Source organism: Apostichopus japonicus, chromosome 10, assembly GCF_037975245.1.
Source record: "Apostichopus japonicus isolate 1M-3 chromosome 10, ASM3797524v1, whole genome shotgun sequence".
NCBI classification, from domain to species: domain Eukaryota; kingdom Metazoa; phylum Echinodermata; class Holothuroidea; order Aspidochirotida; family Stichopodidae; genus Apostichopus; species Apostichopus japonicus.
In genome coordinates, this window is record NC_092570.1 from 9,223,789 (window position 1) to 9,367,967 (window position 144,179).

Sequence of the window (144,179 nt, forward strand, 5' to 3'; positions counted from 1 at the left end):
AGTTTAAACATGGAAGACTGACCGAAATTTGACGGTCTCAGTGTCTAGCACAAGAAGTTGGGCAATACTAATATAAGACTTTCAACGTCTTTTTTCTTTCAATAACATGGCACTGCCGCACCAACTAAACATACCTCCGCGGTAGACGGCCCTATGATCATCCGTAAAGCAGTGCACCTACCTCAGAAAGGCTATGCCTACCATATATCATCTGCAAACATGAAATTCTTTTTTATGAAACGTCCCGACCGCCGGGTCATGAAAGCTTAGATCAGGCCGTTGTCTAATTCTCATAGCTACAAGAAAACTGATATTGCGTGTTTATACCCAAGAAAAAAAAATTAACTTGGTCATAGTCGTAAATGGAATATTCATAGGCTCTGAACAACACGTAGGGTCAAGTGGTCACGAAAATCTGGCACGGACGTTAAAAGCAGAAGACGCTCAATATGCTGATTTCTTGCATACGCACTATGGGTGATAGTCAGATATCGCAGAAATGAGTGTTTAGGCCTAGCCTACAATCATTTGAATTCTTCATTCATGTAAAGCCCCACGTACGTGCACTCCCTGCCATGGATCGGCGCCATGATATGAGTAAAACTCGACTGAGGAGGCAGCTGAGATGGGGTTAATGTGGAAAAACAACGGGGGGGGGGGGGTGTCAAATTTGAATAATCGTGGAAATAGTGAGACACAGACCGAACTCACAATTTCCAAACCGGACTCTGATCTGACGGTCGGCATTACTCGGTTTCGTAGTAGTCATCCATGGTCCCTTTGTTTTTGCGGACAACTTTCCATTATTGAAAGCGAAGAACAAATGAAATAGATCGAGAAACTGAACTTCGTGTCAATATATTTCTCAAACTCGTTTTTTTAATTTCAGATTTCAGAACATCCTTCAGTGATAGAACACAATCATTTTCTAACCACCAATTATGAATACGATTTTGCTATTTCAATAACTTATAAATATTCATAAAATAGTGATTTGATTACGATCATTTTTTTTGGGTGGAAAGTGGCTACATCGACACTTACACGGTTTACATTTTCAACAGAGAATTTGAGACTGCTAATTCCCCTCCTCAAATCGAATGGTGTGGGGGAAAGTACTCCTAAACCCGCTTTCTCGCCTCGAATTCGTTAAGGCCCCACACTCAAGAAATGCGACATACGTGAACATGCACTTCACAAACAATCGCCTCATTGGCCGCTCATCCTATCTGCCAGAGCAAAGTTTTGCTAGTCCTAGTTTACTAGTTTTACTCCCATTCCCTCTGAAAAGTCTAAGTTTCTAAGATACCTCTTACTGCCCCTGCATCCTGGACAACTCTCTTTGTCCAGCTCCTTCGAAAGAAAATGGGTAAAATGAACAAGCAATCAAGGTGCAGTTTGCAAAGATTTTTCCCCCCTTTTTTTCTGCTGGCAGCATATAAGACTTGTTACCACTATTTTACAGCTGTCATTTGTCATAGTACGAAGCTGACAGAACAATAAACCCACTGAAAGGTCATTAACCAATACACTTTAATTTATAGCCCCCATTTTTAGCCTGTAAAAAAGTACTTAACCTTTTTCAAAAGTCCTTTCTACTAAAATGTCATCCTCTACTATGTCCCAGACACTGAGGAAGAATATAAAAGGAGACACAAACTTAACCATCATTATAAGGAAAACATGATTCCATGTTCCTTCACACTCAAGGTTAAAGACTTAATGAAGCCTTAATGTGACATCAACAACACGATATCAAACTTGCATATAGAAACCAGAACAAGATATTTTCATAGCTGTTAGGGGGAGGGGGGAACCTTTTCTTCACAAAGATTTCTTTCATATAAGCCAAATATAATGGTTGGATTTGTGTCCCCTTTAACTTAGACAATGGACTATCTGAAAAATTGTTTTGAGAATGGTAGAAAAATTGTCATTAAAGTTTGAACATGATTAACCATTATTTGTTTTTTATCATTACTGACTTTCTAGCAAATTATGGGACAGTACTTATGACCTTAAACACACACAATGCAAGAAATAAAAGTTAGTCAGTTAAAATGAACTATTACATAAGGTAAATTTACTCCTTCAAATTTGTATTTCATCATTTTATTCTTACAATTGGTGGATCAAATGTTGCACATTTTGTGCGATTCAAAAACCCATTTCACATAATTGACATTATTCAAAAAATGTGCAATTTTCGAATTGAACATGAAATTCTTAGAATTTAAAAACAATCAATGACAAAGGCCTACACCCAAAGGTAGTAACCTTGCTACATGTTTTCAAGGATTGTTCATTTTATTAGTATTTATTTGTATCTATAGATTCAACTGACCCATGAAGTTACATTAAATTGAATTATTATTTAGAGATTTATGATGAAACCAAACAATCAATTCTATAACAAATCTTTTGCAAGATTCTTTTTTTGTGCATCAAACAAGCTAAACAACTAGAAGAGATTATTATGCATAACCAACCATCTTACCAATTCAAATATATATTGAATGTAACCTAGGCTTTGATTTTTGGCAAAGTAGTGTCAGTAGGTTGAAAGGAATTGATGCTGGAAAGATGGAAAAATTCCTTGGAGTGAGCAACATTTGAGAGATCTACATCTGCCATGGATGCGGCTGAAATGCTCAAGGATGACTCCGTGCTCAAACTTAAATTTTGTGATATTGTAACAGGTTTAAGCACTTCTGCTGTCATCGAAGGTAACATTTCTATCAAACTTTTTTGTTTTTTGAGCAATCACCCCTTAAACATTCAGAAGCTGGACTACTTATTAGGTCAGCCACCCCCCTCCCCCCACACCAGGAACAACACAACCCTCTTTTTGAAAAGACAAAATCATTCTTATGGCTTCAGGTAATATTTTATATAATATATTGCAAAATTGGTATTAAATGACAAATGGGGTGTTGGATGTCATCTTTGGGATGTCATCTTTGGATGCTATGTTGCTTGTATGAAGTTTATATTTACTATGCAACTCTCCTTCTGCTTTCTATATCTGAATCTGGGAGTTTAGGAGAGCAGTTCTTATTGCCTTGATCTATGTTATACACACAACCCTAAATCTCCTTATTTTGCTGCAGACGAGATGACAATCGGTCGCAAACACACACACCCACCCACACACAGCAAAACAGAGAATTTCCATGAATTCAAGCTGTGTTAAAATAGCATTTGCATTTCTCCCCCATCTGAAAAAAACTTCAACACAAACTGTTCTTATACGTGTATTGTAATTATGAAACAACAGACATCTAAAATTCAAGAGGAATTCTACCATTCTTTCCAACAAACCTTAGCAGATTGACCCTACCACAATTCCATTGCATAGATAACTAGTCCAATGTACTTTTCACAAAACCATAGGGTCAAAAACCCTTTTTGCTTCAAGTTTGAAGGGCTAACTACAGTTGAAGGGGCTTACTACCGGTTTTCTTTGGCCTTTTTCGATTAACAGGATATATATGTTCTGTCAGCGACGCCCAAGAAACGGATGAATATTTGGAATAAGGGTACGAGGGCAACCAGCTGCTTTAAGTAAACCAAACTTTCAACTTCTTTGTTGAAAAGAATCACACCCGATATCTTATTTTGTTACAAAAGGTTCACAAGGATGACTTCTGGTCAACTTGACAACCTTAGTAATGATATGCAGTACTTTAAAGGGTGTGGCTATAATTAGTACCTCTGATCCGACAGTCTCTAAATTCAAGAAAATATTTGGAATACTCCTTCAAAACAATGTTGAGGATGACATTAGTGGGTTGTGATATATCACTGAGTTAGTACATTCTTCTATAAGCTTTTCACATTCAGGTATAACTCTGCTCCAAAATTGCCCTTTTGCTTTTATATTAAGTAAAAGTACACATCCCACAAAGCATGCAAATCAATGGAAACATCTTTTCCTCTCCTTTGAGATCAACAATGGTTGCTTTCCCATTTGCAGTGCTTTTGCATAGCTGGCTATTTTAATTGCCTACGTGCTAAACTTTCCCAGTCAAGTTGAAAAATTCCCCAGGATATGAAATCATTAACAAAAAACCCTCCACAAAACTTGTACTCATAACATGTGTTTGGATGTTTCTAAGATTTCCAAATATTCAAGCCTTATCCAACTCCTCCTCCCACACCCCCCCCCCACCCCCTCACTCAAAGCCATCTGCTCATTAGATTTTTTATGTTTGAAACTTCAGAACACTGCACGTTGCATGTGATTCTGTGTACCAAACAACTGTCGTTTATTGAAGTATGGACACTATAAAAAAAAAATCAATTAAAAAAACTGTTTGTGTCGTAAAGACTAATTGTTTCTTAATAAAGTATTTTATTCAACATCAAACAACAAGAAAAGAGTTTTATCAGTCTGTAGAGGCTGCCATATTTAAAATATTATCATACAACAATTTCAGAGAAATTTGTAAGAATACTAGAATTTGGGTGGGGGAACATTGTTCAGTAGCATAAAACTTAATAGACCTTAACCATAGATTAATAAGACCTGGGGTGTGGGGGGGGCCCTTGGCATATATCCCCCTGCTATCCTCCTTCCCACAAATACCGCTCTCTGTCATGCATCGGCCACACCACACTATACATCTTAACCTTTCCCCTTTTGCTGAGTGTCAACATAGAAAATTTTATGAAGTTTCTGCATTTCTCTGAGAATTGCAAATAAACAACAACCTCCTTACTAATGAATGTTTGATAATTAAGAATTGCACATTTCCTACATAAAGCATGCAAAATAGAACTGAAGATTGTCAGTTTTGTTTCAATTATGAAAATGTTAAATGTGGATAGGTGATCAGAACAGAATCATTAACTACCATATTAAGTTTACTACAGAACCATAAACTTCTTACGTAAAATTGGCTTCCCTCGATTGATGCTGGAGGCCCCAACTTTCATTCCCTTACCCTACCAAGGTATGCTGATGTGCAGCAGTGCAAAGTTAACACCAATCTGGATTGCTTAAATAAACTGATACTAATATTAATGGTCGAAAGAACGTGATGATTTGAGGTGGAAGGAGGGATGGACAGAGGTGATGTTAATGACCCCTGGATAAGCAGAGGACTGCTCAGGTTTTCATCTCCCCCCCCCCCACCCCAGACAGAGAATCACTTTGTAGCTGAGAAAGGCCTTACACAATCACATCACATGTTAGAGCCATACTGATGCAGATTTAATTAGCAATTATATCGATGTCTCTCTCAACGAGGAGATTTAAATCGTGAACTTTACATACCTTACCATGTGAATGGTTATATCTGTCCTGTATGTTCTCGTCACCACCACCTAACACTCCCCCCCCCCCCCCATAGTAAAAGTTCTAATGGTATAATCATTTCTTCCAGCAACACATTTTGCCTTCTTTGATTTCTTTCTGTTATGCTGAGCATGAAGGTAAGCTCTCCACTATAAACTACGTCACTCATTTTCATTTTCTTATTCTCATTTTATAATGATATGAGTCCAGAAGAAACTCAACTAGCCACTTATAAACCACCCAAACCAACATCACGCTTTCTGAGTACAGTCATTAGTCTGTGAATAATTAGGTTGTCATTTCTAGTAAAGAAACTGTAGCCCACAAACAGCAGACAGCCGATAGCAGAATCATCACCAACTTTGGTATGGGTTGCAAATAACCATCGGCAGTCAATCACAGTTGTTGCACCCTTCGATTTTGACTCAATTCAATACCCCACAAAGACGATTGCAGAATTGCTGTGAGAGCGTCTACAAGAACTTCATAAGGTAACCATTTCAGCCCAGCTTGTTACTCTTGGAAATGGCCTTTTTTGGCACAGGCTTATTTTTTTTTGGGGGGGGGTTACCAATTTTTAATTCTGTTTCAAAGTTTGACTAGTTGATTCATATACTTGATGCCAAAATTTCAATCACAACATGTTTTTGTCTACACATCTCTTGCATTTCTCAACATTTCTATAGGGACATAAGTTGAATCGACAAAACTGCTGCCTTTCAGACTCAATTAATGAAACAACAACATTTCCCATTTGCCTCGCTGGTTGCAAGCATCTCCTAAAGCTTGCTCTTTTCTATTTTGTCATTGCATGGGGTTAAGAAGGTTTCGGGCCAAGAATTGCTCTTGTTTCAACAGTAACAAAGAACCCACCACATCACTCCAGATGACCTTCTTAAACAGATTCCTCCGTTCTTATCTTATCTATCTTATCTATGACATAAATTTCCTCACGTAATTGCTAAGCTCATGAAAAGAAGCCTGCCAATTTCTTCGACTACACATGAGCTCACTTTCCATTTTCCAAGCAAAACCTATCGTAAAAAGTCTGCCCAATGACCAGTCTCGCATGAACTCTCTCAACACAGCATCTTAACCATCTCATATCGCTGTCAAACTGTCCGATTCTTCCTCCTGATTCCTCTTCCTCTCGACCAGCGAGATGAAATTCCAACGACCCTGCAAAGTTTCCTCAGGGACCAGCACTTCCTCGCGACTCTCCCTCGTGTCGCCTTCCCCTCGTAAAGGACTACAATTTTCCGCCTGGTGTCGTGGACCACGGCTTTTCATCGTTCTTCCAGCGTTTCAGGCTTCCCCTCCTTGGAGGCGCGCCTACCTGGGTTTCGCTTTCTTGGCTTTGTGGCTGTTTTGATTGTTCTGGTCAACGGAATGATTCCTTGCTCTCTTCAGGTTCGTCTGCTTGCTACTGCTGCCTCCGCTGCTGCTACTGCTGTTGTTCTCCTCCTGGGCGATCATGTGCCTTTGGAAGAGCTCCAGCTTCTTGATCAGAACCCTCCTCTTGAAGCGAGATGCTTCGTAAATGATAGCGTTCACAAAGAGGTATTTGGTATCCAGATCACCTTTAATGTTCTCTAATCCTGCAAAGAGCCTTGTGAAATCTGTGAGAGAAAGTACAAAAGCATAGAGAAATTTTATTCTAGTATCATTTATTTATAAAGAGTATCTGTCCCTCCAAGATATAAAAGATCTTCCCATGATGAGGAGCAACTTAATTAAGTTTTATTAGTCAACAAAAATTTGCCAAACTTAGCAAAATTAAGTCAAAAATGCTGCTTTGAGCGATTCATTTGAGTTGGTTGGTAGACCGGCTATTCATTTATGCAGCTAGCGAGGGATCAAATTAACATTTTTCAGTTTTTCATATCTTCACACATACAGTTGTGGAAAAGCTTAACAGCTCCATTTAGCCTTTTGATGAAAATTGAGCCCAAGAGGTTTACCAACAAGTTTATTGTTTTATCTTCTTCACAGTTCAGGCCTAAAGCAACAAGAATTTAATCCAAGCTGGATGCTGAGTTTTCCTTGATTTGCATATAAAGAAGTTACAATGTGAATAATTTAAAAAAAAAAGAACATAAAATAAGATAAAAAAGTGGGAAAGTGTACAGATATTCATACAAATATACCCCAGTGTGTACGGTATGATCCTCACAGTGAGTTATGTTGGGTTCTTGAAATGAAGCAACCTCACATAGAATGGGGGCATTAGAACCCGGCAGGGGGCACAATAATGCCTGACATGTGTGAAGGGGAAGGAGTGATGGTTTGGGGTAGGGAGGGAGGGAGAATCCTTGATCTCGGATTGTTCTGTTGGCAAAATTACTCTTACCATTGCCAGGTCTTCTAACTTCCTTTACGATTGCCCTCTTAAGTTCACTGTTGTGCCCGTTGATGCCTCTTTCGTATGCTAATGGCTCGTGTCTTTGACCTTTGATACCACTGCCAGAATCCAAGATGGACTGTTTCTTATTGCCTTTCTTCTCCTTTGAACTCTCGGAGTCTACATGATTGGACGACGTCAAGGAGTCTGCCTTATCCACCGTCATGGCATCCTCCCCTCCTGACTCGTCCACGACTAGGACAGCGTCATCTAACGAGTCATCGACTTCCTCGGGTGGTTTTGGTTCCGGAGGAGCAGTTTGTTGCCCTGGAGGTAGCAAAGGAACATGCGGAGGAAACAAATTTAAAAATCGTGCAGCTGAAGTGGCAATCGATGATGGCAATATGTTGCGGCCAACATTGCCCTGTAACAGTCACGTTTTGACGGTTTTTCATTCTGCAATAACACTTCCATAGTCTTTTCCTTCCTTGGCGAACTAATATCTCCACGAGTAGGAGATGATTCGACAATTTGCTCAATATCTGAATAGCTGGAAAATATGGTGAATTTTGTTTTTCTTACAAATTGTCCAAGAGAATTCGAGCAGGATTGTCTTTTCCAATTTATGAACCTCACCTTTCTGTTTGATTAGAGAGCTTTTCCTCAGTTCTGCTACAGGCTTTCTGAGGATACTGTCCTGTGCTCCTGGCGACGTTGGCTGTCTGCTGGGAGGACTGGAGCTTGAATTTCTTCGTTTTGGACTCTCGGATCTTCTCTTGGCGGGCCCTGTCATCGCTTCATTCACATCTGCTTCATCCACCACCATCATTCTCTGCATACGACGAGATACAAACATCATTTAAAATGGAGATCAAACTTGGAAGGAAATGAGTATTTATAATATTAACCTTTTTAATGGCACGACAGAAATTTAATGAGTATTCGGGTTTACAGATCAAGTAACTATTCTGTCGACAACTTTTGTGTAATTGGAGTATATTCACAGCTAAGCATGCATACCACCACCTGTGTCAACTTTCAAACAAGGATGTATTTCCTTTACGATTGCTTGCCATGATGATCCACAGAGAGAGAGAGAGAGCAATGTGATCAAATTGCTGGAATATGACAAACAGAAGTTACCTCTAGTTCCTTGTTCACAGATAACTAACACCCTATCAAGTGCTCACAACCTGAAAAGAAAATATTGCCAAAGAACCCCTCCCCTCTCCCCCTCTCACAACATTCAATTATTAAACCCTAGTAATGAAAGGGTGCAAAAGTCAATGTTTAAAGCCCCCTTTACCTGAAACCAAATTCCTCCTGCTTTGTTTACCTCCCCCCATATCATTCAAAAGTAAACACTACTGCCTGAAATGGTCTCACCTTATCTTTCTCAGAGGCTAATTTGAAAGGATTCCCAAATGTGTGCAGCCTGGAGGGGCCTTCCTCTACTTCCCGTAATGGACTCGGAATCGTTTTCAAAAATTCCTGGTAGTTACCCATCTCTGCTATCCTGATACTGTGAATATTATCTGATGATGAAAGAAAAATCAAATTCAAAAAGATGAGAAATTTCTCGTGGAGATGCAAGATGGAATGTTTCTTTATTCAGAGATGAGCCTGGGGTTAAAAAAAAAATCATGGAACTTTGCCAAAATTGCAGTATAGGCTCCAGTATGCGTATGCTACAGTGTGTTAGGATAATAGTTTTTGTCCCGAGGTAGAAAAGAAATCACGGATATTCCACATATTCGCGGAAAAAGCTCATGCCCGTTTATTACTGCCTTTCCGAATCTACTTATCCCAAAAAAAGAGAGATAGAAAAAAACTTATGACCGAGTCCTATATTATACTTGACATTTCAAAACCAAGATATGTCTGTCTACAAATAAGCATATTTTAATAAATTTATTAGAGCTTGCATGTTTTGCAGGTTTAAAAATAGAAATACTGCCAGTGTATTATTTGTAATTTATAAGAACACCATTAGAATCTTTTGGGCAGTTTTGTGTAGAAATTGATGACTATCCAAGAATGCATCTGAATATGTTATTCTCAGGTTAACAGACAAACAGCATCTAAGACTATTCTCTGAAAAAATTCCGATAAAATTTGGAATTTTAACCAAAGATTAAATTTCAACATTCTTTTTGAGATATTGTGTTTACAAGCTGGGCGTCACAAATGCACTCACTCACACACACACCCACGCACACACATACACACCTACGCCATCATGAATGCAAAGGTTACGATTATCATCGAAACCAAAATGGCGATAAAAAACGAACCTTCATTCATTAGCCTTCCAGACTTTGAAGATGGTAACTGCAGGAAATTGGTTCGCATCCTCTGCACTTGATCGAGGAGTTCTGCACGTGGGATGTCAAACGCATTCCTGAACATCTGCGGCTTGATGTCCTTCTCGCTCAACCTCAGCATGAAACCCGGGAATTCTGTCACGCTGTTATCGGCTCGTACCGTCACCGTCTCTCCCGTGATTGCTTGTAGTAAATGTTGAAAGTCCTTTCTGGCAGCTAACGAAGGCATCTGCGACCTACACAGAAAAAATAACAAGAGGTAATACCTCAAAAATTGAAATCTTTACAGAAAGCCTTTTAAAGGTGACAGAGGGTTCATGCAAAGTTCTGTCTGAAATGGGTGAAAACATGTGTAGTTCAGCAGGCAGTATTGTATGGAGGCTAGGGGTGGAGAGGGAGGGGGGGGGTTGGGGCCAAAATAAAGCATACAAGCAATTAATGCTTCACTGCCCTGTAAGAGTATCTGTCTATACTTTCTAAAAGAGGGGAGGAAACGAAAAGAAAACCAATCTTCTCCTTACCTGGGTTGAACTCTAATTCCCAGCTCCACAGCTTTTGGCCTCTTAGAGATGGTGGCAGCCATTCTTTCTGCTTCTACTTTGGACTGTTGTTTCAACTTCTTCAGATACGTCACCACGCTGTAACTAAGGCAATTCTCCATCCCGTCTGGGATTAAGTTTGGTGCACCCATCCTCCTCAATGCTACTCTGAGAGGCTGTATGGTTGGGAGGGGGAGTAATGGAACACAACATAGTTAGAACGTATGCACACGGGAAATTATATTATGACGATAGAAGATGGATGTATCCAGCCCAAGACCCTACCAGACATGGGGCATGGGAGGAAGATGATGATAAAGTTGTTTATGGTTTGTAATCCTCGTATAGGTTCCCAACTTTTGATTTTGGATTACATAATAAGGCACTGACATGATATCCACTTGTAAATAACAATATTTATCAATCATGTAGATACATGGGCAAAAGTCCATCTTTGCAGATCCAGTATTCCTAAGGGGGAGTGGGGGGGAGGAGGGGGGTAGCAGTAGATATCCTTGAGCATAAGAAAATATTTTAAAAATGCAGGGAATCTGTGTGACAAGCCTGCTAACAAATTGTCTTTTGTGTACCTTGTTATGAGAAAAAATCATATCTTTGCGGCTAATTTTCTACTGCAAAATAATTCTCAGGAAGCCACTTGTACCACCTTTCCCGGAACTGCCCCAAGACATGTGTCCACAATTTGTGTCCATGCTCGGTGAGCTTAACATATGAAGTTTATTTCCCCTGGTGCATTGCTGTACACTCTCATTGTTAATCCTTCTCCTTTGAACATTCAGGTTAATTAAAATGAATGTCTCTTCCCTCCATTCAAAATCCCATGCCTGAACTTCAAAAGTGAAGACAGATAAGAAATTAAAATCAGGATAGATAAGGCAGAGTAATATACAAACAATGCAATTGTTTGGCATGGAAAGTTATAACAATACACCCACCCCAAAAATGAGAGATATCCCCGCACACCCCCCCTCCCACCCCCTCTGAAATCTTCTAATTTATAGCCTCACACCCTCATTCTATCCTTACTGTGTTTAACAAGGAATGCTCCTTCCTTCCACACCATACAAGTCATGTAAGAGTACAAGAGGAACACATAAAAGAATCATGGAATAAAGTGTAGACTCACCCCTGCATAATAATTTGGTACGTCCCTGAGATAATTATCGAATGCCTGCCTCCACTTAATACTGGGTTTTAACTTATGCACCTTAAAGAGGTCGTCTAGAAGCGGTAAGAGTACTGGATAATTGTAAGGCATAATGACCAAGTTGACACAACTAAGATTGGAGCTGGCCTTTAAGTAACCAAACGCATGGCCTAGGTCGTTGCCTGTTTTGCCACTGCTACCGACGTAGACCTGCGGAGAAACCAAACCAGAAAATCAGTAGGGAGTGAAGAGAAAGCCAACATTTTCAAACTCCATAAAAAATGATTTCCAAGGAGAAGTACCTCTATTTGTATATAAGATTGTATTCGGAAAAATTAACTCATCATTGTCACAGCTGATGAAACTATTTTTTTTTTTTCAGGATTTTCATATTTCTTGCTTATATAGATAGATATATAGATAATTCTTTTATAAGTGCTTCATATCATTGCTCCTAAGGAGCTAGAAATAGTGCGTGATAAATACATGCATGAATAATTCAGTAGCTTTAGCGTTATTTTTAATTTTACATTTTTGTTGCGCAAGACCAAACTACTTCACATGGTTTGCTGCATTACAGGAACGATCACAGCTTTATAAAGGCATATGTGAAAATCACATCCTGTCTGCATATTTAATCCTGAATATGATGAATTTTTAAAATTTGATGAACAGGATACGGAATAAATTATCTGGTTTCACAGAGATAGGTCATGCACAATGGGATTCACAAATATGTACAGTAGCTTTCTGACACACTGAATCATTAGATACAAAATTCATGAACTTGAGAAATATTACAATAAAAGACTAAAAAAAACCCAGAATTATGTGAAAATTATCCAGCAGGAGGATAGAGGATGACATCACTGTAAATGGTAAATGAGTTGAAAATGTCTTTGTTATTCTGTATCATGTATAAATCCATAAGGATTTGCATGTCAATGAAGTCTGAATTCAGACAACATATGACAGTTCAGTCAACAGCCACGTTTCTTTCCCATTTCCAAGAGGAATCCAAAAAAGAAGATTATGAAAAGATCAGTTGCCATGATGACAACAAAAACCACCTACTGTATTCTGGAGTAATGAACGATTTATCTAATCTAAATATATCGACTAAAAAACAACAACCGTAGCTACGAACGTTAGAGTAACGAACAGGTCACAGAGATTGAGTTTTCACTCAGCGATGTGAACTATATCTGTTTTCCTTGCAAGTGGGCACATCTCTTGTGTCTGTGAGTGGACCTGTTGTTGGAGTTTTAATCCACAACTGCCACTTCTTTTCACACTAACTAAACAAAGTCAGATATACATGCAAACCAAATGGTAACACCCTCTCAGACTACTGAACAACACCACAAAGTGCTCTGTGTGTCTGCTAGATTGGGGGAGCTAAATTTTCAAGCTTTTGTCTATTGCCAAGGAGGAGCCGACTGGTGCAAATTAATTTGTTTAGGTATCATCTTCTCTCTGCTTCATGAGAACATTTCCAATGTAGCAGGGAGGAGCTTGTGTTGTCACAAAATATGACAAAACATCTCGTTCGATCGTGAATTTCCTGATAGTTTTAACAAGCAGACGAATCTAAGCTCACCTGCCAACCGACATTTGGGTTTCTTCTCTCCAAGATGTATTGTGTCAAAGGTGAAGGCTCCAGCTCGTACTTATCAAACGGTAAGTTGTCAAGTACCAGGGGTTCGTTGTCCGAACACGTAAATCTTAGAATCGGCTGCGAATCTCTTGGTGGCTGCAAAAAAATGTAGTGTTTAAACACACTTTGATAGATACACAACTAGCGAGGAGTCTTGGCTTTAATGTAGCCTTTTAGATGACACTGCCAATTCTGCAGCTAAGGTTTGCCAAACTTATAGACTGTTATTCAGAATAAAGTTAGAATTGATCAAAAGAAGATATCATAAACAATTCCTCCATCGACAAACATTATTTCAGCTTGGCTTTAATGTTTCCAATCGAGTATGCACAATTTGGTCCCCTACAGACTATTTCAGATTACAAATCTCTATGGATGCAAAGAAGCAGAATGAAAAGTTCCAAACATTCCTCCTCCCCCCACCCCCCCCCCCCACAGTTTTGTTGGTTTTTATTTGAACCAAATGAGACTACTGATCAAACCAATGAAATGAATGTTTTGAGGTTTCAGTATCAAAATTTGCCAAAATCAAGATCTCATTGGAGAACTGTGCCATTTCAAATAATCATTAATGAGAACAAAATTGATGAAAGTTTTTGGACACTCTATATGTGTTTTGAAGAGACTTTTTGTTGCAAAACTTACAAACTTAAGCTCTACCATTGTATCATTTTTCCCAAGTGTGAAATTTTGTGGAAAAGGTATAACATTTACAATAACACACAAAGCAAATTGCTCCCAGCAACTTAGGCATTTGTTGGTGCATAAATGGGGACACTTTGCAAGAGGGACTGTCAGGTTTCTCACTGTACTAACATCTAACACATTTAATTAACTGCATATTCATATTCTCAGTGGTTAAGGCCGTGGTTAAATCTGTGGTTAAATTACAGTGGTTAAATCCATATAGCTCAGTGATTAACACCAGGGCCTTTCAATCATAACGTCCCTAGTTCAAGTCACTCTAAGATTAATATCTGTCGTCCACTTACAGAGTTGCTGACAATTGACAATCCATAATCATGGACTAAAATATGAATCTAAGAGACTGAATTCTGTCAGCTTGCGGCTTTGATAAGCCAATGATGGCTTCTTCGCAAGTTTCTGCTTGCAGGAGGATCTAAAATACGTACATACATACATGCATACATACATACATACATACATACATACATACATACATACATACATACATACATACATACATACATACATACATACATACATACATACATACATACATACATACATACATATTGTACTGAGTATCCCTTGTAGATATAGATGTTCATTTTTGCTATTATATTGCTCTTTGCATTGCATCAAGTTTTGCTATTTACTCCTATTGTTGTACCGTTTTGCCATTGTTAACTTATACATTCAAATATTGATTTTTTTTTCTTTCTTTCTTTTTGATTGATCGCAGAATCTTTGGCATTAAACATTTCATTAAAACTGAATTAATAAGGTATAAATAAATGAATGATTAAGTAGAAGAAGAACAAGAAAAACTCTGAACTATTTTGCTAGTCAACAACCCACACAACTCTTTTCCTCTAACTATTCATTATGTACACGTCACTTACCAATGTTGGAGCATTAATATCAGGCCAGAAAGACTCTGGTACCGGCCAATGGCCGACCGGTAAGCCTGTTTTGGAATTTGGTCGGACGTAGATTAACCGTCTACAGCTGTGCCAACTTGTGTCCTGTGCTGGAGGAACCGGAGAGGCAGTGTTCATCCTAAGGTTGTTGGGTATCGACAGCTTGTCATTGTCTGGAGAGTCAAAACGAAGACTTTGATTTGTAAATTTACATTTAAACGCTTGCAACATTTTTTATAAGCCTTCACTGTTGAGAACACAGAAACATACATATTTACAGCTGCTTGCTAGACTACCATCTAGCATTTCTATTATCTTAAAGATAATAGAAATGCTACCTCCTCTCCTCTTCCCCTACCTCTCCTCTTCCCTGTTGGTTTCTTTCTTTCTTCTCTCCATCCCTTGTCTACTAATCCCCTTATATATATCTCTTTATGTTCACCATGCTCATTAACCTGTCTGTATTCTGTGCATTTTTTTGTCCCTTCTGTTACTGTTACTTGTCATTTAGCCTTTGAAGAAGATCCTGCTAGGATCGAAACGTCAGACCAACTTACTTTTACACGTCTTAAAGGATGAACAGATTGTTAGCAAACTGCTTAATATACTGCTTAAAGCTGAAGTACAAATGCTGCAAACAGTTTGTCATACACCTGTTGTAATTATTAAGCCAAGTCGCACTTAAAAGAAGAACAAGCCATGTCGCACCGTTGTTGTGGAACAAGTTACCATCAGAAACACAAAGTCCTTTACTCTATCAGCACTTACAAATCAGCGTTAAAGTTTTATTTCAAACAAACCTATGGTTAAGTGTATTCAATTGTATTTTTTTATTTTGTATATGTTTTGTTAAGCGCATTGAACCCTGGGATTTTGCGCTATATAAGCACCGGTGTAATAATAATAATAATGACATGCTCCAGAGTCAAAATGGTTTCTCAGACACCAGGGCGATCTTTGACCAAGTTTGTGTTTTCAAGGGTTCACAAGGACTATGCTGGGTCTCTTTTCTATCTTTACATTACACATAACACAAAATGGTTTTGACGATGTTGGTTTTGCTTCCTTTAAGTGTGCTGCCATCTGCAGACAGTTGTACATAATTCGATGAAAATGCATAATTTAGATGTCAAGTAGAATGAGTTGGAATAGTTCTTTGAACCTGTTTAAAAGCCTCTTCTATTTCATGCATGAATCAGGCTGTGTTATTACATTCCACTAACTTGTAATCATCACATATTCAGATCTTCCAACAAAAGACCATACAGAGGGCTATTTTCAAGCCTGTCACACCTGTGTAAGTTGAGCATTGTGTATGTCTATGCATTAATAATTAGTAATCACTGATGATTAAAGTTTCTCCTTTGCTGGAAATATTTGCTCGCGATTATTTTGAGACAATGCACGATCACAATTCAAAACTCAGCATCCAGGCTACTTTGCTAATCCAAATAAGAAGCAATAAGTCATAATGATATATATATAAACTACTGTATCACTATTGCAATAACACTTAATGGAACACACTGCTAGTTTCATGTCTTTTACTTCCCCAGTGCTTGGGCCATTGTCAATTTTTTGGAAAACATATTAGCACTATTCTTTAGCAACAAAAATAAAAAGAGATCAAAGCAATTGTTGCAATTTGCTGTCCCCTTTTTGGACTAGCACCATTCTGTTGGCCCTCTTCCAAATGGAATATTACATATTGAAGCTACTTGAAAACATACCAGAGTCCGTCTTCTTTGTGCCATTTAAGACATTGCTCCCGTGGAGAAAACCATTGGTTGTTGTTTCTGTTTCCATAGCAATTGGAGATTTTCTACCACTAATTTTACCTATAAGAAGAGAGAAAAGGGGGAAATATTGTCCAAATAAACCACAACTACTACCACAATATATATATATATATATATACCAAGTGTAATACTATTTGACAAATTGTTTAGTAATGATATCAAACAGGTGAGCAACCACAGAGAATAGTCAAGGAGAAATTTCTAATCTTAGCCACATCCTTCCCCCTTACACACACACAAAACCATCCAATACCTTGTACAAACTAGAATGAAAACATTTCATGGTTCCTTGCTGCTGCTCATTGATTTGTTTAACAGGAAACACTCCAAGTATGTAATAATGAAGCAAGATCAATAATTGCCTTCTGAAGTTATTAATCATACAAACTTGTTACCACCTAAATAATGCAATAATAAAGCCACAAAAATAAAATAAAGCCACACCTCCTCATAAATACCAATAAAATAAATACCAATAAAATAAATACCAATAAAATAAATACCAATAAAATAGAGCCACACCTCCTCATAAATACACACGTTATCAATTGAAACACACATTCCCTTGTGTAGTTATTATGCATACAAACTTCTGTTACAAAAATAACAAAAGCCCCACCTCCTCATCAATATGATATCAAGTGCAAGACAAATCAGCATGTATAGGTGGTCTACCAATATCACCATACCAAGTTTGAAGAAACTCCAACTTGTGGTTGCCAAGTTATTGCAATTTGAGGATTTTAACGTTTGACCCTGACCTCATATATATTCATGATATGAGCACCAAAACCTATAGGGTTCATCAACTCATTATGGACCACCCACGCATCCACCAAGTATGGCATTGATCAATCATTCCCATGTTGAGGTATCGTGCATACAAACTAAAGTGTCATACACATACACACACGCCGACCTGACTTCAAAGATTCCTTTGCTTTCAGCAAGGAACCAAAAAGCCTTCTTTGTCCATTGCCTTGTGGTACTGTAAAGTTTGCATGTTAACTGATTGAAATGAAGTTAGTCAACGAACTATATACTACTAAAGTTGTGGGGACGAAGCCTTTGTTTTTTTTATGTTAACAATCTTGTCATAGCTACAGTAACTCTATCATTATTACAAGCAAACATCATCTCAGATTACTCAAACGGGGTGTCCAAAACAGGATCCCATTACGCCCAGTCATCGAACCAACGTCTATCCGTTAGACATGTGTGATAATTCTTTGTTATATACTCCCTCTCTAGCCTATTTAAACCACTTGAGTCAGCACGCATGGACTTTGCTTTTCCCAACCTCAATATTTCCCTGCCAAAACTGAATTTTTCATTAGTATCAACTGACATTATATGACATTTATGCCAATTATGACTTAATATAGAAACATAAAACATTAGCTCATAATTCATGGACTCACTGTTCTCGGTAGGAGTTGGATCAGATCCGTACTTCTCAAAGTTGACCACGACTCCACTTTGGACTTTCTGTGCTAACGACTCCAAGCACTGGTTAAGTGTCTTTAGAGAATTGACAGTGTATGAACGACCTTAACAAGGGAAAGAGAGAGAGAGAGAGAGAGAAAAAAAGAAAAAGAATTGTGTTTACGATTTATTATGAACTACTGAACCCTTTTTGACAACCATACTGTAAAGGTTAATGGATTTTTACTATTAAAGAATTCAATTTTTAATGTAGTGCTGTAGTTTATATTTCTCAACAAATTTTGCAATATTAATGTTTTTCATTTTCAGTTGTTTGTTTCATCACAACATATATATATGGAACAAGTATGTAACTGATGACATACATTGTAAAAGGAAGTGCCCTAAAAACCATTGTAGGCTTATCTAGTAGGCACTCCTCGTATAACACAGTTGAACTAATACGAATGGACAAGAATATATATCAAAGGAAAGAACAAAACATAAGCAAACAATAAATATCAAAAGGATTGCAAAAGAAGGAAATGTGGTAGTAGTCAGTAATATCTCACATAGCTATTTCTCAATTTTCTTCTGAAAGATGAAACAGTTCTATAAACTATAATGTTTAATAACCTGTGTCAATGAGTTACAGAGAGAATTTGCGTGAATCCTTAAACAATGTTTGGCAGTACTAGTCCTTAACCGTGAAGTGTAAAGGTCATCAGCTGACCTAGTGTTACAATTGTGGATTTTGTCAATTGTAGGTTAAGAAATTTGTGAAATTTGCTGGGAGTAGATTATCAACAATGCAGTAAGCAAAAGCTCAGCTATATTGCCATGTATGAGAACAATAAGCTTGAGCAACTTCAGAGAAGAAACAACTTATTCAGCATGTTTAGCATGACGTGATACATGATAAATTGTTCCTTTGCAAAAGTATTAATTTGTTGAGGTAGACATTGTATGCCCCAGACCAGACCAGAAAGTTAAGCAGTACGTCAAATGTAGTAAAATTAATGTACAGTACGTAACAAAGAGGGAAGGATATTTTTCAGAAAGAAATGTCTCAACTTTCAGAGAATACCAGTTCCATTTGGGACCTCAGTGGAAGTAGAGTCAATATGATATTTACAAGTTAATCTTGTATCAATAATGACACCAAGGAATTTTATATCATCTACCTTGTGTATGCGCTACTATATTGTAACTAAAATCATGTAATTGGTTTTTGCCCACATTTAGTGACATTTTGTCAGCAGAAAACATATAATATGATAAACTTGCAATTCACTGCATATTGTGTCCTTCATCCTTTTCAAAGTCATACGTTTGTAGCAAAGATAATATTAGAACTTACATTTGAGACGTTACATATATCATTTACATATGAAGTCATAAAAAGTAAATGGACCTAGAATAGAACCTTGGGGCACATCACAAATGATATTGTGAGAGCCAGAATAAGAACCATTACAAGATGTAAATTTTTTCCTGTTACAGAGGTAGCTACTGAGCCACTTTGAGCCCTTACCTCTAACACCATAATGCTGAAGCTTCTTAATATTTAAGAAACTGTTGTGATCAATCGTGTCAAATGCTTTTGATAAGTCCAGGCAGATACCAACTCAAGACTGTTTCAAATCCAGAGCAGTAGTTATTTTATCGACTAGCTAATTCCGTAGAGCACCCTGGCCGAAAGCCATATTGACCTGGATATAATATATCTTGTTATATATCAAGTTTACATCAAGTTTACATCAAGTTTATATATCTTGTTTCCAGAGAAAATTGTAGATTTGGTTGTAGACAATCATTTAATTTTTTTGTTTTTGGAAAAGCATGACAAGATAGAAACAGGTCTGTAATTGTTGAGAGTGGAAGGATGACCCTTTTTGGAGAAGAGGGATTACTTTTGCTATTTTAAGTTGGGTACTGGTTTACATTAGTCCTATATACTGTATTTCAGAGGCCAGCAAAGGACCTATATTTACAAAATAGTTGCTAAAAGCATACACCCAAGATATGTGGGGGGTAACCAATTGAATATATATAGACATTCCTTGTTTGATGCACGTCTTCTGGTGACAAATAAATATCATATATTATGTAGCAAGCTGTTTTAGAGTTTTGTATTGTTACTTCTATTAATCCATTATAACACAAAGTACAATGGTCTTACTGTACAATGGATTGATGTACATTTAACTGTACACACTTTGATTTATATTAAAGACCTGTATTAATTTCTGACTTGATGCTGGTAGGTAACAGTAGGACTATGAAAGCGCTGGTTGATGCCAACTGCCGACAAACAACTTAGTAAGGGCACAATTTCTGAATGAATGATAGTGAGGGTAAATCATATAATGATTTAAAACAAAACAGAATCAAAATGTTTGTCTACTATTAACTTTTACTCTACTGGAAACAAGAATTAGCTTTCACTTTCAAATTAAAATTCTTTTCAGACAAAGAAAAAATCTCTTTCAAGGTACATGGGATGCATCAGAAACAAAAGCACTCCAACCCCTAATGCAAGCAACAGGAGTGAATTAATAAAAACATCTATTCAGTGTTGTCTATAAACTAACACAAAAAAGCCAGGTCTAAATTAAATCCTACCACAAAATTTGTAGTGAGACTTGCAAATTCTACGATATCATATCGATACAACTCTTATCAGATTTAGACTTGCAAGTTGCTTATCGCTCATGCAAAATAACCTCATCTAGGGAATTTGTCAGCGTTTGAACTTTTAACCATCTCCAGAAACAATTGCTAAGTAGATACAGAAGCTCTTCACAGTCATTAGTTACGGAACCATCATCAGTATTTTCTGTCTACTGGGAAGTAACCTTAAAGTTTAAGCTTTACTGAAATGTAAACAAAAATTCAAATAACTTTGTATAAAATTGGAAAATTCAACTCCCTCTCTCCACCCACTCCTTTTTACACAAACAATACATCTAGTATTTGAGTACAGACTCCTGCAGTCTGTAGGAGATTAGTCTAAACAATGCAGGGGTGAGAATCACAGAAGAAATTGTTCATGCATGAGATAATCAGTTACGATGACAGTTCATCTAGGATGGCAAGTACAGTAGGCCACAATGTACAGTAGGCCAGAATAGGCACGGTTGAAGGCGGTGCTATGATTGTGGGGAGACAGGTAAGCGAGGAACGAAGTAAATTAAACTAAACACACATACTTCTGCTGACTTTCCTTGGAAATAGGTTACTCATGTTTGACTTTTAAAATGCCTGCAGACCCTGCAGCACACTTTCAATTATGTCACTGATTCATCATCAGTTGTAATGGATGCATGCAGAAAATAAGGGAAGTTTTCCCTTGCTCTGACTCCTTTGACTCCAGACCTTTAAAAGTATTAAATGTATCTTATTCCGGAGAATTCCGACCACAGTAACGGTTATATGGAGTAGTTAAAGCATAAAACTACGCCACGGAGCAAAACCAAAAATATCATCATCACTTTTGACCTTTAAAAGTACTTTTGTTTGCTTAGCATTGCAAAGTTGCTGTATAAAATTCTACACACCAGCCTGTTTTCTGATGCAAATTTTGTAAGAGTTGCAAACAGATTTAACTTGACAACAAACTTTAAGGATGAGATCAATTTATGCGGGCATCTATGGCAAATTGATCAGAGGGGCATGATGGCAGCGTGTGATTCTAATGGGCAATACAGCAAGCGACTGGCAGGGGCAGCAATTTGTTGTTGGTATATTTGAATAATCATAATAATTAACAGTTCTTATATAGCGCACTTACAATAAAGTCTCGCCACGCTGTACTTAAACCTGGTCATTGGTAACTTGTCACACCTACACACCAAAGTGTGCACTATTCAAACAATCTCTCCTGGGGCAACACAGTGCACCACAGCCATGTGTCCCTGCACGCAACTATATTTACAAGTCACCTCGCAAGTCCCCATTTATACACCTGGGTGAAGAGAGGCAATGGAGATAAAGTGAACCTGTAATCCTTAGATCACAAGTCCACTGCCTTAACCACTTGACCACAACCCCCTCCCAGTCTGGTCCAAACTATAAACTCTAATATGCTATCATGCCATATGACATACCTCCTGTGACTTCGCACATTGCGTTGATTGGTGACTCATCCACATTAACCAAGGACCTGGCATTGGGTTTGTCCTTATCTATCTCTAGACTCGGTACTCCACCCATTCTTAGAACCAACGCAAAGAGTCTCTGGTCCCATCTGAAAGGTTCCTTCGTCAGTTCACTGCCAGGAAACATATGAGCCATCGGCAAAGAGAGCTGTTTGAGGTGAAGATATCAAATCAGCAGCCTGTCATGATTGTCATCTGAAGTACAGCAATTCTTACATGCTTTTAAATACTTGATTTGGAGAAGATAACTCAAACAGTCTATGATGAAAATTTGTTTCTACTGGGTTAGATCAAAATCCAGAAATCCTGACCTTTTTGGCAAATTCATCTTTATCTGTATAACATGTTTCTTTTCTCCATTCAAACATACTTACTCTATACTGATTCACCTCAATGTTAGATTTTAGGGAAAAACTTAAATACATATCATAATACATCATTTCTATTCTGGCTTTAACCTCTCATTTAATGTTTTAAAAAGTAGAAAAAGCTTGTCTCAAGTCAAATGGAAACTCACCTCCTCTTGCACTCCTGTTGCATTGACTAATTTGTCACCATCAGTAAGAGCTATGACCAGTGCAGGTTCCAAGAAAAATGGATTCCGGCCCTGCATAAGTAAAATCAAGAGCATAAATTACATTTTTATCACTGAAATATTCCAATGGCCACACAGTACTTGTAGGTGTCAAAACGTTACTAAGGTGACAATATAATATTATAGCACTCTATCTTATTGAGTGACTATTACAATGATGAAAGATGAAATGGAAATAAACCTTTCAATCAATAACACTTACGTTCAAAGTCAAAATAATAATCATCGGATCTGATGTTATAGAAACAACTTATGTCTCAAACACTGGTAGCTACTGTATGTAATCACAGCTTATACATGTACCTAGTCAAGTCTTTAGAATACAAAGGAAGATTCAAGAAACATCTACCTACCAGAACAACAAGCATATATATTTTAGGCAGAACTATGGTGATTGATGTGTCAAAGACACAGGGAAGAAAATGAAGATTTGAGTTTTCTGCTTCCCCTCTCAGTATTATTCTTCAGCAAGGTGTTTAATTATCTAATTAAAGGCAATGAAGACTTGCGCACAAAGAAACGTCTGATGCCGGTAATCTGACCTAGTTTCGGTGTAACAGAAGTGATAGACACCACCATTGATCCCAAAAAAATACACAAACAGCTTGCTACCATCGGTTATTAGACACTAGTGTACAGTCCAATGCATGCAGCTACGGTCAACACCCACAACACAGTGACAAGAAAAAAACTTCCCTTGCAAGCAACAGAAAGTTATCTTTTTCAGAGGGGGGCGCGCGGTTTGGGGCGAGTCTTCAATGCTTTTAAACACACCTCACTGTCTGAGAATAACTTGAAAGGTCAAAATTACCACCAGGAAGATACTCTTGGATACCTTCAACAATTTCACCATGCATAAATTTTGAGCCACATAATGTTCTACAAACCTGTCCATAATTGTCAATCCCTGAATGTAGTCTGTTTACATTCAGAAGGTCAAAGGTCTGCTTTAAAGCTGACCCTAAGCTTGTCAATCCAGTTGGTTGTAAATTCTTCAATTCATTCATAAATGTTGCATGGTTCTCCTTCCAGCCAGCCTGTTAATTTTGGATAAGAAAACAAATGTAATAAATTAGACATCGTTAAAGAAGTGAAAAAACCTTCTTCTGTTTTTCCTTTTCAAGATGAAAATAATATTATGTCTTTTATCACTATTAGTTCAATCTAAGAGTTTCTGTTTTAGTGGCTTTTAAATTGAAGTTGTTGTGTAAACTGTCAACTTTCACCAACTTCTAAGTTCTGTTCTTAAAGTTTGTTACTTAACAAAAAGGTAGTGTCTTCTTATATTTGACAGTTGGCACAGTATTTTAATGTACATACTTCATTTGTGTCAGATGCCACTTCTTAGATTTAATGTATGTGGATGAATGTTTAATATTTAAAACATCCTTACTCTAGTAAATACAGCCAATATGAATGAGCACCGCAAGCACATGTTTCTATTATATACTTGAATTGCGTGTAAGATCTGCACAAGCTTGGAATTAGATGCAATATAAAAAAACTCAACCTGTCTGACCTAACAAATATGCCAATTTTAATGCAAAAAAGTTCCATTTACAAATGACCAATGATCTAGTAAGGACATTAGACATACTTAAATTAGAAGCAGATGGTAGCATGAAAATTGGCAAACTATTGCCTATCTGTAAGATATGCCTATAGGCTAGACTGTAAGCTCAACAAGTTTTGTTTTTCTTTGTTTGCAACTAGCCTACGCAAATACTGTAAATTGGTAGATAAATATCAAGAAAGGTGATACACTGTACCATCGTATAAATAAACATGTAAGGCTATAAATAAAAAGTTGATGTAAAAAGGTCCTACATATTTAAATCACATTGATTAATATTCAAATTTCACACTATGACCCCACCAACTATGTGACGTCGCAGATCTCGACCAATCCTATACCTAGTTATCAGAAGGCAGCAAAATGTCCTCCGTTCTGCCGGAAGAATAGTTGCTCTCTACGAATTATGTCAGATTGTGTTGTTTTGCTATAAATTTTCAGGACAAAATTATGTAACTTGTGAGTGGCTGTTTTCTACTTATTGAGATAAAATTTGAAGGAATTGTGGCATCTATAAAGCGAGAAACGAACCTTCACGGTCGCTGGTGGATCGTCACAGCTGACAAGCATGTATCGGTCTCCTCGGCTTGCAGGTTCTCTCGCTCTGAGCTGAAAACAATGAAAGAACAGTTTTTGTACCTGTAAACCCTTGCTTGCACAAGCTTTGCCAGACATTCGACATTACTGGGCGATTGTCATAATCGTGATCGAATGGGAACAGTAATTATATCACCAGCTATCAGTAACTTAGCCTAGGTCCCAACTCTTACCTTTAGGAAGGTCTCTACGGCGCCTTTGGCCAAGTCCAAAGCAGAAGTACCCAAATACGTCCTTTGATTCATAGAAGCACTCGTGTCCAAAAGGAACACGAGTACTGGCATTTTGATTCCTACAATCACAGCTAACCACAGTGTAAATTTTGACCGAATTTGTGTCCTGATTATCCCAAATAATCCTGCGTAATTACTCCACTAGCTTCCCACCGTGTCACAGCGATAGGCTGCCAAATTAAGCAGCTACATTGTATACACAGTCGTGTTAGGCCTATACGTACGTATATGTACGTTGGTTACACACAACTGATCTTCCTTGCGTACTCGTACTCGATTGTCAGACACATTGTGTCACGTGACTCAAACAAGGCCTCCACACGATTGGCTAATCTTACATGTTGATTTCTTGCTCTAATTTGCATCTTTCTGTAAAGCCACCCTGTGTAGTGTAGTACGTGCGACTGCGGAAAAGTTTACCTCAATAGAAAATGCATTTTTGTTTCCAGTGTGCCGAAAATTTGAGTTGAAAAATTAGACAGCTGAGGTCCGCATTTTGCTGGGAAGATTTGCACTAAATAACTTTTCAAGTGAATTCTTATGATTCCTTTTAAGTTGACTATATTCGATCAAGGTAACAAGGCATGCTAAAATTTTCACAAAGTGAAGTTGAAAGATGGGGCATCTATAAACACGGATATTTTATAATTTTGGACTGAAACGGATCCCATCAAAACATTTGAATAAGTCGAATTCTTAAAGCGGCGATGTATGTTTGTAACAAGAATTGTGTATGTGTAATAATAATTCGTTCCTGAACTTAACCGTGCTGTAATGGTCCCTTAATTCTAGAGAGTGTACCCACCGCTGTGATGTGGTCATTGTTCGTCATTTTTTACGAAAGGGTTTCGTCATCCGTGCTAGAAGTTTGCAAAATTTATGCTTATGCAACATATATCAATCAGTACGTGGTAGGCCTATATAAATATGACCATGTTGGCTACACGCCTGTCATTTAAATGGCAGCGCCCTGATATGAAACAGGTACAATCCACTCCCCTGCAGTGGGTTTTTATGTCCAGTTGCCATTTTAGACAAGTTTAGTCAGCATTAAATAAAGACAGGGTTTATGTCCAGTTTAGTGTACGTCATCTACAATTAACTACAAATTGAAGTGGACGCTGGCAGCCAGTGTGACACTTTTTCAAGTTGTAAATTACTTCAGTTGTCCCTTATAGGCTAAGTGAAAATCACCTTTTAATTACTGAAACGGGCCCAAATAACTGACAACCCTACTTGGGATAGAAGTCTCCCCTGAGTAACATGGGTAATTAAATAATTGCTAACTAGGAGAATCCTGAGTGAGGAAACTTCAAATAGTCATATGATTATATTCGTATTTTCATGTAAAAGATAAACTTTTTTTTCATTATTGAAACTTGCCACCAAAAGCACAAATGATATACAATTGCGAACGTATCATATAGCTCTTAGCGTACAATATGTAACTAATCAAGTTTCGTTTCAGATTACGAAAAGAAAGACTGCAAGATATTGGCCGCAAATTTGACCGGTTATGTAACAGAACAACTGGCTACACTGATCTCTACGATAAGCCTACATGAAACACACAGGGGTGGATTTCGAAACCTTAAAGATCCAAGGGAGCAAACCAGTTTCCAATAGAAAAGAAAAGTGTGAACATGAACCCCAATTCTATGATGCAAATTTGGGTTGGGGATGTTCTGTTTTGGACATAAATGAGATTCTGAGCGTCCAGATCCCTGATGTGGATAGGAGCATGACGATACTTCTTCACTTAGTTATGATTTTGGCCTTACAGCTATTTCACATACTGTATAGTTCAACAGCACAATGTTGACAAACATTTCTTGATAAATTACTTCACCCCAACCCCCCTCCCCAACCCTCAAAAAGCTGCCCAGCTCCTGGCCACTATCGATCTCCCACAAATTTTGACTGTTCCAAACCTTGAAATCAGGAAACTCTCATGGTATAGGACAGGGGGAGTGGTGCATCAGGTGACACATTGAATGTTACCCCCCAACCCACAAGCCTATTGTCACAATCCCCTCCCCAAGTGATACGCACTTAAATTGACCAACTTTCGGGTTGCTTGCAGGAACTTGTGCGACATCGCCTGTCATCTCTGCATGACTTACCCCGCCCCCCCCTCATGTATTTACCATTTTACCATACATAGGTACACTTATATGCATAAACAAAAATGTACACATACCTCATACATAGGCTACACCCATGCATACATATTATACACCCATACATACAGGCACACATTTGGCTAAAAGTACCCTTTTAAATTGCTCCATATAGATAGCACCCATGTCTATCCCTCCCCTCCCCATTTTCACACCATCCTTTCTTTCATATAGAAATATAACATTTGAGATGCTGTGTATCAAGTTTTGACATCCCTTTTTGTATTTGCATATTTTACAATTTGTACAAAGTTGAATGACATTACAGTGATTGCAAAAATTAGTTTCTTCAGATTTTATCCATTTACAAGATTACATTTTGATGGTGAATGTTTATCAAAAGATTTTCTTTTCTTTTAAGCTACTTGAGCAACTGAGCATTAGATGATCCTGTGACACCAAATATGAAATATTTGACAAAAAAAACCCAATGAATTATAATACAGCTGTACAATGTCACAAAACCTCTCAAACCATGGACACTTGCACTAGTAGACTGTTAACTTCAGTCTGTCTAGGTGGGACACAATTTGAAATATCTTCCCCCACAGATACTTTTGTTGTTTTCTTTCATTTTCTTTTCTTAAACCCACAGTTAACTTCTTGAAAGTACCTGGTTCAGCGAATGAAGCATTTAAGACGATTTTTTTTTGCTTACTATGAAGAACAGAGTCAAATTTCTCCTTTGGTTTCGTAGTGATGAGATTTGGATGTTTGCTATCTATATCAGTTAACATTGATAATCTTGTGATAAATAGTTTAAATAGCCTGCGAGACAAGTCTGTCAAAATACGATGGAAAACGCAAATTAATCCCCAATGCACTATTTCAGTAACCAGTGACCATAGGCAGAGTTTTAGTCTTAATGTTACATTCCATGGGAAGAGGAACAATTCTAGTGCTTGTATTGTTACTATAAGTATGCCAGTTTTCAAGACATTCACATTTAAAATATGCTTGATCCCTGGAATGTTTTTTTTTAAAGTCTAAATTGATTGACGATGACTTTAGCTTCTCAGTGCAGTCCTTAGTGTCAATCCAGTTGTCTTGTGATTCTAATAACTCAACCTAAAACATGTTCTTGTAACTTCATATAAAACAACTGAGCATTCTTGGATAACCTTTCCATATAATGTATTAAAACGGTCATTCTTAAAAATGGTTATAGAAATGGGACCTGCACTGAAAGATTTTTATTTTAATCGTCATACAACATATCAGAAATTAATATGGTGCCCAAAGTCATCCTTTAAAGGGTGTGAAGACTCGCGCAAAAGGAAACGTCTAATGCCGGTAATCTGACCTAGTTTCGAATGAGGTGTAACAGAAGTGTTAGACACCACCATCGATCCCAGAAAATATGCACACAGCTTGCTACCATCGGTAATTAGAAACTAGTGTATAATCAGTACATACAGCTGCGGTCAATACCCACAGCACAGTGTACAAATGATACAGCGATGGACATATCAGGTCCAGCTAAAGATAACAAGGTATCACGTTTCATTACTGTCTGCATTTTGTAGCGACAAGCAGAAATCTTCACTTGCAAGAATCCGAAAGTTAGCTTTTTCAGAGCGCGGCACACGGTTTAGGGCGAGTCTTCAATGCCTTTAAGGTGCCTTTCTGCAGTATTGGATACAAATACTCAGTATGTTCTGGAAATTTGCTACGAATTGGCAATTTCATGCCAAAGTTTGCTTCTGCAGATTCAACAGAGAAACATTTTTTACCCTTCAATATACTTCTGCACCCACCCCACCCCCACATTACATATAGAACACAATAAATATGACCAACAGGTAATAATACATCTACTCTCCCAACAAGAATCAATATACTTCAGCATTTCATCAGCAAAGAAACAAACTCAGAAAACATGGAAAAATATATTTGATCAAGAAACTTCATTTGTCTTTGACAGTGCTTAATAGGTCAACAGTTTTGCCTCCATAATTTAGCATACTAAACAGAGCTGAGGTCTTTTAATATTCCTTTCTGGAAGTTGTGACCTTTACAGTTGTTCGAAGACAATTATTCCTCCAGCTAAAACGCTCTCTGGGGGTCATAGAAATATGCACCTTGTATCTTCAAGATATTAAGGTGACCAGAATTTGATACTCCCCCATATCTAAGGGAAAAGACTGATGACCTTAAATCAAGAGGAAACAAAACCTTGCAAACAGACATTCTAGAAAGAATTTGATATTCAAGCATAATCAAGGGTTAATACTGATAGTCTGTCGTCACTAGAAAACAAAACTTACAAAAACAGACATTTTACCATTATAAATGGTCTCCACAAAGGTTAGATATTTTGGTTAATATGGTACCAGGTTTGTTTTCTGGGTTTTAAAAATGACAATCAAAAATTTTGGTCTGATTTACCTTGGCACTTTACAAGCTGGCAAATTTTGTGAAACCAAATGAAACTATCTTGATCACAATCAAACAAGAACTTGAGCAGCATTAGTGCTACACTACACTTCCGAATACTTAAAACACCTCTTGCTGATTCTAAAAGACAGCTCTCCCTTTGTACCAACTGAGCTGTCCAGCCCAAAGGTGGTGGCGATCACCTGTGTAGCAATTTCTATGCCAGGGTGCCATTATGAATATGCAGTACCTTGCATACCTTTCTAATCTGTGATCACTCCCCGGTTTATTCGATACAACTAGAGAAACAACAGGGAAGGGATTTCGAGAGAATTTGTAAATCGCAGTGTTGTTTTGTTGACCTTTCCTGTCCTTTGAACAGCTGACTTCAGAAATTTAAAACAAACTAAAATTAGAGAAATCTACCATCAAATATCATGAATGAAACTTGTAGGAGTTGGGTTGGGCAGTTTTTGGAGACTGAGGCAAAATATGTAGCAGAAAATATAAAATATCAGGTAAATGTCACTGAACTTCCAAAAAGCACCCTTCTCTTGTAAGAATTAAAAATACAAAAATATGTCACTATTTCCCTAAAACACACATAACTACTATCTACATATATATTAAACAAGAAAATGTACAATGATAGATTAATACAGCAACAATATATGCAAAGTATTATTTCCTTTAAAAAAAAAAAGAATCGTTCAGAATCTGCTAGAATGGTCACAGCCTCACAGGGTGTCTCTGTTAGGGAGATGGTGACCACTGACCAATCATAATTATCATTGTAAAGAGATGGCAAATTCACTAATCAATACGAAGGAGAAGAAACTTGTGTAAACTGTTTACTCTTAGAGGTTGAGGCAGGACAGTGAGCTTAATTATTTTCGGTGATGAATAAGACTTCAAATGTCTAGCAAATTTTCCCATAAATTTCTGAGAGAAATTTTGTTAATGCCATGTCATAGTTAATCTTTCCCAGGAGGGGTACTTCAGTCCAACATTGTGTCCTTATTCATAAGTCATCTAAAAACAATCAAATTGTTTAGAAGTTTCAAGCCATTCACAGCACATGTAGATAAATCCAGCAGAATTTGACTACTTAAACTCAGAGCAAAATAATTGGCCATGTCTCATTACCTCTTGATTGGGTGAGATGAAAATGCTTCAAAATAATTCAACAAACACTAAGGGAGAGTTTAATATGTGGAAAATCTTAAATGGTGCCAAGCCGGTATGTTTCATAACTTTATTAATCCTAATGTTGTTACAGCGGGAGATTTTACATACTGATATCCTCACAATTTTCTTGTGTTCAGAGAATACTGCAATACAGACCAGAAGATAATCCACCTCTAGCTTCCAATTTACTTTGGCCAGAAGGTAACTGATGTAATGGCATTTTTAGCAAACAACAAATAGAAATGATCTGTTAAATATTATGTAATGTGTCTTTTATATGATTAGTTCAAGTTTCAAAAATAGCTTTTTTCTGCCACACAACTACTGGATCAATATCGCATATTAATGTACATCTGCATATTGAAGCTTTAAGACCAATTCCTCTGCCCCAAGGAGGGGAGGGATGGGGGGGTACTCTTGGCATACTTCACAAATATGAACAACTGGATACTTCTGTGTAAAGGTTTCAAAAGTCGCCGTGTTTAGAATTCAATGGCCCAAACAATAATAATACCAGTCTTGGCTAGCATTAAATCGTGGTGAGAAGACTGTAACAGTTTCAGTTAAGATAATACTATTCCAGGCAAATTTGCAATTATCTCTAGACTTTGATAAAGAAAGAAAAAATATGACATCATATGACCATTTGGATGCTTCTTATTTTGAAAACATAAGTCGTTGTAACTGTTGGCCTTCTCTGACAGAACAAAAAAAAAATTACAACTGACATTTCAGAATGTTCATGGAAGTCATCTTGACTGGAATATTATGGGAGGACAGGCTGTTAAGGGAGGGGGGGTGGGGGACGAGCTTGAATACTTCAGCCCTAGGGTGCCCAACTGGTCAACCCATGCAACTTTACATCCTCATTGTTCACAAACTTACTAGTGGAGACTGCCCACTCAGCACTACCCCACCTCCCAACCACCTCTTTCCCCATTATTCACCCCCCCATTTTTTGTCATTTTCAGTACTTCTGGCAAGAATCAATCTTTACTGAGGTAATCAAATATGTCGGTCACACCTTCGAGCTCATCATCATCTTCTGCAGATTTCCTGTCTGTCTTTACCGTCGCCAGGGCGACCGCTTCCACTTTTTGGCTTTGTAGGGAGCTGTTCTCTTTCAAATCTTCTAGATCTGTGATTGGCGGTAAGCCATCATCGTCATTAACCAAGGCGGAATTGTTTTGATTTAATTTGGCACCCGCTCTGACCTTCTCTGCGACGTCCATTTCTTCTATTTTCTCGGATTTTTCCACTTTGCGTTCCGCCCCTTCCCACTCATCGTCGTCTTCGTCTCCAGAGATGGGATCAACACTCAAAGCATCTTTTCTCTTCCCTTCTTCCATCTCACTGTCTCCGCTCTTCCCTCCTGCTCCATCCTCGCTGCTGCTTCCGTCGGCCATCTTCCGATAGTCTACCCTCGTGTGCATTCCGCGTAGTTTTTTGGTCACTTTCGTGGTTTCGGTTTCCGATCCCTCCTGCTTCTTACTCGCGGTCCCTTCGCTCCCTCCTCCGACAATCTCCTCCGATTTCCCTCCACCTTCGCTGTCGCCGGAGTCGTCGCTGTCGATGCGGAATTTCCGTTTCGGTTGGACGAAGCCATCTTCTTCGTCCTCTGTTGAAGTCGATTCCTCTTTCCGTTTCTGTTTCTTCTTCTTTTTCTTCTTCTCTCGATGTTCGTCTGGCGAAACGGATCTACTCCTGTGATGGCTACCGTTCTTCCTGCCTTTGCCGAAACTTGGATCACCACCCGACTCTGAGGAGCTTTGGTCCACTCTCTTGCGTTTTCGATCAGATTCATCCTCTGAATTGACGATCTGCCTCCTTGCTGTGATGATAGGATTCATACGCCATGCATCTCTCGGTCGACCTTCATCACTCTCTGTTGCAAAGATAAGGCAAGCGTGGAAAGATTGCATGAACTTATATTGCGACTAAAAAATAACCAGAAAAGGCAAATTTCTGGATTATCCATTCCTCTATCCCCTACCCCTCCCTCCACAACCAAATGATATACTACAAAACCTACACTAGGAACTAAGGCTGCTAGTTACCTCAAATTTGACAACTTCAACATTGCAACTCCTTTTATTTTACAAGATTTAAAGTTCACCTGCACCCCCACCCCCCCCCATGCCCTTCAAAATGAGAAAAAAATAATAATAAGGATCTTCTGCAATCAAATTATTGATTGTTTCCATACCTACATTTTTTTACTATACCATTTCTAGAGGATCGGTCACTTCAATGTATTATCAAGATTTGAAGGTTATTAACTTTTTCTAGTGTTTGATATAAGGAATATGCTCTGAACAAGGGGGTATCCACAGTGTCACTATAAATGACCATTTTGGCCTTAAAGCAGCATTTTGCGTCCTTTTCTATGGTTTTTCTCAACCTCACTGATTCCACGATGCCATAACGACATACATAACTAGCTTATCTATTCAAATCTTACTTCAAATGGTGGCATAAAAGTCGAAAAAATTTACAACCTATTTTTTTATTAAAGATATTTTCCGTTGGGATGCAAATAAACCTCGCCCATAATATGAATATTTAAAAGCTACGAACGTCAATGGCCAATACGTAATACAACACCAACACCATGCTTGATTTGTGTAGATTGTCTATGGCAGTTGTACCAGGGAGCTGTTACAGTCCAGCTCGCTGGTTGTACCAAGTTACAAACTTGACGTTTTGAATCTATTTCTAGCAACGGCTCATAACTAAACCTGCATCTCTGACTGGTTGAATTCAAACTAGTGGGTTGGGGGAACTTTATGCGATTAATATCAAATGTGTAATTTGTCGGGCGACAATTTTCTCATTATCTGCAAATGTCCTTAATTACTTGCCAATTAACGCTTTTGGCAGGGAAAAAACTTGGCTAATATCTTAGTTTGCTGACTTGTGATTGATATATGTAAAAACTCGACGGACTTGTCAAAAGTGGAAAACGGCGACAAAACACAAAATGCTGCTTTAACAGCATATCTTGGTCAAATACTGATGAGCTTTCTTATGATTCATCTCTCTTCCTCCATCCCTCATGTTCCCTCCATACACCCCCTCCCCCCATATTCTTTCACCCTCCATTTACTTACCACTACTACTACTGGTGTCCAGATACAACTTTCTCTCTTTCCCTAAGTGTCTGGAGCTTCTTCTGACTGGTCCTTTGTCTCTCCTCCTGCCTCTGGCTTTCCTCTTCTTTGAACCCTTCTTTCTCTTTCTGCCGTACTCTGAACCACTGTCACTTTTGCCAGAAAATTCTTCTTCTTCCTCCTCCTCTTCTTCTGTTGGAGAGGCCTCTTCATCTTCTGCCAGAAAATCATCTTCTGAACCACTCTCACTGTCATGAGAAAGAAACAGGCATGTTTCAATTTTTGTGTTGGTTTGTGATGCAAGGATCATCGATCCTGTGAGGATCGTCAGTGAAATGACGACCATGGAAATATTGGATCAGAATCGGTGACCGCAGGATTCCAAGTCCTGCACTCTACCGAGACCGAGCTATCCATTCCTTACTGAAATGATCATCCCAAATTTGCAGTCATTTTACTGCTGTTGAATCCACTTGAAGAAATTTAGTCAGCTTGCATTATAGTAATGACAATCCATAATTCTCAGCCAAAATATCTGTTCTTAATAGAGAAGCCACCCTCAACTTTCACAATCAACTTTTTAGCTATGCATCATCAGTAAATAACAATGATGATCAGTACGTACTGAGATCGATTGAGAATCTCAAGTTGTACTTTACTACTGGTTGCAATGTGCACAGGTTTGATCCGTAGCATGTGTATTGATCATATGTGTTCCCAACAACACCGGGAAGTTCCTATGTTCCCAGTGAATATGAGGACTATCATATTTTGACTGAAGGTCTGAATACGTGATTTCTGCAACCATTGTTATTAGAATATACCAGGATATTCTACATGCATGAAGAGACTAGACAGTCTATTGGAATCCTTGCTAAGAATTTTGGACAGGCACCGGACAGGGTATCAGTGTGCCTCCTCCAATCTTCTGTTGTGTACAACAACAAAAGACAACTGTACATTGCAGGGAATAGCAAAATTCACCACTCGTCATAAGACGTCAGCATACTATCCTGATAACTCAAACAAAACAATACTATGGAGAAATGAAGGAGGGATTCCAGAAATTGGTCATCCAACATTAATTACCCCTGCTACTTTGAATCCTTCATATTAAAATTTTGTGTTTTGTTTCTTGATTCATATCTTAGGGACATGTGTGTAGCCTACTAGAATTGACTACATCTCAAGCATGCTTTCATTGGGGCATGCCTTCCACCTATGCCCTCCATGTATTCAAAAGCAATTTGGAGACTTATATGACTTGGATTTCAATAAAACACTAGAAAAATCAAAAGGCTCTGGTTGGAAAAACTGTTATACATCTTCCCATATTTGGCCATATTTGCATTATAACATTCTGGGATACTAAACCAGCTACTTATTACGTGTCCATGCTACAAAAGAAGCACGATAGCTTCTAATTATCCGTGAATGCATCTTTTGTCCAAGACGAAGAGAACTCACTCCTTGATCTTAAATTCATCACTCTCATCCTCTTCTTCTTCTTCGCTGCTGTCATCCAGATTACTCAGCAGCTTCTTCCTCTTCTTTCTAGCGTTCCTCTCTTTTTCCTTCATCTCCTGCTCCTCCCAGTGGGCAGCCTCTATGGTAGACATATCCTTACCTCTACTTTGGCCGTAGACTACATGAGCACCCTGGGCTATGGCTGTCAAGTACAAAAACAGAATAGAAAATTTATTAAATATATGATATAATATTCAATGTATACATTAAATTTGGTATGTGTCGACTAACAGGAACTTTAGGTGGAGTCTGCTTCTGATGGACTGTCACTGTCGAAAAGAACATAGAGTACAAAGGTGCGATTAACGTTATTTCTGACTTTCATTTCAAAAATCGCTTAGTTTTGAATCAGTGTGAAGATGTTACAACACATCACTGACCTTTCTTCTTCTCTTCCACCTCTTCTGAGATGGCTGAGTTGATAGCCGTGTCAAATTCTTCAAATTTGTAGTTGATTTGCTTTCTGTTTCTCCCCGATCGTCTCTGAATGTATTCGATCTCGTCTGGCTCTTCGACGTATGACCTCGCGGCTTTCTTCGGCTTCGGCCTCGTTCTCTCGTGTCTCTGTCGCTCCGGTTGCTCTGCTTTCTCTATTCTCTTGGTCACCAGTACCAAAGATTCCTAAAGGATGAACAATGCAAAAAACAAGAATCCTAAAATAATTGCTTAGGAGTCAACCAAAATATCGTTGACGATTCACCAATTCCATCTATTCTACTGGTTGATTGTTAACTTATTAGTCACAAAACACTTTCCTGTGGTTATATAACATACGTTATGTTACGGAATGATGCAGATGCAGGCCTACGAAAGCATCTGTTCCCTATCTGTGTCTTTGCAATTTTTTTCCTCTCAATCTCTTTCATAAGTATGTATGTATTTGTATGTATTTTAGATCCTCCTGCCAGCAGGAACTTGCAAAGAAGCCTCATTGGCTTATCAAAGCTGCCAGCTGACCTAAGTCAGTCTCTTACATTCATATTTAACGTCCATGATTATGAATTATCAATTGTCAACAAGTCTGTAACTAGACGACATACATTAATCTTGGAGTGACTCGAACCGGGGACCTAATGATTGAAAGTAAATCATACACAGTCAAAATTCCTCCACCTTACCACAGGAAGAATGTTAGCAGGACAAACTTCAGTCAGCAGCCATTTAAACTTGATCTGCTTCTTGCGGTTCTTTTGTTCCATGACTTTAAGCTCCCCGTCTACAACTTCCAGGGTTTCTTCTAACCTCTTTAAGAGAGTCACCTGATGTATAAGATAGTACATGAATAAGACAGCTTCCAAATTGTAAATGTGCAATGCTGTGAATTTGATATATTAATCTGTTTTCCTGATATCGTGATTTTCTTGGCTTATTCTAGGTCGGTGTTTCATAACTTTTTCCACTAATTTGCACTAATCAACTGACAAAACTTTTGAAGCCCCCCCCCCCACCTCCCTTACCAGCTGTGGAGGAACACTATTGAACTTGCCCTTCAATAAATTTGTTTGTCTATGCATATTGCATTGCACCCCCGTAGGAGGACTGCCGTCGCACCCCTAGGGGGTGACATGCAGTGCACCCCAGGTTAAGAAGCACTGTTCTAGATCCTATGGAAATGGCTACTCTTATGTCAATTCAAACTTAGAGCAGTTATTGAAATTCACTGTTTAATCAAGTAGACCAAAAAAAGCAATAGAGTCTCTCTCTTCTACAAAATATGTAACATAACAATTTTAATATCTATAAGGAAAAAGTGAGACTAATGACTATCTTTCTCTGTGCCAAATAAGTGAAAAATCTAAGTATAATTGAAAAATATGTGAAATGAAGTAGAAGATGCCATTGATCACTGATACTTCACTTCAGTTATGATTCACCAATTCCATCTATTATACCAGTTGATTGTTTACTTCTTATCTGCATTAGTTACAAAAAGACATTCCTGTGGTTATTACTGTTAATAATATATATATTTCCTGTATTTTTCTTTGTATTGCACTTTCATGTATTGCATGCTCTTTTTTATTGTATTGCGTTTGTATTGTCTTTTCATTGTATTTTGATTGTATTGTTGCTGTATTGTATTTTTTTTTAATCGTATCGTATTGTAATGCACTGTGCCATCTTGTATTGAAATGGCTGGTTATGTACTTTATTATAATATATTGTATTCTGTAAAGTTTAATGTAGTCTGTATTCTACATAATATACTATTACACATTACATACCAAATACCATGTTATCATTACCTCGTCTTTCAGAGTCTGTGATTTTTGAAAGCCTGTCATCACAATTTACTATGCAGGAATTAATACATCTCCAGTATTGCATTGCAAATCGCCAGATTGGTCCAATTATGTATAGGTAATCATGCACACAGGAAACCATAGTAGTTTTATGAGACCAACTTTAGAGCCATCAAAACTGCTACATGAGATTTGAAGTTTGCACACAAGTTTATTTATTCCCTGCTATGCATAACTCACTGGGGACTTAAAGGGTGTGAAGACTCGCGCAAAAAGAAACGTCTAATGCCGGTAAACTGACCTAGTTTCGAATGAGGTGTAACAGAAGTTTTAGACACCACCATCAATCCCAGAAAATACACACACACAGCTTAAGACACTAGTGTACAGTCAGTACATACAGCTGCGGTCAATACCCACAGCACAGTGTACAAACAATACAGCGATGAACATCTCAGGTCCAGCTAAAGATAACAAGGTATCACGGTTCATTACTGTACTGTCTGCATTTTGTAGTGACACAAACAAAACGTCACTTGCAAGCAACGGAAAGTTAACTTTTTCAGATGGTGGCACGCGGTTTGGGGTTAGTCTTCAATGCCTTTAAAAATGCAGATGACAATAGGGAGGTCAGACTTGTTACATCCACTGAACAACACAAATTGCATTCAAATACAAAAGGATCATGACATTTAATTGGCTAATCATCAATGTTAAGTAGAATCATGCTGAAGTTGCAAATTCTGAAAACCATTCCCTCTTGATAATGATAAGATATCTTTATGTATGACGACGTAGCATGTTATACTTACGTGTTCGCATGCTGGACAGAACCATTCTCCATCGGGAACGTACATGAGAGGAGGACGGAGGCAAGCAGTGTGATATCCCGCATCACAGGAATCACAGAGTAAGATCTGTGAAATGAAACAAATAATAACAATAAAACATACAGACATCCAGAATGCAAAAATGTATTGTGGTTTCGATGATGTAACATGAGCAGTTTTCTTCATGAATCTGAGGTAATGTATAGTGAGGTGTACATGTTTACAAGTTTCACGATGACCCAAATAACCTTTGACCTCCACCAAAAACAATAGGCTTCTTTAACTCAATGTGGTACTTCTACACACTAAATAAGAGGTCGGCTGAAGCTTCCAGTATTGAGGTATAATGATTACTGGGTTTTCACAATTTGACCCCTGGTGACCCCAAATGACCTTTCACATCCACCGCAAACAATAGGCTTCTTGTACTTAATGTGGTACTTCTACACACCAAATATGAAATTGGTCTGACCTTCTCTTCTTGAGATATCGTGTTTACAAGCTGGGCGTCACAAACGCACTCACACACACACACAAACATACACACATAAGCCATCATGAATGCAAAGGTTATGATTATCATCGAAACCAAAAACCAATTAGACTAAGCTAAATTTTTAGCTTAACAATGCTATAAGTGTCACCTTATGTTGACACTGATAGTTACTTGGCTCTTAAAGAGACAAGGCAGGCTTTTTATGACAGTCTTCACTTAAATGCCATGAAATATGACTTTGCTAGATGAATGTGTTGTCCTTAAAACAATAGACACTTTGTACAAAACCTGGTCAATTAAATGGACTTGCTGACGCCTTCTACAAAATATGTTAACTGCTTAGACTGACGAAATTCTCTTATAAATGAAACAAGTAACTAAAAGTTTTGAGTTCATTTTGAACAACCTGGATGGCCTCAAGATTCTTTCTCTTGTCAGATATGAAGCTCCTTGAATTCTTGCAGTTTGATGACAGAACTGCATCCAACATCATCCAATTTCAAGAAGAGGAAAACAACTTCTCTCAAGTGTGCATTCTTCAATTCATTTATCAAACCTTAAGGTGGTTTACACTGCCTTTGAGAATATTGGATCCTCTTAAAAGTGGAGTATAACATTATGAAGAATGAGTTGAGACTAGCACGGTCTAACTACCTGTCAATGATGTTTCATTTCATCGGTGTTCAATACACCGTTTCACTAGACCACACTGTCCTCCAGTACCTAACATATTCTGTCACACCAATGGAACCGACTGTACACAATGCGCTCAGAAAGCAATGTACGATTTTGTCAGGAGAGAGGTTACTTTGATTCTGAAATATGATCGAATCAGTGATGATACCACACAACAGTAAAATCCCATAGCAATCTCATGCATCATCTTCAGTTATATCAAACAGCATAAACAAGCAATAAAACTATACTAAAAAAAAAATTAGGTTTTCTGAATTTCATGTATACATGTGATTGATTAGTACTACAATAAAATGCAGAATTCTTTTGGTCAACAAAAGTTCAACTTGAATCACAAACTTAAAATTCCCAAGTTTAACGTTCATGTGGTCTTAAAATGGTAAAAATATCTTCACTGGATCCAACTGACATCTTGTTCTTAGAGGATACTTAAGCATGTCTGAAAAAATGAGAAAATTGGCAGTTAAATTATGCAAAAAGCACCACATTATGGAGAAATATACTCACTTGGTGAGGATGATTGTAGTTTCCGCATTTGATACAAGGTTCGTCGCTTAGTTCAGGTTCCATCTTCTTACTATGTGACTTGGACTTTTTCTTACTCGTAGCCGTCCTGGCTTTCTGGACAGGTGCTGCTACTTCGTTTGAGCTATTCTTGGTGGTCGCCTTTTTTAAGGTGAAATCTTCATCCGATGAGTTGTCCTTTTCTTCAATCTCGTCTGATTCTTGGAAACAGTGAGAGAACCAGATTGTTTTGAATTTTCAAATTCCAAATATTTTCCGTTCTAGACTAAGTTGACATTCTTAACTTCGGCCACAGAACCACTAAAACACTGAGAGGCTCTCAAAATCCCACCCTATCTTTAAACCTTCGCTGCACAAATTTTCAGGCCCATGACACATGATGTTTCCATGAGGAACATTCACGACCTACCAGACCCCCCCCCCCCAACCTACCATCTCTCAGAATAAAAGCCCAGAATGCATGAGGAGAGGCTAGCTGACAATGGACCTCACTTGATGTTAAAAATAAAACAATAACTGATTCAGCAAGATCAGAATACTGTAAAATTAAGCAAAAATCCTGTGAACCACCAGAATTTTCACAAACCAACTTTGGGTCACACACACAACCACAACCCTTGATGTCAACATGGGGAGTGGAGGGGGAGGTGGGAGTGGGTGGACATCATTATCATGTCTCTGGATTTTTCTGAAGTATGGTCACCTTAATTTACTTGTACTCCCTCTCAGATATGTACTCGTGCTACATAGTGACTGTGCAGGACTGAGTATACAAATTGTTATAGGCAACAAAGCTGAAGACTAAACAAACCAGTAGATGCCTTTTTTTTACTTGTTAAAGCTAATGCACACGTTCAAATAGTGTAATAAGACCAAACAGTTTAGCTTTAAGTCACTATCAATAAGGGTACCATACAGTATTAGTGCTTCCTCCTACACAGCATTTGGCCTGTGGGATAGCCACCACAAATATAGAAAATCAATCTTCTTTGAAACACAAGTGTTTCTAATCATACTTCTGTTCAGAAGCATCTAATCTTGAGGAAAAAAACAAATTTCAAATCTTCAGGCAAACTATGTCAGTCTTACCTATTTCCTCTTCTTCTTTTTCCTCTTCTTCTTTTTCCTCTTCCTCTTTGTCACTCTCCTCCCGTTTCTTCTTTTTCCTCCCGCTGTGTTTGCCTACTTTGACATCGTCCTTCTTCCCCATTTTCTGTTTCTTCTTTGGTGTTTCCTCCACCACCGGTTCCTCTTTAGTAGGAGGAGGCGGAGGCGGTTTTCTTTCCCGTAGCCTCCGCGACCAACGGACCTCCTTCCCATCTCCCTCTACCGTCTCCACAGCTTTCCTCCTCACTCCTCTCTTGTCCTTCTTTCTTACATCCTTCGCTGCCACCTCCACTTGTAACGTTTCCTTGTTTTCACTCGCTTCGTCGACTGGTGTCGACTTTTCTGTCTCCTTTGGCGTTGAATCTGGCTCTTCTGAAACATTTTCAGGTCTCTCTTCAGTTTCCTTCTCTTCTCCTCCCTTACCGGCTTCTGTTCTGTCGTCTGTTGAATGTGTTTCTCGGTCCTCTGTTTCTGCTTTTCCTGGTTCTTCGTTCCTCTCTTCACCACTTTCTTTGGATACCCTGTCACTTTCCTTTCGGTCATCCTTTCCGCCTTCAATGTTTCCTTTGTTATCCTTACTGTCTCTGTGTCTTTCTACTTTTTTGCCTTCACTTTCCTTTTCCTTTGATTTTCCTCCATCTACAACTTCCTTCTCTTCTGTCCTAATTTCATCTGCCAAAACTTTCTGTTCTGTGCATTTGTCGTCAAGCTGCTCTTTTTGGTCTTTGCTCCGCCCCTGATTTTCTAATGCACTTTTGTTATTAAGATCATCGTCAGTTGAAGCCTCTTCCTTTATTTCCTGTTCCTCTCGATCACCTGTCTTCCCCTCCTTTTCGTCGATGACTAATCCATCGCTGTCAGAGTTCTCTTCTCTTTGAACGGCAGACCCCTCCTCGGACTTTACAGTCACCTTTCCGTGATCTTCTCCTGAGATGTTTGCCACTTTACTATGACTTTTTGTTTCCATCGACTGATCGGACTTAACCTCTGGTTTGTCATCCTGTGGGGGCGTTTCCGCCTCCCCGGTGCTAGTACTGTCAACATCTTTCAAAGTTTTCTTTTCCTTCTCTTGAGGTATGCTTTTATCCTCTTCTTTACATTCATTCTGTTGCAATGAAGATTTCTCTTCACTTTGAATACTGTTTTTATCATGTTCATATTTCCCGCTTAAAGGTTTTTCTACTTCGATTTTAATATCCTCGAGTTTCACCGTTCCTGCACTTAGAATGCCTGGTTCTGTCTGATGCTGTCTCGTATCAGCGATATCCTCGCTTTTCACTAAACTACTGCTCTCACTGTCGACTTTACCATCTGTTGCTTCTTGCTTGACCACACCATGTTTCGCTTCACCGTTGGTCAAAACAGGGGTTGCCGATCGGGAACTCTCAAGAGAATCAGGGTTAAATAGCATACCTTGTGAAACTTTTAATTCTGAGATTAAATTGGCAAGATCTTCCCTGTTCCTGTAAGAAAAAAAGAAAGAAATTTTAGCTTCTGGGTGGAAACTGCAGTTGCAAAAGGTTATCATTTCTGCGCTTTCAATTATGGAAATCAGATTTTGGGTTGTTCAAGTTGCAGAACTTGATGCAAAGTTAGGTGCATATGACTTTTTGGAGCATGACATGGAACTCACATTCACATTACATATTTATCACTCGGGTATGCAAATGTAGGTTTGTGGCAAGTTAATGAAAGTGTTTGGCAACAGCAAACAGGACTGAACAAATTTTTCAAGAACATCAAGTTGAGGGTACATTAACATGCTAATTGCTAACCAAACTTTCAATTTGTGTGCTGTATCAATAAACAAGCAATGAACAAATAATATACTTTTATAATATAAAATTTTATGAAAAAGTTAATGTTTTATGAATTTTGTTTGACTTCAATTACTGATAATTCTATGGCTCTGTGCACAAAAACTGCTATACCTCTTTACAATTGTGTAACCAATTTGCTACACAAGGTATCTTTATTCATTGATTATAGACCTGTGACGTGCCAGTAACATACCATCTCTCAACCATCTCTGTTACACTTCAAGTTTGTAACATTTCTATTTGTTCATAAACCGAATAATTATGAAAATTAGTCCAAATTAATGCTGGAATGTAAGAACTATGGAATTAAAATTTACACTTTGGTAAAGATTGAATATGGATGGCTTGTCTCAGATACTTTTTGAGATGGATATTTTGAGTAAACTAGTCTTAGCACATTTTAAGCCATTAACACGTGGCATACACATCGAAGTGGATAGGCCATTCGCTTAGGACAGTGCTTACTTGGTAGGATGTCATATTTTCGTATTTTTGGAAGTTTGTAAAAAATCTATATATTTTTCTTTCCGCGAAACCCCAGAGGTGATTTGGTACATACAAAAGGATACATACGAGCCCTTTTTTCACATTAAGAACAATGAAAGAAAGGGGAAACGGAGGAAAAGCACAACAATAATTGTTTCTATCACATACTTTATTGCCGATTTTGTATAAACAGGATATTTTCTCTTTATCAAATAATCGGCATCGGCCCGATTACGAAAAAAAAAATCGCTAATCGGTATTTTCTGTTTTGGAATAATCGTTTGAACACTTGTTATGTTATAATTCAGACAAAGACTACATCATAATGCATGGAATAATGAATCTTCTACATATGCACTGACCTTCCGACCCTCTGCCATGTGCTCTCATCATTGTCATCCTGTTCTTCCCTATAGATTCGAATGTTACAGTCATGATCCTGTAAAAAAGGATCAAACTTGACACATAAATGTGAAACAAATGCACCTCCTTTGACAAAATGTTGTCTCGGGGGAATTAGGAAGGGAATGTACTCGAAGAACAGGTTTCAATGACTATAAAGAATCAGTTCAAGGGGAAACTGCAATATATTAATGGTATTGGTGTCAATTTCATATAAAATGTGAAAAACTGTACTTTGGAATTTAACTTTGTACCATGATTTACACCTAAACATTAATAATGAATCAGTTCAATACCTTCAACGAATCTAGGGCAACATCAGAAAAAGGGGGGGGGGCTGGGGGACCTTAGTACAACTATTAACAAAGGTCTAGGATGTACGGCTACCAGATTCTGCAGTTTCACATTTTTTGCTGCCAGAAAAAAAACAATGTTAAAGAAAAAACGGAATCCAAGTTTTGAAAGGTTAGCAATTAATTTCAAAACCTTTCATAAGAATGGTCTTCATAGATCTATTGATCAGTGGTAGAAATCACTGCTAAATCGTTGAAAGATAGCAATCTCTTAAAGGTTTCTTATTAAATAGCCACAAAAAATGATATCTGCTTGACAAGTCAGACTGACACATGGAAAAATTTCATTTCTTAAGTGACATGCTACTCGACAAGGTCAAGGTTCCTACCTTCTGAAACCAGTACACTAATCCGCTTTTATCTCGGCCTATTGGCTTTAACTTTTGTTCGTCTGGGATCTCCTTGTTGACTAGATTCTTGAATTTTGGGTTGTCATCAAATTGGGTCTCGCACAGGTACTGTAAACAGAGATTGTTAAGGGAAGAGAAAACTTAATACTACAGTAAAATATAATAATCAATGCTAATTTGCAACATGATTACTAGAGGTAATGCCAAAATGAGTATTAAAATTTAATGAAATGTGACAGCATAGTAACAAAGGCTTTTTCAACAGTTTGTTCTTTTGTCTTAAGTACTGAATTGTATATTCATTGTGCTCCTTGCAAAGAGATTAACCATAGAGACGACTGGATTTAGGGAAAAGGGGATTATCTTTGATATGGCACTACTCACCTTCAATATGCTCAGTTTCGTCTCAAGTTTACAAAGACTGAAGCCCAAAGACTGAAGTTCCCAAGCATCGACTGGTGAGTGGTAGTTATCAATGAGCTACGAAAGAGAAACAAATTCATTTAAATTTATGAAAAATGCGTAGATTATTACACACACAGCACAACAATAACTAATAATGCAATTTATCCGGTATCCCATTGCAAAATTCTATGCCAAATGGGCAACTTGCTGTACAAGAGTACAGAATTGAACACTACATTATTCCGTGTTGTGTACATCTGCTTGACTCACACACCATTACTTCATCTTGCTACCTTTTTCACAAAAAGGGAAGGAAGGTACACATAAGATTTTTCGAACAGATCACATTGCTACTGTAGCCTTAAATTTGATATAGATGCTATGTTCTCCACTATAGTAGCACACTTAGTAGCAAGTACGACAAATATCCACCACTCCGTTGTTTGAGTTATCAAAGACCCAAGCAAGTGTCACAGAGGCACACACATACACACATACAAATGCCAACCTGACTGCATCTATTGGTTCCTTTGCTTCCAGCAAGGAACCTAAAAGTTTTCCCCACAAACTTACCTAACTTCATCATGTCTTAATAGGTAAGCTTACCTTGATGAGGTGTTTCTCCCATCTATCTGGTTTAATTGAATTCACAACTCTTTTCATTAATGTGATGATTAATTCCTTGAGACCATGACCAACTGTAAAGAAAAAAGTATGATACAGGGAGTAACCGATTCAATGTGACCCTAGGATGGCCATCAGCTCGCAACTCCATAATGCTAGCAATTTCCGGTCCTCATCTAAATAGAATCTAGGCTACAGTTTGAATTTTAGATTTGGCGAACAGAAAATGGACTACCCTCGACATTTGCGAGTGACTCTTGGATTTGTCAAACCCCAATACTAACAAGATTATCGTTGCAAACATTTCATGGTATGATAAAAGCAGTACCTTGGCGAATTTGAAGCAAGTTTTAAGTTGTAAACTGATTTTTGTCAATGTTCAATGTCAATGGAAATTAAACATTTAAAATGGTTCGCTATCTGCACATACATTATATGCAGAAACTTTTCTTGTGCGAAGAATTTTCAACAAACAGTGAAAACATCATTTGATATCTAATATTACCATTTATCACAGGGAATAGGTTGAGCTTACGAAGGACATGTGTTTTAAAAGGATTCATAAACTTGTTGCGTTCATATATTCATTTTTAAACCAATTAAAAAAGTTTGTTGATCATCATTATCATGACAGCTTGGTTATGCACAGGCAACATCTAAAAAGTTGAGTATAGTACTAGTGACACAAGTAAACTACTAACAATAAACATGTGGAAATCTTCATCTGAACTTACAAAGTCAGAGCCCTTAAATACTACCACATTACTACCATAGAAAGTTCCTCGAATTCACATGTATTATCTGGGTCAGGATTTTAATTGGCTACTATTTTTATCGGGTATTCAAGGTTTGTTTCGGATATACCTGGTATTTTCATTATATTTGTTTATGACTGATTTCAATACTGTCGGCATGGGTATGAATGAAAGACCAGGTATGCCTGGTATATCGTTATACCTACGCACCCTGCACTTAAGGTGGCTAAACACCTCCTTAATTATTTCTTGAGGCATTAACTACATGCCATCAGTTGTAATTTGAAAAATATACAAAAATTTAAGGAGTTTTGAGCCAAGTTTTGCTTTCATTTGCAACCATGATTTTTTGCAAAGTTTTCACTCAACACAGGCTTCAATGGGAAGATGGATGCTTTGTCAACCTTAGATTTTCATTGCGTAAAAGATCGCTTTGATTTTGGCAGTGTAGTGGAGAATCAATGACATTTTTTGCAGTTAGAAAAGACAAGAATAAATAATCCGGAAAATGTACGAAGTTGCTAATCGAGTAGCGGCTCAAAGTTGCAGTAAGGTACTGAACAGGCTCACGCACAGACACCTAGCTGGTACATGCCTAGTACTACAGAAGCCCTAATGTTACAGAAGCCACCCTGTCTTCGTAGGTATATTTGCAGATGTTCTTTGCAATTGTTTGAGACAAAATAGACCTAGTTGCATATAAATGATTCTGCGACATCTATTACATCGTTTTATTAATGTCCTTTTGAGGAAAAAAGTTATAAGTTCATAAGGCACTGAAATGTTATTTTCCAATGTGCATTACATAGCACCATGAATCTGCATAACCTTAGTTTATAGAGAGTATTGATGTTGTAGTTTTGTACTATACCACAAGCATGGATATTTAAACATAGCCTTAATAGTGGCGAGTGAATTTGCATTTGGTTTAAATCAACTCTACTGGCACTGACATTGGATTTTGGCGAGTAGATTGTATGATACATGTGCTTGACTGTTGGCCTGCAAACAATAGCAGTATAGTGATGGTACTATCAAATGTGTTTTCAATGAATAAGCAATGTGTTAGAACCCTGCTGCCATCCTGAATAACATTTTCATTCAGTAACTTTAGGTGTTTAAATCAACTCTACTGGCACTGACATTGGAGTTTGGTGTGGAAGCCTACTAAAACTTTCAAGCACAACTTTATTAGGCCTAACACTCATTGAGTTTAGTAAGTGTTCTAAAAATTTAGATCTGGCCAAAGTTAAGCTCTGCAATCAGACTGTGGGAGGTTCAATAGCCTCAACGTACGAGTAATCAAAGCTTGACCATTTACAGGCATTGTAGTGCAACCGGTCAGTAACATTCAATGCCAAATGACCTATATTATGGTGTAACTACTACTAGTTCTGTTAGAGCCTAAGCTGTAAATTTTAACTTACAAAGGAACAAGCGATACGTTAGGCTAACCACTTCGTTAATGATGTGCTAGGGTAGCCCTGTTATTAATATGCTAGTACATATGGTGAAAAGCTTTTGTTATGCGGGGACTAAGCCTAAATTCAATGCGGTTATACCTGACTTTGTATCCTCTAAAACCTCCTCGAGCTCAGGGATTGTGAGATCTGGAAGACGAAGTTGCTCGCCATACCTATCTAAGAACGAGCAAATGACAGCAAAATTTGGGTGGTTTCTTACTGACAAAGTAGCCATTGTGCTCCTTGTTTACAACCTGCACAAGGCATTTTCATATCTAAATGTAAAAATAGCCAGAAAGAATATAAGACATGTGCTTTGTAAATACTCAAAGCCATTCTTTAATTGTAAAATGAGCATAGAACCATCCCGTAATTATTTAATTACATTGAAAATAATTAAAGGTATTTATAAGTAATTTTTAAATTAAATCTATGAATAAAAACTTTCTTTGCAGCGTTGATTTTTCTGAAATCAAATTCACACTTAAAAGTTCTGAAGCGTCTCTTTATTACAAAAGGTCTCAGTGTATAGCCGACTTCCATGGTGTTACTCTTTGGAGAAAAGTTCGGGACCCGAAAGCGCTTGACAGTCACAACAGCCGAGTGTTATTCAATTAATTAATAAATATAAGCTTGGTTTGTGATCGACGGTGTACGTGGACAAGAAGGGGAAGGGGTGGAAGGGGGGGGTGAATACATTGGGTTTTCTATAACCGGTTAACTCTCCATAGAATAGTTAACCGGTTTATTAATAACAAAAAGAAATAACCTGCTAACGGCGGTCAAAACTGAACGGGTAACCTAATTTTAACGAGAAAGCAGTTTTAATTGACTTATTTTATTTTCCGTGTGGGCCCGGGAGAAGTGGTGGAAGAGGGGGGGGGGGTGCACACTTCACCGTCTTAGCGAACGCCCATGATAGGGCGTTGTAAGAGAATATGTCAAATGAAAGGGACAATTGGGGCTCGGGCCGAAGATGACATGTGGGGGGGGGGGGGGGGAATCCCCAAATCACGGGAAAAAGACACGCATTTAAGTTATCGTAAGCACAGTCCTTGGATGTTTACGTCTTGCTTACGGTCACCTTAAACATCGGAAACCCGTACATTTTGGAACAACGCGTTTACGATGTGATTACGCATCCGTAAACATTGTAAACACGGAACAACAGATTTCCGTTACGTTTATGACAACTTACATATCGGAAGTTAATAATTACTTTGGTATTTATTAAAACTTATTTCTTCTCCACGTTTACGTTGACCTTAATCTCGCCACGAAGAAATTTACGACAGGATTACGATTATCTTACACATCGGAAACTCGTAGCATAGATACAACGCGTTTACAACAAACTTAAGCATGACGTTAACGTTGATTGTTCCATGAAATAAAACACTGGACACAATTCTCATGTCAATCTTTCCGATAATGATATTACCCTGTGACTGCATCTCATGAACAAAATTTCAACATTTACGTTGGCTGAAACGAGTGCAGTTAAAAAATTACTGTATATTTACAATTAACTTACAAATACCCAAATACGTTCATTTCAGCGTTTACGTATTGATTACGAAATCCTTAAACGTCAAGTTTAAGTTATTTTCGTTCACCTGAAACAGGCACAGTACGGCATGTTTAGGATATACACGTCGGAAATTCCGAAGCATGCACACCACGGGATTACAGCATGATTACACCAACTTACGCATTGCGTTTACGTTGAATGTAATCTCCACTGAATTCGGAATTTACGGGAAGATTACGATTCACTTACGCGTCGAGCGCAGAGCATACACATACCACGAGTGTCAGTACAGCATGATTACATCAACTTCGCTTACGTTGACTCAATAAAGATTCGGAATTTAAGAGATGATTAATATTAACTTAAGCGTCGGAAATTTCAAAAAATACACAGAACGTGATTACGGTATGATTACAACGCCCATATACGTCACATTTAATTTATACCCACGGGTAATTTTTACCGAGACAATCATCTGCCTATTCGGTTCATTATATGTTCGTCTGTAATGATAGCATGCTAAAGTACTTGCTAGAAGTTTTCAAAAAGAGAGGTTTTAACTCTTCCAAAGTGTTCTCTTGAAATTCTAGTAAATGGACATACAAGATGACTGAATGTCCAGTGAGGTAAATTTCCTTCAGGGTGCACGTGGTAATATAAAAAAGTTAAAGGATTTGACCAAAGATGACCATATTTGAATATCTAAAATTGTTCTAATACAGCATATATCTTTCAACGTGAATGTGCATGGCTTGCACATACATACAACCATGTGTACCTCACAATGTTTTTCTCATATTTTGTTCAGTTATAATATATATATATATATATATATATATATATATATATATATATAAATATATGCAGCCGTCAAACCAACAAAACTCCTCAAGCTAATTCTATGAGAGTATCAGCAAATTTCCTCGTGGTTGCTCATTTTGGTAAGTTACGTAATTCACGTTGCGGGCCCTCGATCATAATACCTCAACAAACAGCTCGCCCTCACAAAGAATTAAGTTTGGCGCTATGGCATGGCTGATCGATATTCTTATAACTACCGCTGGAATCATGAGAAAACAGATGAGAAGACACATACACGGGTCTCCTCATCTGTCTGTCTACCTTTTTTATGTATAATTATTTATGTGTTAAAGTAAGTTGGCCTGACGTTTTTTATTAATTATTATTATTATTTATGTCCGATTAGTATGGTACGTGTTTGGTTTATCTGCTTCTTGATGCATATGCAGATACAACAATGAAAATACACGTTACGGCCTGCCTTATACTGTATCAAACAGAACAGTGCATCCAATTGGTTTATTGTAGAGAATTTGTGAAACCGCAATGAACAACCCTCATCTGTTGATCAGGAAGGTGATATTTTAGACCTCCCTGATCAGTCGCTGTTCATCCTCCAATCAAACGACAGCAAAACCAGCATGAAAAAACGCGCTTGTTTTCAAACGCGGTCAAAGCTGCTTACATGACAACAGGAGGGTTAATAATGTGACCGCGAATAGCGTACGAAATGTATGGCTGACCATGGAGCTATCTGTTTATAGCTCCATGGGCTGACTAATACCAGGGAGTTGCATAACAACTCCCTGCTGATACTATATACGTTTGAAAGTAATAGTATACTCTTACTGAATTAACGTCTGCTTTCTTATTGTTCTTTGTTTTCTTTTCACACGGGGAGGTTGTTTTCTCCTTTGATAATTTTCGCACACGTATCAGCGTTTGCTATACATTCTCTTATACCCCATTAAGGGTGTATATGAACTGGAAAATTTCCAAAAGGATGGCGATCCTCCTGCGTTAATGTGCTTCCTAGCTAATTACTAGTTAAATCATGGAGTTGTAACTCACCTGTTAAACAATCTGGCTATAGGTCGGGTCGTGAGCATGAAATGATGGGTTAATGCCTAGAAAGCCACAGTTTTAGGGTAACATTAACAGCTCATATGTATAACACTGCTACCATTATGTGCACAAGTATAACACACTTATAGGGCGGTGATCCTGAAAACATAACTTCAAAGCTAATACTTGCCCGTTGAGCAATTTGTCGGTGGCTAAATGGATGAAAGGTAGTCTGCATATGCCACAAATTATAGCACGCTATATATAACTGCCAGAAATTTACAAAAATTACCTTCCAGAAGGTCTTTACTTTCCAAATTGTTCTCATACTTTCTAAATTAAAGACATAAAATGACTGAATGTTAATTTCCTCAAGGGTGGTAATACAAATACAATATTTTTTTTTGTATCAAAGGTGACCATATTTGAATACCTGGCATATTAGGGGCCAAAACAGCAAACCTTTGGAGCGGGATATACTGGTTTTGTATTGGGGTGTAAAATCTAAACAATTGCAAGTAAAAGATTCAAAGTAAAGAACATACTTTACCAAACACGTTTTACGAGGTACAAAGTATATATTTATAAATTTGTAGTTAAGACGGTGCACTCTTTACTGCAGGAATGCGACAACTTAATAACGATTTTGCTCTCCCTTTCCTCTCTTATTCATTGCTGCAAATGTTTCTGTTGCAGCGATAGAAAGCAAGTGTGAATAAATGAGACATGTTGACGCCAGAAATGTGTTCCACGTTCATTTCTATTGAATATTTTCTATTGTAGATAATGTTATTGAATTCAAACATGGAAACGTTTTACAAACATTCACCTCAAAATTAGTGGAACAATGCCACGAAGATTAATATATAGAATGAAAAACAACTTGTAGGTAGGGCCCATTGCTTACCGGCTAGATACAGACGTAACGATTAAAATGAACATATACAACGTGTACTGCACGCAGCCGCGTACACTATACACACACATATATACATATGATCCGTATTGTGCCATGCACGCTTAGGGAATTGTGCCCACGCTTGGGAAAGTATATAGGCTAGTTGTCATAAAACCTGTTCTTAAATTTAACAATTTGGAAGGCATTACACCATGTACAAACGAGAAGGCCCCATGAAGAAAATGCAAGTGAGACAAAAGCCTATACATCATATACTTTCATGTATTCTCTTTCAAACACTCCGACCCCCCCCCCCCCTCTCACCCGTTTAATTTTCGAAGGTGTTTACGTTGCTACGGGAGAAGTTTGGGTGTCCAGTTAGGTTCAAACTTGTTATATGCAACTAATATAGGTTATGTACAAGGATTAAAGTATGCTGTATTGGCCCATATATGCCATATATTCAAAAATGGTCACCTCACCCCTGGTCAATATTCTTAAACGGTTATATTACCTCGTTGGAAGAAAAAATACTTCACTAGACATTCAGTCATATTTTGTGTTCATTAAGAATGTCTGAGAACAATTTGGAGAGCGAAGACCTCCAAGGAAAGTATTTTTTTGAACATTCCTAGCAATTATTGCAAGTTGCTTAATTTGCGGCCAATACAGTCCACAGATACAGTCTCAGATACAGACATATGTACGATTAACATATATACATAGACAACTGTATAATGAACGCAGCCGCATACACTACACATATACATATTGGTTAACATGCATGTGTGACAGTAACTTTATTGTGCCCACGCTTAGGGGAATTGTGCCCACGCTTGGGAAAGTGTGACTGAAATATAGTAGTCTTCACAGAAACTGTTCGAAAATTAAGCGATTTAGTTGGCATTAAAACCCAATACAAACGAGTAGACCCTTAAGGAACTGCACTATTTAAGAAGCCTATATATTACATACTTTCTTGAATCCTCTTTCCGACCCCCGACCCACCCCCCCCCCGACACATATACATATATACACATTTTGGTTAACATGCATTTGTGACAGTAACTTTATTGTGCCCACGCTTAGGAGAATTGTGCCCACGCTTGGGAAAGTATGACTGAAATATAGTAGTCTTCACAGAAACTGTTCGAAAATTAAGCGATTTAGAAAGCATTAAAACCCAATTCAAACGAGTAGACCCTTTAGGAACTGCACTATTTAAGAAGCCTATATATTACATACTTTCTTGAATCCTCTTTCCGACACCCGACCCCCCCCCCCCGACACATATAGATATAAACACATATACATATTGTTAATATGCATGTGTGACAGTAACTTTATTGTGCCCACGCTTAGGAGAATTGTGCCCACGCTTGGGAAAGTATGACTGAAATATAGTAGTCTTCACAGAAACTGTTCGAAAATTAAGCGATTTAGAAAGCATTAAAACCCAATACAAACGAGTAGACCCTTTAGGAACTGCACTATTAAAGAAGCCTATATATTACATACTTTCTTGAATCCTCTTTCCGGCCCCCAACCCCCCCCCCCCCCCCCCGAGACACATATACATATATACACATATACATATTGTTAATATGCATGTGTGACAGTAACTTTATTGTGCCCACGCTTAGGGGAATTGTGCCCACGCTTGGGAAAGTATGACTGAAATATAGTAGTCTTCACAGAAACCGTTTGAAAATTAAGCAATTTAGAAGGAATTAAAACCCAATACAAACGAGTAGACCCTTTAGGAACTGCACTATTAAAGAATCCTATATATATTACATACTTTCTTGAATCCTCTTTCCGACCCCCGACCCCCCCCCCCCCCCCGACACATATACATAGATACACATATACATATTGGTTAACATGCATGTGTGACAGTAACTTTATTGTGCCCACGCTTAGGGGAATTGTGCCCACGCTTGGGAAAGTATGACTGAAATATAGTAGTCTTCACAGAACATGTTTGAAAATTAAGCGATTTAGAAGGCATTAAAATCCAGTACAAACGAGTAGACCCTTTAGGAACTGCACTATTTAAGAAGCCAATATATTACATTATTTCTTGAATCCTCTTTCCGACCCCCGACCCCCCCCCCCCCACCCCTCCCGCGCCTCTTCATTTATTTTTCGAAGGTGTTACATACCGGGAAGTTTTGGTCTCCAGTTAGGTTCAAACCTTGTTATATGCAACTTCACTAGGTTAAAGCCCAATACAAACGAGTAGACCCTACACTACTAAATATTACTATTTATTGGTCCCATATATGCTACATATTAAAATATGGTCACCTTATGTTAAAATTCTTAAACTGTTTTATTAACCACCTTGGAGGAAATTTACCTAACTGGGAAATTTAGTCATCTTGTTGTGTGTGTTTATAATGTCAGCGAACAATATGGAGAGTGAACACCTTCAGGAAAGGACCTTTTTGAAAACTTCCAGCAATTACAGCATGCCGTAATTTGGGGCCATTACAGACTACTTTTGATGAGTATACGTATTTGAACTCGAAGCCCCTCACCCCACAATCAATTTCCCCTCCCTAAATCTATTACACCTGATTGACTCTGCGATCAATTTCATATATAGGTTGATGATACCTATACTTACTTTTAGTTTAACATAATATGTTGATTACATATATCAACTGAAAATTATAGTGGGGGATCATAACGAGGAAGAAACTGTACCCATCAGCCTTAGATTAAAATTGTATACGTACGCTTATGAGTACGGAATTTCCGACTGTGGCACTCTAATTTTTCCGACTGTCGCACTCTATTTTTCATAAATTCTTGCTATTTGTGAGTGACCTACAATTTTCGGTCAAACTTGACCTTTAATCAGTCATATTTACCACGTTTTCCTTGTCATATTAAGAAATTGTATCTCGTGGTTCTTATACTCCACCATACAAAACTTCGTGTGATTTTGAAAACTCTAAAAAAAATACCTAATAAACTACTACACAACGTATACAATTAAAACGCTCAATGTTATTCTACGGAAGCTTAAAATGGCCATCAACATAAGAAAAACTTTGCCCATAAAGTGAAATTTTCAGTAAATTGTTAAAATAACAAGATAAAATCTTATCCCAAAAAACAAACAGAAAAATGTTGGATTGCTTAGTTGCTTAAACTGAGCAATTGAACAATTTTTGAAAAATGTTTAATTGACAACTTATCATATCTCGTGTATTGGACATTTTGCTGCAAATTGTTCACTTGTTCACTTCATTCCATCTGAGCAATTGAAAAATTTTCTGCAAAATGTTCAATTGACAACTTATCTTATCTCGTTAATTGGACATGTTTTTGTCAAAATGTTCAATTGTTCACTTCATCCCAATTGAGCAATTGTAAAATTTTCTGCAAAATGTTTAATTGGCAACTTATCGTATCTCGTCAACTCAACATTTTTCTGCAAAATGTTTAACTGTTCACTTCATTCCCAATGCTCAGTTGGAATGAAGTGAACAATTTAATTTTTTTTCATGTGAGTGATAAGTAGCCCACCCCCCCCCCTCCCCCAAGAAAATAATATTAAGCGCGCTAGGAAAAAGCACTGTATTTTGGGGTAGTTCACTATGTCGTCGAATATAATTTGTTGAAAAAGAAAAGTTTTCCCCTTTGTTACATTAACATAGCTTTTTTAGTTGGTAGTCTATGTAGCCTATCAAGCAGATAACTTATACTCATTGCTTACTCGCTAACCAGAGTGATTAATAAATTTGTGAAGTGAGGGCCAGTGGTACAAATGTACCGAAAAAACAAAAGTGCAGTCGCGAAAGATGGAGTGTCTGACTGACTGACACTGACTGTATCGTTGACGAGTAGGGTGTGTGGGGGGGGGGGGGGGGCTGCGGGTTACAAGGCAGCAGTCGGAATTTTCTGGCTCCAAATCCCATCCAGTTGGAATTTCAGCCACTACATCTCCCCCCCCCCCCCTACCCACTCTCAATCATCAGGCCTTAGCTACGTCCCTGTGTATAATACGTAAACGACGTTCATGGCTGTTTAGTTTTTACCGAAATGTCGAAAATAATTTATATCGCTTGAGAAAATAAGCATTATGCCAAAAAATTGGCATATTAACGTGTGGTGTTTGTAAAAATCACGCACCTATATGCAAATATATAATAGCTAAGATTGTCCTGTGTCCGTTATATAATTCCATTAAAGAAATGCATACCTGAGACACGGAAGTATTATCCTGTGAGGATACCGTAATACATTCATGCTTGAGACACATGCAAGTCTTAAATACACAGAATAGCAAGTCCCAAACATATAGACCTTCCTTACCGGTTTCGAACCTCTGGACATACAATCAGCGTCCATATAGCCTAGTGGTTAGGGTGTCCGCGTACAGAGCGGGAGGCCCGTGGCTCGAATCCTGGTGGAGGCTGAAAGTTTGTTTCACTGTTCTTGATTTACAAACTCATTACGATTTTCATATATATATATATATATATATATATATATATATATATATATATATATATATATATATATATATATATATATATATATATAAGAGAAAAACAGAGAAATAAGATATGACTCATAATTGACATATAAGGAGTAAGTTTTAGAAAATATATTGGAATTTTCGGTCCCCCTGGGACCTTCACAACTATTCTTAACACTACCGACTACATTTTTGAAGCAGAGAAGCAACTTAGTAACTCTGATTTTTACAAGATATTACCGGAGGACCCTTCCAGACTCTTCCAACCCAAAATTGACGAATTATGTCAATCGGTACCACAACACGTAGCAACCAAGATAGCAGAACTTACACCTAAGAATCCGTCGTTGGGTACCGTACTTTACCTAAAGTCCACAAACTACCTAAATTAATAACAGAGGCTCAACAAGCACTACCCGGAGTGACCCCTTCTGACCCTGAGAATATCCGCCGTTCTGACATTTGTAAGCTAGCCAGGAAACTCAAGCTATTCCCTCCTTGTCGACCTATTATTTCAGGAATTGGTACGCTAACTGAGCATCTTTCAGGATACATGGACTCCGTACTCAACCCTTTATTAACCCATATTCCTTCTTATATACAGGACACTACGCATTTTTTGAGAATTCTTAACACTATTCAGGCGTTACCAATTAATTCCTTACTCGTTGCTATGGATGTATCCTCTTTGTACACTAATATCCCTCATGATGAGGGAATTATCGCTTGTCAAAATTTTCTTCGTGAGCATGCCACCAACCCCACTTTAGGTGATGATCTTGGTCCCATTTTACGTTTCATATTAAGTAATAAATATTTCTCTTTTAACGGGAAATATTATCTACAAATGAATGGTACCGCTATGGGCACTAAGATGGCACCTTGTTACGCCAACATATTTATGCACGAATTAGAACAGGAAATGCTATCCACTTCTCCTCTTAAGCCATCACATTATTATAGATATATTGACGATATATTTTTTGTCTGGCCACATGGTGAAGAATCTCTTAAGTCTTTCTTTGATCATGTTAATTCTTTTCATGACAGCATTAAATTTTCTGTCGAAGTTTCCAAACATCAAATTTCATTCCTAGATGTTCTGGTCAAGTTGGATGGCAATTCCTTAACCACTTCGGTCTATTATAAGCCCACTGATATTCATATGTATTTACACTTTAATAGTTTTCACCCACATAATCTCAAGAGTTCTATTGTTTACAGCCAATGCCTTAGACTTAAACGCATTTGCTCCAACCCATGTGATTTTAAACACCAGGTATCCATATTAACTGGTTATTTCTTGAACGTCGGATACCCCCTTCACTTAATTAGACAGGGTATTTCCAGGGCCGACAAGTTGATCCGTGAGGACTTATTAAAATACAAGTCTAAAAGTCCCAACACACGCATTCCGTTCGTTACCAGTTACAACCCCCTCATCAAATCTTTCATTCGCTCCATCAAACAGGAATTTGCTGTATTTCAAGACGATCAGTCTGTAGGAGAATCGTTTAAGGTACCCCCATGCTAGCATTTCGTCAACCCCCCAACCTTAAATTTCTTCTCACTTCCTCTAGACTCCCCCGCTCAGTTTCCACCTCCGCAGGCAATTTTCCTTGCGGTAAACCTAGATGCCAAATATGCCCCCATGTTACCCCAGGCACCGTGGTCAAGATTCCCAATGTTGACTTTAGTCTTAGACCCCCTTCCCTCTCTTGTGATTCTATCAATGTTATTTACATTTTCTATTGTGTACTTTGCATAGAGGGCAATTATGTAGGTGAAACAGGCTCCCGATTCCGCTTACGTTTTAATAATCACAAAAAATCTATTCGTGATAATTTTGCAGGATTCCCAGTGTCCGAACATTTCAATCTTCATAGTCATTCTCTAAAAAACCTAAAATGTATTTTAATTGCCTCGAACTTCAAATCAACTACTGAACGTAAACGTAAAGAAATCGATTGGATCTTTCGTATTAAGTCTCACATCACCGGCCTCAACAAAGACTTGGGACCCCTTAACAACTACCAGTTCTACAAGCATATGTAATCCGTTCTTTGCTCCTTAATCCGCTTCCTGTATAGTCATGGTTTATTTGGTTTTAATTCCACCATTGCAACTTACACTTATCATGCGTCATACATTCATTGTGTCACATTTTGTACTTCTTATTCGACTGCCAAGTATTGCTGACGAAGGTCCCAGGGGGACCGAAAATTCCAATATATTTTCTAAAACTTACTCCTTATTTGTCAATTATGAGTCATATCTTATTTCTCTGTTTTTCTCTTATAATATTTTCTTTTGGAGTAAACGTGGATTTTCGTTATATTATATATATATATATATATATTCATTTATATATATATATATATATATATATATATAGATATATATAAATAGTAAATAAACATACATAAGTGCCGTATAAAGGCAAAAATAGAGCGCCTACATTACAATACGTAGTACACACAGCGAAATCCATATGCATGTGCCGGATCAAGGTAATGGTTTTATTCTCCAATAGTTATATATATGAAACGAATTTTCCTGAAAATTATTGCAAACCACATCTCGATCAAGTAACGTTAAATACACAAGTGATATTTAATATGTTGAATGTCAAAAATGGAATGTAGCTATATCATTACGCTGTTGATATGGAACTGAATAAAATTAAAAATTAAATACTGCCGCATTTTGAAGAGTGTCAGAATTTCAAACCTTTTAAAATGATAACTCGTGGGTCTCTGAAAAATATAGCAAGAATGTGTTTGTGATTACTGTCAAAAAGGCGTGATATACTGAATAACATGTAAATATCAAATGCTATTATCACTGTGACACGCTTCACATTGTTTAATTGTTTATTGTAAGATTCCAGCTTCTATATGATCACTGAGTCAAAGCATGGTTAAATGATCGACAAACTGCTATATTCAGTTTCCTCCGACTTTAACATAAGTTCACGAGATCGTCAACAAGTTTTAGAAGCGGCAGTTCACGGCTTCCATACAGATTTGAATTTAGCTGCCTATTGTTGCTGGACCGTAGAATTCGGAAATTTCAATGTCGGATGCTAACTACGGAGCTACAGAAGCGTAGAAAGGACATTGTACTATTGTATGATGGAGGTTTTTACCTCCATGATTGTACTAACAAATTTATGGACTAGTAGAATATAATGATAATATAATAATTGCAGTTTCCATGAACTGATATGTGAAAAGAATCGCTTTGCGTTGAAGACTTTTCGAAGACAAGAAAGAAAAAAAAGAAAAAAAAAACTATGGCTTGGAGGATTCACACTGAAATTTTTGTCACTTGAAATCCAATCGAGTTTTCCCTTACTGTTTTCGCCAAGTTAGCTTCCGAGAACCTGCGACGTTTAAATGAGCATTTACAATAATTAGGGTACTTTAATTAGACCTCCTTTAACGCTATACTGGGGACCCAATGCAACCATGTGGTGCACCCCACCCACTCGCCCCCCCCCCTCTTCAGGTTCCCCAATGTGTGGTAAACTTAACTGTTAATGCAAAGAATCGTTCTTAATTTTATAATGAACCTGTTTAATTGCATATGCCTTTGTTATAGAATGTAATCCGTTAATTTTAATTGGAAAGTTAGGTGATCGAGGAACACATTGACATCTCATGGATACAACATTTTCCCCTAAACTGATCCAGAATGGTCGTAGAATTCATCTAATATTACAAATGAGTCATATATTGGATATTTGTGGATGACTCCTTCTATCCAACTATATGTACCCCCTCCGAGTTTAGTCCTGAGATAGAAATTAAAATATAATTAGCCGGTTCTTTGAGATGCCGTTTCTGCGGCTTTAGAAATGGTCGGGTCCAGAATAGCTATTTAGGGCATTTATTTAAAAACGGGGACAGGGTGGGTGGGTGGGGGGGGGCACAAGCCTCGGAACTGGGATATCGAACAATCGGTACTCGGCTAAAATTTGTCGGTCATAGCGGCGCAAATCCATATTTGAGATTTAAGTAGTTTTTGCTTAAATTTTGTGCGAAACTTTTTCCAACCTCCAACCTCCTACCACATGTCCCCCTTCCCCTCCCCCGTTTAAATGCTCCTCTTACGATTCCCATTGTCCATATCCTTTCTCATAGATTAGTCGAGATAGATTTCAACAGTCCGTTTTTTGCTCTGCCGATTTCTCTCAATATGCCGTCAAGTGATATTCGAAGAAGTATATTCAAGGCCTATATCATGCACGTAAAGCGGTGAAACGCACAAATACCCACCGCAATATATGTACGAAACAGAAAAGAATACTGCTCACTTACTATAAATACCATTTCCAGATAAGCAAGTGAAATTTCCGGTCACTTCACAATGATAACGTTTACTGTCTGTCACTTTGCAGTTCACTGGTTGGCTACTCCAGTTGGTTAGTAACAATAACGTATTCAGTATAGTTAATTACGTCACAGCCTGGGCTTACTAGAAAGCGGGCAATTTGAAATCAGTAAAAGGCGGTATCACAAGTAGCAACACGTTGGTTTGATTCACACCGCACTTGATCCTCAATCGAGTTCTACATTGCAAAGAGCATTCAAAATGGACGATTCTGGCTTCCGTGGTTTATTGCAGAAGTAACAGAAAGCTCAGTGGAAGCAAGGTTGCCAGTTTATAAAAGTACACTTTCAATTCGATCCGTCGCTGGTTTTTAATGATGTTCCGCAGGAAAATGTCATACGTGTATTGGAAAAAGAAAAAACATTTAGAAGCAGCGACAGTTGGAACTACCGCGGCAGAATGCACATGTTGTGACAGAAAGCTCGGTGCAAACATTTGAAGGAAGAATTAAAGGCACTCCGAGCACTACTGGCTGAGAAGGAACAACTTCTTTCGAAAAAAAAACGAAAACGAAGTTCTCTGTGCTACTGGATTGTTCGGTACGTAACACTATAGGCCATGACTTATTAATGTAATTTTTCAATCACTAAAAGTCACCGTTATATAAACCCTAGACCTGTACAGGCATTCGCTCCTTTAAAAACTATAAATTAAAAGAGTTAAAATATGACAGTGAGAGAAATAATATAATAATCTCCTTTTAGATATCTGTAAAATGTTTCATGCACAATTTGCCAGGGTATACTGTTATTGATACATTCACGTTCTAACCTTGTGATGGTGAACGTCACCCGACCACGTACCCCCTACCTCCCCCGACCTATAAACAAATCTGCTTTGTAAACCGTTGACACATATAGTGGCGTAGGAAGGTACATTTGAGTAGGGGGTTGAAGACTGATGGCCGGCCTGGGGGAGGGGTCTAAGGGGAGTTTTTGCATTTCCAGGTGGCCTCAGATGCAATTTGGTGCAATAAAGCACACTTCAACACCCACCCCATTTTTTTCACCTGGCCTTAGATGCAATTTGGTGCTCCAAATGAGATTTTTTTTCTCATTTGGAAATGAAAAAGGGTTTTTTCTGACTTGCGAAGCGGGGGGGGGGGGGGGGAATGATACTTCCGCGCCTCCACATATTTCACTGGGGGGGGCTGGAGATATTGACAGTTGGAGCTAGTATATTTTTCGACAAAAGTAAACTATATGCCAACTGATCTTTATATATGTCTAATTCATACTTATTCTTGTGTCTTTGTTTACAGAAACTTCAATGTAGATTGAGCGCAATGAGGAACATATATAGACTGGTCAGAGGAGAGAAAAGACAGACTGTACAGTGATGTCAACTGAGTATATGTCATCCGAGGAATCTGACATGGAGAGCGAACGAGCTAGGGTACCGTAGTGCAGGAGTTCACTTGGGAGTCGGAAAGACTGAACAAAATGAGGCTGGACTCATTCTATAAGGACGTTCTCCTTAGCGAAAAGTCCAGAAAAAAGGATACCCACCGTTAGGAAAGGAGACGTATCTTTAAAATTCGTACCGACTGACGCCCCAACGTGCGCTGTTAATTAGGCTGAACAATAACAATGAAGGTATGACCCCCCTCCAGATGGTGAAAATGGTCATTGTTTGATGTGCCGGATTAAGCTTGTGGAAAGCCCGTGGCAAACAGTTTATTGGAGCTCCCATAGAGATACATTGGTACCGGATAACGCCGGATGTATAGCTCACAAAAGACATCTATTTGCCCACGGTGGTTATGATACGTACATTAAAACATATAAAAACAGTCATTGATCAACAGCGTAAAGACTGCATATCGAAGTCCATTTCGTTTGACTTCTTTGAACTTTTTGTACCATATACAACGTAGAATAATGTAACGTTATAACAATATTTCTCTGAATTTTTTACCCAACGTTTAAACTCGTGCCCCTGTTGCACGTGGATAATCCTGTCCTGAGCATTTGTTGATTAATGAGGCACAAGGAACAAACAGCAAACGCCGTTGTTTCGGATACAAACAAGTTGCAGTTGACGATTTTGTATAATAAAGAAGAGTTTTCTCTAAGTTAACATTTGGTGTAATTACATGATACCTTTAAAACGAAATCCTGCCTGAGATAAATGCAACAAGGAAGAAAGAATATGTCCATAATAATAGATGTCAGATTAATTATTATTTTCTTGTTAGTCTTTTGCTTTTAATGGAAGCCTTTTTTTTTAAATTTCCCTTCACAGCTAATATATTCCATCAAGGGATTAAATATGTTAAGTATTAAGTTATCCTTAAAGTATTTTCAGGGAACAAAAGCCAAGAAAAAAGCATGATTCTATTAATTGTTAATGAATCATTTAGTAAATCATATTTTAAAATAAGACATAGCTATAGAGCATAGGCCTAATAACTTGTCGTCGAAATGTTGTTGTACTTGTACGTTTGTCTTTCATTATTCATGCATGGTTAATTCCAGACTTTCAGGGTAAAAAATTTAGAGATCTTGTTTGGGCTATCATTGCATTTTATATCAAAATATATGTTAATTACAATAAAATTTAAAGCATCAACAAAATATTAAGCGTGCTACGAAATGAGGCAGGAAGTGGTGTTCTGTGTCAAGTTCGTTCCACATAAAAGAGGCTGGTACCGTTTCCGGGCCTGGGTGGAGGGGGGGGGGGGGGGGTTCGAGGGGCCGATAACCATCATGGAAGAAGTGCCTAGGCGTTTATATCATCTGAGGATAAACACACCGAATTTTAAACATAAATTTGTTTGGTTCAATTTAACTGCTGATATGTTAAGTTACTTCAAGTGGGTAGCTGGTTTTCAGAGGTTTTGATTTGCAAACTAGTAACTAAAAATAGAAACATTCCATATTTACCTGTGTTTTTCCCTTCTTGCACCTGGCATTAAAATCGTTGCATGTGTATATAATTGCTACAATGTAAGTAGAGTAATATTTGGGCATCAAAAACACATTCTCCGGACAATAATGCATGTTTTGAAATTTGAAAAGGAAAATGGCTTCTCGAGGTTTAAACTTTGTATTGAAAAAGCTGAATATTCAACACTATGATGTAAAGCAATATTGAGTTGCATTTAGATGTATTTACACATTAGAAGTGGTATTTCGTTCATTTACATAATTTTTGTATAAGTGTAAAAATAACAAATAAACGTTTACGATGCGATATGAGGTGAAAATATATAAATAAAAAAGTGGAAAATCAAACGAGTGTGATTTTATGTTTATTATTTTTAATTTTCTTTAAATCAAATGTAACATTTGATAGAGGTGTATTTCTCAGCCTAATCAACCCGATTAAGACTCCCTAAACGTGGCGAATAAGCCCAGCCCCTGTATTGGTCGTAAGTAATGTGTTTACGATGACCACGTTTCTCCGTATATATTGGTGTAATCATGGCGTTTACGATGATCGATGCGAGAAGTTTACTGCTGGATTCAAACGTAAACTCCAGATTAACGGTCATGTTTAAGATAGCGAATCTGTTGTAATTGTGACCGGAAACGTAAAGATTACCCTTCCCTGAAACCGCACGATTAAGTGAGCTTCACCGTATTTGGATGACACTTGGCGTTTACGGTCACCGCGTACTCGGTAAATAAGTCATCGCGAACGCGGAAAACTCACGCGTTTAAGTTGGGTCGTAAGCTTACCTTAATCACTAGTTTCAGGAGTGGAAACGTAACGGAAACAGGCTGGAACTCGGAAATTACGTCGCAATTACAGACCGAAAACGGCGATTTAAACGCGTGTTTTTTTCCCGTGAGTATAGTATAGTACAATATAGTACAGTATAGTATAGTATAGTACAGTATAGTATAGTACAGTACAGTATAGTATAGTATAGTATAGTATAGTATAGTATAGTATAGTATAGTATAGTATAGTATAGTATAGTATAGTATAGTATAGTATAGTAAAGCACAGGCTAGTGTAGTCACAACAGGCAATTGAAAGCTAATAAGATATATACGCAATGTATTCGTTCCCCTTGAAAACCGTCGAGGACTTCCTGGCAATATTTATTTTTATGTTTCCTTTCTGAACTTCAGTAGCAAATTCTATCGTAAGCACTGCGAGGTTGATATGGTTTCGATAAACATTTTTAATGTTTTCTTAGTGTCCTGCATATATGTATATACGTTTGCATGTATGTATTTACATGCGTGAATGTATGTATCCATACATAATACGATATATATGAAATGGTATAGGAATCGCAATGAACGTCAAACTAAAACCTATGTAAAGCATATTTATATACACCAACCTGAGAAAAGGAAAAAATATGAATTTCATATGAATTGAATTCACAGACTGCACGCGTTGTCGGCATACCTTAACGAAAGCGTAACTAGACAGGGAATAGTATACTTGCTCAAAGATGTTGGCTTTTTGCCAGACGATCACCTGGGAGAAGATATTTCATCATTCATCAATATTGTGGATGAATCGTTACTGCCAGAGTATGGAGTCTTCACTGATGAAATTGTCGGTAAGGCACACACATTGTAGTGCAATGCAGTGGAGTATATAATGGGAAGCGAGATGGTTGAGTGGGGCAGGTAAAGGCCTTCACGTTTCGCTCATCTCCACAGAATGGAAAGTCGCGGAGTGTAAGCTCAGTGGTTAACGCCGGTGCCTTTCAATCATAAGGTCCCCGGTTCGAGTCACTCCAAGATTAATGTGTGTCGTCCAGTTGTTGACAATTGACAATTCATAGCCATGGACGTTAAATATGAATGTAAGAGACTGACTTCGGTCAGCTTACGGCTTTGATAAGCCAATGATGGCTTCTTCGCGAGTTCCTGCTTGCAGGAGGATCTAAAATACATCCATACAAGAATCGAAATTAACGTACGATATATCCGTTCCATTCACCAACTTGTATAAACTGTAAACGAATTACACATTTTTATATGCAGTAACTTTTGGCTGGTGTCATTTCCATCATTTTTTTTTTAAAGTTAAAAGCGATGTGGTACTTTGTAATATTATGACAGAAATAAATAGACGCTACTTGATCCAGTCTATAATTAGTGTCATACAAACTAGAATAAATCATATCGTAAAGAGAAAATGTTTTGTGAGGACAAACATTGTTTTTTTTTCTTCTAGTTCTGACAAATTAAAAAACAAACAGTTCTTGTAACATGGTACTCGTTATTTGCAAAGTCTGCTGCTTACTTATTTGTACGAACAAACAGTAAAAGTAGAGTCAAACGGAATATTGGTGGTAGATTTTAAGAACTATATATATATATATATATATATATATATATATATATATATATATATATATATATAATATAACGAAAACCCACGTTTACTCCAAAAGAAAATATTATTAGAGAAAACCAGAGAAATAAGATATGACTCATAATTGACAAATAAGGAGTAAGTTTTAGAAAATATATTGGAATTTTCGGTCCCCCTGGGACCTTCGTCAGCAATACTTGGCAGTCGAATGAGAAGTACAAAATGTGACAAAATGAAAGTATGACGCTAGATAAGTGTAAGTTGCAATGATGGAATTAAAACCAAATAAACCATGACTATACAGGAAGCGGATTAAGGAGCAAAGAACGGATTTCATATGCTTGTAGAACTGATAGTTGTTGAGGGGTCCCAAGTCTTTGTTGAGGCCGGTGATGTGAGACTTAATACGAAAGTAAACGTAAACGTAAAGAAATCGATTGTATCTTTCGTATTAAGTCTCACATCACTCCTCATTCGACTGCCAAGTATTGCTGACGAAGGTCCCAGGGGCACCGAAAATTCCAATATATTTTCTAAAACTTACTCCTTATTTGTCAATTATGAGTCATATCTTATTTCTCTGGTTTTCTCTAATAATAATAATAATAATAATATATATATATATATATATATATATAAATTGCAGTATGCTATAAAGACTTTGATTCTTCCTATCTTGTAGAGTTTGTCTCTGAGACTGCGAAGAGGACCGGTATTCTCCTAGATCCTGTTTATACAGGTAAATCAGCCTACCACATGGTCAAGAAATTACAGACAGCACCAGAAATGTTCCAAGGAAAGAAAATACTCTTCTACAATACCGGTAGGTGTTTCTAATGAATAATAATAAGTAATACTTATATAGCGCATAATCAGCAAAGCTGCTCAAAGCGCTTTACAAATGTAAAACTTAAAAACAAATAGTAACAAAAACCAAAATATTAAATATAAACTACGGTAATAAGGCAAAAATTGTAACTGCCAAAAGCAACAATATAAAAAACACACCCATACTACACGATACTAGAAACTAAAACGCAATAGTCCAAAACAATTCAGAAGTATGTAAATAGATTCAATCATAGCCCATGTTTAAATATAAATAAGTATGAGAAACTATAGTACAGTAAGACAATTATTGTAAAAACCTAACACAGATAGTAAAAAACACCCAATATTCAGTAACATCTTCTGACAATTATACTATGATATTATAGTTTACTTTGACTCAAGTAATGATATGATGATATTAATAGGAAAAGAAAAAGTAGGCTGTAACAGATTTTGACAAAATTGCGGCAGGTTTCAGTTCAGAGTATAGCTATATTTTTGGCATTGTCCACAATGACTTATATTTTGTGAGATGCACGCATAGAACGGTTAGGTAAATATAAAGGGGGGAAAGGAATAACATGTTTGTGAAGCTAAACTAACAAGTGCTATCGTGTTCGTAAATTAAAAGTGCTCCTTTATTATTAAAATGTCTGTACTCTTTTTACATTTTTATATTAGGCCTAATAAAATTGCGCATTCGTGTTTCTTCGTAAATTACTTGTTATTCGCGAAGGAAGTTGCGGTACTGAATTTAACGGAATATATTTTTTTTCGAGTAGATTTTAAGGGTATAACTTTATGGATTGCCCCGTCCAATCAAGGCACACATTCCACTTCCTCTCGAAGTTGGTTACCACCCGCACATATTTATTCATCTTCCATCGCCTCTGAAAAATGTCTAATATGGGTGGTAGTGAGTGGGAAAGGAGAGGGCGGGCAGCCTATAGGGAGGCAATTGAGCTGAGATGGGGTTATCTACCATAATCCCTGTTCTGGCTATATGCACACTATACTCTCCGAATTAGCATTTTACGTTTCTTTGTTTTATTTTGAACAGGTTCTTTTATTGGTTTACTAAGTGAAACATTTTATCGAGCAGTTACTGGTAGGGGACTGATGAATGGAGTCTAAAAGATCCTTCATTTGAACTGAAACCATTTCGTGAGGAAGCGTCGTAATGTTTTCGAAAAGTTATTGTAAGTTGAAGGAATAAACGTGAAGCTTGCGAGGCTCATCTTTCGTCATAGGTGTTTACAATCACTCCGCTTTTGTCAAATAATTTGACATATTTCCAATCGGAAACAAACCTTGATCGAGATGTGTCCTCATGCAGCCGGTATTGATGCAGAAAACGTACCTCGACAACTCTGTAAAGCTCCGTACTATATCATCGGCATGCATTCTCATATAAAATAATAATATTAATAATAATATAAGAATTTGTAAAGCGCTTTTATCCAGTTAAAAAAGAAAACCTGCTCAGAAGCGCTGCAGGAGCAAAGTACCCAAAATGGACACAACAGTTATCAAACAAATGGATACGCATTCATGAATAAGAACGCCTTGAGTTCTTTCTGGAAAGTTGACACATGCATTGTTTTAAGATGTAAGGGGAGACTGTTCCAGAGCTGTGGAGCAAAGCAACGTTCCCCATAGGTGGAAGTGCGAACAGTAGGAACAGATAGCATATGTTGTACGCTTGAACAAAGCACCCTGCTAGGTCTGTATTCTTGGAGAAGCTCTCGTAGGTAAACATCATTTATTCGACATGTGATGGCACGTGATTTTTGCAGTTATGGTATTATTGTTGATATGTTGTTATTTTATAAGAATTATTTTTTAGAGAATGAACGCACTTCATTGAACGAGATGAGTTTCTTTGAGCATGCGCGAATGAAATCATGAATTACTTGTTGATTTTTTTTTAATTGCCCCTCAAGCGGAATATTTAGCTTTTTAATTCCTTAAAGAACGTTGGGATAAGAGTACCTATAGCGGCATTGCATTAACGGGAAAAATGTCGATTAAAGTGACTAGAGCTCAAATAAATTGGCTAGATATGACAAAAAATGACATTTTTTACGTTGCACAAGAAATTTGCCGAGGCAAATGGTGTTGGATGTAACTATAGCTGCCTCTGTTGTTGATGTGAAATTAAAAGATTATGTCTTGAATGTTTCGAATTTCTAAAACAATGGATTATCATCAACATTTAGGCGTTGGGCTGAAGAGCTGACGTCGTCATCATCAAATTTAGCATTAAAGGGGCATTCCAGGTATATTAAGCAATTTGTTAAAGAAGAACATTTTGAGAACTAGAATAGCTATAGAAACATTAATATCACTAATTTTGTTCTTGTTTCTTTGACTATGACATATCAAACATAAAAGTCTGCCTAAAGTCAACCCTATAATTGATCTCTTGATGTAAATCAAAATACGCATTCCCTTACAGAAATGTATAAAGCGTCCACCAGTCTGCGTATCTCGAATTCTTGTCAAAACTCTTGAAGTGTGCGGTTTGGTTTGATGTGGATTTGATGCGTGTGGTCGTGTTGGGAAAGAGTGAATCGGGGTTGGGGGCTGATAAAATATCTAAACCTTTCTTTTTCTTCTCGTTGGCATTTGAGATAAAGATACTTAGTTAGCGGATAAGTGACGACTTGAAGCTAGCAAACAAGGTCTATACAATTGATGCCATTGCTATCTACCTTTTAATTTGCATTGCTGCATACAGAGTCTATGAATATTCATGAGTTTCCATTTTCGGAACATTAACCAACTGAAAGCTATAGTATAGGCGGTCGTTTTACCGGTAGTATTACATACGATAGCATCCTTTAACTACTCACATTGTGTTCTAATTTAGCAAATTTTGATATTGACTGACAATCATGTGTTCTGCAGGCTTCATTGTTTTTTCCTTCCTTCATTAATAGTACAATATGTATATAGGTTAGTGCATTACGATGCTTTCTTTTTTATTTTGTTCCTTTCCTATAGCTATATGTGGTCATTTCTCACTTGAGGAATAGTTCATTGGTAGAACACCAACGCTGTCACCTTCGGAGCTTATTTATCCGTTTGAAGATAAGCACTCCTGGTACATCACTCTGTGAAGGTGACTTAGTAGGGAAAAATTCACCTTATGCAGAATATCTCTGTCTAGATTAGTTTGCTCTGAGGTCTCTGGACTTGGGACCAGACTTTGGTGGGTTAAACCTGGTTTTATGAGCGCTCGACCATCCCACTTCCCTCAGAGCAAATTGCTGGAGTTGTTTGTAGCTCCATCTGTCTGAATGCCTTTGAGTTTCTGCATAGCCAGATGATGTAGCTCGCTCTGAGTGTGATATTGGCTGCTGTATCGGTTATAGCCTTCTTCTTTCCTTTAGGGATGCCTAAGGATGCAAGACATTTGTTGACTGATGTGTTGCAAAAGCCTCTGCTTCCTACTTCTATCGGAAAGTAGTATGTAGACCATCCTCTGCTCTCGCAGTCAGCCACTAGGTCTTGGTATTTACACTTCTTTCTAGCATATGCATTTGCCAGATTCTCCTCCATAGGAACTGTAAGCTCTATGATGATAACATTCTTTGTTTTCTTAGAGAAGATTGTGATATCTGGTCTCTTAGCGGTCTCAGTAATTTCTGGAGGGAACACTATTTGCTTGTGTTCCTCATCCATCAAGAATATCCAGTCATTGGCCTTCTTCAGGATGTTGGTTGGCTCTGTCTTTGGAAGTGGCAGGACTGGATTTCGGTACGTTGTGCCATCAGCTGTACGAAAGGCTATTGTAGAGGTGAAGTCCAGAGTCTCAGATGTATTGAATTTCTTCTGGTTTGCCTCTACGATGTACGGTGCCAGACCTGATGCAATTGCCCTCAGTGTTTGGTCATGGCGCCAGTTATACCTTCCACTTTGTAGTGAGTAGCTGCAACCATTTAGGATGTGGAACAGTGTGCAATGACGATGATGACATAGTTGGCAGAGTCCTAGATTGGTCTTGCCCCACAGCTTCAGATTGGCAGGAGAAGGAAGTTGATCATGAATTGCATTGATGTGGAAGGACAGCAATTCTGGTGTCCAGATATACAGAAGTTTCTTCCAGGAGGTGTCGACCTACATGGCAGACTCCCACTTCAACCATTGTCCTTGTTTCGCACATCCGTAAAGGTAGACCAACATGTCCTCCTCGTCTACATCTTTCACTAGCCCGGTGAGGCATTTCCTGTGTTCTGGTTGACTCATGTCTCTGATCAGCTTCTGGTTTCTTTTGTAACCGAGACCTGCTCTGTCGGTCTGGCCCCTAGCCATCTCATTAAGGATTAGGTGGCGTTCTTTCTGTTCTAATTCTTTCATACCATTCCACCTGGCTTTGCTTTTCTTACTTTCCATGCATTTCCTGTAGAGTGTCTGGGTACTACCATCTCTAGAGTGCTTGTTTAGATGGTACTTGGTTACTTGCATACATTTGACTGAAGTGGTGAGCTTTTTCAGTTGCAGACCATAGTGTTTCCTGCTCCTATACAGAGCGCTGGTGGGGGTACATCTGCTTATTCTTGCCCACTGCTTCAGGTATTTGGTGCAGATAGCTTCTAGACTTGTGATGTAGGTAATTGGGAAGTTGTAGATGGTGAACTTCCATGTCATTTTGGGTACGATTGCATTGTTGTAAATCCACAGCTTCATAATGCCACTTAGTTGACTTGTGTCGGTTTTCTGCAGCATCTCTGAAAGCTTTGTTTTTACCAAAAACAAAGCTGTTTACATAACTATAACTATGAAATATTATCATTCCTTGTTAAAACTAAAGAAATTTCTTTGGTGTTCTTATATTTACTTTATTGGCGTGTGAATTGCATGGTTTTGTTGTTGTTGCTTTGTATAAAAGTCTCCATCTTACACCAATTCAGAGGATATACTACAGAGCCTGAAACATCACTTGAAACTGTAAATATATTCTCATCCTATAAATGATACAATTTAATAGGTGGCTGGCTAGATACGTTTAGTCTAGTTCAGTGAATCCAAAAGGTTAGGAAACCAAAATTGAAAAGCTGTGTCCATGTGATGATCGTTAATGTACAACGGCTTGTATAAAACCTTCTCTTGCCGGTGGGTGCTCAGTAAATTAAGAGGCAGGCGTTTAATTATTGTCGCAACCCATCTTTGCTCCCGCGACCCCAACCGTCAGACGAATGCTTACCTCAGCACCTGACCCTTTTCTCAAAAAATGAGGGAGGTGCAAGTATATCCCATCCATCATCACTGCATCGCAGTCTTTGTGGAAAGTGTTGTTTCCAAAGTCCATTTTCCAATTGGCAGACCACAAATACCAAATGAACCGGGTTTCTTGTGAGGTTTTAAACCGGTAACCTAAAGAGGTTTTGGGGCCAGGGATGGGACCATTAATCACACCCCTGGTGGGGCGGATACTGCTGCTACATAACACCTCTTACAATGTCATGATACCTATGATTCCAAAGTCGAAGGACTGACTATATTACAGTCAGATATGGTATTGGTGTTGGGTTTGCATGTTGCGTGCTAACAAGGGTAATTGCGAATAGTCACTATAATCCGTGCGGCTTCTGTTACGTAATGATCTCAAGTTTGCAACATAACACAAAATATATAAATTGGTAAACGCACATGTGATTTGTTAGTGTTTTGTTTTACTGTACATGTTCGTTTAGTCTTATCCTGAGTGTACAAATAGAACGAGCAAGAAGTGCGTGTGTATATATATATATATATACATATATATATATATATATATACATATATATATATATATATATATATATATATATATATATAGCAATGTAGTCATGTGGTCTACAATAAACACACACACCCGCATACATATATTTATATGTATAACTTTGAATTTGTAAAATATTAAAATTTCGCATTTTAGTCGGCATTTGATCAAGACATTTTATCGAAAACTAAAATTGTATTTTGCCTCTGGTAAGTTTCGTCATGTTGATCTATGGTAAAGCCACGTATGTATTTCATATGTATGTATGTATGTATGTATGTATGCGTGTATGCGTGTATGTATGTGTGTGATAGGGTGTATGTATGTATGTATGTATGTATTTTAGATCCTCCTGCAAGCAGGAATTCGCGAAGAAGCCTCATTGGCTTATCAAAGCCACAAGCTGACCGAAATCTCTTACATTCATATTTAACGTCCATGATTATGAATTGTCAATTGTCAACAACTCTGTAACTGGACGACATACATTAATCTTGGAGTGACTCGAGCCGGGATCTTATGATTGGAAAGCACCGGCGTTATAAACACGCTAACACTCGTAGCTAACAATCCACAATATATAATTGGATACCCTCTAGCTGTCAATCTAGTTATACGCTATAGATGTGCTAATACCTATAGCTTACTGCATACTATTTATAACATTACAGCGAATTACTGGATGGTTAAATCCAATCCAGAGAGATCTGTGTCTCATCAAATAATAATGGATATTGTTTCTTTCGGAAAATTGATGAACTTAAGAAAGAGGGTATGAACAAGCCATATATATGTACTATTGTTTCGGCTAACAGCGGTACTGTATAATATCACTTATGAAGAATGCATTCATATAACATTCATGTAATGAGAGGTAAGCTGGCTGCCATTTTGTTCGACAAGTGATGTCACACATAGTTCCATTAATGTGTAATAAAGGCCTACTTTAGTTTCCTTTTGTTGTTTTATATTCTCATAGTCAAATCAAGAAACTTTGTTTGCAATTTATTTGCCTAATAAAATGCTTCTATTAATAACATACAAAGTATACAGAAAATGCACTATGATTAAATACAGTCCGAGATCAGCAGCCTCCTACTTACATAGGCTATCTATACTAAACAGGTATGCATGCTGCTGTGCCGCGTGACAGTCACATTAAAAACATATCAAAGGTGCTAGGGGAGTGGGGGGGGGGGTTATCCCCAACTTATTTAAGTAGGGACATGAACAATTATGGACAAGCTTTTTAAAATGTAACAAATAAGGGATGTCTGTGGTTTCGTTTAATGCGACTCCCATGTAAGGAGGGGGTTCCTCCCCCAGAAAAAGAAAAACAAAAACAAATTTAAAAGGTTGGAGGTAAAATGTTGCATTTCATATATATATATATATATATATATATATATATATATATATATATATATATATATATATATATATATATATATATATATATATATATATATATATATATATATATATATATATATATATATATATACAGGTAGCATGTGTACATACATACAGGTAGCGTGTGACTTAAAAAGTGTATATCATGCACAGTACAGTACAACAATATTATTAAAAAAAATCCACAAGCAAAGAATTCTGCTTTATAATTACCCATGTCTATGTCAGAAAGTACGTCGGCTCATTGACTGTACCCAGTTAACCATAACTACGTTTTTCATTCAAGGTGTTATGTTTATCGCAGTAACGAATTTAACGTGACATGTCGAGGTATATACTGTACTGTATACCAATTTGTACAGTATCATAAAGACTGCATGGTTGCAGCTATTAAAATAACAGTTGATTATTACTATTATTATGCTACCATGTGTCATGATTGAATAAGTTGCACTTAGATCTCTATAGTATATAGGTGACGTCATTCGCTGTCATTGATTGCGCTGATGGAGTCACAGTGAATTGTCCCACGATTGAACCCTCCCCGGACGAAGATCTGGAGGAGCTGGTTGGGGGGTCTACACATTTCTTCTCCTTTTTTTCAACCGAACACCAACATTCAAAAGTAGGGTTCCATTTGTTCACTTCCCGACGCTTAATATTTGTCCTAAATAAAATGTTCTAGAATGTTCCATTTGAAAGTCTAAAATTGTGATTTTTTTTATTTGTTTGTGGAGGATCCTCCCAGATACTCCGTTGGTCTCAAACGACCTCTTGGCTACACACCTTCCTTTATCAGTTTTTATACCAACCTTTGACTTCTATATATAGGTACTACACTTAAAGGATTAGTTCAGGTGTCACAAGTGTTTATCTTATATGAAAGAGGACAATAAAAGAAACCCAATAGTGAAGAAATTATTCAAATATCTTTTTTCCGTTTAGGAGATATTCAAGTTTAAAGTTCTATCTGATTGTGTAGAAACTGCTGAAATCAGACTAGCTGTGACGTCATATCCTCACATTCCTGAGAAGTCTTTGTTATTTTATTAAAATATTTTGTAAGATTTTATGACTTACAACCAAAAGATACGTCAGGAGATCTCATATGTGTCAAGGGAAGTATTTGAGATTTAACATCTGAAGAATGTGTGATTATATTTTTTTAGATTTGTGAAAAAAAAGTAATTATTTTTTAATGAAATATATTGACACATGTTAAGGAAGTGAGGATGTGACATCACACCCTCACAGTTTGTCTTTCTACACCAGTCATTTGCAAAGAAATTTTGAAATCTTCAAAGTGTGATATCTCCTTAACAGAGAATGCTATCATGGTAGTTTCTTCACTATTCTGTTTGTCTTTTTAAGCTCTTTCATACAAGATAGACATGTCAAACACCTGAACCAATCCTTTAAGAGGCACAAGCAACTTGTTTACGCTCTGGCTGGCCACACGAAATATCAAACTTTTAATATGTTGCTTGTCTTGATCACTTGTAATGCATTGTAAACTTCCCATGCTACTGAGCCGACAAAGTATGTTTGTGATTTCGAAGTAGTAAATACGAAAAAAACAGGAAAGTGAAACGGCTGTTACACGAATACCAATCGTATCATTTTTATTAAATCTATATCGTTATTTGATAATATGTGATAATATTGATAATTGATAATATTGATAATATTTTGATAATATCACAGCACGTTTCACCAATCAATTGAGCGGGATAGTTATGTGCGGGTTTCATCATTACACATACATCTAACAATATCATCGGAGGACGATGAAGTATTTTGCAATAGATTTCCATAAACATTATGTAGTCTTTTTACCCTTGGATACATTATGGTTGACCTGATATTTCAAAATAAAAATGCGAAACTTTCGATCTGATTAAATCAAGTTCAGTATTGATAAAGAGTCATGCTCCAGGCTGATTGACGAAAATCACTTTAGAAATTTTGGTCTGTCAATTCGAAATTAGAACAGAATTCAGTGCATGACGAGGAAGTATAACTGGTTTTCCGTGACAGCAATGGAAAAAAATCAGCTTACTAAAGTCATTTACGGGCCATGGGAACTGACCCTTAGAAAGGGTACGTGTTTCGTGCGCAGCCGTCCTTTTAGGTTTTTTGCAAGTTTTTCTTCTTTTCTTCTTTAATTCTGTAGACGTATATATTATGTGTTATTCAAAAATTGGACAAAAGAATGTTATAAAGTATTTTAATACTTTGTACTTTTCATTTTCTAGTATATTTTGAAAATGAGTCATATATATATATATATATATATATATATATATATATATATATATATATATATATATATAGGGATATAGCCTATATATATATATATATGTATATACGTATATACATATATATATATATATATAGGCGATATATAGGCGATATATAGGCTATATATATAGTATAATATACCTATACTGTAACTTAAATATATATATATATATAAATATTTCATAATCAATGGTCCTGTGATGGTAATCGCGATGGCTTGTACACTGTACAGCACTGTATTGCATCTTTCTCGTTGAAAGTCACTGACTCAAGCAGCGACCGGGGATGGGTTTCTGCAGGTATCATATCATCACATCAAAAGATTTTTCCTCATAAACTTTCCGCTCATATAATGTCATATGAATAAGTAATTACTTCTGGATAATTTAATACCCTCATCAAATGGGGTTTGATTAAAAGTTAGTGGTGACGTTGAAGAGTCGCATTTTGCAAAATTGTCTTTCATGTTTGGTATCGTTGTCAAAAGAGGCTCGTAATTTGACAGCTGCTGTTTGCTTATAGGTGTATTCCATTGGCTATTTGGATGAAGATGGCTCAGAACGTACTACACAGTCACCTAAAGAAGATACGAAATGATGCCAAGAAACGTCTTTACAAATACGAGGCCCCGAAATGGGCCGAAGATCTGAGCTGGAAACCCCGATTCAAGATAGATGTAAGTAATCTCATGTTTATGTTACATTTAATTATTGGCTTAAAATTAAAATATTTAACGCAGCTTGATTCGACTTCACTTGTTTAAAATTGAATTAAATTAAATTGAATTTATTGTCCACAATCGGAAACTTGGCTTACACAGGTCGTAAACGTAAAAAAAGAGCAATAGTATAAGTATCAATAGACTGCGATACACAGTAAAATAAACATATAAACAGCAAGTCCTACAAATAAGAAACTTATCTTCTCACTTGTGAATTAAATATATGGATAGAGGTAGGCAAATGAATATCTATAGCGGGCCCTAAGTGTATACTTGGTGGGCATAAACGCAGTCCAAAGCGGTTGTAAATGTAAGTGCTCAAACAAAGGGTGTGTTGGGTCTTGCATGATTCGTTTCACATTTTTGCAGACCCTCTCACGATACAAGCACTCTAACGAAGGTAAGTGAACACCCATTACCCACTGAGCAACTTTCCTAGATTGCTCAAGCATCTTCACATCGATTATTGTACCATTGGCAAAGTAACAAATTATGTTATACATCAAAACACTTTGAATGAGGGATTTAAAGAACAAGGTCATGATTGTTTTATCCACTCTGAGGTTCTTCAGTTTTCTCAAGAAATACAGCCTCTGATTTGCTTTCTTATGTACAATTGTGGCATTACTAGACCAGTCAAGTTTGTTACTCAGCATGGCTCCTTAGTACTTATATTTATCTACTTGTTCTACTTGTTCTACTTGTTACCCCATGAACATAGATGGGAGCGTGAGTTACTGGCTTGCGACGGAAATCTATAATCAGCGCCTTAGTTTTGGTCACATTAAGTTGTAACAAATGATCATCGCACCACTTGACAATCCTTGCAATCTAATCGTGGTGGCGTATGAGTCAATGTCATCTGACAGGTAACCAGTAATGACAGTATCATCCGCATATTTAGGGAGTGTTAGCTCAGTGGTTAACGCCGGTGCCTTTCAATCGTAAGGTCCCGAGTTCGAGTCACTCCAAGATTAATGTTTGTCGTCCAGTTATACAGAGTTGTTGAAAATTGACAATTCATAATCATGGACGTTAAAATATGAATCTAAGAGACTGACTTCGGTCAGCTTGCGGCTTTGAAAAGCCAATGATGGCTTCTTCGCGAGTTCCTGCTTGCAGGAGGATCTAAAATACATACATACATACACCCATACATACACAAATACATACATACATACATACATATTTGATGACGCTACAATCACTGGTCATACTCTGACAGTCGCTGATATACAGGGATGAATGCATGCAGAGCCAAACGTTCCATAAAAGTATCAAAACTGAAATGACATGTCAAATGTTATATATGGGAATGCCGGCAGTACACGTCAGCAAGATATAGTATGATATGAATATGACGAAATATGTATATGATCGTGACAAATATTGATACTGGCAATCATAGCACCAAAAATATTATCATATACCAAAACACTAAAACAAACATACATTAGATTGGAACCAGCAAGTTCTAGTATGAAATGAAAATAAAGACTTATGTATGATTGTGACAAATAGTGACACTGGCAAGTCAAAGACCAAACATATTAGCATATACCAAAACACTAAAACAAACAGACATTAGGATGGAACCAGCAAGTTATAGATATATGAAATGAATATGAAGACTTATGTATGATTGTGCCAAATATTGATACTGGCAAGTCAAAGACCAAACATGCATTTACCAAAAAACTAAAACAATAAAACCCACCAACATTAGATTTGAACATTTTGGGTCGCTAGTTGTGTATATAATAGGCGCGCTTAACCGTCATAAATGTATCAACGAGGGTATCAACGCATTTAATGTCGCAAACTTGAGTTAAAGGACCATTTCACGACAAAGTATAGGAGGAATTGGAACTGACGATGTGATCAGTTTAACAACCGTAGCTTTTATGTTATGGATAACATTCCTATTTTCTTTTATGAATAATATATCTATAATGTATTCATGTCTGTGTATATGATATAGATACTGTTCTAACTCACTAACAGACATTGTTTGTAAAGGAATGATACTTTAAGGAACACACAGTACACTTATTTGCATATGCAAATGTATACGGGCAAAGGATGAAAAAAGAGCCCATGCGTCGTCCTGTAACCACTTTTACTGTATACATTATTAACCTCTCTGGACAAAGTCCTGCAATTTTCTTTTTGAAAATGTCACATCAAGTGATCATAAATTGTTTAAGACTGAAGAGACGCATAACTGAGAGCGTGGTGGCCAATTGGCTAAGGCGTCGAACTCGTGATCCAAGGATTGCTGGTTCGATTTCTGCCTAGTTCATTATGTTGTGTCCTTGGGCAAGATGCTTTTTCTCACTTGCCTCTGTCCACCCAGGGGTTAAATGGGTACCTATGAGGTAACTTGTCATTGGGCGCAGTATATAACTGCTGCCGACTGGAGGGATTGTCTCTGGGACAGGTTATCATTGGCCAGGGGTAATATAACGTCTGTAAAGCGCTGGTATAAAGCGCTATATAAAAAGCAAATATTAAAAATATTATTATTATTAACTACTGTTCGTTTACTGAGATAAACCTAGAATGATGTTGGGGTTTTAAACAATGATAAGAATGTTGGTTCCAATTTGACCTTCAGGTAGTATTATCTTAATTTTATAGATTGAAAATACAGTCTAATGAATTGAATTTCACGCTAAACTTTGAAAGTGAATATTCTATCAAATTAGATTGAACATGCTTTATTGCTTACATATCATTTGAAGTAGAAATAGTTGTTCCCATAATTTAGCAGTCGTTTTTATTATTTATTGTATTTGGATGAATGAGACCTCTGCCAATTAAGATGTCTAAGAGATTAAGAAAACATTGCTCATAGAAGTTTCGATATACATGCGGAGTGTTACTTTCGTTTTCAAGTTTTTAATTTCATAATTTTGATACTTGGTTTGCTTTAAAGTAATTATACTTTTACGTCTCTTTTCTACAGCTTTGTCAAATGAACACTCCTATTCACAGATGGTATCTTCCACAAATACCAGATGCCTTTGAGGTTTATGTAAAACGAGACGATATGACAGGAGGCGCTACATCTGGCCACAAGGTGAGAACTGATTGAGATGATGATGATGATGATGATGATGATGATGATGATGATGATGATGATGATGATGATGATGATGATGATGATGATGATGATGATGATGATGATGATGATCATGATCATGATCATGATGATCATGATGATCATGATGATCATCATGATGATCATGATCATGATCATCATGATCATGATCATGATCATGATGATGATCATCATGATGATGATCATGATGATGATGATCATCATGATGATCATCATGATGATGATCATGATGATGATGATGATGATGATGATCATGATCATGATGATGATGATGATGATGATGATGATGATGATCATGATGATGATCATGATCATGATCAGTTAGTTTTGTTAGTTTCGCAAAATACAATGCTAGTACAAACCTTTTTTTTTATTCTTTTTTTATTCTTATATAAACGGAAAATAATTATCACCGAATTTGATACTTTTCTGAGCCGTATACATGCGGACGATCATCTTGTCGACTACCAGCGAGATTTCTCTTGGCTTGTTTTTCTTTCGGTTTATTTTTTAATCTCATCTCTTTGAAACATCATTCAAGTTTTTCTCTTCAGATCCGAAGATTAGAATTCAACCTTGCTGAAGCACTCGAGGAAGACTGTGACACGGTCATTGGTTGTGGGGCTGTCACGTCTAATGGTTGCAGAACTCTAGCAGTATCCGGCAAAGAGCTCGGTTTTAATGTCCACCTGTGTATGAGTTACTGCAATACGGTAAGTTGGTGTTAGCGCGAAACGGAAGCTGTGCGAACGGTCGTGTAAACTTTGTTGCACGATGTAACGCACAATACTTCAACATTTATCTCCCTAGTGGACACTTGGACAGCTTACTGTGAAATTGCAAAACTCTTTCTAAACCATCCCAGCATTTTCGAGGTCAAAATCCCAAGTAAATGGGGTTCTACAAGCGTAGTCAGATTTTTGCTACAAATTTTTTTTTTCCTGCAAAATGTTTTCTCCAAAATAACTTTTTTCTACAAAAATACTTTTTCCTACAATTCAATTTTCTACAATTCTACTTTCCACCAGAACCACAGAAATGCATCAGCATATAGTTATGCTACCTTACGTAGTAAGGTACATAGGAAGGTATGTGGTGGTGTATAGGCAAACATAAAGTGGACGATTGACAGGTTATATAGACGTAACAACAAAGGGAGAGAAGTATGTTTATTATACGCCGATGCCCGAAAATCAGTTCACACATTCTCAATATTGTTGATTTAAATCATACCGTTTTTATGTTAAACGTGAGTACTGTCGTACTTCTTCCTCTTAAACCAGACCAAAGAGAATATTCTTCCTTTCCATGGCAACCACTACCTCGATAGGCTCCTTGGTGCAAACCTTCACATTAACACAGAATCTACCCTAACCAATTCATCGAAGAAACGACACGAAATAAGTCGCCAACTCTGGTAAGTCACGACCAGTGATCACGTGGTTGGCATACGTATATGGCAGGCCATATGGGACAAACACCGCATAATATATCCACGTATTAATACGAATATATACGCGAATATATTCGAATTAATACGTGTACATATTCAAATTAGTGCTCGGATATATTATGCGATGTTTGTCCCACATGGCTTGCTACATACGTATAGCTACATCGGAGGATGGAGGGGGGGAAGGGGTGCTTAATAGTGAAATTGTAGAGTTCTCACTCCAAGGACACATATTTGCATCATGGAAGTGTCTGCTCTGTTGTCTATCCAACATTCCAGTATACAAATATCACACTGTAGAATACTTAATACGTAGACTTACCTTGGAGTTTTATTTTACATGCATGGGATTACATAGGTTTAGCTATAATTCGGATTATTTACATATAGTATTACATAGGCTTACAATAATAACGTATAGACAGTTCCTACTGAAACCTACAAAGTTAACTAACCGTACCGAGATCTTAAAAATCATTTTCAAATTCAGTAATGTTGATGGGTTTTTTGTGCAGAATTCGAGAGGAGAAAAGCTATAAAGAAACAAATAAATACACTAAACAGTATTTAAAAAATCGTGGAAAACAGATTTAAAGATCACACTGTTTTGTCTCTGAATATGTTAGAAAGTTAAATAATGGTCGGTTAAGTGCATATTTCATCGCACTTCTTATTGCTAACGTCAAACTAGTGTCCCTCACTATGGTATTCACATACTAAATGTAACCCTTCTCAACCCTTGTGAGTATAATTCAGATATTCCTAAATACCTCTTCACGCGAAATACGTTTTAGAAAAAGTTTCATCCCTTAATGGCCGGGGTTTTAAAAGTCGGGGTTAATGTGAATGACCTTCGCTTAAAGGATTTAGACAAACCGGTCAATTGTATCTGCGCAAGTCGTGCTTAGTTTTCGAATACCAGTTTTGTTTGTCTGTATAATTATATAAGTTTAAACACACATATCCAAAGGTTTTACTAGACAGCAATATAACGCATGCAGGGAATCATCATTAGGGAAACTGACTGTAAAAGCGACATACCAGGACATTTTATAAATATCCGTGCATTATGCGTGCCCTTATGATATATATATATATATATATATATATAATAAGAATTATTCGAATTTAAGAGAAAAGTTCACCGTATATTATGAAAAGAGCGTGTTGTGGGAATTAAATTAAATGAGAGTAAATTAAACTATTAAACTTTAGCTGGTTATATAATGGGGTGAAATAAAGCTTGCAAGCACCAGTGGGTTGGGTGGGTGGAGGGGGGGGGGAGTGATTAGAGGAGCATGAATGTCTACATATGTGTGTGTAAATGTTTATCTTTATACACGCTGCAATATTTAACAGCATAACTCACATCATATATTTTATTTTTTTTATTTTTATTTATTTTTTTTTTACCACAAAAGTACAAAGTGGAGGGAAGTCTTCCATAAAGCTTAAAAGCTTAACAATGTGGAAGATTTTTGTGTTTGGCTATAGCTACACGTAATCCATGACAGCATCTCATCCTCAAATAATAACACTTCTGATGACACGTCGTTCAATGACCATGTACGTTGCTCTTATGTGTTTTATTCCGCCGTTTACAGCAGCGAGGGGTATTCCCCTTACGTCGTTGGCTTCAATGAACCTGGTGACGTCGGCCTCTTCGGTTATATTGACTGTTTCGCAGAACTCATCAAACAGGTAACATGTCTATGTAAAATAATAACCACTGGTTTTATTGCGGTCACATATGCAGAATACCACATGACAATAATTGTAGACCTAAACTCATATATATTCACAGTCTTGACGTCACGACACGTGATTATCCAACAACAAAAATCACCTTTGGAATTTATTCTTACTCAGCCCCGAAACATGCAGGTAGACCGATTTCTACTCCATAAGACATCAGTTGAATCTAGTAACAAAACATCTTGTAATGTTGACATGGTACTGAAAACTAAAAGTAAGTACTGACATCACATGCTGCATTTAATAACATTTTAGTCGAACGAATGTTACTCAAGAAAAAATATCAGACTAAGGAACTCCATCCCGAAAGAAAATGTTTCTTGAGCGGGAAAGTAACAAATTTGTTTCATCTATAACTTTTAGTTCTTTTAGTAACAGCTTATAAAAGTTACAGTTATTAAAATCTTTAATTGACTGTTTGCTTCATTAAGACCAATGAAAGTTGATAGTTTAATAGTGGCATACTTGATATTGTATGTGATGGACTAAACAGATTCATTGTCATCCCTTACATGCCTTATTATCTACATCAGAACAATAGGACATTAATTAACTAGGAAGTGTGACAGAGGTCTTGGAAAATTATAAAACAATGAATTGATAATAAAAGCTATTAGTCTTTTAGAAGAAGGCGGTGACGTCGTTATACATTATTTCCTTAAAGAAGTATTCCAAGTCTTCACATCATGCAGCTTTGACTTATGATGAATTTCACAGACACCAAAATAGATATAGAAATGTGTTTTTAGACTACAAATGTACATTTTGTATATCAAACTACGTCAAATCATGCAAACTCTACCGAAAGTGTTCATCATTTTGTCAAAAGAAAAAAGGAATACTCCTCATTCAATTATATTTACCCAGCTTAGCTTGAGAGCAAGCTTTTTATATGTTTGACTAAAATACTAATTTTATCTGTAGTTTCTGCACACACTGTTCTCTGTTCATCTTTGTTGAGTAATTTCCCTATTATACGTGTAACAAGTAAAACGACTGGTCTATTGAGTTTATACTATATTGTGTTTATCACGGAGGATCAACTGCCAAACATTCCTTGCCATGTAAGAGTAGCCAGATAAACGCATTCAACTGTGATGTGAGCCTCTTTTAATGTTGTTAAGATTTATACTGTGTTGTGTCTAATTATATATAACATTATATGTATACATCTCCAGTACCTTCCGCCGGTTACTGTTTACATATACGTTTATACATGACGTATATACCCTCTCAGCTATATATATGTAGACGGCTCAAATATTCGCCTTCGAGAACTTCATACTAATTCCCCCTTCTATGATTCTACCCCTCCCTACCCAAAATTTCAGCGAGAGCCACTACTGCTTCTGTCACCTCTCCGAGTCATCTATGACGTCATATTCGTACTGCATGAGTCATAGATGACCATTGGAAAGATGTTACTAAAGTTCTAACAAAACGGAACAGCGACAACCAAACCGTCGTTCTCGAAAAACATTATCTCACCTCATCGTTCGAGGAATAAAGTAAATATGTTTCTTGTTCTCATTCTGTAGGGTGTTACGGAGAATTTTTCGGACTTAATTTTCACTTGCGCCACTGGAATGACGACTGCTGCATTCATTATTGGCAACGACAGAAATGGCGGTAAATTAAGGTGAGCAAAATTTATGTCTCTATGTATAAATTTATTCTTTTAATTTACCAACGTTGTCTAAGATGTAGCAGGAATCTATTGTGGATAACAGCTCCCTGGTTAAAGGCTATAGTGTGCCACTTAGTAAATACATTAACAGTGACTTCTAAAGCAATGCCTTTCGGGGTGAAAAGTGTATAGATATGTCTATAATTTGCACAAAAAAAAACATTGGAGTGGTGGCATTGTTATATACCTATGCCAATATCCAAGAGACATATCCTTATTTCAGATCATTGTTTAATTTTTAATCTAATGTGTTTTCTTTTAAATACAGTAACCCTGCAAATAAAAGCCCTGTCAAAAGTTCACGTAAACAGAAAGCTTGTATTAATAAAGTTGAACACCTTTTGTGATCAATAACTTTGTCATTTCTCCATAAGCATCTTATGGAAGTCTAAGCATTTCTTATGTGTTTTAGGCTGGGTAGTGCAGTCACTGCATCGATGAGTCAATGATGAAACATATAGGGAAGTGACTATCAGGTTGGCAGGAGATCGCTTGGGAAGGAACAAACGAACTTTTCTCCTGGGGAAGTGGTTATTATGGCACTTCCCGAAACTTTAGGTGTTTTGATACAACATGGTGCCATGTATTGAGAATTGTGAAGTAAATTTATGTTCAAGAGAAGCTTTTAAGGTTAGACTGTTCTTGCCCAAGGAGTGTTTGGGCATATTCATAGCTGCATCTATATCGTTTCAGTACCCCTGGTAATGGATGTAATAGTTAGACACATATACCCTACAATGATGTATGTTGAAATTGATTGCATTGATGTATCCTGCATCAAATATCCCTCTCTCACCCGCAAACATACTTCTACTCCTTGTACTGCTAATTTCCTTGTTTTCTTTGCATCGTAATAATATCCTTGTATTCCTTGTATTGCTAATTTCCTTGTACTCTCCTTGTATTCCTAGTATGTTTCATTCTCTTGTATGAACTTGAATGGTTAGTTTCATTGTATTCCTTGTCTGTTTAATTTCCTTGTATTCTTTGCATTGTTTATATCCTTGTATTCCTTGTATGGCTAATTTCTTTGTACTCTCCTTGTATTCAGAGTATGTTTCATTCTCTTGTATTAACTTGTATGGTTAGTTTCATTGTCTTCCTTGTCTGTTTAATTTCCTTGTATTCTTTGCATTGTTAATATCCTTGTATCCCTTGTATGGCTAATTTCCTTGTACTCTCTTTGTATTCCTAGTATGTTTCACTCTCTTGTATGAACTTGAATGGTTAGTTTCATTGTCTTCCTTGTCTGTTTAATTTCCTTGTATTCCTTATCTAGTTTCATTTTATTGTTTTCCTTATATTATATTTACATAGGCTTTCACTATTATACTTCACTGACAGGTTACATTCCCTCTCTGCAGACTACAATGAAGTTGATACTATAAAGATGGTTATAGGCTTGCTCAAAGACGTTGGTTTTTTGCCTGAAGATTACAAAGAAAAGGAATTTTCATCTCTAATCAATATTGTTGAGGAATCTCTTCTACCAGAATATAATGTGATCACCGATGAACATATTGGTAAGTGTTTGATCATACACTACATGCATTGGCGTAGTCATCACCATGCTAAAAAGAAAGAGGGGATGGTGGGGGGGGGGGGTGAGAAACCAACAATTGTCGTTCAGTTCGACACTAATGTTTTGAATAAAGGTAAAGGCATTATCTATGTATGTATGTATGTATGTATTTTAGATTTTAGAACTCGCGAAGAAGCCAACATTGGCTTATCAAAGCCGCAAGCTGTCCGAAGTCAGTCTCTTAGATTCATATTTTAACGTCTATGATTATGAATTGTCAATTGTCAACAACTCTGTAACTGGACGGCAAACATTAATCTTGGAGTGAATCGAACTCGGGAATTACGTCATGCGTCTTCGGTTTGTACTATGTGTAGTTTATACACACTTACTGAATTGTCATCTCACTCACAATTTTACTGAACCGTTAAACGAAACATAAAGGAAAGTCATTCATTAAGCGACATTAATTGCTAAAGGAATATTGCCATAATAATATCGAAACTATTGCAAAAGTTCGGTGGTTACGAATGAAACCCCAAAACAAAGCCAACTTTAAGATTGCGTGTTAATTCTTACAGTCTGGAATGGATACATAACTCACAGCACAAAGGTAAGAATGGTTGTTATAGTTTCTGATAGCTTGATTGTGAATACACAACTATGTGTGGATAATACATATTACATATAATATATTGCATATTACATATATTACTTGCTTTCCTTAGACAACAATGATCTTTAAATATTCATCAACCACATGCAGTGCAAGCCACGTTAAACACGTGTTGAGGTCACGGTTAATTTTATTATTTTTTTTGTCCTGAAGGAAACCTTACTTTTTTTTATCTTGTAGATTTTGTCTCCGAGACTGCGAAGAGCACCGGTATTCTCCTAGATCCTGTTTATACAGGTAAATCAGCCTACCACATGGTCAAGAAATTACAGACAGCACCAGAAACATTCCAAGGAAAGAAAATACTCTTCTACAATACCGGTAGGTGTTTCTAATGAATATTGAAAACCTGTAAGCATTCAATATAAATCTCATTTTACTCGAAGAGAAACAAATGTTTAAGGCAGAGGTACGTATAAGGCGCCGTTTGTGACAAACCGCTAGCTCCCCGCCTCATGCCCCCCCCCCCCCAATTCAATTGCACAGTGTAAAGTGAGAGCATTTTACGCAATGAAGACGCTATATGGGCCGTTGCATTTGTGAAATTCCCGCAGTAAAATGCAGTATCGTTATGTCATAACCATGGAGAGAGAACGCAAACACATTATCAGATCACGAGAGCGTTCATTATTATGTATTTTATGGTGAAATTGAATTCGAGATATCTGAAATTCTATTTCAGATATCTGAAATTGAATTCGAGATATCTGAAATTGAATTCGAGATATCTGAAATTGAATTCGAGATATCTGAAATTGAATTCAAGATATCTGAAATTCTAATTCGAGATATCTGAAATTGAATTCGAGATATCTGAAAATGAATTCGAGATATCTGAAAATGAATTCGAGATATCTGAAATTGAATTCGAAATATCTGAAATTCTATTTCAGATATCTGAAATTGAATTTCACATATCTGAAATTGAATTTCAGATATCTGAAATTGAATTCGAGATATCTGAAATAGAATTGCAGATATCTCGAACTGAATTTCAGATATCTCGAATTCAATTTCAGATATCTGAAATTCTATGGTATTTCGAGATATCTGAAATTGATTTTAAGATATCTGCAATTATTTGAAGATATCTGAAATAAATTGGAGATATCTGAAATTTAATTTGAGATATCTGAAATTATTTCGATATATCTGAAATTCCTTATTAAATGTTAAAACGGCTTTCCATACGCACGCTCGTGATCTGACAAAGGGCGCATTATACCATATGGACACACATGCAGTGAAGGTCTATAGCAACGGTATTTATATAAATACAATTCTGTGTAACTAATCTCTCGTGTTGGTACAGCACAGATCATCTTATTTCATTCTTTATCGAAACAGGTTCTGTTATTGGTTTGATGAGTGAAACCTTATTCCGAGCAGTGAGTGACTCGCCTTAAGCTGACAGATGGCTTCTAATACAATGCATTATCACCGACAAAATTTAATGATTATCAATTTCAATTTCAAATCCCATTTTGGTACCGAAGTCTGTCATATATTTGAGGGAAGTGCATGTTCATATTGACTGAATAAACTAACCATAAAGAGTAAATTATATATATAATAGTGTAACGCTGTTACTGTTAAGTTGTGGAGCAATGGGGCAGTTCTGTGTGGACGGTGTGGAGCCATTGTGTTATTTCATATCCCCTGTGGAACTATACGGGGGTTATCTCTCTTGGCATTAAGTAGACCAGTTTTAATTGTTGGCAGATTATGGCTTTTGGGGCTGCTCCTATGGATCGGCATGCGGTATCAGGGTTATCCTGGGATTGTGATGTAATGATGTAACACACGTGCCATTTTCTATGGACAATCATGTAATCTCATTCATCTCTGTAAAGGAGTACAATTGTTAGGGGATAGTGGGCAGGCACTGTAGTATTTGGGTAATATGTCTTAAGCTAAGTTCTAGGGTAAAGTACACCATTTGTACAGATGTGATATTTACATGTATTGATAAGGGATTTATATAAAATGTATTACTTGGGTGGGACAGGACAGTCTACTCTGGTTGCCGTTGGAACATCTTGATGGTAGGCTTCAGGGCCACGTAGCCTCAATATTGTACAACGAGTCTAGTTCTACGCACTCGACCTTACTGTAAGAAGTTTGTATTCAATATATCTGGGTTAACTGTACAACTACCGCTCTGGATTTATTTTATGGACGTCTTCCTTTTCTGGCAATTAAAATACGACATCTTATGCCAAGAATCATGAACCGGCTGGCCCGCGCTACCCTAAAGAGGAAAGAGCTACATTATCATACTTATGACGAAATCTGATGTACTGATGCACATATAGATATGAAATCAACACACCAGCAAACATCCACTTCACAACCGGTTTCGTCCTTTTGGGACTCATTAGGCGAAGGTAGGAATCGTACCCCAGACCATCGTGTCACTTACCTACGTCCTTACTACTCAAGCACAGCGATTTTACTGCTGTGAATGTGTATTATAAGCTTTCTATAACTGCCTTTAAGCACATGTAACGGCGTGACAGAATATATATATATATATATATATATATATATATATATATATGTGTGTGTGTGTATGCCCAGTAACACCACGTAAGACTACTGTCTAATGCCCCTTGGAATGTTTGAATCAATCATAAAATGAGCCATTCAATCGATCATCAATATTCTAGGTCGGAAACTCTGCCACCCCAGTAGTATAACACCCTCCACCGACCTACATGAGACTAGAAGTACTATGTATGTGCCTACCCCTGGCACCATCTTATAATCGTGAATGTTGCTTTGCATATACAATATAACTGAATTGTTGTATCAGTACGTACATGTATGAGTGTGGGGATGCTAATTACAGTATCAGTATACGTACTGTACATTTGTGTGTGTGTGTGGGGGGGCTTTAGAACTGCTGGACTGCACATTTTTGCTTCTGATAACGAACTATCAAAGTGTGAGGGACCAAGGTAATACCATGCAGTTTCACACCCCCCCCCCCATAAAATTGATTGTTTAATGGGAGGGGGCTCAAATAACTGCTGATGAGTGTTAAAGGTTTTGCCAAAGTTGCAACATAGAACATTCATCCTTGTGGAATTGGTTATGGTGTCCTACCATAAGTCACTGATCGGGTTCCAGATATTGGAGCTCCCAATTTTTTCCCAGGTGGCCATGCCGCAGATCGAACATGGACATTTTTGGTATAGGCTTATAGAATATTAAAAATATGTACATACATAACTGCAGTAGCTGCAACACATTTTTCTTGAACAGCTGATATTACAGCAGCAAATTGCAAATAATATTGAGCATAATAATTTTTTTTTAAAAATTGTCAGAAGTGACTATTCCAGTACATTAGAACAGACTCGATTGGTCTCTGGCTCTTCCTCCTTCACACTTTTTTAGACCATTAGGATACACATATGAAAACGACACAAAGAGTGACATTAAAATTTGCTGTAACTTTATCAAACAAGGATATTGTTAAGACTGCAGTCAGGTACCATTTGAAAGTGTTCTCTGAGCAACTTACAAATATCAAAGAATTTATTTAAATTCATTACAAATATGCAAATTATGGCGACATATACTTTTGTAATAAGAGATGAATACACTGTAACCCTCTGACATCACTTAGGGTAACAATGATGCATGAATTAAAACTTAGGTTGGGTGACAATCGTGGACTATATGGGGGGGGGGGTGCTGGGGGAGTTCATGATATGGAAAGAAGTGATGGGCATTGTATGTTTGAGAAGCTTTAGATTAGTCCATGATATGCAGTGGCCGGAAATGGCATACTTTACCTTTGTGGAATATAAGACTCAAAACATTTTTTGTGCAAGGTATTAACACTCAGCAGCCACTTAGGATACAGACCTCATACAACGTTGTGCTACAGCTCGTTTAGGCTTGGTCTATAGCAGGGTTTCCCTAACTTTATCCCCCCACGAAACCCCTGTGGATGTCAGAGGTTTTCCACAAATCCCCAACTTTTCGAGACACGATCTGAGTCATTATTATACTATAATACGTATATCAGTGCTTCGTAAAAGATCAAGTTCATAGAGTAATATTGTAGAGTTTGTCGATAGGTACGACTTTTGTACATATATCTTATTTTAGTTCAACAAAAAGTGCTCTAGTTTTGACTTTTCGAAACGTCTCACGACCCCCTGGGATGGACTCACGCACCCTCTGTAGGTTCATGCACCCCAGTCAGGGAACCCCTGGTCTATAGGCTACATTTGCATACAGTAGTCATCATTAGAGAGAGCCAGCGTACGGAGAGCGGAGAAGAGGATGACAGTGATGCTAAAATACCCTGTACTGTGTTTCATCAAAACTGGAAATTATGTAAATACTGAACTTTGATGAGCAGTATGTCTCTGAAGAATTACTGGATGGGCGCAATGCAGTTATACAGAAATGGAAGCTAGATAGAGTTTGAAGGCAAAGGGTAAGATTTAGAAGAACTCTGAAACTATCACCTAAGAGTGACTTCATCAAGGTTTACAGTATTACAGAGCACAGTTTACTGTGCTTTAGAAACATAGTCACTGTTTTGCACTGTATCTGCAACTGATATGTTTATAGTCACTTCAACAGCACTGCATGGATGAGGAATCATTGAGTAGGTTTAATATCAAGCTACAACTCATGCAGTGAGAGCCAGGGTTACGCTATGGAGGCAGACGTCTGATTCAGTCCCCTTGTATAACATTTTGAACTGTTCTGCACATATGGGTCTTAGAAATTCAAATTCCAAATTGTAAACTTCCACATCCGAAATTTTACCTTTGGTGATCTGTTGCGTCTGTTACATGCATAGAAATTGAACTAGGAAGAATGCTGACACAGTGTATCGCCGTGAAGCCTTGAAAAAGTGAGGGCGCTTTGCGTTGTACGGCAAAAAGCCAGATCATTTGTAGGTCTTCGTGTACATACATTGTGCATTCGACTTTGAAACTGAATTTGATTTTGCCCATTTTTTCGGAAGAGTAGGTGTACTTTTCACAACAGAGACATGTTATTGCGACCAGAGTGGTAAGTACTATGTATCAGACACGATATTTAGTATAGCGCCACCTTTTTTACAAAAGTTCGTGTACGAAGAAATGGGACATTTCCAGTCGATGTTTTTTGTTGTTAATATCTGAGTAAAGGGGGCTCTAATTGTCATATTGATATAGTTTGAGATGCTTTTGTTTGGGAGATTTGAAGTTGTATTTTGTTACGCTAAATTTTCATACTATGTAGCTCCGATACTCTTGTTTTCATGTGTAGGCTTAATTTGTAAGTGCGTTCTGTCATTGCCGTAGTTAGAGCATCATTACACTTAGGGGTCATAAGGTCGTTAGTGCGTATCGTGTATTCATTTAGCATGGTAGTATTTTACGATCACCTGACAAGATACGTTAAGATAGGTTGCGGAGTACGAATTGTTTGTTTCAGAGTGTTTGAACTATAGCTGGCGCGAATGCTTAAAATGTTAGTGATTGTTTTCTTGATTTAAGTTTGATTACATTTTTCGCATTTGTTTGACTTTTCAGATTTCGAACAACACTTAATGTCTGTGTGATCAACTTACAACATTAAATTTTGAAATTCGTAGCCACAATTAAGTGAGGGCGCTTCTCGTCATTTGTCGCCTTACAACTATACTCCTGACTTAAGAACCAACTTTGAAAACTTTTATTTCGCCTCTAATAACAGGAGCAAGTGGAGTGTTTTGTGCAACTATTAATGTCTGGAAAGTGTCATTTCCGGTATCTGAGAGGCACATGGCAAAATTTCTCTTCCTTGTTTGATTTAATTGCTCCACTCAGATAGTGTCAATGTTGTCCCTGTAAAATGCCTTGGGAAAAGCAGCCTGCCCCCCCCCCCACCCTTCCCTCCCTCTTCCCACGCAAACCTACTTTTGTGTAATTCTTCCATACTAGACTGTGTATGCAGTTCTCAGTTGAATCTTAATGTTGCAAAGTGGGTATTAGTTTATGCAGGATAACAGATCCTACCTTATTAAGTGAGAATGAAAAACAGTTTGATCCATGTCTACATTCAGTTACAGTCATCAAAGGATGAGATGTTAGCACGTACGAATAGGGGCTTGAATGTGTCGTGCTCGAACTTGGTTAGTGAATGTCATTAGACCTAAATTCATATTTGAGTAAATTTAGGCAAATAGCCTATCCATTTACTGTCTAGAACATACATGGCTAGGCTGAGGAGGCCTTGGCCTACCTCAGATTCAGGTTACTGGCTAGTCCAATACTGCTCATTGTGCCCTTTTCCAAATTTACAGTGTTTTTGTTTTAAGAATATGTTGCAATGGAGGATGTGTTTGAATATTTGTACAATAATAGACTGAAATATTCCAGGTTTAAGTTTAGACCAAGGCTAACCTAAGTTAGACCGAGGGTAAGGCTACGTACATAGGCCTAAGTTATAGGCTAACCAATTTTCCTAGTATTGAATTGTCAGTGATAAGCCCAGGACATCATACCCGTCATCCCATATTATTCTGGCATGTGGATCTATAGTTAGGGATACAGTTGTAAGTAAAATGAGGTGGTGATAATTGTTGTCATTAGGCTTTAGTCATATCGCATCCGAAAGGACAGTCGTAACCAGGGTCCAGTGAATAACAATACAGCAGCTGAGCAGACGATACTTGTAAAGTAATTATATTCCCATGTAATTGTTTCTACTATCGCTTCCCAAGAATTACCTGTGAAACTGCAGTCCACTGCCACATTTTGAAGATTTTGGCACCAAAATACGCGCACGATATCACCATTTCGAGTGATTCGTGTCAACTTTATCACTTCAGTTATGTCAAAGACGTAGTGTTTGTATTACGCGCCGGTACTTCGTGCCGTACAAGCAAAGCGCCACCAGTTGGATGAGTGGCTTAGTATATGTCGCATGTCGTCATTCTTCTTATTTCAATTTCTATGGTTACATGCAACCCCCTCCGTCATACAATTTGTGACCGATGAACACAACTCGATTTTTGGAGAAACAAACCCCAAGTACACACATGCATGCACAACTATAGGCCTATGCCAAACGTAACGAAACACATTGTGAAAGAACAAATTTCTTTCTTTGAAAAAAAAAAAACTTTTTCTCAATAGAACCTAAATTTCTTCCAATCCTATAGATGCTTGACAATACGATCGTCTCTTCACAAGCTTTCAGGACGAACTTCGAACAGTCCTACAAACGTGCAATAATGAACTGCGTGGAATTTATGCGAGATCTGCACACTGTAGGTACAGGTATTTTTGAAGTGTATAGGTCGTTGGTGAAATTCCTGTAAGGTCACAGCATGGAGCTACTACGGAGTTGGTGAGTATGTCATACAAACAAATAAACGCAGTTTGTGTTCGATCCGTCACTCGTTTTACTCGATTTCCGACAGCATTTAATGGTTCAATTAAATGGCAGTTGAAAAGTTCAGTATTTTATGCTGGCATTATGTCCATAGACAGTCGTTTTACTTGATTTCCGACAGTCACGGCAAATGCACGCAACATTTAATGGTTTTCTTAAATCAGTTAACTAGTGCAGTACTTTTATGCTGGCATTTTATCTAGATTTACTCGTTTTACTTGAGTTCGAAATCGACGGCATGTTTGCACGAAACGTTTAATAGTTTACTCAAACCAGTTGACTAGTGCAGTATTTTTATGCTGGCATTCTATCTAGATTTACTCGTTTCACTTGATTTCCGACAGTCACGGCAAATCCACGCAACATTTCATGGTTGTCTTAAATAAACCAGTTGACGAGTGCAGTATTTTTATGCTGGCTTTTTATCTAGATTTACTCGTTTCACTTGATTTCCGACAGTCACGGCAAATCCACGCAACATTTAATGGTTTTCTTAAACCAGTTGACTGATGCAGTATTTTCATGCTGGCATTTTATCTAGATTTACTCGTTTCACTTGATTTCCGACAGTCACGGCAAATCCACGCATCATTTAATGGTTTTCTTAAATAAACCAGTTGACTAGTGCAGTATTTTTATGCTGGCATTTTATCTAGATTTACTCGTTTCACTTGGGTCACTTGATTTCCGACAGTCACGGCAAATCCACGCAACATTTAATGGTTCACTTAAATCAGTTGACTAGTGCAGTATTTTTATGCTGGCATTTTATCTAGATTTACTCGTTTCACTTGATTTCCGACAGTCACGGCAAATCCACGCAACATTTAATAGTTTTCTTAAATCAGTTGACTGGTGCAGTATTTTTATGCTGGCATTTTATCTAGATTTACTCGTTTCACTTGATTTCTGACAGTCACGGCAAATCCACGCAACATTTAATGGTTCGCTTAAATCAGTTGACTGGTGCAGTATTTTTATGCTGGTATTATGTCTAGATTTACTCGTTTTACCTAAGTTCGACATTGACGGCATATGCACGCAACATTTAATGTTTTAACTTAAATCAGTTGACTAGTGCAGTATTTTTATGCTGGCATTTTATCTAGATTTACTCGTTTCACTTGATTTCCGACAGTCACGGCAAATCCACGCAACATTTAATGGTTTACTTAAATAAACCAGTTGACTAGTGCAGTATTTTTATGCTGGCATTTTATCTAGATTTACTCGTTTCACTTGATTTCCGACAGTCACGGCATATCCACGCAACATTTAATGGTTTTCTTAAATCAGTTGACTAGTGCAGTATTTTTATGCTGGCATTTTATCTAGATTTACTCGTTTCACTTGATTTCCGACAGTCACGGCATATCCACGCAACATTTAATGGTTTCTTAAATCAGTTGACTGATGCAGTATTTTTATGCTGGCTTTTTATCTAGATTTACTCGTTTCACTTGATTTCCGACAGTCACGGCAAATCCACGCAACATTTAATGGTTTTCTTAAATAAACCAGTTGACTAGTGCAGTATTTTTATGCTGGCATTTTATCTAGATTTACTCGTTTCACTTGATTTCCGACAGTCACGGCAAATCCACGCAGCATTTAATGGTTTTCTTAAATCAGTTGACTGGTGTAGTATTTTTATGCTGGCATTATGTCTAGACAGTCGTTTCACTTGATTTCCGACAGTCACGGCAAATGCCTCAACATTTAATGGTTTACCTAAATCAGTTGACTAGTGCAGTATTTTTATGCTGGCATTTTATCTAGATTAACTCGTTTCACTTGATTTCCGACAGTCACGGCAAATCCACGCAACATTTAATGGTTTTCTTAAATCAGTTGACTGGTGCAGTATTTTTATGCTGGTATTATGTCTAGATTTACTCGTTTTACCTAAGTTCGACATTGACGGCATATGCACACAACATTTAATGTTTTAACTTAAATCAGTTGACTAGTGCAGTATTTTAATGCTGGCATTATATCAAGACATTCGTTTCACTTGATTTCCGACAATTCGCAGCATAAAAAAAGCCTTTAACATTATTATAGACACTTCAGTCTTATACCTTACAGTAGTGTACATTGTATGCCTTTCAGGTCTGTACGCCAAATTTCTCGCTTCGCCAGTTGACAGTCATTTTGTTATTGTATATTAATTAAAGGTTTTATCATTAAAGGTGTTTGTAGACATTATAGGCACACCACTACACGCCCCCCTTACGCACAAACCAACGTACTGTCAGGCGTCATTGTAACTAAGTATTGTGCGTTCCTGTAGAGTTATCTTAATGTGCAGGTTTCCTGGAGGACAGCAACCTAGGCGCAATTTTTACTGGGCCGACGCAAACAATCTTTAAGATGTTGCGCCCCGTGGACGCAAGTTTTAATATCCCAGTAACAATACTGAGTAATTGTGAACATGGCATATTGCCAGTTTACACAAATCATTATAAGTAGTGTATCATATGGGACATTTTGCAAATATATTAATTAGTACTTAGAATTATAAATGTTCTGTGGGGACATGATAAGGCTAATATAAAGTTCCAATGATGTATTAATTATGTAAATTAGGCCAAGGCCAAATTGCCCTTTGTCTCATATACAAAACACTCTTAGGTACACACGTTAACTTTACAGCCATGAGTTAATTAACAATATTAAATGAAATAATAAAATAAAATATAATATAATAATATATTATAATGAAATTTTCAAAACCAGTCATAATGTAAACCACCAATCATAAATGTAACAAATTAAACTAAATTAAACTATTTTAATATATTTAAAAATAAATATTTAATTTAAGTTGTATAATCACTCAATTTGTTGTTATGAATGGGACAATTTTGTATCGTAATGGGACATCATACTGTAATACCTTTTATGTGTGTCGAATATTGGTACAATATTGTTAATTGTGGGTTAGCACACAGTCAGAAATGTGCCCAATATGTGAGGCAACAACATCCATTCTTATCAGTAACTCTTTGCAGTCTTACCCTCATTATCTCCTCCCATGATACCTCCCCTGGATCACCCAACAGCCCCCCCCCCACCCTCCACCACAAACAATTTAAGAGATGAATGTGAATTATACAACACATTCACGTCAATTATATGTGTTTTTGTAAAACTCTGCAAGTCGTTGAGCCACCTACCTGTAAACTTACCATTTAATTCATTACGGTATCTATTCAATTCTGATATATGCCGACATTGTCACACCAATACACAATAAGCTATATAGGCTCTCAGTGTCTCTCTAAATGCTGAGCACCAAGTGAGAGGCAGCAGGGCCCGCAGTTTTAAAGTATTTTGTATGACTCTGCCAATATTTGACGCTGGACCTCCTGTCTGGAATGTGGAAGCTCTTGCACGCATTGATCTAACCAAGCTTAGATTATTATATATATACACATATCTATACATTGTTTGCGCCGAGTTCATGACGAGCAGGTTAGCGACAATGAATATTCATGAAGTTTACCAATAATGTATGACGTAACATGAAGACAACTATAAGTCCTAAGGGAATTGATCATTGGTTTGTCTGTTCGTGTGCAGTGCACGTTGAGACTGATATTTGTTCTTGCTGAAAGCTATAAGGTGCCGTGAGTCTCACGATAATAGCCGGGTACATGATGAGTGTGGGTCTACAAACAACATTGCAATTTACTGCCGGGTTTGCCTGTTGTCCACAAAGACGAACGTCTTCAAAGTACTGTCCCATATTTCCAACCTGCCAGGATTGATACAAAAAAATGTCTCCATTGAAAAAAATATGTAAATTATAGGCATCTGCAAAAAGCAACCATTGGATAAATATTGTTTTTAAAGTGACTCCATTTTCATCTCCATGCACGCTGCATCAGGGTTGAGGCAAACCTGATCACGGTGATTGTTATGTACCCCCCCCCCCCCCCCACACACACACATCTACCTCCCGACAAGATTATACCAGATTAGAACATTACTTTAACTGCGACGACCGAGCAAACAAAGTTACGTATGGAGCTTAAAGGTGCAAGACACGTAAATGTAACCAAGCTTTTTTTCCGGGACTTGAAGTTTTGATGCTTCTGGTTGCGGCAAAAGGGAAAGTGAAAAAAAGTGGAATTTGTATTCCAAACTTGAAAATGTGCCGTGAGTTTTCTGGACACACAAATGTCCACTTTTTAATGCATTTGGCTAAAGAATTCGAAGTAGGACGGATCAACCTCCTGAATTGTTCCATACTATATCTATATCTCTCATTCTCATTTAGGCATCTCTCAGTGACGAGCGTTGTCAAATTTCATTCAATTCTTCCAAAAGTGTACCAACATTCGCCGCTACTAGCCCTCGGCAGATCCACTTCAAAGGATGGCCCAATGATTGCACAAGTTTTACATTTATGCTAGCCTAGTGCGGTAAACTGAACAATAATTACCTGAACGACTTGGACGAGGTCTCCGTTTGCTTTCTTTGCGAAGATTAGAGGGACTCGGTTGCTCGAGGTTAAGCAACATTGCAGCGTTCCCGTCTGTCTCTTTGGTCTGTCCGCTTCGGCTGAACGAAACACTTCTGATCGTTGCCTTAAAAGACCTCTTCTATCTCAAAAGAAAACCAAACGATTTAAATTCTCTTGTTTTAAGATCTGCATGTGACAGGCAAGTTAAAGATAAAATGATATGGTGGCCGGTTGGTTATTCCGTGTATTTTACCTTAAGAAGACAACAAGTTTCATACCCTGCAGGGGTATACTATGCACAAATCGAGTAGCCGGCGCACTGCAATAATGATTGCCATAGCTCGTTATTCGTTAATTGGACTAGAACCTATTTGAAGGATATAAAGTGATATTTTCTAACTTTTTAACGAGCTGAATGTTGTATATAAACATTTCCGTTACTCTTGTTCAGGGTCAGTCACGTGTTGTTTCATTCCTTCTTTTAATTTCTGTAGAACCGTACCAAACCATCATGCAGCTTACATCCACATACATCGCAAACGGATACAGTTCAATATATACGGTTAACCAGCAATTCGATACAAATGTGTCAGATATAAGGTTAGCGTGACCACTCATTCTTTGATGTCCTGTTGTGTCATCATGATGAAGTTGAAGATGATTGCGGATATGTGTTCATGTAATTCACATATCAGACAGGAGGACATGAAACCGTTAAAGAAAATACGAACTGTTTCAAAGTTATACAGTATAGCCGTGTCCTAATTTCTTCCCTATCTTCGAAAGCTTATTCTCCCTGAGAGCATGTTCTTAACCTGAACGCTCTTCCTCTCCAATTTGACCCCTGCAAAAGTAGCGCATGCAAGGACCCGGGGTGTGTGGTGGGCAATGCCATCTGCAGACTCGATTTTTTTCTGGAGGAGAACCCTCCACACCCCCAAAAAGGGAGCCGAATTCAACGACCCTGAAGTCACAGACCTAGATTGGCATTTCTTTTATATCCGCCTTAAGCCGGTCCACAAAGGACTACGTGACCCTACCAAAATCAGTCTGCAGGGGAGATTTGGATTGTTTCCACACATTTTGAAGGAAAAAAAAACTAAAACTTGCTCTATAATCTCACCGGTGGAATCTTTGCAAGATAATTTTCTGCCTCTCTGTGAACTCAATCGGCTGGAAGGGCATTGGATCATCTTCGTACGCTAGTCCGGTTGCAAGAAACCGTTCCATCCCCTCGCTGACAAAAGTGGCGGTTGCTCTCTCCTGTTCCGCTAATTCTAGATCTGCGAGTTGCTCTGCCGTTAACATGGGTAACGTCGGGTCCTCTGATTCGCAATCGACATAACGAGGGATGCAAGCAACCTTGAGACACGTGCTGTTACCTACGAACTTTACGACCGCTTGGCCTGACGTAACGTTCGCTGATAACAGAAGTCCAGCCGTCAAGTAGAGATATATCCATAGCTGGAATGTATCTGTACAAATGTAACGAATGAGGAAATAGTTATTGACCGAAAAAACTTCCTAGAGTATCTTCCATTTAGGATTATTGTATTCTTACCTGATAATCGAGATTTTTCTTTCAACCGATAAAACTGGATTTTCACAAAAACAAAAGAAAAATAACAAACAAACAAATCTTGGATTTTCGGACGATTATTCAAAATCTCGATAAATCTGTCCATGTATACAGTAACGATCAGGATTTGTACTGGACTATCTAGTTTTTGTTGTTGTTTTGTGGTTGGTTTTTTTTTTTGTGAGAGTCATGATTTCATCACAGTCATACCCAACATCGTAATTAATATGTCATGAATGAAAGGAGAGATTGGTCAAACGTAGTTATACCAGAGAGCTGCTATTCGGGTACCAGCTCACTGGTAATAATAAATCAACGTAGTCGAGTTAGTTCGTTACAGGTCATCTACAGTAACACTGTGCGCATGCTACAGTTAAAGTATATCGTATTCTCTCAACAGTCGTCATGTTGTTTAACACAAATATTGTAATAATAATATAATATTAATAATAATAATATTGTAACATTGAAATACAAATAGCTAAGATTTTAAGAATTACTTTTTCAAAAGCTTCTTTTTTTCATCAGATTTCCTCGTATAGTTACTGAAGAATTTTAACGTTTTAACATAATCATAATAATAATATGTGGTAAAATCTATTGCAGAAATGAAGCTTAACATTGTATCGAATCCTCTGCATACATAAGAAAGCTATTGGCCTATTTGTCGTACTTCGTAAGTACTCACCCATTTGTTTGTCCAGCGTTTATATATTACCTCTATCATAAGTCGACTCACGGGTACTGAAAATACAAAATGAGGACATCAGAGAGAACAACAGATATATAGAGTTGAAGGGCTTGCTAAATGCATGTATTATCGACCACCAACGACATTCACACAAATTACAATAGCTTATACAAGTAAAAAGTAAATAAAAAATTAAATTAAAGTGTTGGGAATTAGAAACACAAGAGAAAATAATCGATAGTTCTTGTGTGTAAAGGTCATGTGCAGAGGAAACAAAACAATATTAAAATTAAATCGATACAAGGTGATGTGGGTGGTGCCAAAGTATTTTTTGGGTAAATACTGGATATTCCCTGATCAAATGATCGATAAATTATTGACGTCACGTATTATTCGGTGAGATGATGGAACGGTTATTGTAAACTTACGTGGCCAAGTACCCATTTTGGGGTGGGTGGTGGTTTGGTGGCGGTGGTTGGTACATTAATGTAAAAGCAGGTCGGATGAAAATAAGTGTCGAACCAACAACATGTAGAAATAAGAAATCACGAAGACTGTGTCCATGTGAAGTTTAGTCCCATCTTTAATCCTCCCCCGTTTAACCCCCTGTTTAGCACCCTGTTCCCCTGTTTAGCTGATAATATGGTGACTTTAGGCAGAATTGTAGTCTTGATATATATTGATGTGCGTTGATGGATTTATAGTAACATGTAAGTATTCACTAAGGAGTCAACGTCAGCACCAGTTTAGCCTTAAAGGAGTATTCCAGAGATATTCTATATTTTAGAGGTAAATATCTTGAAGGTCGGATCGTCTTTGGAAACATTACCAAACCTTGTACCACATAAACATGTGCCATCGTATTAGACAGCTCAAGAACGTATAACTCAATATTTCCCAAACAAGTGATAATCTATACTGCATAAGAGGATCAACTCGTATGAAAAATATTTATAGGCTGATAGGTATAAATATCTACCGAGTTATACTCGGGATAGCAAGAGTCGATCCCACCGTTTTTCCGTTTTCATAATTTATGAAGTTTATATATATAGGGCATGTTGATCATACCAATGATGGGTATATACCTGTACTTAAAGCTTATTATACCATTTACGCGAAGCTATAATACCACAGAGCTGGTAATGATGGTGCGGTTTTCGTTCAACTTGAGATTGTTCACTTCTGGCTGTGTGTACTGTAGCTAAAGTAATGCATTATGATACGCATCTACCGCCGCCCCCCCCCCCCCCTCCCCCAGTAATATTGATAGCAATCCTGCACAGAGAAGAGACGTTGAGCAGGCAGATTTGGCATCATGTCTCCAAACTAGGTTTGATTGTTTCACATATGGACGTTAAAGCAGGACACTTGATTAAAAGTTAATGTGGTGTGAAAATTTGATCATTGCTCACCTCACCTATCCCGGAGTCTGGTAGACCGTATAGGGCGCCACAGATGCCCTCCCAACTATTTCTTTCCACTTCTTCCTGTCCTCGGCCTCTCGAAGGGCATCAGGCAGTTTGAGGCCCGTCCACTCTGGGATGTTGTCCTCCCATCTTTCCCCTGTCTGCCTCTCCTTCTTCCTCCTGGTACCGTGCCCTGCAGGATCGTCTTAGCCAGTCCTGTAGATCTTGTGACATGGCCATACCATCTCAATTTACCTTTTTACACAATGGTGAGGAGGTCATCGTAGGGCCCGATAGCCTGGCCAATTCTTTTCCTCACTTCTTGATTGTAGATGTGGTCCCTGTAGGAAACTGAGGAGTCTGCGGAAACATCTCACTTCTACAGCTTGTATCCTCCTTTTGATGTCTGCTGTCAGGGTCCATGACTCACAGGCGTAGAGAAATATGGAGGTGACAAGGGAGCGCATCAGTCGGATCTTCGATCATTGAAGTATGTTTAAACCACGTTATATCTTTGAGGAAAAGGCGTTGAAAAAGTACCACGTGTCTGAGTGAAGAGGTTCGGATTTAGGGACAGTTGGAAGTCTGACCTCAATATATGACCGTTACTAGCAAATTTTCGAGCACAGCTACTTGACACGGAAGTAATTGTTTCGCGCAAATCCGGTTCTACGGACTTCGGTTCGCTACTTCCATGTATGGATGTAATCGGTAAAATTCGCAAACATCCCAATGTCATTCGGGTTTACGAGTATCGTAGCTCGATAGAGGATACTTTAGAGACTCAAATACGATCATTTCCGGAAAGAAACGAAGATTTTACCAATAGAACAGTGCATTTTCTTATCGACGACCAACGCAAAAACATAAAGGTAAGTCAAATCGAGTCGACGTCTATCGTTATGTGACTTTCGCGTCTTAGACAACTTTTAACCGTAAAAATAGCATTTTTGTAATATATAAGCTTGAATCTTACTCATATTTTTCAGAAAAGTTGTAACTCCCCCGAAAAGTGTGATTTTTTGGTCAACGAAAATGGTGCTCCTATGTGGTTTTGGTTGCCCCTAATACATGTATCCTAACGTACATAATACACATATACACGAAAGCACCGTATCCTATAACGTGCAGCCTAGCGCTATATGTCGACTATGATGTAGCTAGTGCTAGATTTGCAACGTCTCGTATTTTTCGTAATCTTTCTATTCGGCATAGATTCCCTTCATTTTTTGGCGTTAATATGGAAAAATCAGGGAGTTGATAAGTCACGGTACTACTTATGGCTACTAAATAGTTAAAATTTAAAAATTCGAGGGCATAGCGGACAGTAATATTACTGTACTAGGCCCCTAGTACAAGCCTAGGCTAGCCTATAGGCCTAGTACTTTTGTATTTACTAAAGTAATATACTACGACAAGTTTTTACTACAGGTAGGCCCTAGCCTAGTTTTAGTAATACTAGAATACCTGCATAGTTTAGTCCAATTTTAATAATGGACTAAGGCTTATAACCTTTAGTTCTTAGCCTACGCCTTCTTGCCCTTGTGTAATAATTCTAAGGGGCCTGTTCTTGAAAAGATTTGGACTGCATTAAGATACAATTTAGTATTATTATTATTTTACAAAAATTATTAGTAGTACTAGTAGACTGCCTTTGTACTATGTATAAGTTAAGATCATGGCTTATTATGAGTTTTATTAAAGCTGGACTGGGTGAAAATTTCCTCCATCCTGGGATCGGGATCCATTTCAATGTCACTTTGTTACAAGTGTTCAAGAACGGTATTAGATCCATGACTTAAGTCTAGGCCCAATTCCCTATGCTTAATATGTAGAGCAAGATACGTAACACAGAAATAAAACTAGCTTGCTTTATACTGCTTACACTTTATACTTATTGCTATTACAGTTAGACCTACTGCTGGTACTTGAGAACAATTGCACCTCATAGAGCCATGTAGTTGTACATAGCTACTTATAATTCCAGGTGACTTAAAACAATATCAGGGATCATTTTGTGACAACATGTTTTGCTGTTAAAGAGAGTTTACGATCTTTTTATTGTTATGTTGTTTTCTATGATAGGTACAGTAGTAGAAGTACTTAGTTAGTCATTCACGTACAGTCTTCCCTATGTGTGTGTGTGTCACACACAGATTTCTCTAAGGTGCTTTCCCATGTATATATGACCAAAAAAAAGTTATTCCCAAAAAGAAGAAAAGTTTCATTCACTATTAGATTTGTTTTGTTATGTATAATGACTAACATTGCGAAATGCAGTTCCACTGGTATTAAGTATTAGCCCAGAGAGCTTCCAGAGTTTATTACATCCTCATGTTTATTATCCTCATATCTGAAGTCTTCATATAAGAGTTTATTTATAGAAATATGTTTATAAATGTAGTCTCACATTCTATTTAATACTATATATCTTTAAGTTCCTAGCTCTCTTATATGTACCCGTAGTAAGAAGGAATGCAGCCTGTGGATCAGTTAAGTGCCTGTTGTTACAACTCTGCTCCAAACTATTGTTTGTTTAATCAGGTTGTATTATTAGTGTGCTACCTTTAAGCAATTTTGTTTTCTATATATGTGTAATTTACATTTTTCCTCAGTTTCTGTTATACTCTTATAGAAAGAACAAGTTGTGTGCAGCAACAGGCTGTAATATACTCAGCAGTCTCATGCCTATTCTCTAGCTAACTCGAACAGGTTATTGGCCCAGACACATACACTGGAAATTAACTGTGTAGAATAGATTGTTGTTTAGAATTTATGTGCTGATTTTGGAACCATTTCTTGGGAATTGTCGGTACTTAAATTGGTTAATTTAGTCGTGACAACTGACCAATATGGCTGGAACAACAGAAGATATGACGTGGAAAATTAACAAAATGGATGGCTCGAACTGGCTGACATGGAATTTCCAGATGAGACATTTGTTTCTTGCAAAAGGCCTGTGGGCTATGAGGATGGCTCAGGAAAGTTGGGGGTTACTGTATGTGAGAAGTAGAAGAGTGCAAACTTGAAAAAGACACAACTGGCATTTTTCACCATTGTGCTTGCAATAGCATCTAGTCAGCTGGAATTAATTACAACAAGTGAGAAACCTAGTGATGCTTAGGATGCCTTGCGTACTCTGTTCGAAAAGGATTCTCTAACCAACAAAATTCAGCTCAAGAAAAAGTACCTCAGAACTGAAATGGCAGAGGGCAAGTCAGTTGGAAATAATTTGAATTATATGAAAGGAAGTATGGATCGTTGGGCTGCTATTGGTGCTCCTATTTCTGAAGAAGACCAGGTTGTTAAAGTTATATGTCAAGTTTGGACTTATTTATTTACTTTCTACTCTTACCTTTTACTTTTATATATTTGTCTTTTAATTTTAATTTTAATCTTATGCTATATGTCACAGGTATATCTCACCATTTCAAAGTTACAAAACTATCCATCCTGCCACCTGAACTGTTTTTGCTATGTCATGCCTTCACTATGCCACCTTGAAATACCCCTTCCAGTCATAATGCACTTGACATTGTGTGTGATTTTTTTTCAGACAATATTATTGTATGAAGTCTTCACAGTATGAAGTGTGTTTCATTTCAAGAAGTATTCAAATTTTGTTAAGCTATTCCTTCCATTTGAACAAAGTATTTCACTTTGAAGTGATCGAAGTAATTTATATTTCATGCCCATATTTTCACAGGACATTAAAACATGTTCTTGCATGGAGAGTGTCACACAAATGTTTTTTGTTTTCTTTTTTCTGTTGCTTAAAGTGCCTTATTGTTACAGTTATAAAATCAATAAAAGACCAGGCAACTCTATTTCCACTGTTGACTTATGTTCTACTATGCATGTGCAAAAGAAAAAGAAAACAGCCCTACTCAAAATATTTGGTCAGAGTATCAATAGAACGTAATGTATCCAAACACGTCCTGTGTACTGAAAGTCCGCTTTTAATTAAAGTCCCCATATGTGGCAAAACCACCTCATCCCTCCAAAATACCCTAACTCTTCCCAAGGGCGGCGGAAGCACTTTTAATCTGGGGGGGCACCGACATCAAAGGGCACTTTGCAGAAATTCGATTGGACTGATGCAGCCTTATATTTAGTACCCTTTATAACTCTTATTGTATTATCTTATTTGCGTATACACATCACTCCATCAACGCCCCCCACCCCCCCCCCCCCCTCAAGGAAAATATGCATACTAGCACTGCAATATCCACTGTGAAAATTGGGAAACAAGGAACAAGTTTTCTTTTGAGACAAAATGAGGTGAAATCATGCTAGTTGCTAATGTAGGAATCTTCCGAATTAGAGTTTATTTCTTGTCAATATCTTAACAAATTTTTCCCATTCGAAATAGCTTTGAGTTTGACCCACAGAAATTCATTAAAAGTCAGGGGCGTAGCCAGGATTTGCAAAGTTGTATGCACGACTATCTGAGCGGAGCGCCACCATCGGTTGGCGCGGAGCGTATAAGAAAATTTTTGGTTTTACAAACCCCTCAGATGGCTGGAAACGGCCCTTCCCGAGTGTTCATTCTGGTTCCCTGGCCTCTTGCTAACTTGAGACACCTCAATTTTTATGTAGAAAAAGGGCACATTTTTAACCTGAGGAAAAGTGGGGGGGCACGTGCCCCCTGTGCCCCCCCGGTTCCGCCGCCCTTGACTCTTCCCAAAGCTGGTGAACACCACACCCATCCCAAAGCTGGGAAACTCCAAACCCTTCCCCAAATCCGCTAAGCACCACATTCCCTCCCCAAAACCCCTAAAAACACCACACCCCTCCCCTAAACAACACACCCCTACCCAAGCCACAGTACTTAACTTCAATATTGGCAAGCGGTTACGTAGTGTGATACATGAACCAAACAAGGATTGGTATTGACTGGAAAACTGTTAACTGATATTTATTGATGAATATAAGCAACAGATGAGTACCCAGCTTTGCAGAATCTCACTGAGTAAGGGCTACTGTGGAATTATGGTAAGTATAAATCATTTGGTATTGTAGGTATAAATCATTCGGAATTGTTGGAAGTTCCTTAGAAAGCAACTAGAAATAAGGTTTGGCCTAGGCCATGTTACCTTTGTATATTCGACATGTGGTATGACCCCTTCAGTTTTGACAACAGACTCAGGAAAATTTGTGTTACCTTAATAGTTACCACCATTAATTTAGCTAGAAAGGAAACACCATCTCCCTTGCCCCCTCCCCCATTTTGTCTCTCTTACCCCTCCCATACGCAGCTCTCAGTAATTTCACATTTTACCTAATCATATATTAGAATTTAGGACAAAATTTCTTCCAAACCTTAGCACAACTTAAATTACTTAATTTCACGCCACAAAACCTAACATTCCTAAGAGACCGTACACTAAAGGAATGGGTTCCACTACATTGAAAACGATTTGAATGAAGTCTTGTCGGTAGTAGCCCATAGCATGAAAACGGCTTGGCGAAAGTCTACCTAATTTCAAAATGGCGGCGACAGCAACAAAATCGCCGAGTCGAGGTAATCGTTTTGTGACTGGCCGTCTTAGACAACCATTTCACCGAAACTTTACAGCATCATGTAGGAGAGTACAAGATCCACAAATGGGAGAACTTTTTTGCTGTAACTCTCTTTCGTTGGTTCGTTTTGACCTATTTTGTGTCAGTTAGGAATACATGTGTGAGGACGAAGTTGGATTGCAATCGTTGTTTCATAGGTTTTCGTTGATTTTTTCTCGGGTATCTTTGCCCTACCATACATTGGAATTACTTTTAATCCATTCTGTGAGGTTCCGGTAAGTTGTAAACTATCAATGTCTGTAAATTCTGTGAGTGAAACGTAGGACCGACTTTACGTTAAATGCGGGCAAATTCAAATTTAATGATATGCGTGATCGTTGATCATTCTTCGAGGTCACGGGGTCAGACTTCCAACTGGGGATAAAACGTTTAGATTCCCCTTAAATATCAACACGCACAATTTCCATTCCTTTTTGTCATCGACTATCATTCAATACCCACAAAAGGGATGTGGAAAATGTCGGAGAAGAGACATTGAGAATTTTTTTGACTTTTATCAAACTAGGTTGGATTATTTCTCCCCATAAAGGCTAGATGTGTTAATTAAGGTGTGATGTGGTGAGAAAAGTTGACGATTGAGACAAGTTTAGGCTAAATTATGTCTTTGAGGAAATAGACGGTAGGAAAAAGAACAAGGTACCACCTGAACGGTGGCGAGGTTTGGATTTATTATCAAACGCCCTTATGACATGGGCTCTCTTATATATACATCTTCAAGATGTAAGTAGCATACGCCCAATAAATGCCCCATTGACTTATACACTAAATCACAAAAGTAATGTTGTCTCTAAGTCTAGATAAAAGTTCTCACTAACTAAATGCTATACCCATCACCGGATAGCTGACAAGTTGGCCTTTCATGGCACCATCAATTCTCCGTATCATGACCATGTAGATTTTTTGCTATCCGAGCCAGAAGTTTTCGTCACTTGTAGACAAACCTCTTCACTCAGTAGTAAACAATCTTCGTACGCTGCTCCTGGGAGGCCTAAAGGGGTCTAAAATTGCCTCGATTGACCCAATTTTCTCACCACATGTACTTGAATTCATGCTCTTTAACACGCAAGCCACAAAAAACTAGATCATGATTGATAACAGGTCAAAAAGGATGTTCTCCTGCTGCTTTTTGGCACATTTCCTGGCATATATATATATATATATATATATATATATATATATATATATATATAAAATGGCGAATCTGAGAGGTGTTATTTTAAAGGGAGGGCTCTGCACCAACCATATAACTGGAGAGACAGAATGTTTGGTAAAACAACGTTTCAATCTCCTACTATTGACAATAACATATACCATATGCCATGTACCGTACTGTTCGGAATCAAACGGTTTGTACTTTCGTCACTATATGATTATTCCCAAAAATAGAAATTGCAACAGAATTCTCGTCACGGATACACCTACCGATGTGACTGAAATCGTTACTCGATCTGTTCACTGATTGATATGATTTCTTCCGGAACATCTTAAACTTAGATTGCTTATTTCCCAAAAAAAAATAAAAGTAAGAGAAAAAAAAGGACTAACAAATAAAGATGCATCATAATATGTATAATACTTCCACCAAATTTCTTTCATTGTTGTGAGTTTAAGTAAAACCTGTTCAATTGTATTACTAAAGAATATGTTAACAATGGCATTGCATCTGATATTAAAGTAGTCCGGTCATTTATAGCTTTCTATTGATATTGCTAGCCGTACGCCAGGCATCAAAAGAGAGGAACATCATTTACATCGTCAGAGAATGCAACATTTTCAATCCAAGTCCAAGATAAGAATGTTTTGAGCTAAACCAATTGATCGAATATAGGTATTTATCATGCTTAAAGTGGCAACAGTTACCCTGCAGTGATAAAAGAATCGTACAACAAACGGGTTTAAATACGTGCGTTTTGCGACATTGGCCTTTGGTCACAGAATATTCGTCCATAGCCTGTACAATTTACTACGCTTCTTCTACAAGCGATCTTCTTATTTATAAGCTTATCTCTGTCGGAAGGTTAACCACTCGGTTGATTTAGAAAATGGTCACCATAAATGGTGGACTATCTGTACTACTACATTTGCCATACAAAAATTGTTTCTCATGCAACCCCGTCCAACAACTATATTACTATCTAATCTAAAGCCTAATGTGCTTGACATTGACCATCACCGCAGTACATTGTATCCATGCAGGATTATACAATGGGAACGTCAGAGTGGTAGATAACGCGTATGTCGTTAACTTCCACTCCTCGGAAAACTCCGCTAAAGTCGTCTCGAGTACCAGTGGTTCCGTCAGTGTAGTGTGTAATTAGGGTAGCCGTGTACGGAAGGTCCATGGTGTATCGGTTACCAACGATCTCGGCGATTTTGGAGGATTTAGGTTTCACAGCGATTTCAACCTCTATGGTGTCAGTTGTAGTCTCAGCTGTTGCACTGCCCCATTCTTGAGACATAGAAGTACTGGCAGAAACAGTAACCTGCATTGAAAAATTAAAAAATTCCATTCGGTGGTAAACATAAATCCGAGAGAGAGAGTCGCGCATTAAGTATTTGGTCGCCGTGTGGAGGAAGAAAGAAAGGGTGTTGTTGAATTATTCGATATACAACAAGAGTAATGGGATAGAGAGCCCGGTAATTCCTGAAGCCAGTAACACGGCAGCGTTATACGCTTCCATTCATACTTCGTCTTCAGAAGATCATGCATTATCACACTAAGTTCTTACGCAATAACTCCCGTCACAATTTTCTAGGGACAGTTTACATGCTTATGAAATTCCGGTTCCTTTTTGCGAGAATCTACGTTTCCAATACTTATAACCTCTGAGTGGCTGTAAACATGTCAAAGTACCACACCAGAAGTCAATTCAACAGTAAAACATAAAAACATTCATAATCTCTATATAAATATGCGCAAATTTTCCATTCTTCCAGAGCGTCCGATTGTTGACAGCGGTATCGAAGTAAATCACACTTATCCCTAACTCCATCCGATGACAACATCGCCATTTAATCTCACAGCATTTTAACACGTTTCAATCAATTGCATCATAAAGATATATATTAGCGTAATTAACAGAAACAGACGTTCTTGCATAGTGACGATCCCAACTCGTAATCGACATTTTAGTATTGATGTGGTGGCTGCTACTGTTGTCATTGTTTTTGTTACTTTGCAATCCTCCATTTTACATTGTTAACATGGCAGTGTGAAAGGGGTTATGTAAAACATCGTTACCATGGAAACCAAAAGTACTCACCTCTCCACCGGCAACAAATGGAATTCCTGCGCTAACAGTGGTCTCTACGCCAATTTCAAGACCCACCGAGTTCCCCCAAGAGTATTCCTGTGAAAATTCGTATGACACCGAACGTCCCGCTTTCTGCGTGCTGTCTCCGTTATTCACCAATGTGGTTCGTGAAATGCTCTCTGGTTCGTTGGCAACGATTTTCCTGTCGTCAAAATGGTAAACAACATTCTGGATGGTATAGCTGGATGCTGGTTTACCCGTCATGTAATTCACAATGTCAGACTTCAACACGTATGCAGTAGCCCCCATTCCTGAATAACTTTGAACGGTCCACATCGCCTGTACACTTTGTCCGTCGCTGTTTAGAGCGGCAGCCTCTGACACTGTGCAAGCTTGATATCCTCCACTACCTCTATCGTCCCAGATAAACACCCATTTACCTGGTGTCGTGTATTCCGCCTTCACACATCGCATAGAGTCGGTAGGTGGCTTTTGCCAGTGGTTTCTCATCGCAACATGTCCCAGCGCTCGATAACCCGCCGGGCAAATCGGTTGATAGAATGCACCGTCCCACTGCCCTCCTGTTCCTACGTCTTTGTATATTTGCCGAAAATCTACGGGTGCTTTTAAGGCATCTTCCTTGAGAGCTTTGACGACAAATCCCCTCACAGGTTCCTGAGTGGTCGCTGGATAGGCTATGTCTCCCAATGAATACGTGCCAGTCTTACCTCTGCTTCTCCAGACCGAGATACCTTTGTAAGCACCGGTCATTCGATCAGTCCAAATAACGTCTTTGTCTGGTGTCTCGTAAACATTGAACACGAAATTGTCGGCACCGAAACTGACTTCCTGGTGGTTTTTGACAAATTGGCCGTTCAGCAATACTGGCGATCCACTCGGGAAATTGTAGTTTCCAACAGCGGTGAAGGTGAAGGCGTCAAGAGCATACGTATCGCTACCAGATGGGTAGTTTGAATACAAGGTCAAAGCTTCATAACAACCAGATCCTCTGTCATTCCATAGAAACGTGTACGTTCCAGCGCCTGTTGTTACGTATTGGTTTGTAACACACCTTTGTAAGACAGAAGAAATGTCACACAAAATAATGTGAACAGACGGCTGTATTCCGGTATAGTTCACCTAATTGCTTCGTTCTTTGTGATAATTCCTTGCTTAATTTCAAGTTTATCTAAATGTCGTATAAGGGAGGAGGTATAGTTTCAATGAAACGAGGGTAATGATTACAAACACTATAGTGACGATGAATTTTTAGGAATGGTAAAAAGAATTAAAAAAATATATATTAAAAAAAAAGACCAATAATCCCATTACCAATTCGGAAAAAACAAGCCAAACAACATGAAAATAAAAAACATGAAAGAAACTGACATTCAATATAATAAACAATTTTGAAGTCTCGATTCTATAGACGATTGGCACCTACCGATACAAGTCTAAACTTGGCAGCGTATACCAACTTTTGATCGCCGCAAATCCCAAGCAGGTGTATCCACTAGGTGGGTTCAACTTCAGGAATCGTCCATCGTATGCTCCACCACTTCCACGATCTCTCCAAACCTCTGTAAAGCTGACAGGAGCAGCCAGAGCACCGGCTTCCATCTCCTTGACGAGGATAGCGGAGGTAGAAGGCTTCGCTGAATTTGTACTGGGAACACCTGCGTCTCCGAGAATGTAGTAGCCGCTCTCTATTGCTTTTGGGCGCCATATTGTTATACCTTTGTATGACCCTGTGCCTCTATCATCCCATATCCAGTCATAGTCAGATACACGTTTAAAAACGATGGGTGGAGTTTCACCTTCGACAAAAAAAAAAAAAAAACGAAAACATGCGTACGAATATTCACTTGAGCGCCATGTATCGCGATATCGATTCATAATTCGATAATACCATGGTAAGGGATAATGATACTCCATGCGATAAAAAATGTAATTTGCATATTGTTAACTGTTTAAATTAAGGTCGTATATTCCCATGCAGTTTTACAAGACATTACAAGCGGAATCCACTGGTGAATAGGGGTGGATGTGAACATACCCCTCCCGTTTAACAACTCCCAATCCACCCTCCCTCCTTTCTTCTATTCACCCTAAGTAATTTAATTGTTTCTCATCGAAACGTGCCAAGCAACGTTTTTCTTGTCCTGATATTTTATGGTCTTGTATAAGTTGTTTACACACATTATCATTAATTCAATGAAAAAATATATAGGCTACGATAACGCAGAATTGGATCCTTATCTCATGATTATTAAACTATTTATTTCTGTTAAATCAAAAATCAAAGATAATTATAATGATCATGACTACCTTTTTTCCTACGAATTTATGTCTTTTCATTGTTGTATCAATGAATACCATTGAAGTTTTTAAGATATTTAATTATTTCTTATCGATTCGTGCCAAGCAACGTTTTTCTTGTCCCGGCTGATATTTTACGGTCTTGTATAAGTTGTTACACACATTATCATAAATTCAATGAAAACATATAGTTTAAATAGTTGTGTATGTGTGTTTTGGTGTTTGTGTTTGTCCTATTTTGCCAGTATTTATTCCTATTTTGCCAGTATTTATACAAAGTCTACCTATAGAGCCGAAGCCACGGAAGGAAGCATGACAGTACACCTATCGTACATAATTTCCCCATTCCCCTTTCCTTATGGGCCACCCGCAGGACTAACATCAGCAAACATTTGTGCCAATGAGGTTGAGGTTAAGGAGAGGCCGTGACATCTCTTCTATTAGCCATCGACCTAACTTACCCTTGCACGTGATTCTCCGCTTAAAATAGTGAGTAAATAATGAATGCAGTCAGTTATGAAAATTAAATATTTGTTAATCATATTGAAAAAGTAAATCACTAATTTCAGTTTTTTATTAAATTAACCTTTAGGCTACTTAGTTATTCAAAAAAAATAGTTGACTAGCCACTCAGTGAACTGCACAATCATTGGAGTTTAGTATCAACTCCCGTCCGCAAAGTACTTAGCAAACTTAACCAAAATTAAAGCAATTGAGATTTCCTCCCCAAAAAAATGCACTTGAATTATCACTGATAAAACAAAAGACTTTTTATATTAATGCTTTTTTTCAACACATTAGATTTAAATGGTGTATAAGAAGTATGAAAGTGTGCTTGATGAAGCATTCATGAAGCAGGTCAATTTAAATGGTATAAATGGAAGTACATTTTCTATAAACTCACCGAATGAGAACCCTGCCGCAACAAAGAAGGTAAGAACTGCCAAGAACTTCATGCTGGAATTCGTTCTGGTGATAAAAGGAGCTGTCAGATTTCGTCTGCATCCACAAAGTTCTATTCTCTTGTTCAGAATAACTGATTACGAGGGTTCGGCGTTGCTCTTATAGAATTACTGTGACACATCTCTTAACATTTGATAATGTAAGGGGAGGAGTTTATACGCGTCCCATCGATGACGTGACGTATGAGGTCTTCAAATGATGACAACGAACTGATTTGAGCTTAACAATCGTTAATATTCAACGCAAAACGTCTCACGGATAGTAGAAGGTGGAGGTGAATAGTCAGATAGCAACTTAAATTATCGGTCAATTATTCCCCCTCCCCGCCCCAACCCTGGGGTATTTGATTGGGGTTTGACTTTCTATTCGTGTCGAGATCATATAGCGATATTACGTATACATCTGATCGAGTAAGTAATTTTCACAAAAGTAATAACCAATGAATTTATCGATAATAATGAAATATGATTACACAATACCACCTAGGAAACTTCATTTCTGCGTACAAACATTGCACCCTAGTAGTGTAACGGTTAATGAGGTGTTTATGCCGTGGTATAGTTAAATACCAGATTAAAATATAATATCCTAATAAAAGATAAAGTGGAAATTTAACTGTAATTTGAACCGCCCGTGCATTAAACAGCGTTTTTCATATTATCATTGAGTAGCTTTACATTATCATCGTGCAGTACTTTTATCTTGTCATTTTGTATATATATATATATATATATATATATATATATATATATATATATATATTATTGTCGTTTTCTTTTACATTATCATCAAGTGTTTAAACAGTATCATAGTGTACTTTAACATGATCATAGTTCAAATTAAAACTATCATCGTGTAGTTTTATATTAAGATCGTATACTTTTACGTAATCCTGCTTCACTTTTGCATAATTATCGTAAGTTGTGGCCCTCTAGGCGTTCCATATATACCATACCATAAATTCGGCCCGGTATATTATAAGAGATCAAGCGTGAACCATTTCGGGGGACTTTGACTTTATTATCTTGAAATATAACTCCACAAAAGATCAAGTATCCGTTAATAACTCTGAAACTTTTCGATTAATCAAAATGGCTGCATACCAGCACAATCACTATTTTCTATAGGCTAACAGAAGCAAATTACTGCGATAATTCAATACAAAATCTATCTGTGATAGAAAATGGTTATAAATACCAAAAAAGGGAGCTAAATAAATCAATTGCATGTTGAATACACCCAAGAGTTGCTGGTAAGAAGTCTTAAATAATGTAAGAGTAGGCCTGAAAGCACCGAGATAGAACGGATTAATATGAAGGACTTCTTTACATAGTGACAGTGTTTTACCTCTGTGGAAATGCGTGGGCAAACGTCATGTACAAACGCGTCAGGTGTTGCAGAAAGTCAGTTTCACCATGGAGCTTTCGTTAATATAGCTCCATGCTTTCACACAAACAATATTCTGTTAGTCTAGGCGCAGAGAAAACAACAAAACAAATTATTGACGTGGTTAGAGTTCTGTATTGTATGTGGAATGTTATTCTTGAAAAGTTATAATCCAAGAAAAACGAAATATTCGAGTGCTAGCATTATTGCAAAAGTGAGAAAAATCTAGAGAATCTGACAACTTATGATTTGAGATTTGTTTGATGATTATAGATAAGTGCAAAAAATCAAATCGAAGAAAGGATTTGTATCACGCTGTGTAAATTGTTGAAGTTTTTCCGTTTCTTGTGGTTTTGTGGTTTTGTCTTTTAGGGCAAGAGATTAATAACTTTATAACTCAACACGTATACTGCTTGCGCCCAAATGAGACAACTATGTTCCATTCAAAGGGAGGAGAGTGTGATATGAAGTATCCGTTAATATTTTGCGATCAAATAAAGTTATGTGATAACACGAATATGTTATGTCATAGTGTCATTACAGGATCTGAAACCTTTCACTATCTCTTACCTTCATGTTGAATTTTTAATTGTTTGACACACTACAGTAGGCCTAGCTGCTTATTTATTATTCTGCGACATGTTTTACTTTGTTCAAATAACACTTACTGTTGGTGGAATAAGTTTAAATTCTATACTGCACCGAAACATAATTTTCCAATGTGCAATTACGTAGCACCATGTATCTGCACAAGTGCCTAACCTTTGTTCACAGAAAGTCTTGATGTTGTAGATCTGTACAATAGAGATTTGTACAGCAATTATCAAAGTGGCCAGTGAACTTTGGCGTTTTTGCGAGTGTATTTTTAGTCACGATCCCCAAATAGAGAGTACTTATAATATATTTGTTTAGGATTGAGAAGAAGCCCGTAATCTTTGGTAGAGATCAATCTGTTTGCTGAATACAAGAAAAGTGTCCATCTTGGTTATCAGCTTCCAGTGTGAATATTGTTTGTCATATCTCAATGCTTTTTACTGGACTACTTTGAAGTATATTGTCCATCCTGGCTATATACGCTAGGGATGCACCGGATCCAATTTTTTGGATCCGACCGGAACAGGATTTTGCCGGATAGTACATGAAATCCGGCCGGAACCGGATTTTTTCATTACACAAAAGAAGAAAATAAGAAGTAGAAGTATGAGACAAGGAGCAAATCTTAGGTGAGGTATACGCATATTATAAAGTTTATAACAGTAGTTGTATTATTTTGGTTGATCTTTAGAAACAGTGGGTCAGACCGTTGAGAAAATTAAATTAAACATGTTAAACCTAATTTTTCCTTACTTTGAAATGTTTGAAAAATATCCGGCCGAAACGTTATAATTGCTCACTATCCGGCCGGATAGTCAGGCCGGACCGGATATCCGGTGCATCCCTAATATACGCTACAGCCTAGTGTATCACATTCACTTAAGAGTATTCATGTATAGCATCATCGAAACCCCACTGCAGTTTTGCTGTCTGGTTTTTCCCTGTTGCCGACTGAACTCACATTATTTCAACGTCAGTGTCGTCATTTATTATACAGAACGTACAAACTCTTTATAAGGAGAGGACCGAAACGTTTATTGACAATATTTCGATACATGTCTTTGTAACTGTTTGGATACTGTTTCTGCCAACTGTATTTGAATTCTTCCCCGAGACTGTCCTTGTGTATTGGCTATAATATCGTAATTCTGCACATAGGAAATGGTGTAGTACGTGAAACTTCTGTCATATATAGTTAACCGTTTATCGGTCACTCTCCTTCTGTGTTTGATATAGAGAGACAAATGTGCACTCGTCAACGTTTTGCAGTTTGCACATTACTATAGCAGTAAATGAAGAAAATGGAATAACCTTTCAAAAGGAGACTTAATCCATAATAATGATATCAATAGTCATACATGTGCATGCTCAATCATTATAGCCGAATAAAGGAGCGAATAAGATGATAAACTTTAGCCTTCCATTGTTTCAGATCTTATGCATTGATACGTGATTATCTATTTATCGTTAAGCTATAACAGTTACTACATTTATCGTATGTGTGTATATGGCCTATATACCACAGTTACCATATAGACAACGGTCTATTTCCTTTGAACCATTAGTAACACTTATATCCCATGCGTATTTTTTGCCGTGTTCCTTATAAATACTACAAATAGAAATTATACACGCACATAGTTATTCTTTTTGATCTCTGTTGTTAGGTTCTTATTCATCGTTTACCTTATTGTGCACGAGATATAGCCTACTGTTACTATAAATCACCGTATTAGGTCCAGAAATCGGGGCCGTAAACATCAAAAACAGTAACGAAATGAACTGGATACACAAGAAATGAATGACTTCGTTAAGTGTCCGTAAATCCGTAAAATAAATAGTCGTGTTCGCAGCGTCCTCATCCATAAAAATTTGTATAATTCGAAGCCGTTCTCCAAGTCTAGGTAGCACAGTTTGTGCATTTTGAGAAAAAAAATGACCTCTGCATACAAAAATAATCTCCATTATTTCAACTAAACCAATGTCTTCTGAATCAGTATGAGTTATGACATTGATCAATTGCAAATGGTAATACTACGACATAGGTGGGCGCACTTTCAATTTACGCAAAAGATTGATATCCGTTGCACATGCAAAGTGACGACCCCAACTCGTAATCGACAGTTTAGTATTGATGTAGTGGCTTGCTACTGTTGTCATTGTTTTTGTTACTTTGCAATCCCCCATTTTACATTGTATACATGGCTGTGGGAAAGAGGTTATGTAAAACATCGTTACCATGCATACTAAAAGTACTCACCTGACCACTGGCAACAAATAGAATTCCTGCGCTAAAAGTGGTCACTACGCCAATTTCAAGACCCACCGAGTTCCCCGAGAGTATTCCTATCCTCCACTAACTCTATCGTCCCTAATAAACACCCATTTACCTGGTGTCGTGTATTCCGCCTTCACATCGCATAGAGTTGGTACGTGGCTCTTTCCAGTGGTTTCTCATCGCAACATTTCACAGGGCTCGATAACCCGCCGGGCAAACCGGTTGATAGAATCATGGAGCTATAAACAGATTATAGCTCCATGATAGAATGCACCGTCCCAGTGCGCTCCAGTTCCTGCGTCGTTGTATATTTGCCGAAAATCACATCTTTCTTGAGAGCTTTGACGACAAACCCCTTCACATGTTCCTCAGTGGTCCTTGGATAGGCTATGTCTCCCAATGAATACGTGCTAGTCTTACCTAGTTACATCTACTTCTCCAAACCAGGGAGCTGCTTAGAGTAGCAGCTCCCTGTCCAAACTGAGATACCATTGTAAGCACCGCTCATTCGATCAGTCCAAATAACGTCTTTGTCTGGTGTCTCATAAACATTGAACAAAAACATTCAACTGCTCATTCTTGAATGAGGATCTAATTCAAATTCGCCCTCATTTTTCACTTTCGGCGTGCAGACTAACACAACACTCTCGCTAGTAGTAGTAATAAGTACAACGATCTATTGCATAAAATAAGTTCGTGTCGTTGAAATTTTCCCAGAATACGACAAGATCGGGATTTTTCGGGGGTTAACGAGGGGCAGTTTGTATACACACTACAGTAAATAGGGCAACAACGTTTGAAATTGGGTCTATTTTTGGAAATAGTCACCGGATTGTAGAATATGTAGCGGTGTAAATAGGGGAATTCATTTTTGAAATGTGGAAATGCTGGTTATTGATCGCACCTGCCATGCCATGTTCAAGGCAACTAATATGATATAACCTTTTAAGAGTCTGTAATCCTAGATGAGTTTTTGGCATACGCTCTACGAGTTATTGCCAAGACTACTCTTTTATATTCCTGTTTTTTGTCTGCTGATGTAGAGAATAAGGCAAGGAAAACGGGAGATAAGAGGAAAGGGAAATGACATCCTGCCATATCTTTTTCGCACAAAGAATAAACTGCTCAGAAATATTGCCAATCACAACAAAGTTCTCTAATAGAAGCTTAGCTGAGCTTCTGTAGCATTGCTGCTCTTGATGTCTTATATATCCGGACAGACACTTTCCATCGTTTTGCCTTGTTAATCTGTTACGTCATAGTGCCATTGCATGATCTGAAATCTTTCTCTTTGCTCTTTCCTTCATGTTTCCATGGTGGAATATTATTAACCATCATAGTATGTTTTCAGTGTCAACACAAATATTGTCATATTCTCAATATAAGTCGGAAATGAAGGGAAGAACAATGAGAAAGTTATTTCATGCTTCACTATTTTAGATTCAGCATTTACAAAAGCCATCTCTATTCAATGCAGAAATTACACATTGTAATAAATGAAGAAACAAGAATAAATGGAGTGACTCGATGATGTCATATTTAGACTTGATCAAGTCTTCGGCCTTGAGTGTAATGTACTGAAGCGAACCGCGGATTGGCGGGGAAATTACCGGATTTAGGGTCCTTCGCTTTGAACTCATAAGTTATAAATGAGGATGCAAGAGTGTTCTTGCGTTGAAACAACGGCTGACTTTTATTACAAACTCTACACAATGGTAAATGAAAATATACAAATGAAGAATAAGTCATGACACATGACAATATACGGTTAATGGCTTTGTATAATAAATGGCTCTTTACTCCTAATTAAACTTGGGGGAAAACCTATACTCATTCTGTGAAATATGCACAGAACCTGTGCTCAAACTAAGTAATATTCATACAACATGAATACAAATACAATTAATACCAATAACAGAACTCTATCTGTATCTTAAATACTCAAGCTACGAAATACCAGTCTCGCAATAACTGCACGAAGTGTAAAATAAACAATGTAAAATGAACATTATGAAATAATCTGCATATGAATAATATAAACGTTTGCCAACAGGCGAGGAATTTTACACCTTCGTAATGGCCAGCCTAGGGCAACACATGCCAGCTGCAACACATTATAGGCCTTTTCACCGTACTGTTCCTAGACAGCAGGAATTTACACCTCCTGAACCCACAAACTCTCAAGAGACTTGGCACTCTATAGCTATCCATAAAGGCTAAGATTAAAAGGACAAGCTCTGAGACAACTCTATAAGTACAACAGTAACAATCATGTTCAAAATACAAAATACAAATACAGTATACGCTCTTTACACCGCGAGCAGTACAATACTCAAAATACAGGTACAGTAAAAATAATAATACAACTGAACTGTCAATACAGTACAATACACGTAACTGTTAATAACTCTCTGTATACTGAAACTCAAGGTACTGTAACACTACAGTATAAAAGTACGCAATATTACACACGTGTTTAACAATACACAACCACTGATCTACACAGTGTACACAACACACGCTATAAACCCATAGGACCAAGGTCCAAAACACAACCTATCATAGGCTTTGTACAGTGAAGTACAACCTAGCCAAACACTTAAAAACTGATTCAATTAATTAACAATAAGGGTACATACGGTGGTAAACAATACAATATTTATGACTTAATATCTTACTAAAAATGTGTGAAGCTCGCTCGCGGTAACGAAGAAAAGGAAGTTAGCCAAACCACAGAAGCTGGGAATGAGGAGGGCACACGCTATGTCAAGAGAAACCGTAGACAGCTACTTTAATGAGCTTGAAACAATCATCACCAAATATTCCCTAACAGATAAACCCCGTCTGATATTCAACGTTGATGAAACTGGGTTTCAGACAGACCATTCCCCGTCCAAATGCATTGGCTCCTGAAACCTCAGAATACAATTACATCAGTGCTCTAACAACCGCCTGGAATGTTGTCCTGTGAGTAGTTCTTAATGTTTTTGGTCACACATTGTGTCCCCTTTTCAATCAGTCACCATAGGCATATGTACCCCCCTCCTCCCTCTGTTCCCCCCCCCCCCCAAAATGGGGTTTTCATCATACTCAACATTCAAAGTGAGGAAATTGCATATGGACATCTTGTGAATCAAGGAAAGTATATTACATTTTACACCCATCTATTTGCAGCAATCTTGCACCTTTTTGACTCACTTTGAGAAATGTTCAACTTAAAAAGCTTCCTAGAGGTTCCATTAGTAATTACTAATGGAACCTCTAGGAAGCTTTTTCCATCAGACAGGGGCTACGTGCTAGCGTGTAAAAGGGAATTTCATTTTATCAACTCAAGGGCCATAGACATTTGAATTTGGGGCTCATAAAAACTGACTTAAGAAATTTTAAAATTTATTATGTAAAACCATAATTTGGAAGATGTTCTTGAAAAAAACAGTAATTGAATTTCTCTTAACAAGCTACTGGCTGACTATAATTCCAAAGTTATATGCATATAGACAAGGGTACAATCATTCATTGCACATTTCATTCAATACTGTGCATATTTCAATGTCATATTAATATTTGCAATGTAGTGTCTGCTTCTGCAATAATTCACTAAATTAAAAGACTTTTAATAATTTAAAAGGAATGTTTAACCAGTACATACATGTACAGTGTGTACTGTACATGGTTGTGAACAGTGTGTATTTATTTAGTGCTTGGTGTAAAATAACACTGTACTGAACATATACACACATACATAGTACACTCTGTACATGTATGCACTGGTTCACATTCATTTTATATTCTGATATAGGGTTGGGTAGAGGATGTGGGTGGGAGGGGGATGGATTACATGCATACAGACAATTTGAAACAGAAGATTACCATAACAAATAATTCAGTATACCTTGAATGCATGTTTATGCAGTCTCTTACAGTAAAAGTCAGTCACATACTGTATGCATATACAAATCTGCATAGTGCACTATGGGGAGGGTGTTTGGAGGGGGGGGGGGGGAGTCAAAGAGTATTAGACAGAACAATTTTAATAAATACATTTCAATAGTTTCTAATGTTGTTTAACATGGTCTCCTTGAATGAAGATACAATACCACTGTTTGCCCTCACAAGCATGTGTCTGTAGAGCTGATGTAACTCTCATATACGCCACTTTAAGCCGCTCATCAGAGCATTAATAATTTATAAAATAGATATTTTAGCTCATTCTTTGCATCATCATTATACATATCTTACTAGTTTTGTATTGAAAACAACAAAAATTTGACCTTGAAATGCTCAAAATAGCCCAAAATATTGGTAAAATGTGATGTTTGAGGGCGCTGTTCACAGGCATCCTTGGGCATATGACCCTGAAAGTGCAGTTTATTTGTAGTCCTTAAGCTAGTGGACCACCCTCTTAATTGTTAAGCACCTGTATGCTAATGCTAAGAAGTTGTCATTTGAATTACTCAAATCGGCTTGTGCAAGCATTTTCATACATATGAACCAAGTGATTTTCGCAATTTTCCAGTTGTCAATTTGAGTAGATAACACAAAATACACAACTTTTTGACTTGAGTTTTTAAAAATAGGGTCAATACACTCCTCAAAAATGGTATTCAAAGAAAAATTGAAATTTACCCACAGCCCCAATTTGGACTTCGAAATAGGGCCAGAAGTGAGATTTCTTAAGTTTGAGGGCGCTGTTCGTCAAAACGTACGACCAGCTTGACATTTTTTTTAACTTTTCCCGTGCAACTACCACTGGACAAGTATCCTATGCAAATAAAAACTCAAACATGCCTTTGCTTGTGAATATAGAGCACACTCAAAGTAGGGCCAGAAAAGGCCCCTATCTCATTTTCTGCCATTTTAATTACTTGTTACGAAAAATTGAGACCATAAATTTTCCTCAAGATTAGCTAAATTCAAAGACTGGGCACATGTCTTCCACAATATCTGCAATATCAGACATAAAATACTTTACATTTATGCAAAAGATGCCTCCAAACTTGACACAAATTTAACGCTCTTAAAATGCAATCTGGATTTGGTTGCTAGGCGGGACCGTATCCTAGCCACCAAAATTTTTCAAAGTTTTTTTGCCCAATTTCATCCTTTGAGACATGTGGCAAGACACCATATCAATTTCAGGCAATTCTGAGGGGGTCGACGTGGAATCTACCCAAAAATCTGTTGATTTGGCATGGATTGACCCTGATGTCTTCCCATTCAAACTGACACTGATTCGTTTTCAAAGTACTGTACTTTGAAAATGAGAATAATAAGCAAGAGAGTATTGCTCTGATTGGAGAAAATGTTCCAGCGATGGTGCACCGCAAGAGTAAATCATGAGTTAGATTCAACTCCCTTAGAGTGCCCCCTTTAAAGCAACTTTGAGACCAACTCCTTAAAGCTAAAATATTTTTCCTCCGATTGTACAGTTGTCTACAAATTAATTGCACATTGGTAAGACCAAAACCAAATGCGGGTTATGGTTGTACCTACCTGCAATTAATTTGTAGGAAACTGTATAATTGGAGGGGGGGGGGGGGGGAATTGAGCTGTAAAGTGGTGCTTTCAAACTTGCTTTTAAAGGGTCCCAAAGGTCATCACGTAGTTATGCAACCAAATTCTCATTGAGGCGTGCGAGGAAGGGGTGGGACGGAAGAAGTTTCAATTACAGTGTGTACTATCTATGCCTGACTAAAGCTCCACTGAATGTTAGTCAAGATAACAGTGCTACTGATTGATGTTCAAGAAGACAGTACAGTACATTAGCATGGAAACTTTTCTTTAGTACATAATAAGGAGGATAGCGCGAACGCAGTCCTCCACTACTAGAAATTATACGCCCGAGTTCTTTATGTTTGAAAGGATCGCAGATGTCAAATCAAGCGACGTGCAATGCTGTCTACAGTTGTAAGCTCCTAATTGGTCAAGAGTCTACAGTTCGTGCTTACCGTTATGAGTCCTCTTTCCCCATTGGTTGACAGTCTACAATAGTCTACAGTTTTACAGTTGCACCAATCGGAAGTTACGTTAGCTGCCTTACCAACAAATTTTGTCAGATCCGACAATTTGAGCAGTTCGTAGAATCAACGATGCTTTTATCTTCACAAGGTAAAAAGATACCTGCTCATTGCTTGTCAACGGAGCATTTCTTGCCTTTTTTCACGTTTTTTTAAGATAAAAATTAGTAATTTTGAGATTCCGAGTACAGGCGTGGCAAAGCCTAGCTCAACTATCTGGTAGCAGCTTAGTTCTGTGATTTTTAAAGTTTAGCAATAGACGCAACGCAATTTTTTTTTCAAGTTTCGCATTTAGAAATCTTGCTCCCTAAAATTAACCAAAATTACCTCAAAATATGATGCCACTACTCCCTGGAACTTGAGCTGCTTGACCTTAGAGACTCAGAGCATAGCAAATAGTAATTTCCAGAGGCAATGAATGTATACAATTTTGTATACTTTCACTTTCAATAGGCTTAATGCAGGGTTGTCCAACCTTTTGCAGAGGAGGGCCACATGGAATGATTATGATGAAGGAGGGGGCCGCATGAACCCTACGCTCGATTTTTCGATTTTTTGCCCGAAGCCCAAGGCAACAAAATGTGAGCACTGCGCGCGGAGCGCACTGAATTATTTTCCTTCCTGATAAAACAGATGAATAAAGTTCAGCCGCCCCCCCCCCCCCCCCGTCCGCTGAGAGAGTGTCACACAAACTGACCTGTATGCAGTTTTTTGGACCCAGGAGGTTCGAATGATTGATCATATAGCTTCAAATTGTTGTCAATAAATCTGCTGACTAAAATTTTGCACCGTAGAGCATCTCTGGCGGGCCGGACGCAACCCTGCGGCGGGCCGGACTGTGGCCCGCGGGCCGTAGGTTGGACAACCCTGGCTTAATGTGTCAATTTCGGGCCAGTATAAAGGAACGGCAATCAGCTTGGGTTGACATTGTACACAATTTTACGTAGTGTAGGAACAGAGCAATAAATATTTTGGGATTATTATTACATTTCGAAGATTTCACATTTATGAAAAACGCATACAGTTGAGTGATTTGGTTGGGGTTTCCCTAGATAAATTTCGTTCATCAAACTGTCAATCATGAGCCAACCATGCTAGTACCAGGCGCGTAGCCAAGGGGGGCGAAGGGGGCAGCCGCCCCCCCCCTTGAGCATATTTTTTAATTTTTTTTTTTAATGTTTTTATGATATCGATAGTATTTTCAAAAGAGAAAATGCTAAGATGCAACTTACAAGGCCTGGGAAGTGCCATTTCCAGCGAACTGGGAGGCATCTTCAGCCATAATTTTCTTGTACGCTTCGCGCCAACCATGGTGGCGCTATGCTTAGATAGTTTGCAATACCGAATCTACAGTTTCGCCCCTCCCTTGGCAAATTCCTGGCTACGCGCCTGGCTAGTACTACTAGTACTACCAACTTACTGCACTAGACTTGTTAGACTAAATAAAATAGTTATACAGCCTTCAATGTTACATCAATAAGATACGATTACCCCTTTTTGCAGTCAATATCTCCATGACGACTTGCCTCATAGAGCATCAAACAGGTGTATCAACAGTGAGATATGAGAACTAAATTGCCTTAAGTTAAGGCACATTTTTTATACAAGTAGGCCCCTACAGGTAGGGGCCCCTCAGAATGTAGGCGTTTTTTGTAAGTCACCTACAGCTCACCAGTTTTACATTATTGGGTAAAACAATGAATAATTGTGAAGATTATCTATTAACTTAGATTGCATTTGGGTCCAAACATGAAAATATTTTTTTTATTATTATTTTTTTGCATGGAGAAAAAACACACTAAAAAACACTTGCCCCTCAAAATGCTGGTCAACAATTTTGCTAATAATTTTCCAGGAATGTGATGAAATAACAACAAATTTTGACTGGTTCACTCATTTTAAACTCTCTAAGAGTTATTTAAAAATTGATTGTGTTTCTTGTATTTTTTCCCACTGAGGTTCCCAAAATGCTGGTGTATTGCCCCTCAGAATGCTGATTTTCCCTAATGAAAAATACAAAACATGACACCTCCTTTACAAAAAATTTTTTTGTTTTCCCATTCCTTGGCATATTGACAGTCAACAAATGGAAAAATATTTCCCACTTAAGTAATAAAAGAGCAAAAGTAACCAACAAACATCCTAAAGACAATTAACAATACTTGGATTTCTTCAAACTCAACTATCTACTGTACACTTGTACATATGGCTCCTGACATTGCTGTCAAGAACATTCCAAATCTTCTTATATCAACAACTGAACGTGGTTCTCAAACACATGAATCCCTGTTGTCAGCGTACAAGTGATTAGATCGACACTTAGCAGCACAGAAGGTAGCAAGACCAGTTGTCATTGTTTCTGGTGGCCACAGTTCCAGATTTGATATTGGGGTGTTGAGGTTCTTGAGAGCAAAAGAATGCATCTTTCATCACTCCACCTGATACCACTGGAGTCACACAATTACATGACCAAATCAATCAAAATTTGCACTGTGAATACCATAACAGCAAGGGAGAACTCTTTTCAGGGGAATGCACAGTCAACAGGGTTGGCTTCATGAAGAAATTGGCAGATGTTTGGCCACGGTGGGCAAACAAACTTGAAATAATAAAAAATGCAGCAAAACGTGTTGGTGTAACCATGGAGCTATAAATCCCAGGTTTATAGCTCCATGGTGTAACTAACCATGGCCTGAGTGTTGAATGAATGCAAAAGGACAAATTTGTTCCAGCATCATCTGTTATTCAAGATGAAACTGATGAAACAACAGGACCTTCATCATCAACTTCCAACACATCAATGGTTGAGTCGCCAGTTGGCATCAAGAAGTACACCAAGCAGTACTATACGCAAAAACTGGAGAACTCATTAGAAACCATCCAGAAGCTTGAAGATTCATTCAAGAGTACACCATTGGAGGAGATTGATGGACTACTGACAATTAAGAAAGTGAAGCCAAAACCAAAGGTAACAAGTAACATGAGGGTAACTCAAGTCTATGGATCCATGGAAGGACAACAAATATAAGAGTCAGTGGAGTTATTGAATAAAGAGAACGAAGCAAGGGACAAAGCCAGACAAGACAATAAGTTGAAGAAACAGTGTAATCTAGAGACATTTTTGAAGATTAAGTCACATTGTCGTTTGCTTGAAACCGGATGGCAAGTGTGAGGCAGAGAAGTTGAAACTGTGTCCCAAATGCTTGAATGTGCTGGCTTCCCAAATATATGCAGTAAAGCTGCATGTAAAGATGAAAATGGAGTCAAGTCTGATATGATTTTGCCTGCTTGCACACAAGGGAAGCGTGTGCGTCGGCAACTTCTTGTTGATGACTCATCTGTTGAAGTGATGTCTGTAGATGATAATGAGGTTGAAGGTGCAGAAGAGGTTGAGGTTGATGGTGCAGATGATGTTGAGGTTGAAGGTGTAGATGCTGTCGAGGTTGAAGGTGTAGATGTGATGGGGTTAAGAAGGTTGGATATGAAGGATGTGAAAGTGTCGGTGGGTTAAGGTGAAATATGAAGAAGTGTTTATTGGTAGAGTTCTACAAAAGGTGGGAGATGAAGTCTGTGTGAGATGTTTAGAGAAGCCATTTGAAGTAGATAAGGGTATGCCACAGGAAATGGAAAAAGAGTCTGCTTCTATATTTTATGGTGAAGTGTATGAAGCAGAAGTGCAACCAGGGATGGTGAAATGTGGAAGAATGTAGAAATACATTTATCAATAAACATGTGTTTGTGAAATGAAAAGTTGATTAATTTTTTAGTTTAGTTATTACCCTTTATAAGTTCGTCTTTTCTGACGATGCTTTATTTGTTTAATTAAAGTTTCAAATGATAAAGTTGTTTATTATCTGTTAAATATAAATCATTACAGTTAAAAACAGGTTGTTCTTTCTTCAGCTACATGAAACTGTTACATGTGAATGTAGGTTCTTTAAAGTGTAATTATACTATATGTGTGTGGTACTATATTTTGTGCCAACCCATAAGCACCCACCCAGTTGAACTGACCCACAATGTTAAAATCTTAAAGGTAGCAAAACTTACATCCAAATGAGATCTTCATTTATATAGTAGTCATTTTGGCAGTATGTTGTGAATTGTACATATCTTAGTAAATGTAATGGACATAGAATTGAGGGAATACTGTAGAAGGAAATAGTAAATATTTCTCAGAACATTTAAAAAAATGAGAGCAACTTATTTAACGTAGTTAAATTACAAAGTATGTGAGGTTAGTGTTTATTTTTGGTGTCATTAGTGTAAAATTATATGCTTCATGTAAAAATACAGTTTTGATATTACACTATAATGGATTTATTAATTTTTCATATTTGTTTTTATTGACCCTCAAAACGCTGGTTTAATGCCCCTCAAAATGCTGATTCTGATCAAGTAATGATGTTTTCAAAAATATCAAGTTACGTACAAAGTGCTATATTTCACTGATCATCATTCTACAAACAGGTAATTTGCAATGTAAATTACCCCCTAGTTGTCCGTTTTTGATGCAGTGCCAAGAAGGTACACTTCAATTAATAGCAAATTTTAGATGCACGGTAAGCAAATAGATGATTGTACCCATATATTTTTTGGGAAACTATAAAATAATTTTTGAGTTGTTGGCAATTTTAAATTCATCATACATATATCCTATCTAAAAAGTATAATAGAAAGTTCATGACAGGTTCAGTTTATTTTCTAGCCAATAATATTTGTTCACCTACATTTTGAGGGGCACCAGCATTCTGAGGGGCACCAGCATTCTGAGGGGCCCCTACCTGCACCATTTGAATTTCATATCACTGCAGTGCTGGTATATACAAGAAACTAATTAGTCATAGAAGCATTTCAAACCCCATCCCACTAAGAAATGGAAAGATCATTACTCAGGGATGTAAGTGCAGCCCCCCAAAAAATACGGAAAACTATTCGGAGACCCCGGGTGAATGCCGTCCTACAGTAACACATCCTACTCCTAGCTCTGACTACTTACACACTACCGTTATGTTAGGCCAGCTCAAAAGTATTAGCGCTAACACATCCAACTCCTAGTTCTGACTACTTACACACTATCGTTATGTTAGGCTAGCTCAAAGTTACGAATACGTCGCAGCGAACTCCGAAATAAAAAACAGTCTCTCATTCGAATGCGATCACGAATATCAACTATCATATGCGTATCCCGTAGATTTCCGCCGCTCACAAATATCACAAGCGTTAATTCCGAAACTTATGTCGAGCACCAGCAGATAAGAAGATGTGAATTAGGCAAGGTTTTTCAACGACAGAAATGAGCTATGGCGATTTGAAGTTCGCACGTACGCAACGATGTTCACATGGCACAATGTTGTACATTGCAATGCGATGTGTAACAGGAAATGGTATTTTGGTTGATCGATGAGTGAAAATTGAAGTTAGCTTGCTGCAACGGACCAGGCATTTTTGCCGCGTTGTGTCTTTGATATTCGTACAATTTTGTGGAAACTTTAATGGAATTTAAAAAAAAAACGGATTTCCGTAAAAATACGGAAGACTTACATCCCTGATTACTGTTAACATGACATATCCGACTTAACCTAAGTTTGAAAAGATATTTGGAACCACCTAAAATATGAGAGGAAATGTGCTCCATTTTATACCCTAGTAATTGAGGTAAAATGAACTTGACAGCATTTTAATTTTTTTGCTCATCTCAAAAGCATATCAAAATATACTTTGAAATTGGTATGTAGATAAATGTTCCTTTCCATCTATGCAACATTTTCCTACTTTTGTCCCTTCCGTTTAAATTGTTAAGATCTAACAGATATAAATTTAATTGCTGGAAATGATACTGGATCAATTGCTTTAATTAAATTTCTTCAATTTTTCACCAATTTTTAAGAATACTTAAAATATATTTGATAAGACCAGGTGTTCAAAATCATAGTCTTTTCATTTGCTGGAATCATTTTTGTTATGTCAGTTATAATTTATATATTTCCCTTGGTTTTCCCTCTCTCCCCTGCAGGTATGGCGGGGCTTTATTGCATGCCATTAGTATAGAGTCATTAGCATAGACAGTAGAATAGACATTAACAAAGTATTCATACTAGCCATTTTTCATGGTAGCAGAGCGAGTTTCCTAAAGAACAACAGAAGCAGAAGATAATAAAGACTCTGAATAACCGTATTACAGTGAAAGTGCACAAGAAGAAAAGAAGATGGCTGAAGCAATAAAAGAACATATGATGGCCCCACCAGTATGGGACACCAAATCAACTTTGTATGAAGATTGGAAGTTTGACGTTACATTATGGGCACAGTTTACCAAAGCGGAGAAGAAAAGAAAGGGTTTCATGCTGTACAGCAAGCTGCCAACAAGCAATGGAGTAAATGAGAAAGTGAGGCTAGCAATACAAAATGAAGAGATAAAGATAAATGAGGAAAATGCCATTGACCAAATCTTTGTGGTGCTTGACAAGTTTTATAAGAAAGATGATTTGAGCAGTCTGTGAAACAAGGTGTTCGTACAAGAACCTGAAGAAAATAAGCGGCGAAACGATGGAGGAGTTCCTGAACGAGTATGAGAAGAAAGTGAAAGAGCTAAAGAAAGGAGTAACTCTCCCAGAAGTTGTTTTAGCAATGCAGTTGATAGATGGTGCTGGTTTAGACAAGAAAGAAAAACAAATCGTGCTGACAGCAGTTGACTACTCCAAGAAGGAGGAAATGTATGATCAGATGAAGCAAGCGTTAAGGAAGTTTTTTGGTGATCAAGCTACATGTATGTCTAGTAGAGAAAGAGTGAATGAACCACTGATGAAGGAAGAATCAGCCCATAGTACAGAGGTAGAGTCAGAAGAAGCAGCGTATTATACACGAGGACGAAACTACGTGGAAGTAACTATGCAGGTTACAGGGGAAGAGTGAGATATAATCGTGGTGCTGGAAGAGGTAATCAAAGCAGAAGAGGAAGTCAAACAAGTAAACCAACAAACAGCCAACCGGCAGAATCCAACAGAGGAGGATTTCAGAGTTATGTTAGAAGAAGAAACCCACATGATGCTGATGGGAATTACATGAAATGTCATACTTGTGAGTCAATAATGCATTTCAAGAGAGATTGTCCGCATGCGCAGTCAAGGAAAGAACAAGTATGGAAGCTAGTAGTAATGAAGAAGTGTATAAGGTGCATGATTACTCGAGTGATGATAAACAAGTATTGATGGTAGAAGCAGCAAATTCTGCTGTGCTTGACTCGGCCTGTTCCAAAACTGTGACTGGACTGTCATGTTTCCTTGTTTAGGTATATGAGTTCTTTTAAGCAATCAAGTAGAACACAGTCGACGTAGAGTATTAACATAAAACATGTTAGAATTTATTGCGTTACATCATGCTGTACAGGACAGAATATAGCAAATTCTGCTGTGCTTGACTTGGCCTGTTCCAAAACTGTGACTGGACGTGTGTGGAAGCAAATTTTCATGGAATCATTATCAAATGATGAGAAGAAAGATGTGAAGATATCATCAGGAGGAACAACATTCCAGTTTGGGGGAGAAAGTAGTGTGAAGTCAGAAGAAAAAATGACATTTCCTTGTGTTATTGCCGGCAAGAGGACGACCATCACAACTGATGTGGTAGACAGTGACATACCAATGTTGCTTCTTGGCAAGCCAGACATTAAGTCTTTAGAATTCAAATTGAATATGATGGACGATACCCTTGAAGTCAATGGCAAGAAGATTGATCTCGACACAACTTCATCAGGACATTATTACATCACGCTAAAAGAGTGTGAAGTCAAAGTAGAGAACGTCCATATGGTTTTGGGACAGAAGACACAGAAAGAGAAAGTGAAAATGATTGAGAAGCTTCATCGTCAGTTTGCACACCCTACTGCCAAGAGTCTCAAAGCCATCATGAAGAATGCTGAGGTATTTGATGATGATTGCAGCTCCCTGATTGATGACATAAGTGGAAAGTGTGATGTTTGCAAGCGGTTTAAGAAAACCTCATCTAGATCAGTAGTATGCTTACCATTGGCAAAGGAATTTAATGATGTGGTTGCTATGGATTTAAAGAAATTTGGAGATGTCTACTTTCTGCATTTCATAGACTTGTTTACCAGATTTAGTAAGAGCAAGCTGATTAGAAGAAAGACACCTAAAGTCATAGTAGATGCAGTTGCAACAGAGTGGATTGCTGCTGGTTTTGGTCCACCAAAGAAGTTCCTGGTAGACAACAGTGGAGAGTTTGATAATGCTGAATATAGAGAGTTGGCTGAAGAGTTTAATGTGGAAGTATGTGCAACGGCTGCATATTCGCCATGGTCTAATGGAATTTGTGAACGAAATCACTACGTAGTTGATACTTGTGTACAGAAGATGATTGAAGATGATCCAGACATGGAGTTGAGTGTTGCTTTGGCTTGGGCTGTTAATGCCAAGAACTGTATGCAGACCCACCAGGGGTTCAGTCCCATTCAACTTGTGTTTGGTAAAAGCCCAACTTACCTTCAGTTCTTCTAGATGAGCCTCCTGCATTGGAAGAAGTTGAAGTCAGTGATAATGTTCTGAAGCATTTGAATGCTTTACATGCAGATAGAAGGGCATTTACTAAAGCAGAGTCATCTGAGAGGATTCGCAGAGCATTGCGACATAATGTCAGAGTATCAGAAATGGCATTTCTGCCAGGAGACAGAGTGTTTTACAAGAGAGATGACAGCAACAGATGGCGTGGTCCAGGGAAAGTTATCGGACAAGATGGTAAAGTAGTATATGTAAGACATGGGAGCCAGTTGATACAAGTTGCTTCCTGTAGAGCCATTAAGACACATCCCGACACAGGTGCTCCAGACAAGACATGCAAAGAAGAAATTAGCAAAGAAACAGATGGAAATGAAATTAAGCAACAGAAAGTTCTACCCCAAGAAACTCCAGCTGAAGAATTCATGGATGAAGAAATAGAAACCAACATTGAACAAGAACAAGAGCACATTGAAGAACCTGCCTTAGATAATAGTCACACAAGCAATACTGATGAATCTCAGCTAGACACTAATGAACAAGAGCTGCTGAAAATCAACCACAGCAACATGCAAATCCTGAGAATACGATAACCAAAATTGATATACCCAATGTTAACACAAAGATAAAGTATCGTCTTCAAGAAGATGATGTATGAACACAAGCCACAGTTATGGGAAAAGGTGGCAAAACAACAGGAAGAAATAAACATTATGTCAATGTTCAAAGAGAAGAAGATGAGCAGAAAGTTGGAATTCACTTGGACAAAGCTGAGTTTGAAGTCATCAAAAATGCAGGTAGTGATGCACATGTAAGCAGCAGTGCAGATGCCAATATTGTATTCATACCTGTCAGTCATCATGGGGACAATGAAGTTGTTCAAGCAAAGCACCAAGAATTACAGAACTGGCAGGACTTTAAAAGTGTATACAGAAGTTCAAGATCACGGGCAAAAGAAGCTTTCTACAAGATGGGTAGTGACTGAGAAAACCTTACCCAATGGTGAAAAAGGTGTAAAAGCACGGCTAGTGGTTAGAGGCTTTGAAGAGGAACAACAAATACCATCTGATTCACCCACTGCTTCAAAGTCCACTTTGAGAATCGTCATGGCGATTGCGGCTAGTGAAGACTGGAAGTGTGAAAGCATAGATATTAAGGCTGCATTTTTACAAGGCAGGAAGATCGACAGAGATGTGTATCTAGTTCCTCCGTCTGAGGTGAGAGAAGGTGTGATATGGAAAATTGAAAAGGCTGTGTATGGGCTAGCAGATGCATCCCGTAAATGGTTTTTCAGTGTTAAAGAAGAACTTCTGAAGCTCAACTGCAATTAATCACAGTTAGATCAAGCTTTGTTCAGATGGTACAACAATGGGAGGCTGGAAGGAGTGTTTGTCATGCATGTAGATGACTTCCTGTTTGCAGGATCAGAAGCATTCAACAAGAATGTCATTGATAGGGTAGTTGACAAGTACAAAGTTGGTAGAAGAGAAATTGAGAGCTTTCGCTATGTTGGATTGAATCTTGAACAAGGTGAAAGTGGGATAAAAGTAAATCAAGATGAATATGTGATGGAGATGGAAGAAATACCAGTGACATATAAGAGAAAGACTGAAAGTTCATCACCATTAACCAAAGTCGAGATGCAGAATTTGAGAGCCACAGCAGGACAACTAAACTGGGTAGCTACACAAACTAGACCAGATCTGAGCTATGATGCTCTGGAACTTAATATGAACATGAACAATGCTACAGTTGATCAGATGCTGAAAGCTAACAAGGCGGTTCGTCATGCCAAAAATGTTTCTGGAAATATTCTTTTCCCAAATCTTGGGCCAAGTAGCGACTGGAAGATCAGGGTGTTCTGTGATGCATCCTGGGGGAAATCTGCCTGATGGTGTGTCTAGCAGTCGGTGTGTCAGTCGGTGTGTCAGATGGTGTGTCTAGCACATGTGGTTTTTCTGACAGGACATGCACAGAAGGGTTGTCCTCTAGCTTGGACATCCAACAAGATAAAGCGGAAAGTATCAAGTATTCTAGTAGCTGAAACTCTTTCTATGCAAGATTCGCTTGCCGAAGCTGTGTACCTCGGAACTCTGATAACAGAAGTGTATTTTGACAGCTACAGTGCCAACAAAATTCCTATCACCGTATACACAGACAACAAGTCTTTATACCAGATTGTACATTCAACTAAACAAGTGCATGAGAAGCGCCTGAGAATCCACATTGCAGAGATCCAAAGAATGATGGCTACAGGAGAAGTTCAGACAATTGAATATTGTCTTTATTTAGATATTGATTGGCTTTTGGAATGCCTCAGCTTTGGTGAACTGAAAATGGATCGCGATGAATGAATCATTGAACTCTATACTGTTTTACATTTAATGTCAGAGAACATTAATTCGCTAGTCTAAGTCTCGTGAAGGATTCAGTGAGAACTTTTTAATACCAAGTTATCAAGTTTGTCTTACATGTTCTTCTGTAACAAGTAGCTATGGACATTAGTTTTGACTCCACCATCTTGTCACCTGCTGTTGCTTTAGAAAGATGAGGGGGAGTATGTTATGTCAGTTATAATTTATATATTTCCCTTTGTTTTCCCTCTCTCCCCTGCAGGTATGGTGGGGCTTTATTGTATGCCATTAGTATAGATTCATTAGCATAGACAGTGGAATAGACATTAACAAAGTATTCTTACTAGCCATTTATCAATTCTGACTGGAGGCCATGCAGTTTTCTAAGTTTGTTAGAATTATCTCAAAAGTGTTTAGATTTCACAATGTGAAAGTCTAGCATGAGTTTGTTCTTAATCTTGTCATATCTTATTTTAGCATGCAGAAATGCTTCTGACAGGGACTTGCTGCTGCCAGTTTTGGTCATCCATGACGTACTGCATCGCTGTTGAAAGACAGCAATGTACCTTGGTGCCTACAAGTGGGGCAAAGTCAACAAGGGGCAAGCAACCGCTTCCTCTGAGTGACACAAAGCTGCGGAAAGAAGAGACTGCAATTGCAGAAGGTAACTATGTCATAAGTACTGACAACACCGTGACTTAAATATGTACTGTAATTATGTCATTTGAGTTTTAATAGACCAAGTACCACATGAATGCATGAATTTAGAAATTAATCTTGAAGAAAATATTTGAAATAAGACCAACATGTTTTGAAAGTTCATTGTGAAGGAATATGGATCATCCTAAATTTCTACCTAGAAGATGTAACTGGGCCATTCCACACTAATGGGGTACTTATGTATGTTACTGCAAAGCCTTGTTGGAAATCGGTCTACAAGGCTTCCTGGCAGTAACAAACTGCATGGTTTAAAGTATTTGATGCCATACTTTAATATTGCAAAATAGTGTTAACAGTTGAAAGTCTTTATGTCAATTCATTGGTAATTATTTAAAAAAAAAACTCTTTGCATGTCTCACCAATTTGTGCAAGGAATATGTGACAGAGCATTAATGGAGATTTTTAATCCACTTGTTTTATGTTTTAGTTACAAAAATGACCAATGTAATGTATCATAATGATTAAAGAATTCAATCATCTGAATGCTGTTGTTGTCTTCTTTCTTGTCCAACTCGTGAAAATTGAGAAAATGACCACACAAAAATATATAAACGTTCGTAATTGACATCTGTCCTAACAGTTACGAGCGTAACTTGCCCCATGAGTAAAGTAATCTAAAAACATTTGGCGGAGATAAAATGTTGTGCCTTGTTACAACATCGTATCTCAGTAATGAACATGGTTTTGAGGGAGTTGAGTCTTCCAATCCCCCGGAAAACGACGGCCAAATTAGCTTTAAAAAAATGTGTCCAAGAGAGCTTACGTTCGAACGTACTTTTAAATCACTTTTCACGGAAATCGCGCATTCGATCCTGTGAGTGTTTAGTATGATAAACATCCTTGGGCGCATGCGTATTTCAGAGAAAAGAACAACCCTGGTCACCCACCGACTTTTAAAACCATGGAGGGAAGTTTGTGATCTGTCTTCTGAATCTCGGTAAGTTACGAGCGCAAGTCAAATTACGAGCGTTCGAAATCACTACCAATTTTACCGAAAATAAAGCACTTTGCAATGTGATCAAGGTATGGTTCAATTTAGAGACTTCTCACTCAGTAAGTGAAAGTTCTTACACCGCTAGGTGAGCGGACTCGTAGATGCAGTTGCCGCCTTTGGTATAATTGCACTGAGTGAGACAGAAAACACTACTAATGCACGTAACTGCAGACAGATTGAGTCAATCTGTCTGAAGTTACGAACGTTGGCAAAAGACCTCCATTATTCATTTAGTTCGATGTAAAGGTGCATGATAATACCATGAAACTTGCTAAATGTTTACTGGGCACGAATGTTCATCTCGCATTGGCATTGAAGTGCAATTCAATAGCAGTTTCGTTAAAATGAACTAGCCTAGGCCTACGTTCAAACGTAATTGTTGGTAGACAGATTTCAGATTCGGTCACTCGTGTGAACGTTAGCATGATTTCGGTATTTTGATGTATAATCTAATGTCGACGTACCGATGTAAATGAACTGAGTGCATACGATGATTCCGTAAATATAACGTTAACAATATTTCATTAAGCAAAGGTTAGGTTAGACCTGCATGCTAGGCTTCAATTGAAAAGCTCACGTTCGAATCTAACTGTGATGAGACATATTTGCCCAGTCGGTCTGTTTTACGAACGTTAGTATCTTCCCTGGTTGAGTACTAACTTAGGCCTACTAGCCTAACGTTATATTTTCGTGCAGATCTAGCCTAGGTTTTAAACAAATGCAGTACAGACAATTGACGATGCTTCATGTTTTATTACGTATTTTAATTTGCAACTAGGCCGACACGTAGGCAAAGCCTAACACTGGGTTTTCTCATTACTGATGCATATAATGTGTAGGCTAGGCCTGCCTAGGTCTAATTTAAAAAAAAAAAAAAAAATTTTTTGTTTATTCAACTCTCATTTTTATTACAAACAAAAAACGACAATCAACATGTATCGTCTTGCTTTCTAATTAAAACTTACCATTGAGTTTGATCCGCGAGGACTGAAAATGGGCATGTTCATCGTAATTGCTTTAATGAGAAGAACCATCTATGGCCTAAAGAACCCACAGTGTATTTATTGTTCTCAGGGACAGGCTGGCCTAATTAGGGAGTTAGCCACCAAATGTCAGTATCTTGGGACCTCTGATTAAACATTCTGGTGGTAGATTCTTTATCTCAAAACAGCCTAATTCCATACACAACATTCTTCCATATAAGGCAGCTTACAATATAATATATGCATGAGGTGCATCTGTCTTTACACGTAATTACCTACAGGCTGCTTTTAATTATCATGCAAGCTCTAACTGTTATCAAACACAAATAACATCATTGGCAAATTCCAGTGGATGACAAATCTCTTTAATTTAAAAGCTTATGGAGGCAACAATTTCAACATTGAAATTGACACTCCTGTATTGAAGGTTTGAAACTTTCTTCTACCATACCATGGATTACAACTTTCTCCGGTATTTTGAAACAAACCAAGTTTTGTCTTTTCCTTAACTTCCATATTAAAATGGAAAATGTTACCTTATTTGCTCCAGGATATGTTTTACAAATTATTCTCTTTTCAGGTAATATGAGCCTGAAAATTCGCCTTCGTTCCTTAAACAGGAAGGTACCTCAACTAGAGGATATTGAAGGACAACGAACAACTGGTTTTAGCAATGCAGCAATGTATATGCGCAGGTATCGAGGCCGCATAAAAGCTGATCAGGAATGTTATGTTCAGTATCAAGCTAAAGAGACTGAGCGAGTGAAAGAATATCGTCAAACCATGTCTCAGGAAGCGAGGATATCATACATGAACATATGCAGTTACCCACTGCTGTAAACTGGCCTGCACACATCTGAAGGTGGAGAGGAAAGTGGAGTTTAACAGACTGATCCAGTTCACTGATGGGTGTGGCGCACAATACAAATCTCGCACAGGATTTGCTGACATCTCATTTGGAAACATAGATTTTGGCGTGCAAGTTGAGCGGCATTTCTTTGGCTCATGCCATGGAAAAAATCCATGTGATGGAGAGGGTGGGGGTGGTTAAAAATGCAGTCACAAGGTCAGTGAAGTCTGATGTCAACATCACCATTGATGGACCCTGGGAGTTCTATGACTTCTGCTCCAAAAATCTTGCTAAGGCACCAGTGAAACCAGATGGATCGTGCAACCACTCTGGTCGTACTTTTTACTTAGTGAAGGAAGGTGATATACAGAGGGAAAGGCCAACCAGAACAAATGTTGACATTGTGGCTGGAACGCGAAAGTTGCATGCTGTAGCTGGGATCTCTCCATACTAATTGCAAAAAAGGCGTCTTTCATGCTTCTGTTCACCCTGTCAGGATCTGAACTCAGTAGCACCGTGCATCAATCTGGAGTTTGTGAAGTCTTGGAGTGAATGCAAGATGTCTGCTAAAGGGATTTCATTTGAAGCAACTACTAGCTGTGATATGGAAGCTGCAGATGTAGGTCATGCTGAGATGGATGAGATTCCGGTCTGTACACTTGAGAGTGCAACTGATAATGCAACTGGAGCAACTGTGGGTAAATCATCATCTGAAAGATCTGAGACAGGGGACTTATCTGAAGTGGGTAATGCAGGTGGCATACTAACTTCCAACAAAGTGGGTCAGTCCCTTTTTACTTAAATTTTAAGTGCTAAGCAACATGACATTGAAAGAGATTTCCTTCTATTTGCAGAATCAAAAACAAAATGCATCAACAGAAGTGTTATGTTTGATGTTGCATATTCCAGTGTTTCTTTTCATGGGAAATGATATGTCACTCAACTTTATTAAGGGCCTTGATTTCATTAATTAGATTGAAACTCCTTATCAGTGAACTCTAATCAAACGTGAGGGTGGGGTGAGTCGTCGACTTTCAGTTCACTTCTTCGTGAAAAATGCTGGAATAGTTGTTATGGATTGCCCATACCATTTGGTTGGTCATTGCAGTCATCAAGATTGAAGACAGCCAGTGAATATTTCCTATTTAATTTTTTTTTTGCTCTTTTCATAAATTACAGATTATGATGAATCTGAAGTTGTCCAGACACAGTTGGATGTGTTGAATGAAAAGGTCTTAAAAGATCTCTTCTGTGATGTCTGCCTACCAGAGAACAAGCATGAGGCATTACTAAAACCACAGCAAAGAGGGATTGAAATTCGCCTTGAAGAGTATTATGCTGTCTTCTATGACAACAAATTCTATATTGGACGATTGCTTGAGAAAGATGGGGAGGAATATCTGTTTAAGTTTCTCCATAGAGTTTGCAGTGCATCTAAGATGTATGATTGGCCTATAAGGTCAGATTCTGAGAAGGTTTTAGGCAAATTCGTTATCGATGGACCCCTTACATTGGTGGGCAGTGGACCATTTTCTGTGCAAGAAATTGAAAATGTGGAGAAAACATATGCTGAAATGAAAGCAATAACACAAGCTGAGCTGTAAAGTGGTAAAGCATAAATAATGCATATTTTGTATATATTTCAAAGTTTTAACAAGTACACTCTGGCTTTCCATCTAGCTAATTGTACTGTGTACAGTTTCAGTTGACAGCATTTATTCTGCAGGAATCTTAGATGTTTTAGGTTCTTGCTTGATTGCTTGTCTTCAATATACTGCATGCTTGACTATATGGGAAAGAGCAAAAAAGAAACAGTCAGATATGCTTGTGATAGTGTGTGCTTCCGTTTTAGCATTTTTTTCTGAAAACATCTTCAAATTTATGTTTATTCAATTCCATGACATGTGAGGCTATCCCACTTCATCTGATACATTTTCAGAAAGTTTGAAAAGTGAACATTTAATCATTAGCCAGTTTGATAAAAAAGTAAAAGCAATTTATGGGTTTTCGTCTGTCCATGTTTCAAACATGATATAAGTGTATATATTGGTACATTTTAGTGTTGCATTGGTGCTAATATTGTTGGTATCTAATACCCTCTTGTAATTTGATATCTTTCCAATGGTATGCAAGTTTACAATTATGAATTCAACTATTTACTCTTTTAAAATTTCTGACATACTGTATTCAAGTCTACAGTTTAACAATCCTTCCATTATATGAAATTTTAGGATTTTCACTATTCATATACAATTTTGAAATTATTGAATTTTATAAATATTCAATTGTTAACTATTCAATTTTCAGTTCAACAATGCATTCAATGACCTACACTAGAGGTGTCAGTATTAGTAGTATCTTCTTAACTTTGCTAGATATATGCAATTAATCACATGCAAGCCTATTCATTCAACTATTTAATTTTTCTTTAATTAAAGTCTGACATTTACAATCTTAAACAGACCACTCTGGATAAGTTGTTGTTTCCCATAGGATACGATATATCATCACAATTTCATGATAATTCCAAAGTACAGCAGCAAAGAAACAGCTACAAATGAGTGCCCAGATGTACATTCAATTGAAAATAGTCATTTGTAATCCATAGAATTTCTGATGACAAATTAATGTGGAGATTGAAAAATATTCTGTCCTTGTTACGTACGTAAGACCCTGAACATGGTAACCATACATCCTACCTTTATGCAAGTCCATATCATTTTCTGCACTATAGCTTCTAGCAGTGGTTTTCATTAAGATGTGAGATATATTGTAACAAATACTCAGGGAAAAAAGGTACTTGTGGCACTAAAATTTGTTCTGTGCATAGGGAATGTTGAAATGCCCTCTCGTTGTATTATCAAAGATTCATATTTTTTCCAGTTTTTCACCCTTGGATCCATTTTGTCTTTGTTAATTGTTATAATTACAAAGTTTGCAATAAACAAAAACTGTTAAAACTCATGTACAATTGTTGTTTGTGGCCTGTTTATGCTCAGATATCTGTCCTTGTTACGTACGTAATACACGCCATATATTATACTTTGCTTGGCTGTCATTGCCAACCTTATCCAAAACTTATCTCATTTAGGGTATATACAGTTGCTATACACTCTAGGTCATTACTCAAACCAAGTTTCATGCTTTCCCTATGACTTTTAATTTTCACCCACTATGTCACAAATTAGTACCCCATTAGTGTGGAATGGCCCAACTACTGCAATCAACACCATCTTTGCAAACAAACTATTGCATAGGTTATGTTTTAAAAGTTTTTTAGCACACACTATATGCATTATTGATTGCAATTAACTCAGTCACTAGAAAACTGTAATCTCTGCTTTGTTCCCTTCCCATACTCCTGTTCTCTCCCTCACATTTCCATAAATATATAACCTTTTGTCTTTCTTGCTCATCTTGCTTTGTTTTCCCATTCACTAAAACAGGTTTAAAAACATTTAAATTTATAAATTTAGCCTTCCTTTATGCTATTATGTTCTTCTGTTACTTTTGGCTGCATGTTCTGTCGCTGTGCTTTAAAAACCCATTGCAAACAACAAACTATTAACTATACTTATATTATATGATCACTACAATTTTTGCTTTCTTTTTAGCCAAAAGACGGTGTTTAATACCGCTTCACTCAAACACCGACAGAGAGGCAGTATCTTGGTCAGATGATTGTTACATTTGGAAAGTACGATGGGAGGACATTCAAATGGTTACTTGAAAATGACGTAGGATATGTTAAGTAGTAAGTACTAATCATCCTCCTATACCGTAGCTGGGCATTCCAGTCCGAGATGAATAATAGCCTAAAATATTCATCTCAGGTCAGAGTGAATGAATCTC

General features: G+C 37.6%; 7 protein-coding genes and 1 long non-coding RNA gene across 14 annotated transcripts; 3 read left to right on the forward strand and 5 right to left on the reverse strand.

Annotated features, from left to right (window-relative positions):
• Nucleotides 1-842: 842 nt before the first annotated feature.
• LOC139975468 (integrator complex subunit 6-A-like) lies at nt 843-25,587 on the reverse strand. Its single transcript, XM_071983467.1, has 16 exons — nt 25,255-25,587; nt 25,016-25,093; nt 23,799-23,948; nt 22,834-22,923; nt 22,266-22,464; nt 18,153-18,281; nt 16,663-16,770; nt 14,915-15,105; nt 13,272-13,424; nt 11,651-11,881; nt 10,486-10,679; nt 9,935-10,200; nt 9,027-9,175; nt 8,277-8,472; nt 7,650-7,967; nt 843-6,918 (listed from the first exon to the last, which is right to left on the reverse strand). The coding sequence occupies exons 1-16, from the start codon at nt 25,363-25,365 to the stop codon at nt 6,632-6,634; spliced, it is 2,850 nt and encodes a 949-aa protein (XP_071839568.1). The 5' UTR covers nt 25,366-25,587; the 3' UTR covers nt 843-6,631.
• A 2,107-nt stretch (nt 25,588-27,694) lies between these two features.
• On the reverse strand, nt 27,695-48,526 carry LOC139975467 (remodeling and spacing factor 1-like). 2 transcript variants are annotated; one of them, XM_071983466.1, is made up of 13 exons: nt 48,350-48,526; nt 46,015-46,106; nt 45,388-45,483; nt 44,983-45,111; nt 44,261-44,337; nt 41,575-43,055; nt 40,468-40,679; nt 38,751-38,855; nt 36,814-36,954; nt 36,076-36,316; nt 35,636-35,837; nt 34,169-34,416; nt 27,695-32,943 (listed from the first exon to the last, which is right to left on the reverse strand). In XM_071983466.1, the coding sequence occupies exons 1-13, from the start codon at nt 48,483-48,485 to the stop codon at nt 32,045-32,047; spliced, it is 4,059 nt and encodes a 1,352-aa protein (XP_071839567.1). In that variant the 5' UTR covers nt 48,486-48,526; the 3' UTR covers nt 27,695-32,044. The 2 variants fall into 2 exon arrangements, with proteins under 2 accessions (XP_071839567.1, XP_071839566.1); XM_071983465.1 differs by having other exon boundaries at nt 40,468-40,685.
• A 17,151-nt stretch (nt 48,527-65,677) lies between these two features.
• On the forward strand, nt 65,678-90,336 carry LOC139975353 (uncharacterized). 4 transcript variants are annotated; one of them, XM_071983237.1, is made up of 12 exons: nt 65,678-65,960; nt 67,407-67,547; nt 68,616-68,754; nt 77,559-77,712; nt 80,726-80,839; nt 81,436-81,594; nt 82,165-82,298; nt 83,939-84,035; nt 85,628-85,728; nt 87,121-87,299; nt 88,155-88,295; nt 89,322-90,320. In XM_071983237.1, exons 4-12 carry the CDS (start codon nt 77,581-77,583, stop codon nt 89,378-89,380), a joined length of 1,116 nt encoding a protein of 371 aa, XP_071839338.1. In that variant the 5' UTR covers nt 65,678-65,960; nt 67,407-67,547; nt 68,616-68,754; nt 77,559-77,580; the 3' UTR covers nt 89,381-90,320. The 4 variants fall into 4 exon arrangements, with proteins under 4 accessions (XP_071839338.1, XP_071839339.1, XP_071839337.1 ...); XM_071983238.1 differs by lacking the exon at nt 68,616-68,754 and having other exon boundaries at nt 65,690-65,960; nt 89,322-90,317; XM_071983236.1 differs by lacking the exons at nt 65,678-65,960; nt 67,407-67,547; nt 68,616-68,754 and adding an exon at nt 73,403-74,094.
• On the reverse strand, nt 70,787-72,286 carry LOC139975440 (uncharacterized). Its single transcript, XM_071983430.1, has 2 exons — nt 71,682-72,286; nt 70,787-71,489 (listed from the first exon to the last, which is right to left on the reverse strand). The coding sequence occupies exons 1-2, from the start codon at nt 72,284-72,286 to the stop codon at nt 70,787-70,789; spliced, it is 1,308 nt and encodes a 435-aa protein (XP_071839531.1).
• Nucleotides 90,337-98,093: 7,757 nt separating the features above from the next.
• On the reverse strand, nt 98,094-104,084 carry LOC139975355 (uncharacterized). Of its 2 annotated transcripts, XM_071983240.1 has the most exons (5): nt 103,526-104,084; nt 102,108-102,163; nt 100,964-101,315; nt 99,820-99,979; nt 98,094-99,129 (listed from the first exon to the last, which is right to left on the reverse strand). In XM_071983240.1, the coding sequence occupies exons 2-5, from the start codon at nt 102,109-102,111 to the stop codon at nt 98,929-98,931; spliced, it is 717 nt and encodes a 238-aa protein (XP_071839341.1). In that variant the 5' UTR covers nt 102,112-102,163; nt 103,526-104,084; the 3' UTR covers nt 98,094-98,928. The 2 variants fall into 2 exon arrangements, with proteins under 2 accessions (XP_071839341.1, XP_071839340.1); XM_071983239.1 differs by lacking the exon at nt 103,526-104,084 and having other exon boundaries at nt 102,108-102,257.
• A 7-nt stretch (nt 104,085-104,091) lies between these two features.
• LOC139975356 (uncharacterized) lies at nt 104,092-107,346 on the forward strand. The gene is made up of 2 exons (XR_011795725.1): nt 104,092-104,391; nt 106,135-107,346. It is a non-coding gene; the product is annotated as an uncharacterized lncRNA (long non-coding RNA).
• Nucleotides 107,347-110,656: 3,310 nt separating this feature from the next.
• LOC139975199 (uncharacterized) lies at nt 110,657-115,802 on the reverse strand. The gene is made up of 4 exons (XM_071982893.1): nt 115,580-115,802; nt 113,801-114,173; nt 112,366-113,428; nt 110,657-111,585 (listed from the first exon to the last, which is right to left on the reverse strand). The coding sequence occupies exons 1-4, from the start codon at nt 115,629-115,631 to the stop codon at nt 111,301-111,303; spliced, it is 1,773 nt and encodes a 590-aa protein (XP_071838994.1). The 5' UTR covers nt 115,632-115,802; the 3' UTR covers nt 110,657-111,300.
• Nucleotides 115,803-137,655: 21,853 nt separating this feature from the next.
• Nucleotides 137,656-143,291, forward strand: LOC139974960 (uncharacterized). Of its 2 annotated transcripts, none has more exons than XM_071982524.1 (3): nt 137,656-138,992; nt 140,058-141,109; nt 141,507-143,291. In XM_071982524.1, the coding sequence occupies exons 2-3, from the start codon at nt 140,887-140,889 to the stop codon at nt 141,929-141,931; spliced, it is 648 nt and encodes a 215-aa protein (XP_071838625.1). In that variant the 5' UTR covers nt 137,656-138,992; nt 140,058-140,886; the 3' UTR covers nt 141,932-143,291. The 2 variants fall into 2 exon arrangements, with proteins under 2 accessions (XP_071838625.1, XP_071838626.1); XM_071982525.1 differs by having other exon boundaries at nt 137,656-138,437.
• The last annotated feature ends 888 nt before the right edge of the window (nt 143,292-144,179 follow it).

Coding starts and splice junctions, on each gene's coding strand:
- LOC139975468 (XM_071983467.1), bottom strand. CDS start 25,365: ATGCCAGTACTCGTGTTCCTTTTGGACACGAGTGCTTCTATGAATCAA. Junction 16,771..18,152: donor TCCAACTCCTACCGAGAACA/GTGAGTCCATGA, acceptor CTCTTCTTATAG/GTAAAATTAGTGGTAGAAAA. Junction 10,680..11,650: donor TACCAAATTATTATGCAGGG/GTGAGTCTACAC, acceptor CCAACCATACAG/CCTCTCAGAGTAGCATTGAG.
- LOC139975467 (XM_071983465.1), bottom strand. CDS start 48,485: ATGGCTACTTTGTCAGTAAGAAACCACCCAAATTTTGCTGTCATTTGC. Junction 43,056..44,260: donor ACATGGCAGAGGGTCGGAAG/GTCAGTGCATAT, acceptor TTTTTCTTACAG/GAACAGGGAAGATCTTGCCA. Junction 36,955..38,750: donor TCTGTCCAGCATGCGAACAC/GTAAGTATAACA, acceptor CTTATACATCAG/GTGACTCTCTTAAAGAGGTT.
- LOC139975440 (XM_071983430.1), bottom strand. CDS start 72,286: ATGCTGCAGAAAACCGACACAAGTCAACTAAGTGGCATTATGAAGCTG. Junction 71,490..71,681: donor TTGAAGTGGGAGTCTGCCAT/GTAGGTCGACAC, acceptor AAATGGTTGCAG/CTACTCACTACAAAGTGGAA.
- LOC139975353 (XM_071983237.1), top strand. CDS start 77,581: ATGAAGATGGCTCAGAACGTACTACACAGTCACCTAAAGAAGATACGA. Junction 77,713..80,725: donor AACCCCGATTCAAGATAGAT/GTAAGTAATCTC, acceptor TCTTTTCTACAG/CTTTGTCAAATGAACACTCC. Junction 82,299..83,938: donor GAAATAAGTCGCCAACTCTG/GTAAGTCACGAC, acceptor CGCCGTTTACAG/CAGCGAGGGGTATTCCCCTT.
- LOC139975355 (XM_071983240.1), bottom strand. Junction 99,980..100,963: donor ATCTTGCAAAGATTCCACCG/GTGAGATTATAG, acceptor CTTTTGAGATAG/AAGAGGTCTTTTAAGGCAAC. Junction 99,130..99,819: donor ACCTCGTCCAAGTCGTTCAG/GTAATTATTGTT, acceptor CAATCCTGGCAG/GTTGGAAATATGGGACAGTA.
- LOC139975199 (XM_071982893.1), bottom strand. CDS start 115,631: ATGAAGTTCTTGGCAGTTCTTACCTTCTTTGTTGCGGCAGGGTTCTCA. Junction 114,174..115,579: donor TGCGGCAGGGTTCTCATTCG/GTGAGTTTATAG, acceptor TTTTTGTCGAAG/GTGAAACTCCACCCATCGTT. Junction 111,586..112,365: donor CATTTGTTGCCGGTGGAGAG/GTGAGTACTTTT, acceptor TTTTCAATGCAG/GTTACTGTTTCTGCCAGTAC.
- LOC139974960 (XM_071982524.1), top strand. CDS start 140,887: ATGTCTGCTAAAGGGATTTCATTTGAAGCAACTACTAGCTGTGATATG. Junction 141,110..141,506: donor ACTAACTTCCAACAAAGTGG/GTCAGTCCCTTT, acceptor CATAAATTACAG/ATTATGATGAATCTGAAGTT.